Here is a 144,179-nt window from a genome sequence, read left to right as displayed (position 1 = left end):
TAAATTACGCAACGCAAAAAATGTTTTAAAAACTGAAGTAAGAGATATTAAGCTCTTTTACGCGGCGATTTTCATTTAACTTAATTTCCTATTCTGATTATTTATTTGAATTAAGACTCTGCGACATTTGATATATATATATATATATATATATATATATATATATATATATATATATATATATATATATATATATATATATATATATATTATTGTGGAATTTTGCGTTACGAAATTTATGGACGAAATTTATAAGTAGCTGTAGGAAAACAATGATATCTCGAAAAAAATCATTATTTTAGCTTCAAATTTTCAGGATATGTTCATTATTTAAGTTTTTAGTGTCCAAAGCTAAAAAAGAAACAAAAAAAAAAAAATTGACCAGCAATTATCCTATCAGCTAAGTGTTTTATCGATAAAAATAGTTAAATTTTTTTTTATTAATATTTGGTTCATGGACAAGTTACACTAGTATACTATGTGCAAAATTTCAATCTTTAATATTGATGTAATCTTAAGATATTTATATTCTTGAGGCGTTAAATTTTTCACTTTTTTTTTTTTGTGCTGAGTCAGCAATTTTTTAATTAAAAATCTTTTTGCAATACGTTTTAAATTTTTATTTTATATGCTAGTAAATCTTCAAAGGTACTTATTATGAGTAAAATATAAGAAAATAAAAAATAATGCCAGGGTACCACAAAAAAAACTAAATTAACAACATTGTTTATCTTAGCAACATTATATGAAAAAATAAAAAAAACAACAGCAAAAATTGGCAAGTTAATTTTTCTTTGTATTTTGCCTACGACCTTCTTATTTGTTAATTATGTACTTCACTTTTAGGTAAATTTAAAAAAACAAAAAAAAATTTCTTTTATTTTGAGCTTATTTTTATATTTTCTGCAAGTTGAGTTTTATTTTATCATGGTTTCGAAACGTGATTTTTTCTGATTGAATAAAGCTTTTAGTCTAAAATTTTCAGGACATATTCCTTACAACAATTATTTGGCAGATTTTATTTATTTTATTTTTAAAACTTGTTATTTTTAGTTTTAACTTTTTAAATTTCATGAAAATAAAGTTTAAATTATTTGAAAAAAACTGCATTATCTTTACTCATGAAAAGACTAATTAATAATCTATTAGCCATATAGAGTAAGATAATATCATCAACAGATAAAAGTTTGAGTCGCGGTTCTTTATTTCAAAACACTTTAATCAAGATAAAGTGTTTTGAAAACACAAGATTTTAGATATAATTAAAACAGAATCGAATATTAATAAAAAATAAGGTCATTGTTAGCATCTATAAACTTAAACTAACTGTTAAGACTTTTTTAAAGTTGTTTTTGCACCATTGTGGATTTTTAGTGAAGTTTTTCAAAACTATAAAGCTGAAAATGTTTTTTCAAAAACATTTTTTTCTCTTGCGAAAACGTGTCTGCCAATTTTTAACAGTTTTTTATAAATATTTCATAAAAGTTGTCTATTTTGTGGTCAACTACCTTAATTGCCTCAAAAGTTAAGAACAAACAATTTTCGATTAAATATATTGCATGTATTATAATAATTATTATAAATATATTACATAAACTTTTTTATGAAAACTTTTTGATTAGACTAACTATAGAAGCAATGTGAACAAAGTGGTCAAACGTCAAAAAATCTAATTAAACGTCTTGAGGAAATATTTATCAGAATTTCTAAAAAAGTCTGCTCAGGTCCGTACCGTCGCACAAAGAGCAAGAGGTGAGAAAAACCCTTCAAAACCAATTACATTGGAAGCAAAAAACAACTTTTATATTGGAAGAATTTCTTTTTGTAAATGTAATCTAGAGCAGGGTTGTCCAACGCGTGGCCCGCTGGCCAGAAGGTGGCCCTCGTTAGCCTATGGCATGGCCCGCATATCACGGTCCATTAATTTTGAATTTTTATTTTAATAAAAATTTCAAATAACAATAATAAAATAAGTTTTACAGCAACAGCATATTATTTATATATTTATAATTCGAATTATACATTCGATTTCGATTATACTTTCACTATGTAAATCCGCATTTGAAATAATAAAACGCGCGCTAAAGATAAAACATTAATTTTATATATTTAATAAAGATGGCTTCAGCTAAAAGACGTAGATGTGATACTGAAAGCGGTCATGGGGGTCGTGTATTTAATCCTTCTTGGACAACTGACTATTTTGTACATGAACAAAGTAATTCTATTATATGTCTAATTTGTTTGGAGAAAATTGCCGTGTGTAAAAGTTATAATGTGAACAGGCACTACACTACAAAACATGCTGTAAGTTATGACAAATTTAAAGGCTGATTTCGAATTGATAAGATTGAATTGTTGAAGAAAACTTTTCTTGCACAACAATCAGTGATGAAAACTAAAGTGATTAGCTCTTACAGTGCTACCAAAATAAGTTTTTTAATGGCAGAAGCTATTGCAAAAAGTGGTAAACCTTTTTGTACTGGAGATTTATTAAAAAACTGTTTAAAAATATTTTGTAAAGAGATATGTCCTGAAAAAACACCTACTGTTGAAGATCTTAGCCTCTCACACCAGACTATTGCTAGAAGAGTTGAAGATCTATCAAAAAATATTGAATTATCATTAAAAGAAAAATTAAATAAATGTGAAGCCTATAGTCTGGCACTGGGTGAATCAACAGACAGAGGTGATACTGCTCAGCTAGCCATTTTTATTAGAGGTATAACTAGTAACTTTGAAGTAATTGAAGAACTGTTAGATATTAATCATATGAAAGAACACAACAAGAGGAGAAGATAATCTCTCTGAAGTGAAAAAAACATTGGTGAAATTTGAATTACCAGAAAAGAAACTCTGTGGTGTCACTACAGATGGAGCAAGTGCACTAACAGAAAAAAATATTGGATTTATTGCATTACTTAAGAAATCCATTAATCATGAAATTATTTCATATCACTGCATTATACACCAAGAGCATTTATGTGCAAAAGTATTGGAGATAAAGAATGTTATGGAACTTGTTATTCATAATGTTAACTTTATAAGAAGTTTTGGCCTTAATCACAGACAGTTCAAACAATTACTTGAAGGTTGTGGTAGTGAGGCTGAAGATGTAATTTATTTCAGCCAGGTTAGATGGCTTAGTCGAGCTGCTACTCTGAAAAGATTTTGGATACTATTACCTGAAATAGTGCTGTTTCTAAAAATTAAAGGGAAAGACACAAGCTTGCTTGAAAATATTGACTGTCTGAATGATTTGGCATTTTTGGTTGACATGACTCAGATGTTAATGGAATTAAATCTTAAGTTGCAGGGTAAAGATCAACTTATTAGTAAATTGTTTGAAAATGTAGAAATATTTGTTTTAAAATTAAAACTTCTGAAACAACAATTAAGTTCAAAAGTATTTGTCCATTTCAAGGCATTATCAGAAGAAATATTAATACAATTGACTCTGAAGGATATTGTACTCTTATTTTAAAATTAATTGATGAATTTGACACAAGATTCTGTGATTTTAAAAAGGAAAAAAATGAGTTAGACTTATTTGCGCATCCATTTTCCATCAAAGCTGAGACAGTTAGAAATGAATTTCAAATGGAATTAATAGAATTGCAAAACAATAAAGATCTTAAAGAAGCCTACAAAGAAGTAGAATTGTTAGAATTTTATAAAAAATACATGAGCATTGAAGTTTTTCCTCATTTGTGCAGACATGCTATTAAATATTTTTCACTTTTTGGAAGCACATACAACTGCGAACAGTTATTCTCAAAAATGAAGCATGTAAAAACAGAACAGAGAAATAGATTGACAGATGAACACCTTACTAATACCCTTCGAATTGCATCATCAAATATAAAAGCAGACATAGATCATTTATGCAAAAAAAAACAGTGTCAAGTTTCACATTGATCGAACTTTTGTATAACTTCACTTTTAACCTTAACTATGAGTGTAACTGTTTATTTGATTTAAATAAAAACTTCATTTTTAATAATTTTTATTTTGGGTATTTTATGTTTATGGCCCTCAAGTTGATTTTAAAACAAATTAATGGCCCTTACTGTAAAAAGGTTGGACATCCCTGATCTAGAGACCCCCAGCACTCTAAAACTGATATATTTTTTTCCCTACTGTGATATTTGAGCTCAGTATCAATTTTACTACAAAAATGGCAATATTTTATTTTTCAAATATTGGTGAAAATGTAAAAAATCATATAAAAATAGAATATGAGGCCAGCGAGACAATTTAACAACATTTTCATTTTTTAACTTTTTATATTAGGCCATTGACATCCTAATTTGAAATAAGATAAAAGTATAAAAATTTCAATTTTTATGTTTGCTTTTTTTCAACGAGTTTTTCAATAACACCCCTTAAAATGTGCAATATTTTTTTCAACACTTACCATTACACAAGCAGAAAAACACTAGGCCGTAATAGGCTGCACATCTGACCTTTAAATTAAACTCTCATATCTAGATAAAAATGTACATCCTAGTTTTATGAACTCAGCTGAGCGCAGTAGGTGCTAGGTTTTTTATTATAAAGGATATCCAATCGTAGATTTTGTTTTAAAAAACTGAAGGAGACCTATAAAGAACTGTTTCAATCATTTAAATGTTCTTAAAATCTTTTTTAAATAGCACTTTAATGTTATAGTGATAAGTTATGAAACATTTAAAGAAGGAGGAGGGAACAAATAAGGATTTAGAGGCATCGAGACATCGATAAACTTGAACTTAAAATTTATCGATGAATATAAGTTTAGTTGAAAATTGTTTACAAAAATATTTTATCAACTTATTGCCCTCACGTTTGGGGTAAGGTTAATGAAATTTTTGGTCTTATTTTTCCCAGCGTCCAATCATCACAATTTTTTGCAAAGCATCATTATTTGACATAAGTAAAGCATGCAAATGTTACTGAAGAGAATGTTTATCATTTGTATTTATCCATACAAAAAGTTTTTATTTATGTAAAATAAAGAGTTTAGCTTAGTAAAGAGAAATTAGTTTGTTTACGAGAAAAAAAGTTTTTTAATTTCTCGGTGTGTTAAAAGCGAGAAAGCTACATCATCTAGTACTTTCAGTTTTAATGTCGTCTAAATAACTTCTCTAAAATGCCGTTTTCATCTAGAAAATTGTACTTTAAATGTGTCAAATGTGTTTTGTTCCTTTAAATAATGCCCATAAAAGAGAAAACAGCAACTTACTGGTGAAAAAAAGTTATTACATACACCCTAATATTAATCTTTTAGACTAAAACAACAGAGAACACTACACAGTTAAAATTTGAAGGCCTCAAACAAATTATGGTTTTATGATGAATATGCTTTACAGCTACGTTACTAAAGTGTCCAGAATAAGGAGAAGTCTGGGAAAAGTCAAAGACTCCAATCAACCTGAGGAGGCTAAGGGATTCTTGATGTAATAATGTATGATGTATGTCATCACCTGGATTCTTATATATAAAAAAATTTTTGTTAATAAAGTTCAACTTTATCGAACGTTATTTGTTTATATTCGTAATATAAAAGAAATCAAGTACATAAAATAAATAAAAATCACAAAAATGTCTTGACAACCCATGACCACACCTATCAGTGCAATCATAACCACTCCTCAAGACTAAATATGGTCAGATTTAATTTAAGTCTTCAGTTTGGTAATGTTCTTTTTCGTCATTTTTTTTGCGACTCGACCACTTCCTTTAACTCTTTTAGTTCCGACTCAATTTTCCCTGCGTTCAATTATACGGTATATGGTTGCTTTTGGTATTTTTTTCTGCTTTAAAATGAAAATAAGTGTAATATTTACCATTTTGCTTATTGTCTATGTAAAATCCATACACACGTTCACGGAGAAGCTTATACTTAGATTTGTTTATTTTCATTTTAAATCGTTGAATTTTAATTAATTTTTATTTATTTAAAACTAGAATAAATTTGCAATAAAATACATACAAAATATATATACATCTAATGGTATTAGTACATGCAAATTTAAATTAAATGCAGTTTCATTTTTTTGTCATCACCCGTTATAAAATGGCTCTATACTCTCATGTACTAACTATAGACCAATTTTGATTCAATCTATTATTACCAAGCTCCTTGAAAAATTTATGTATTCTAGATTATACTCATTTCTAAGTTCTTTTAATTGTTTAAATGAATTTCAGTTTGGATTTCGATCAAAACACTCTACTTGCCAGGCTTTAATAAGTATAACCGAAAAAATAAAAAAGGTACAGGATACTGGTCATTTCGTTAGTGGTGTTTTTGTCGACTTAAAAAAAAGCGTTTGATAATGGTAATCATATCATTTTAATTTCTAAACTTGAACATTACGGAATCCGAGGAGTTGCTTGTAATTGGGTATAAATCTTATCTTATCAAATCGTTCTGTTCTTGGCCCTTTATTGTTTTTGACTTATGTTAATGATCTAAATAACTCTGTCCACTTCTCATCAGTCGATTTGTTTGCTAATGATACTATTATCTTGCATATTAATAAGTTTCATCGTTCCTTGTGTAAGAATATAAACTTAGATTTAAAAGGTTTAGTTCATTGGCTAAATGCAAACTTAATTTTTCTAAACTTGGAAAAAACCGAACTAATATTTTTTCCATCTTCAAGACAAAAATTTTTATACAACAATCATATAACTAAAGTTAAAGTTAATAATAGACGTTTATATCCAACCCAGGTTTATATCCAACCCAGGTTGTTAAATATCTTGGTATTTTTATAGATTCGAACCTCTCGTGGAATTTTCATGTTGATGCACTCCGTAAAAAACTTAATCAAGCTAATGGCATGCTTTCAATAATCCGCCATTAAGTTGATAAAACTACCCTTAAGAATCTGTATTTTGCAATTTTTTAATCTTATCTACTGTTGTCAAGTTTGGGACAAATTGGGAACTTTAATATTAATAAATTGTTATCAGCTCAGCGCCAATCAATCTGAATAATTAATTTTCAACTCCATAATACAGAAACTTCAAAATTTTTCAAAAAACTTAAAATTCCTACCTTGTCAGCACTAGTTAAATTTGCTAATCTTCTTTTTGTTTTTGGCTTCCTTAATAAAAATTTACCTTCCTCTTTTATAACCTTCTTCACTAAAACTCGATTTATACATTCACATTTACTGAAACATAAAAGAAACATCAATAATGGAAAACTAAATGTACCTATAAAACTTTGAGGTATGGTAAGTATTTAATTACACATCAGTGCATCAGTGAATGGAATCGAAGTCTTTGAGTTTGAAAAATTAAAACTTAAAAAATAATTTATCTTCGTTCCTTTATTTAAAATAAGATAAATTTTAAAAAGTTCTAAAAAAAATTTTAATACTTTTATCATTATTAACTTCTTTTAGTATTTTTATATATTTTTCTTTTTCTTTTTACTATTTTTATAGAAACTTTATCATTTTTGTTATTATTATTTATTTTTTTCATTACTGCTGTTTTTTTATTACTATTATCATTATAATTGTGGTAAATACTAATACTTTTGCTTTTGCTCTATTAATGAATAAAGTTATTGTTACTATTATTATTTTTTAAAAGAATATAAATATTATTAATATAATTATTTGGTGTCAATCTTTTGATCAGGGTTCTGCATGAGTGACTCCCTCCTTGCCAATCATTAATTTTTATTTGTTCTAAATAATGATATTTTGGTTTTATTATTTACAATATTATTGATATTCTTATTCTTCTTATCATTATCATTGTTATTATTGTTATTATAATATTATTATTATTATTTTTTTTATTATCATTATTATTACTATATTATTGTATTTAGATGATTGCAAATTTTTAGGAAAATAAGCATCTTGTTGTTGTTGTTGTTTTTCCATATGTTTAAAGTACATCTCAAGCTTATATGTATTAAATGTTTTTAAGTTACCTATTTTATACATTCTTAAGGCGTTTTAATTGTTTTAACATTCTTTTAAACACTGTTCTACAACTACCTATTTTCTAGATAAAATTCATAGATATAAGTTTTTTCGCGATATTCTGTGACTAGGGATCTTCTTGGGGCACTGAAATAACGAAGAAAAAAATCAAATAATAAAGCTATATTTAATAAGGAAGACACACAGGGCGGCACTGTTTTGAATGCCCAGATTAGATTTTTTGTGAAGCTCTAGATGAATAATCTATCGGATAATCACTTCTTATTCTTTTTTTATATGGCTATCTGCTTTGTTTTTTAAGTATTTTTATCATTGAAAGCTAAGAAAAACTAATTGAATTTGACCATTATTGTTTGCGGCTAACACACGCACTCAATGCCTTACACCCAGTAATGGGTGTTTACTACGCGCTGTTTTTGTTCTTGTTTTGCCATGACTTGGAAGGACCCGCCTGCCCCAGATCTGTAAAGTAAATTGGGTATGGATTCTTGTTGGCTCCATTAATACTCAACCCAAACCCATACCCCTACATACAAATTGGGTCTGGGTCCGAATCCGTTGATACCAAACTTAGACTCAACCCATCAACAGGCATATTTTAAGGTGAATTTCGCTGACTTTTCCCTGATATTTCCCTGATCTTCTACCTGTTATCCCTAATTTAATTTAAAGTTACCCAAACTCAACTTCACAAAAATTGACCTAGATTCGTTTAAAAAAATGCTCTTCAACTGCAAAGATATAAACAATAAAACAACCCACATTAAATGTATCTGCCAAATAAACTTTTATATTACGTGTACCATATACAACTTATTTAAGTTATGTAAGTTTGATGAAGAGCCATTTTTCTTGATTTCTCCCTGATTTTTCTGAAATTTAACCTCATTTCCCTGATAATCCCCTGATTTTTTTGCAGATATCTGAAAACCCAAACTCAACTTCACAAAAATTGACCTAGATTCGTTTAGAAAAATGATCTCCAAATGCAAAAATATAAACAATAATACAACCATTAAACTTATTAAAAGAAGTGCATGAAACTGCCAAATAAAATTTTATATCACGTGTACCATTTACAGCTTACTTTTTTTTTGCTTTTTTTTTTTTGCATTGTAAACATATATATATTCCGTAAGTTTCTAACAAGATAGGTTGCAGGGACGAGAAGAGGACTAATATGTCTTATTGTGAAGTCCCTTGATAAATTGCGTTAATTTAAAGTTTAATTTAAAAATAAGAAATTCCGTTAACTATATAAAATAAACAAAGGTAAAAGTGGTAAAATAATATATAAAATTTCTATTATTAAAAAATAGCAAGAAATGCTAATGGCTTAATCATATTGTTCTAAAATCATGAAAATATATATATTTTTTTTGGTTCTTTAATCAATACAAATTTATATCTTATACTATCAATAAATTCATATTTATAAACTAAATAATGTTCTCAGTTTATTATCAGTATGAATAGCATAAGAATCAAAATAATTCAAGAAAAATAAAAAGAATGCAAAAAAAAAAATTAATCTTAAAGAAACATTTTACTTGGATTGATATAATTATGATTGTTTATAATTTACTGTATTGAATATATAGTTTACATACATATAAATAAACTTAATAATTGTAGGAAGAATTTTCCTATCTGATCTTCTTTTTTTGTAGTTATAAATATTATTATTTGTATTGTTTTGATTAATAAAAGTGCATTATATAATCTGTGTTTAAAATGAGATTTTTTAATAATGTTTTAAAAGAATTCAGGTTATTCGATATTGTAAACTTAATATTTTAGGATATTAGTTTGTTGTACAGATATGGACCACGATACGACCACGATGAAATAGAGAGGCGAGAGAGATTTTTTTTTAAATGGTTATTTATGGTTTCCTTCTCCTCTTGTGTTATATCTATTTTTGCTATCATGAAAGAAAATTTTTGAGAAAAGTGGAAGAAGTTCAAGTTTTTATGAAAAACATCAAATTTTGAAATAATTTTATTGACATTTAATGCTTTTACGTGTTTTAAAAATAGCTCAGCATGTGAGAATTTATCTTTATGAGAAACGATTCTTGCAGCATGCTGTTGATTTCGATAAAGTGTGACTAATTTGGATTCATGAGTACTCGCTCATGCAACGTTAGCGTATATATAATTTTTTGTAAAAGCTTTGTGTAAAAGAGAAATAAAAAATTTTTAAATTTTTTTTGGAAAGCAAATGACTAGCTTTATATAGAATATCGATATTTTTTGATATTTAACATATTTATTTTTGATATCTTCTTATTTAACATATTTATGTGCGCTTTCCATGAAACGTTCCCATCAATAAGTATACCAAGAAACTTTGTTGCTCGGGTTCTCTCGATTTCATTATTTTCTATTTTTAGTAAAGGTAATGTGAGTGGTATATTGTTTTGATTGGAATGAATAAGGATGTATTTAGTTTTTTCTGTGTTTAATAATAATTTATTAGACTTAAACCAATTGTTTAGTTTTTTAAGTTCAATGTTTGTATTTTCAAAAAGTTCTGTAATAGATTTGATCTTATAAAATAAATTAGTAAAAAAAAAAATAACGAGTTACCAAGTGCATTTGACGCAATCTTTTCTAAAATTAATATACTTTTCATTTATGTGGTAGATAAATCATAATAGTGTATTTCAATTTCAGAAATAGTTTTGTGGTATATCATTTTTTAGTAATAACTGTTTTAGTTTAGCCTTAAACTCGTTAAACATTGTTAGAGTTTTAAGTTCAGTTGTAAGTATTTTATTCCATGCGTTTGTTCCTCTAATTGAAATTGAAACTCGGTTGCCGTAAAATAACTTTTGGGTTGTATATAGGTGTTATTTGAATATCTAATTAATTATTTATTCTGGTTTCTTTTTAATAACGGATAAAAAGTTTTTGGAATAATACGCGTATCGCGGCTTTCGTTGGGTGAATTCTGACTCCATGTTTTTTGCATATTAAAGCTTTTTTTTTTATTTTCTATTATTAAAGGACTTAAAACAAGTTCGTACTTATGCCAGTTCACACTTATGAAACAAAACTTGCTTAACTCATTTTTCAAGTAATTAAGTAAGTTGTAAAATTTTCTTTAATTCAAAAACTACTTTCTTTGTTTTAATATAAAACTTAGAATCGGCGAAACATTGTTTTATCATAGGTGATTCTGTGTGGAAATGTTTTTCAAAAGAAAAAAGAGAAAAACAAGCCAAATGTTTAAAATGTGCAAATTATTATTAAGTTATAAAGGCTCGTCAACCAGTTGATTAATAAGACATTTGCAATTGTTCATAACATTAAAATTAAAAACATTAAAAAACCTTCTACCATTAGTAACGCTAGGCATGGAGTCATTTTTACCAAAATTTCTGTAAAAAGAGATAGTAGTTGTAGAATCAATTTTTGGTTTTGATTGATACAATAGTCCAGATGATCTATTAGCAAATGAAGTAATATTAAATCCATTCCATGAAGATAAATAAAAATCTACTAAACCAGATGAGCAGTATATACATCTGCTATTATTTTCGTATCCAGGAAATATTAAATTACTATAGTTATAGGGTGTCCAAGGTTGAATAACTGAGTCATTGTTTTTAGGAGAATCGATTCCGTCATACATGCGTACTCTTGATTTCCACCAATTTCCAGATTTACCGATAACATGCATTCTAATATATTTTAAATAAACACCATTACTATTACTTGCAGTGTTCAATAATATATATATTTATTACCATAAGTTGTGTTCAAATATCTAAATGTGGATGAGTATAGTTTAAGATCTGAAATAAATGGGGTATTAATGAAATATTTGCTTGTTGTATTGAACTTATTGTAATAAAAGGTTGCAACGAATATGTAAGTGGATTTCCAGTTTTATTGTTTAATTCAATTTTTAGATTAGTTTTAAATGGTAAATCAAGTGTAAAGTATCCTCCTAATTCAATATTAGAATGCATATTACAACCTTGTAAAGAGTTAGTATAAATTGGTCCACCAAGTGGAGCGAATAATAAATCACAAGCTATACTTCCTATGCAAAGCGTATTATCTGCATATATCCTAATAAATACGTTACTTGATACACTTCCATTAGGATTTGTTCCTTTGAATTCTAGCCATAGTTTTCTGAGAATACCAGGACCACTATTTTGAATAAAAGCTGCTGTTCCATCTGTATTTGGTTCAAGAGTCTGGAATTTTACTCCCATGCATGTTAAACTTGAATTTGGTACTATTTCGAAACTGCTAGAATTAGGTATTATTGTGTCAACATAATACTTTGTAGCAGCATTATTTTTTTTGTAGGTTCTGCTACATTTATTAATTTGTTTGTATTCATTTCAATATCACTAGTTGCATTATTTTGCCCATCTCTTCTAATAAACATACTATCAGCTTGAAATGCTGTTAATCCATTTGAAACTACTCGACTTGTAGTTGAATAAATTGTTGTACGTCCGAATTTATCAACAGGCATTTTATATATAAAGAAAAAATAATTACCCTAGATTATTAATAATATTCTGAAAATCATATCCTTCATCTAGTTTTTTTAAAACATAGAGACACAAATGTCCACAGAATGAAGTATTTCCAAACTGAACTCTATCACTATTATAATAAACAGAGTCTTTTAAATAATTAACAACTTCGACAGGTGGGGGTTTTGCATAAGAATCAAAACTTAATTTTTTTTTCACCATTTTGTACCAGCAAATTCAATGAAAACCCTGTGTTACTTGAATCTCCTGTACTTAATATTCCACATTCTTTTATTTGCGCATTTTTTGGCAATTGATCTCTTACAAATACACCTCTAAAATGTTTTATTTTTAGTTTTTTTGCTGCTTCTAACAATTGAAAATTTGTTAAAGGTTCATTAGTTAAAATTATCCCTTCAACATTGATAAGTTTATAATTATTTCTCATTTTTACTTTTTATAAATTATTTTTTTCTCAAAAAATAATTTTTGGGCTCCCCTACCACTTGGGCTCCTTGGGCTCTTTTCCTAATTGTCCTATTGTCCTATTGTCTTATTTTCTTTTAGCTTGTAGTGTCCATATGCTAATGTGTGAATTCCGTCTTCTAAAATAACTCTTTTATCGTCTTCTGCGCTTAATGCTATTTTATTGATCTGTTCTGTGTAAATTTCATGTGAGTATGATCTTATTACATTCATTTTCCTAATATGATCTCTTTTATTTAATAAACAATCTTTGTAATCTTCATGTGTTATATACTTTTTAACAACATTTTTCTTTACTCCTTTACATTTTTTGTTATTTTTTCTGTGTACTTTGTAAGAATACAACTTTGATCTGAGTCCTACAAATTCTTCAATTTGTGCTCCTCCAGCCTCATCTTTAAACATTCCTATTACTTTCTTATTATGACTAACTTTAAATCATACATTAGTAATTGCTGGGTGCTTTGGGTTAAATTCGCTTGTATCAAAATTGCTTTCAATATCTTTATATCAATATATTTTATCGGAATAAAAGTGTTCTGTTTTAATTTCGTATGCTAAAGAATCTGTATCTGTGAATAATAGTTTTGCTCGATCAGCATATTTTTTCTTTATGTAATCATAATGAAATACATACATTAGAGTTTTGCTCAAATCCAATATACACATTCCTAAGTAAATTAATTTAGCATATTTTAATTTTGTTCTTTTCATATGTATTACTATTAATTTTCATCAAACATTGTTTTACTTTCAAAGTTTGGTTTTCATGCTATTTTAATAGCTTCATTTCTGTCTGTTACTAATCTAATATCAACTCTATTCTCAATGTTCTCCATTGTTTTTCCAAATACTGAGTTGTTCATCAGTTTGAAAAAGTCTTTTTCAAAATCATTCGTTGTCTTGGTTCTTAGATTATTATTTAGCTCAATGTATTCATTGAGCCATGCTCTTTCTTCAAATTTTATGCCTCTATGAATTTTAGTAATCTTTAATCCTAATCGTTCATATAGTTTTAGATTTTCATAATGTACTATATACTTTTTTTTATTATTCAAGTTGGGGACTAGTTTTTCAACTTTATCCATATTTGATCTTGATCAGGTGCGAGAGGATAATCATTATGTTCATCATGTAGATGTTCAGGGTAATCTAAATCTACTTCTAGTATACATGGAATTGATTTCCAGTTTTCTATTTCATTTTCGTCCATCCATTTAAAACCATGTGTTGGAAGTGGTTTACTCATTGCCCATCCATATAAATTATTAGCGTCTAGATATTGGATGAATGTTGATTCTTTTCTTTTGTCATATGCTTCATCCATGTACTTATTATTAGAAGTTCCTAACCTATTGGATATCATACTGATTCCACCTCTTATTCCTTTCTTTATCATTAGCATCATATCGTAACCGCTCAACAATTCTAATTTTACTTTTGTTTTCTTCAATGCTGCATCCCAAGCTAATCTGATGTATAATACCAAGCAGGATCTAATTTATAACAATTCATACAAAAATCTCTAAAATTTTTAAAGACGTCAGCTAGTAAAAGCACATCTGAAACGTTGTACAAGTCATGATAATCTCTTAATGTTTTGCAATTAAACTCATTCCATACTGTTTGTGCATGTGAGTAATCTTCATCACTTATATCTTCATTGTTCAATTTTGAAAAGAATAATTCTTTTGGTGGTAATTGGGTTTCATTAAGTTTATCAACAGAGTCTACCCAATCATAGGGGTATACGCCTTTTTTTAGTAATAAATCTAATTGTTTCCCTGAATATAATTTTCCGATATTTTTGCACTGGTCTTTTGTTAAATTTTTTGATAAAGCATCTAAACTAGAAGGCATAAATCTATAACTATCTAAAAAACGAAGCTCGCATTTAACTTCAAATTTCTTACCATCTTTAATATACTCGACTTTAATTTCTCTAGAAAAACTAATACACTTTTCTTCATTGTTTGGTTTGCAACTCAATTTCCCTCCTGATAATTTTTTTATAAATAAGTGAGAATCATATCCAGATAAATTGTGACATACTGGAAAAAATTTTGGAATTTTATAATTTAAATTACAATTTTGATGAACAGCACCTCTATATTTTCCTGTAATGTGACAGTGATCACGTGCTTTATCATTATCCAAATCTTTTCCGCAAATGTGACATTCAGTTGCTGCATTAAAATCATACTTGTTCTCAGTAGTAAATATCATCTTTTTTGGAAATTTAATCATATCACAAATTTTCTTAATATCTTCATGTCAACTATCGACAAAAATTTGTGCAACATCATCTGTTTCACTACTTGCAGTAAATGTGACTGGACTGCTTTGATAAAAACTTTCATCAAAACATTTAATATAATAACAGAATGAACTTGGAATACGTTTTTGATATTGTTTAGTATAAGATTCAATCGGATTGGGTTCACAAGTGTCAATTTGTTTTATAAAACTTTCAAAGTCAGCATATACTACAAACGGAACTCTCAATGATTTATTGTAATTAGTAAATTGCATTGTGGAATTTGGTGGTGGAAGTTCGATACGTAGTGAATCATGTGTTTCACAATACGATTTATGATTAGATAATGATTCTTTAGAATTAAAACCTAGCAAACAATTTCTACAATAGTGTTTTTTGCAATGTTTTATTTGATGTTTGCGATGAAAGTAATTTGCTTAAATTTTTTATTAAACAGTAATGATTCGTTTCTTTATTTGAGATTTATAGTAAATCTATTAAATGTTTGCAATCATTATTCTTTGATACATGCAAAATATGAACTTCTGAATTTTCATAACCATATACATTGACACTGATATCTGTACTGTTCTTCTCAAACTGTGTAATTTGATTTAACGATACCGGAAAATCTATTTTATCCCAGTTTAGTTTTTCAGCTTGATTTTCAAGCTCTTTCTCTACTCTTTCAGAATTTTTAGCTGTTGGATTTAATGCTCTTATGATGCACCACGTAAAACATTGATTATCTTCATTCTTTATATTAATTATTGCTTTTTTAGTTTCCAAATTTTTATCCAGTGGAATATATGATTTAGCTTTAATAGGATTATACTCAATAAAATTGATATTCATCTTTTCAATAGAAACAAATCTCCAACCTGATCCTAACTGTTGAAAAGATGATAAGGATTCTAAAATTTTCTGCTTTGATGTTTCATAAAACTTATCTAAATCTGTTGTTTCTAATACAACTTAATTATTCGTTCTAAATGGAGCAGATGTGATTATAGTTTCTCCTGTTTTAATATCAGTACGCTCCATTTCACAAGTGAGAACTATATAAACCTTTGATTTTCTATTTTCGGTTAGTATTTTAATTGCACTTTTTTTAGCAGCATTCATGAAAGATATAGCATCATATCCTTTTATTTCTTTAACTGAAAACTGATTTGTTACATTCTTAACAGCTGATTGTGATAATTTAAATTCTATCGGATTTCTAATTCCAAATTTTTGATACAAATTTGAAACTGTAGATTTTAGTTCATCAAATTTTTTATTCACAACATTTTTAATTGGTTCTGCAACATATGACACAGCCCAATCTGCAAGTTCTTTATTCTTTTTATTTATATCTTTTCTAATCTCTTCATTTCTTTCTTTTCCAATTTGTGTAATAGATTGAAGAGGTGACGGAGCTGAAATTGAAAATGATATATCTGGAACAGGCTCATCAAGTAGATACTTCGTATCCATCTGTTCGACTGATTGCATCTGTGTGTTCGATAACTCTGTAATGCTTTTTCGCATATTATAATAATATTTAATTCCTCGCTCTTTAGCGATTTGTTTTAATTCTTTCACCGTTTTGTTTTCCATTTTTATATTGCAAGATAATTTTTTTTTAATTTTCATTTTCTTTATATCATTTTTCAAAATATTTTTTTCTTTTCAATATTTCATATTTAAAGTTTCATATGAAATTTAAATGCATCTATATTTCTATATGACAAGTTTTATTATTTTGATTTTTGACAAGTTTTATTTTTATAATTTTTATTCTTTTATATTTCAATCGCATTAAAAAATAAACTTTATCTAACTTAGCCTTTAATATTTCAATAGCATTTGGATTTTCAAATAAATCATCATATCCCATTTTTATATATAAAGATTTTTTATTTTTTTAATTTTTCAGAATTTTAATAATTCAATCGCATTAAAAGATAAATTTTTAATTGAATTTCAATTAAAAATTCCAATTTGATCTCCCTTTAATTTCAATCTCATTTTCTGGTTCTTTAAGGAATAATTTTAAAGCTTTTTCTCTTCCATATAATCTAATCAATAATTCTAGATAATAAGGAGAATGAAAAAATCTTTCAATTCAAGCAAATATTTATTTGCTTCTTTTATTTTTTTATAATCATATGTGAAGATATTTGGATTTCGAGATAAAAAATGCCAACATACTTTATCTAAATTATCTTTTAATATCTCAATTGCATTTGGATTTGCGGATAAATAAATCCAATTTACTTTATCTAAATTTTCTTTCAATAGTTCAATAGCATTTTCATTTAATGATAAATAATACCAATCTACTTTATCTAAATGATTTTTTAATATTTCAATTGCATTTGGATTAAAAGATAACCAAAACCAATCTACTTTATCTAAATTCTCTTTTAATAGTTCAATTGCATTTCGATTATTAGATAACATTGTCCAATTGACTTTATCTAAATTATCTTTTAATATCTCGATGGCATTTGGGTTAAAAGATAAAATATCCCAATCTACTTTATCTAAATTCTCTTTTAATATCTCAATTGCATTTGGATTTTCAGATAAATTATGCCAATTAACTTTATCTAAATTTTCTTTTAATAGTTCAATCGCATTTGGATTTGAAGATAAAGTATTCCAATTGACTTTATCTAAATGTTCTTCAATAGTTCAATTGCATTTGGATTTTCAGATAAACAATTCCAATCTACTTTATCTAAATTATTTTTTAACAATTCAATCGCATTTTTATTTTCAAATAAATTATCAGATCCCATTTTTATATATCAAGATTTTTTTTTTAATTTTTCAGAATTTAATATTTCAATCTTATATCCATTATCAATCTTCCCATCACGCATTTCAAGATATCTATATCCATGACCAGTTCCACGCATTGCACTATATAAAGATTTATATACTGTTTCTTCTCCTGTTTCTATGTTTGTTAATTTAATAGTGACTGGTTTTTTCCTAATTGTTCTTAATCTTTCATATTTTGGATCTATTTCTTTTTTCTCTTCTTATACTGGATGTATTCTAGGTCTTCCAACTGATCTTTTCTCATCAACATCTTTTACTGGATGTATTCTAGGTCTTCCAACTTGTCTTTTCTCATCAGTTGCTTCTGTTGCTTTTGACATGATTGATTCTTTATCAATCAACCCATTATCTACAGCATTCATTAACAATGTAACATAATTTTTAGATGTTTGTGAAATGTTATTTTCTTTTAACAACTTCTGCAAGTTTTCCCTTGTATAATACATTTTTATTATATAAAGATAAAAAATTTTTTAAATCAATTCAAAAAAAAGTTAATAAACAACGTTCAATTTATTTCCGTCTGATTGAAAGTGTAAAAACTTATCCGATATTACAACAGCAAACGCTTCAGTATCTGCTGGAACAGCTGCATTAAATGTTGCTTTAATTTGTACATCTACTACTGAGGATTTTAATTTTTCTGATTGTCTACTGAACATCAAAAACAAAGAGTGGGTATAAATCTTTATAGTCTGAAGGAGTTATGTTGCTTTGTGTAATCAAATCGTTCATTCCATAAAATTTTTCACTAAATACAGATGCATCTCTATAGGTTCTTGAAAATTGATGATTTGGAAATGATAAGTTATAGTCAGCAGCTGGATATTTTTCTTGATTAAGCATAATGTACATATTTTTCAAGTCACAGTGATCAAATATGGAAGAATTAACTTCTTGATTTCCATCCTTATTTGTTTGGAATCCAACAATGATGTATCTTGGTTTTTCTGGAGATGTTTTTACGCTAAGTCTCCAAGAAAACGTTGTAGATTGTGGAACAGTTATAGTATCACACTGCCTTGCGCGAAAAGTTACTGAAAGTGTCACTTTTGATTTAATACTTTTATAAAGATTAACTCTCTCTAAATCTGATGGAATCACATGTGGCTTAAACAATGATATTTTATCAAGATTAACTTTTCCTGCAGCTGCAAGAGCGTTTCTAAAAATTGCTTTAGTATCTCTTTTTCTAACAAGAGTTAGTGTATGTTTAAATCCGTAAATAACTTTGTTGTAATCATCGCAGAATCCAAAAATGTATCTTAAAGGTATACAAAATGAAAATGTTCCCTTTGTGGTTGGTTTCTGAATTATGTATGATTGTCGTACTGCAAACCCTGAGTTATCAGCAAGTACTGCTGTTGTTGAAGAATCTTTGTACCACAATTGATTTAATCCTTGTGCTAATTGAAAGTCATTTGGGTATTTAAGCATTCCTAACATTGTAGTTGCTCGACCTGGAAAATAAACTGACTCTATATTTTGGTTTGATAATTGATATGATATTTCACTGAATAAATGCATAAAACCATTATTTGTAAGCGCCACTGCATCTGCATTAGCATAAGCTGTCCCATCAAGTTTAAGAAGTCTTCCTTCAAACAAAAGATAAGCCTCAGATGGAAGTGTGAACAAATCTTGTTGCTCAATGTTAATTCTTATTTCACCAGTGCTATTTAAATTTGTGCGAGCAATGGGTTCATATTCATAGAATTCAAACCTTTCAATTCGATCATCCACAGTTGGGATTTCAGTAAAATTTAATATATCAGAAGTTGCCATTTTTTTATATACAATATAAAAAAAACTTTTAAAATGGAAAATAAATATAAAGAAATTAAGTCAATCGAAGACCTCGGCCTTTTTTTGCTAGATCTTCTATCCTTATAGCTGTTGATTTTATTGCAGACCCCTCATTATATTATTTATATATGGTGTAACTTAATCAGCTTTTTTATTTAAATTTGAGATTATGTCATTAACTTTATTATTAATGACTGTATTTGGTTGAGAAACTTTAGTAGATGCTTTTCTAATTAATTGTTTTCCTTTTTCAAGTGCAACATCTTTAGCAGCTTCTATTGCTGATGTTAAAAGTTCTTTCCCTGCTCATTTAGCAGCAGTTATTACAGTTTTTCCTAAATCTCTAGCAGCTGACCTTTTCAACATAGCTGATGACACTCTTGTTACATTTGATGATGCTGCTTGTTTAAATAAATTTATTAAACTGTCAAATGTACCACTTCCTCCAACAACTTGCTTCTTAACATATCTCTTATTTTTAACAAATAGCATTTTTATGTACGCAATTTTTTTTTTAATTTTTTTTACACATGTTATCATATTCATATTATCATATTCATATTATAATATTGATAGATTATTTTGTATTGCTTTATACTGATCATTATTCATAACACCTTGTCTTAACAAATTGCAACAGCTTCATTTCTTGATCCAGTATTACCTGCTTTCCATGCAGCTATGCGTAATTCAAGCATATCAAGAAGTGCGATAGGATCGCTAGGAAGAATTATTGGTACTATTCCTGCTCCTTTTGATTCTCTTTGATACTCAAGCATTCTAGTTCTCTTTAACTCTCTCCAAATGGGAGCTATTATTTCTTTGTATTTTTCGCTCCGAGATGACTTTGGTTTTCCTGAATGAGTAGTAATTGCATCTGTTTGTATTATTATATCTCGATAATTGTGAAGATCATCTATATTATATATTTCCTTATTAGGATTAGACTTTTAGTAATTCCCAAAGACCATGAGTACCTATGTATTTTATTCCATTTATATCTAAATCATCATTATTAATTAATATTGGAACTTTTCCTATAAAAAATTTACCCTCTTTAGAATGTATTCCAAATGTAGTGTCTGTAAACTTTTTACTATAAGTATACATCCTAAGATAGTCTGTTGCAATTTTTCCCAACTTTAAAAATTCATCAGAAGACATTATTTCTTTAGATCCAAAAGTAAGTATTTCAGGATATGCATTTGAAAACGTAAGAGCAAATTGATTAGCTTGATCTTGCAATTTAGATATAACCTCCTTTATTCCAGATTGACTATCAATTAATGGCTTGTACAATTTTGACAAGTCTATCTGCAAATTAGAATCTCCAATCTTTTCACTAAGATGATTCTGCTGTATTCTTTTTTTACTCTCTGATAATTCTTTTACAATTTGATCTCTCTTTTCAGTGTCTGTATTTTTTTAAAATGACATTTGGTTTTTATATTAAAAAAAAAAAAAAAACACAACATAAAAGTTTATGTTGTGTTTTATGATTTACGTTTTACGTTTCGTTTTACGTTACGTTTTACGTTTTACGCTACGTTTTATGTTTTACGTTTTACGTTTTAGCAAACTATTTAAATAATCAATATTAAACGTTCCACAATTCTTTTTAATCTCAAAGTTTTTATAAATGATATCATTTGTTTTTAATAATCTTAATATAAGTGCCATTGATAAAATACTTTTTATTAGTTTTTTTTCTTTGAAATCACACTCTAATTGAAGTACATATTTATCTATAATTCTTAATTTATCCTGTTTTTTAACATTATTCGATTGTTTTAGTGATTCTTTAATGTCCTTTTCTACTCAATAAAAATCACTATCTTCATTCCAGATAAGTTTATAAAGTTTATTTCTCTCATCATCACTATAAGTTGATGGTATCTGAAAGTTTCCATAATCAGTGATAAATGTAGAGTGACTTCCTGAATCAACAATAAAACCTCCTTTTCCAAATCCAAGAAGTTTCAAATATTTTTTTTTATTCAAATCTTGTTCTCTTTTAATACATTCTAAAAAGAACGGAAATAATTGTTGCATATCTTATTATTTGTCAATAAAATGTTAAGTGACTATTTTTTTATTAAACCTACTTTGAATTACTTTAATAGCTTCTTCTCTCCCTTGGTCGATTAGTGACAACTTTGTTTGTTTATCAATTTCATTTTTAACTTTTATTCTAATTTGCTCCATCATTGTCTGAAACTTTTCAAGTTCACCAAGTATTAACTCAAATTCCTTGTCATCTATATGTCCATCTACTAAAGCTTTAGAAATATAATTACTTATTGTATTTAGTTTTGAATCAGCAAGCACTTTAATCTTTTCATGCTTTTCTGCTTTTAAATTCATTTTTTTTATTAACTTGTCCGCCTATTATTGATGACACGCCTGCTCCTAATGCTGCACCTTCACATGCAATAACTACTGGTGCTGCAATGATTGTTGATAAAAAACCAATTCCAATAGTTCCAAGTGCCATAGTGCTTGCTAGTAATGCATTATCAATTGCAGAAATTATTTTTACAGCTCTATGATATTTTTCACTTGGCGTTATTCTCTTTTCTCTCTCACGCTCTATTTCTTTTTGAATCTCGCCAATTTTTTGTTACCGATATGATTTTTCTTCAGGTGTATTAGGAAGAACAGGGTAAATATTGTTATTCTCAGTAGGTATAGCTGAATAAATGTTATTGTACATTTTATTATTGTATTCCATTTTTAATAAAAAAAATAAAAAAATTAACACAATAGATTAACAGAACAAAAACAATCTTCTTTTTTTATTAACACATCAGAATAAGATTTATTTACAATTGTTACTATAATATCATCAACAGACTCTGCTATTATACAATCTTGTAAATTTAACATTTTTAATCTAAGTTCATGTTTTAATGAAACTAACGCAACACCTTTATTAACTACTACACCAAACTTTAAAAGAATATACTGATGTGATAGAGATTTTATTGTAATGTCGTGTTGTGCAAATACATCATATCTTCCATTTATTAATATTGCAGGATGCTGTAAATTTTTATGTGGTTTAAAAACTATAGGAAATGGTTCCGGTTGTTTATATTTGTTTATAAATTTATGCACTGGCATGCTATTTGACATTTTATTATATATAAATTTTATTATATATAATTTGAAAATCAAAGAATCATATTTAAAAATGGAATATTAGCAAATGGAGAATTTGGTCCTAATAATAAACTTGATCCTGTTGATGTATAACCATTTTCACTACGTAAGTACAATCCATCACCTACAGAACTTCCTTTACTCCATGGTCTCAAATATAAACCAGATCCTGCGCATGTTAATTTAACTCCTTGTCCCTTCTTTTTTATGTACACAATACCATTTCCAGCAATTTTATTAATCATAGTTGATCCAGCTGCTGAGCCTACTCCTGAAAGCAGTCCTGTTGCAAGTGGTGGTATAATTCTTGATGCTAAAGAACCAAGAAACGGTAAAAGTGCACCAATAAATCCACCTTCTATTTTAGAATTGTGTACTAGTTGTGTTTTACTTAAAATAATTGATACACCAGTACCTTTTTCATATGCTTTTCTAATTCTACTCAATTGTGTTGTTGTTACAGCTAATACATGTTCACCATTTAAATCTAAATGCGATAACTTAATACTAGCTCCAATACCACATTCAGTTGCATTTTTAATTTTTTCTATTTGGTTTTGTGAAAGATTTACTTTAATATTAGTATATTTACTTATTTTTGTTATAGTTAGATTTTTTTTTTTCTCTTATATGAAATCTAATAGCTAATTTTTCTCCTCGTAAATTTATCAGATTTCCATCTTGATCAACCAATTTAGTCTCCATCTTTGAAATTATTTTTAGTGTTATTGGTAAGTAAATTAAGTTTAATGGCTCTTGAATAATTTTATATCCAGGACCAACACTTGGGAAAAATGAATATATAATGTTTGTTGTTCCATTTAAATAGGATGATGCTATTATATCATTTGTTACACTTATGCTATTAATACTTAAAATGTTTACTATATTATCTGATTCATAAGATCCTGTTGAATATACTTGACTGTTAAAACCAAGAATAGATCTAATTGAATTTATAGGTCTAAAATCAACTTTATAACCAGCTTCAATATTTAAAGTTGTTTTCAATGTGTTATTATCTGCTGAAAATATAATACTAGTTTCAACTCCATTAATAATTTTACTATTTTCAGTAATTTTTGCCGTAATATACTTATTTATATCATCAATCTCATAACTACCTTCTAGAATGTTTATATCTATCCAAGTCGCTCCATTATCTGAACTATATCTAAAATTGTTATTTGAAGAATTAACATTTCGAAAACTGTAGAATGAATCAAGACCAACTAATGCCATTTCATAATCTTTATCTTCACTTAGTTGTATAATAGGAGCAAACTTCTCTTTTATATGACTACTTTTATCATTCAATATTAAATACATTTTTTATATACAAAAAAATAATTTTAAACTTTAGATGGAAAATAAAAATTATCTAATCCACTTCTATATTTTCCATTATCTATTTTAGAAGATAAATCTATGACAACAAATCCATGAGGTTCTGACCAAGCATGCTTACAAAATCTTTTAAACTCATCTTCGTTCATATCACTAGAAACATGATCTCTATAAATATGACTTAAATTCTTTCCATCTTGAGGAAATAAGCAAATAAAATTGGCATTTGCTCTAATAGTTTGTCTAGGTAACATAAAATAATTTTGTGCAAGATAGAAACAATCTACATTACTATGTCTTCCTCTTATATTATATTTTTCACACTTATTTTGTTTTGTTAATTGCAAATCATCAAATATCATCAAATTATTCTTGTTAATATCAAGATCCTCAGGATTTGGTACATCTTCATCTGTTTCAAAAAACTTACACTCCATATCTGCTTTATCTTTCAAATTTTTTGAAACTTCTTCAATTATAAAATCTGGATTTGCATTAAATTTTTCTATTTGGTCTTGTAGCTTAAATAGTTCATTAATAATTTTTTTTGGCAATTTTTTTTCAAAAGAGCTTTTTAATATTTTGTGTTCTGGTTGAAAAAGAGACTTTCCAAAAACTTGTAAATTATTATAGTCTAACCAACCAGGTCTTAAAAGTAGATTTAATAATAAAGTAGTTTTTCCACAACCCGATTTTCCAACAATAATTCCTCTTATACTTTATGGTAACAACTTGTTATTACTTCGCTTATTTTTATTAACTTTCCATGAATAATCTATAATATCCATTTTTTTTATATAAGATTTTTTTTATATATAAAAATTTCTATATATATAAAAATGTACTGTGTCAAATGTAGAAACAAAACAAATACACTAAACTTGCAAAATGTTGTGAGTAAAAACAATAGAAATATGCAACGTGGAACTTGCACTATTTGTAGAACAACAAAAACTCAATTTGTATCATCAAAAAAAGGAGGAGATTTAGTGAGTTCAATTAATTCAATAACTAAAAAATAAAATTACCATGGGTAAAGTTCCCTGGTGAAATGCATTTACCTGGAATGAACTTTGCTGGTCCAGGCACTAATTTAGAACGATTAACTTCTACTGATGCATATAAAGAATGGAGTAAACCTATAGATAGATTTGATAATGCAGCTTACCATCACGATCTTGCTTATAAATACTTCAATGATACTGCAAATAGAAATAAAGCTGATAAAATTATGATCGAAGAAATGGATTCTATAAAAAATCTAACAATACGTGAAAGAATTGAACAAGGTATTATAAAACCTATTATATCATCTAAAGCAAAGTTTGGGTTAGGTCTTTCAGATCCATATGAATTAGGTCTAAAAGACCCATATGAATTAGGTGTTAAAACTACTCAAAAAAACTACAAACAATCAAAGAAAAAGAAAAGGGTAAAGACCTGAAATGGACTGACAAACTTGCAAACGAACTTCATAAACCAGTTGTAAAACATTTCAGAAAAAGAAAAGTGATTGTAAATGGAATCGATGAAATATGGGCTGCTGATTTAGTTGACATGAAATCTTTTTCCAAATTCAATGACGGTATAAAATACTTATTAATAGTGATAGATGTTTTTTCAAAGTATGGATGGATTGTTCCATTGAAGAGTAAAACTGGATTTGATGTTGCTAATGCTTTAAATAAAATCTTCCACGAAAGAAAGTGTCAAAAAATATGGGTAGATAAAGGCTTATAATAAACATGTTAAAGCTCTAGGTGTTGAGCTATACTCAACTGAAAATGAAGAAAAAAGTTGTGTAGTTGAACGTTGGAATAGAACAATGAAAGATAAAATGTTTAAGTACTTTTCAGCTAATTCTACTAGATAATATAATGACGTCTTGGATGAAATGGTAAATAAATACAACAACACAAAGCATTCTTCAATTAAAATGACACCAGTTGAAGCTAGCGATAAAAAGAATGGAAATATTGTTTGGTTCAATCTAAATAGAAATGTACGATCAGAATCTGTAAGACCAAAGTTTTCAATTGGTGATAGAGTTAGGATAAAAAGAACGGAACGTTTGAAAAAGAATACACACCGAGATGGACTAAAGAACTTTTTACAGTGTCACAAGTTTAGTTCACAGATCCACCAACTTGTAAATTAACTGACGATAATGGTGAAGAAATACACGGTACTTTTTATGAACAAGAAATGCAAAAAACGGATCAAAAGATATTTAGGATTGAAAAAGTTATTCGTAAACTTAAAAACAAGTCATTAGTAAAGTGGTATGGGTATCCTGATTCGTTCAACTCATGGGTTGATAACAAAGAATTGATAAGTCTGATATAATCGGAGTAATTTACTATTATGCGTAGCTAAGTTTGAAGACCTACTTCTTATGGGTCTGAAAGACCTAATGCAAAGTAGATTTCATTTACACTTAAGTTAGATTTCACTTGTGAAATTAATATAACCATCATATATTAATATATTATGGTTGAGATAGTTGAAATATGATATGAGATTATGGTTAGGGATATGGTTGAAAAAAAATGAGCCAGAATGCCCTTTTTATACTACTGCTCCAAGTAACCGTGAGATAATACCTGCAAGAGCGAGTCTCTTGCGTCATTTTTTTTCTAAGAAACACTCTTTAGCAGAGATAGTGGCCGGACTTGTGGCCGTGGATGGATTTTTAATCCACATAATATGCAAAAGTAACTCAATTCGTCAAGCATTAAATAAAAAACAATATCACCTTCCAAAAATTAACAAAAAAAACAATGTAATGAAACTAATTCATGAATATTGTGCTTTGACAAAAAAAAAAAAATGTAATGAAACTAATTCATGAATATAGTGCTTTGACAAAAAAAAAAAAATGTAATGAAACTAATTCATGAATATAGTGCTTTGACAAAAAAAAAAAAATGTAATGAAACTAATTCATGAATATTGTGCTTTGACAAAAAAAAACAATGTAATGAAACTAATTCATGAATATTGTGTTTTGACAAAAAAACAAACAATTTAATGAAACTAATTCTTGAATATTGTGCTATGACAAAAAATGAACTTATTATTATAATAAAATCTCATAAAAAAAAAAGCGAAAAATTTAGTTTAACGTTAGATGAATGAAATAGTCGAAGATATGAACATCAATATCTGAACATCAGTATTCATTTTATTAATTTATTTACTAATATAGATCTGGTTAAAAGTGCTGCAAGCTGTACAGCATAAGTAAGAGTATTATCTTTGTCAGCTAAATTTCTGCACAAAACGAAGATCATCACGTAGTGACTCATCTCTCAGCTGCCTCACATTTTTAATAAACTATTTCCTAGCTAAGTAAGTCCATAAAATTTTTCCTTGTTCAAAGAAAATTAATTTTTCTTAATGTATGTAAATACATACAAATTTGGAATGACAATAATAATGTCTTTTTGTTATTAAAGGTTGCGATTGGCGCTCTTGCATTTATATATTTTTATGAGAATTTATGTTTTCCCAAATAATTACCGGGAAACAGGATATTACAATTTAAATTTTTCATTTCCCGGGATCAAAAAAATTCCTGGAATTTTAGCCTCTACTTTCATATTTTTAACTTATCTAAGGTAATAAAAGCATTTATTTTAAATTTGTCACTGCCACTTCACAGAGCCAACAACGAGGGGGGGGGGGGTGACACTTAACGAAACGGAGGGGAGGGGGAGGTGTTATCGTCGGCTCTGTTAAGTGGCAGCCCCCATCCCCTCCAAATAAAGAAAATTTTAGATATAGAGGACTTTTTTGAAAAATTGACGATTGTGCCCTTCCACTTTGAAATCAGTGCCGTCGACCCTGCTAAAAACCATTTTTTTTCTCTCTACTCTCGCCAAATACAACTAAAAAAAAAAGAGTTAAAAAACTTCTTGTACTTTAGTACTTGTACTGATTAGTAAAATACATAAAAAAGTTAAACATAAATATATACATATGACAAAAATAAACTGGAACATTAAAGCAAACTAGCTACAAAAATTTGTGTATTTTTTAATTGTTTTGATTAACGTGTGTATCTTCTCATGCCGCTCAGACATTATTTTATGTATTAAAAAGCTGGACATTTTATATATTTTTATGTCCTTGCGGTAGTGATAGAGAGATAACCCACAAACCCAAAACTGCAGTGACATATTTGTTTAAGGTACTTCAATACAAATAGACAACTTTTTTCTTGTATATTAGATATATTAGGTTTTTCATTACATTAATTACAAATATAGGTTAAAAAAGATGCTATAATAAAAAAAATGCAAAAAAAAAATTGTTCACAATGAATGGAGTATGATGGTCACTGTTTCATTGTTTTTTTTATGTTTTTTTTTAAAAACTTTTACGTGAAATATTAAAACTAAACTGTGACTAAAATTTTTTTTTTTGCCATTAAAGACAAACTTGCATCAGATAAGAATAAAACTCGTCTTGAACACCTCTTTATACTAACTTTCTGCTTATTATTAAAATATAATAATGAAAGTGATAACAGAAAAATCACGTGGTTTATTATAAATTAAACTAATAGGTTTTAAAAGTTTAGTTTATAATAAACCACGTGATTTAGAACCTTGAAAGTAGAATAAAAGGAACTTTTCAAGCTTTTGTTACACTTAAGGATATATCAAATTTTGTTACACTCATGGATAAACCAAATTTTTTTAAAAAATCTTGTAGGTTATTAGTTCCCCTAAAAAATGAGAAAGGACATGTAAGCAAAATGAAATTGGACAATGTTAATAATATTCTTAGAAATAAACTACATTTACAACTGTAAAATGTTAAAAGGTCTAGGAGCTTATGGAGAATAAAGTGGCAAAAAATTTGATCAAAAACCAAACGCAACTCTTAGAAAAGGTTGTTCATGTATGGAATCATCACCGTCAAATGCAGAAGTCAGTACATTTTTGTAAATTCTTCAAAATACAACGCTTCAGTAAATAAAAATACAACGTTGAATTAATGCAAAATAATAAAATTAGTCAACTTAAAATTTAAATAGTGTGCCAACGTTGGTTTTTTGTTGTTAGCGTCGTCCCCTTTGTAACTAAAATAATGTAAAAACAGCATTTTGGCCACCAATGGCCACCAATTGGCCGCCAATGTTTTATTAAAACTTGCAAGATTATTCTCACGTTTTATTTTTTTTAAATTCACATTTTAAGTAGTTTTTTTATAATGCCGATGTGAAAAATATTTTGGAATATTAATATTCTTAAAGACATGTCTTAATGACATATGCTTCGACTTTATTTCGACTGCTATTAAAGCATTTCTCTTGTCATCTTCGTATCAGTTAGCTTGATTAGTTTTTCACTTGTAGTTTTTCATATAGAAGTTTTGGGTTTACAGAAATTCACTTTATATGAATATTTTGTTAAAATGATTTACGTTACTTTTGGCCAAAAATCTCCCTTTGCAAATTGTGTGCATGACTATTAAAATTCTTGTTTAGACTGGAATATTATTTTGTTTGATAAAGTCTTCGATATAATATAAAGTAAAATGTTTTAATGCGTTATTATTTTAAAATATAAACTTTGTATTTTTACAAATTCTTTGTATTAATTAAATCAGAGTAAATAAATCTACAAAAAGATGCTCGATAAATCACTATGTTATCTTTTCTATACACATTGTTTTACATTTGAAATTGATAATTGCATTAACATCTTTCTTTTTAGCCAGAGATTTTGAAATTTAATAAATAAACCTTGAGAAAACGTATTTTTTCTTGTAAAAATTAACCTAAAACTCTAAGGAATATTTGTGGAATTTTTTTATAAATGATGTAAAAAATAAACATGAGTTTATCTCTGATGTTCGTATGTTTATCAGAAAATTGCCAGCCATTTAAAAAACGCCATTTAAAATTTTATTAATATTTGATTTGAATAAATTTTTTAATAATGACTTTATCTTCATATGTATACCGTACGGAAAATTTCCATGGAAAATCTATGAAAAAACCCTAGGAAAAACCACGGAGTTTCACTGGGTGATTGGAACACGTTTCCATGGAAAAACCATGGGAAAAAATGGTATTTAAACATCATATAATATACATTATAACATCGTATAATATACAAGTTATAATGTATATTGTATGGTGTTTGTGTTTGTGAAACCTTTCAACATGTTTTTCATTCATTTGAATATTATCATAGGTACGAAAAATAATGAATTAGTCTGAACAGTAGAACCTGAGCATTTAAATTTTTTTTGAAACCTATTATATATACTATAACTTATTATCTACGTTGTGCTATTATTTCTATATTATATTATAGTTAATCTTGTGGAGCCAAAAGTTTTTTTTACGGTTTAACTCTGGGTCCTAAAAAATGTCCGGCTCCGGGTCGGCTCTGGCTCCCATACTTTATGAACAAAAATCACAAATTTTGGAATACTTTTTTGATCACATTTGCCAACCCAAATTTAAACCAATTACCTCAATTCATTTTTAACCAACTTTCATGATTACAAGGTTAATGTATTATTTTAACTATTTTTTATTTATTTATTTAAATTGTCATACTATATTTTTCTATACAATGTTCTTATATCCGATAATATTGTTGGCTTAGCATAGGAACAGCCACCAATAGTCATTAAGACTAATTTAAAGTAGCGTTCTTTAATGACCGACATTTGCGTACCGAAGTACTACTCAAGCGCTGAGTTGGCGGTGGCAGGATTTGAACTCGTATCGTACAACAGTGCGAGTTTTAACTTTTCGTTTGACGCTCTATTACTATCACTACTCTACTACCGCTTACTACATTTAAAAAGAAAGATGTCATCGATAAATTTTAATTCTACCCAGTAGGCACGGTACCTAAAAAAAGATCTTTTGAACATTCAAATGACGTCAAAAACGTTCTAAAGACATTTAAAACTCTCCAAAGACGTTTAAAAGACTCGATATAAAAAATCAAATATCAAAATGAAAATCAAATATTAATATAAAAAATGTAATATAAAGGTATATATGTGAGACTGTAAGAATGTTTTCATATATACTTGACTAATTTTTTTTTTCGTAATAAAGCATTGAAGTAACAAGAAATGCTATTAAAGGATAGTATTTTATTGAGTACAAAATCGTTATAATATTCATTTTTATCAGGTTTTGGCAAGACTATAACTGTAACTGTTAGAAAAAATATATAAAAAAAAAAAAAAAAACACAAATTCAATAATTTATTCAAAAAATTAGTTAAACAATAAATGAATAAAGTTTGTCTAAAGTAAAAAAAACATTCATTTTATTCCTTAAAAAAAACACGAGAGCCGCTCGATTTTTGCGGCTCCAGCTCCATCAAAAAACAGCGGCTCCACGGCTTTGGCTCGGCTCCACAAGCCTGATTATAGTATAGATATTACTTAAATTATGAATAAATTGTTGACTATAAAGTATTTTTATTTGTGTAACAATAAATGTTAGATTTACCTTTATTTTCCGCGTATTTTTATAAGTTACAGAGGTGATGGAAACTATTTTGAAAATATCTTAAGGAATTCATTACATCTAAAATAAATAAAAATTACAATCGCCACAAAAATTTTCAAAATTGCCTACTTATAATGTAGAAGTTTAAATAAAATGATAAAGCTAAAATAAAAAAAATTTATGCATAAATCATTACATATATAAACAGCATTGAAAAAAAGGTCGGTCAACGGTCAACGACCGCCCGAAAAATAGTATTTTGACATCCCTAAATGAATTCTTGCCGGTCATGATTGACTGGTTGAAAAAAAGACAGAGTTTTGAAAAACAAGATTTGACAAACAATCAGGGTACAATTTTGAAAATATACTACAAGTTCATAAAATCATTTAAATTTAGAAAAAGCGTTTTAAAAAGTTTTATTGTTTACGATAAGGGTCGTCCATAAACTACGCAGCGCTAAATTTATTTAAAAGACAGAAGTAGGAAAAACTTAATTTCTTCTACGTGGAAATTTTCATTAAACTTAATGCTCTATTTTGATTTTTCATTTAACTTAAGGATTTGCGAGGGAAATCTTTTGATCTTCTTTGTTGTTTTTTTTAGCTTTGCGTAATTTATGGACGATCCATAGTATTACATTCTATTACATAAAGTACTATTATTAAGCAACTTTAATTCGATTAGTTGACGGGTATTATATATATTAATTCATTTCTTTCATTTTTTTGCTTCACTTCTTTAGATTACTTTCATTGCATTGGTAGCGAAAATCCTTTTTCTTATATTTTTTTAAATAATAATTTAATAATATATTTGCTGTATTTAACTTAGAAAATATCTTTCGTTTATTTGTACTTAGTCACATTGTTTTGGCAAAGTCATAAGAATATTTCTTGTTTATTACTTGTGACTATGGTTTTAGGTTTTTCATTAAATCTTCTTATTTTCTCGTAAGTTTGTGGCGCAAATTCCAATAAATGAATGAATGATTCATTATTAAATTTAAAATTACTAATTCAATTAGTAATCTTAAATTTAATAATGAATCATTCACGAGATTTTTACTAAATATAAAAGAATCCTATAGAAAATCTTAAAGAAAAAAGCGCAAACGCGCAATTATTGCGCGTTTGCGCTTTTTTCTTTAAGAGTTTCTGTAGGATTCTTTTATATTTAGTAAAAATCTCGTTTTGTATAACATTAGTAATTTTTATCCTCTCTCCCTCTCTCCCCCCGACGACACGGGGAGAGAGGGGAGCATGGGCTCTGGCCCCTCTTCCCTCCTTCCACTTTTTTTCTAAAAGATTTTTTTTTCCAGAGAAATTTCTAAATATAGAGGAAATTTTTTTGAAATTGACGATAGTGCCCCTCCAATTTGAAAACTGTGTCGTCGGTCTTTTGTGGTAGTGTTTCGTAAAACGATTGTCTTCATAATATTAGGTGCTTTTTTTTGTTTGTTTTTTACATTTATTTTGCTGTTTAACAATAAATAATCAACATTGTATACAAGAAAAAAAAAAATATGTCTTTAGTACAAAGAAGACAGTAAAATTTTGTCAACAAGCACCGTTTTTGTATATACAATAAAAAATAAAAACCTTTCTTTTTTACAATGATCTTTATAAAATAAAGAAATAAACAGACACGAGCTCAAAGAAGATGAATATGACAATACGTCATCGCAATCTTTTCATAGAGCCTCTTTAAACATTTAGATATTAAATTAAAAACCTTAATGGGCATAAAGCTGCTGCGCTAATCAGTAAATCAAAAAAAGATCAAATAAAATAAATATAAAATAATTAAAATTACTTGGTGATCCCTTTAAGCACAAATGATTCTCAAATTTTAAAAATTTCCTTTTTTATTAGAAACTTAAATGAACTTAATGACTTTGCCATACATTTGAATCCTTTTTGATAACTATTCCATATATTTGGTCTTCGATATGCAATGCTATATTCAGCATATTTTAGCTTCATTTAATTTTAGACATACGAAAGGACTGAAAATAAAAAAATTAAGTATTTAGTTTAAATAGTATCTGCGCATAAAATTATTATTAACGAATTAGCATTATGAATCATTTTTCGAAAATGAAGTTTTTTATAGTTAATTTATTTTTACCTTTTTATAGCGTAAAATGATATTCATTTTATACCAAAAATTAGGCAAAATTTTATACCTAAATGTAAGTAATTTTAAAATTTTTTTTCTTCATTTAATTTCAGACATATGAAAGGACTAAAAATTTAAAAAATTTCGTTTTTTTATTTTTTAGTTGTGCTAAAAAAAATTACTTGAATCCTTTTTATAAAATCGCAAAATTCGTGTATTTTCCAGAACGTGTATTAACGGCATTGAGAGGTATTATTACTATGATAAATACTTGAATGAAGAAAAAACTAAAAATTTTCACCGTACAAAAAAAAAAACAATTGACCGTCAATTCCATGTGTTAGCCAAACGAACTGAACGTTCGCCTTCGATTTCTTATTTTCTACGCTGTATATAAATGTTACCAGTATGTTAGAAACTTTTATATAGAACAATTCAGCAACAAATATAGTATTACTTATAAATTGTAGTTTAAAAAAATATATGCTTCTTTGTCTGAGCTATCTGCATGATGTTCAACATCGTTTTATTGCCAGTCAAACCTGTCTCCTGGTAGTGTATTAATTTAAATAAAATGATAAAGTTAAAAAAAAAAGATTTATGCAAATATATAAAAGTTACTTGTATGTTGGTAACTTATGCACACACTATTAAATTCAAAAATCTATTATATTTTTACTTTACTATTTAAAACACAATAAACATAATTTTCAATCCGGTGTACCGGATTGAAAATTTTGAATTCCGGCTTGGAACCGAATTCGCCGAAATTGTTAATAAAGTTGTTAATAAAAACGAGAATTATATTCATGCAATTTTTTTTCTTCAAGATTGAAAGTGGAAGCCAGTAACGCAGCATAGTAGCTACATAATATAAATTTATAACCATAATTTATATATAACCTATTTTATTAACTTGATTCTTGTTTCATTTAAATCTAATATATTGTTTTTTATTTGTTTCTCATAATTTCATTTATTGAACCTGAATAATATTTGTATTTAAAGTTATTTCTTTATTTTCTATTTTTCCATTTAAGTTAAAACTAAAATATTTACTGTATTAGGCTTCCTATATATTTTAATTATTTTAAATTTAAATAACATTTAAAATGAGACTATTCTTAGGGGCAGGTAACATTTTTGGTAAAAAAAGAGCTACCTTGTTGCCCAAAACTAGATGGCAACTCTTTTTGCACCACAATACTCCTAAACTTCTAGAAATCATTACATAATTGGTTACATAATTGCAAATTAAATTGTGTTTGTTAAGAATTTTTACCTAGGTTTACCTATAGTTCTTTATTGCCCTGTAGGACAATGATTTTTTGATTTAATTTACACAGTCTGTGTCACATGTCTTTAAAAAAGGTGAAAAATAAATACCGGCATTCCGGCCTGAAATATTGTAATTCCTGCCGGAACCAGAATGACCTAAAAGTCACAAATTCCGGTACATAACTATCTTCAATTCCGGTACTCATTATCTTCTGTACATTAGTTATCTAAGCTTATCCAATACACTGCTTATCTAATCTTATCCAATACACTACTTATCTAAGCTTATCTAATACACTGCTTATCTAAGCTTATCTAATACACTGCTTATCTAATCTTATCCAATACACTGCTTATCTAATCTTATCTAATACACTGCTTATCTAATCTTATCTAATACACCGCTTATCTAAGATTATCTAATACACTGCTTATCTAAGTTTATCTAATACACTGCTTATCAAATCTTATCCAATACACTGCTTATCTAATCTTATCCAATACACTGCTTATCTAATCTTATCTAATACACTGCTTATCTAAGCTTTTCTAATACACTGCTCATCTAATCTTATCTAATACACTGCTTATCTAATCTTATCTAATACACTGCTTATCTAATGAAGATTAAAATTAAAATTTTTATAGTAAACCAAATAAACATTAAAAATCAAACTGATTTACTTGACATACTTACTATACTATTGCAAAGCAAGCAAAGATCGGCAATCCCAGTGAAAAGAATAAAATAAATATATGCCCTTCTTTATGCATCATAATATGATAATATCAAGAGATGTAAAGACACTAAAGACCTAGACCAAGACTAAGACCAAGACATTATGACTCTATACCAAGACCAAGACTAAGACCAATACTCCAGCTTCAAGACCAAGACAGTTAAATCTGAGCCTCGAGACGTTTTGGGATCAAGATTTAAGATAATACCATATTATGACGCATTTTAAATGCATACATTTATCATATTCTGGCTATTGCAAGTATGTCTAGTTGTTTATGTCTGTATGTTTAGTTTGAACCATATAATAAGATGTATTATTAAAAAAATATATAATTTATAACCTTATTAAATACAGAAAAGCAGACGAATGCAAAAAATATTATTTACTCAAGTTACAAATGATTGTATCTCTACAATTACGACGGTATTTTTAAAAAACCTATGGTGCAACATGAGCTATGAAAAAAAAAATGAAATCCCATGAAATTTCCATGGTTCACCCATGGAAATTTCATGGGATTTTAATTTCTGTGGAAATTCCCCCAAAAAAATTCCATGGGATTTCAATTTTCAAGGGAAAACTATGATTCACTCATAGAATTCCTTGAGATTTCCATGGATTTTTACGGAGTACCCATGGAATTCCCTGGAATATTTTGGAAAGGGAAGCAATTAACATTATAAGTCTTTAATTTCATTAAAATGGTCCGCGAAATAAAATAAAAAAGTTTCCAAAATTATTTTGAGATAATAGTTGTTTAATTAAATTTTGGTTCCTTAAAATATACTTATTTATATCTCTTTGCCACGGTCATTTCGATATTAGGAAAAAGTGCATTGTTTAGATCCCCATACGTTAATAAATTTTAAAAAAGTTGGAACTTTTAAAATGGCTGCGGTCCTTAACTACAGCGAACATTTATATGACAGCCGCCATATAAGTTTCGTTTGTCATTTATACGACAATCGGAAAAACACACCTATACCAGGACAAATTATATTTAAACACAGTTACATTATGACATAGTTATTAGAACAGAAGTTTATTTTTATACCAAAAAAAAATTTGAAGCAGCAACCCAAATCATCAAAAATTAAGGAAATGTTATAGTATCTAATGTATACTATTACACATTGATCGATATAGAAAAATTGTTATAATACATATATTTATAATTCAAAATAATGCCGAAAAGTATTGCTTATAACTGTATAAAAAGATACAGTATTATAAGTATGTCGATGCTTAGTATATTATACTGCATTACTGTATAATTAGATACTTGCGCATATGTGTAAACGTGTATTGCAATATGTTAATGATTTAATGAAGTTTTATAGTGCCAATTGGCCAGACAAACGCCTAATGTACACATGATCGAAGATCGCACTATTGCATTTTTTCAAAAATGTTACTAATGACGTGTTATCGAAAACAATTAAAATTTAGATGACCCAATAAATAAAGAAACTTATTCTCGTGATTTTCGTGAAAACATTATTACATAAAAATAAGTTAAAATTTTAATTTCACTCGAGGTAGGCGGTAACAACAACTTAGAATAATTTTTTTTTGTTTTATTGGTTGAATTTCTACCTTTAAAATCTCTTTATCGGCCTCAGAAATGCTCATCTCATGCATGGTAAAATATAATAAGCTCTTACTAATATAAATAAAAACGCCTATTTGTTTTTCGTGCTAAAGAAATTTAATTAAAACCCGGCAGTTCGAAATTTATAAATGAATTTACGTCATCTAAACTACATCAAGTTTCTGTTATTGTCATATTAAAAATATGACCAGTTTTTTCAATAAAATTACAAAATATTTCAAAGTTTTTTTCTTAAACTTCATATATTAATGTGAAATGCATAAGTTTCATTTTCTAATAAAAAAATGAAACAAAATGATTTATATTAAAATCATTTAGTCTCATTTGTCTAATTGTAGTTGCATGTATTTTGAAAAGCATTAGATTCAGTAAAATAATTTAGATCATAATCAGAATCATTGTCTAATAAAAAGTCTTTAGTTTGAAAAAAAATTATAAAAACTAAACTCATAATTTATGGTTTCGTTAGAATCCGTTTTAATTTTGTTAAAAGAATAAACTGATGAGATTATAAAATTTATTACATAGCACATGCAAGATTTGTTACAACTTAAGTGTAGTTACCTTTCGCTCTCAAATCTTTTGCTCTGTTTGCTTTTGCAATCCCAGCGTCTGTTCAATATAATCCTTGTTTATGTAAATCTTTTCGGTTGATAATTTAATGGTAGTGTATTTCCTTAATATTGTAGTTTTGTTTTAATAATTATGAAATCTGATAATGATGCAAGAGCGGATCCAGAGGAAGAGGAGGGGGGGGGGGGGGGGAAGGGGGGGGGGGGGGGGCGCGCCGCCCCCCCTCTCATTTCCTTAGAAAGTTTTGAAAATTTTTATGTTTTGTAAGTTTATATATTAAACACAGCAAGTTGTTTGAAAACGGAAATAATATAGTTAGGCTGTCTAAATAAAATTATAATTTTAATAAAGTTATGTGGTGCAAATTCAAAATTGCGTGATTGCTTGGTAACAAATCATTAAATCTGAAAATAGCCCCCCTCCTTACTAGATTGTCTGCATCCTCCAAATCGAAAAATATTTAAAATTGCCCCCCTTACGACATGGTCTGGATCCGCCCATGCGACGATGGATCTGATTTCTTATTATCAAACAGTAACTTCTTCCCAACTCGATGGGCTTGTTCAACTTCAAAGTTTCCTTCTAACTAAAGTTCATTACATAAAAATTCCCGTACTTTCTTTTCACTGTCTTCTTGACTTTTGTTTTTGTCTTCCTCAATCCCACAGTGTCGACTTCTATCTTCGAGTTTGGCAAATTTGTTATTCGTCAGTTTTTTCATTTCCATAATAATAAAAATCATGTTTTAGGTGTTCGATGTTTTAGATGTTCGATGTTTTAGGTGTTCGATAATCAGCAATTATTTTATTATAGTTTTTTTAAGTTCACCTGTTTCCTTTGTTAACGCCTTATTCTAGTCAATTACTGTATTTTTTTTTTTTTAAAGCTTATCAATTCTTCATACTTCAGCGTCATAAGAATATTTTCATGAATTTCCAATATGTAATTTAATTGTACACATAAAAACTTGTTAGTCATTTTAGATTATTTTTGTAGAGCATCAAAAATAAAACACGTCCGTTCGCGGCGAATGCGGTTATAATGAAGCTATAACTACTAAAGAATCACTATCACTATAAATAATAATGTTAATTTCAACAGGGCTGACGACACGAGTTTCAAAGTGGAGAGGGCACAATCGTCAATTTCTAAAACAGTCCTCTATATCTAGAAATTTCTTTAAAAAAATCCTTTGAAAAATAAATAGGGGGAGGGGGGGAGGGAGCAGTGATTTACCAGATACAGACGAAAATGATGTTAAACAAATTGCAGACAATAAAAAAATTAAAAACATTATTAAGTCAAATGAAGATCTAAGTATAAATAAACTACACTTAAATATTGATTTTATTTTTATATGGTCATCAGTATGGTTAAAAAAGTTCAATTATGAAAAATGTAAAACAGTGCACATTGACATAAAAAAAATCTATGACTTATTCAATGTCTGATGCATTAATATAATATAATATTAAAATAAAATCTTAGCAACATTATTAGTAGAACGTGATTTAGGAGTAATGATATAATCTAATTTTAAATATCAAATTAGTAGAGCTGTTGGTAAATTAAATCAAATGCTCGCTCTTATTTAACGGATATTTAAATGTTTTGTACAGTAAGAAAGCTATATACAACTTTTGTCAGACCACTTCTTAAAATTGCGATCCAAGCATGGTGTCCTGATTTGAAAAAAGATATCATAAGGTTTGAAAAAATACAATGAAGAGATACAAAATTAGTACCAGCTTTGAAGAAAAGCATGGTTTTTCAATATAAAATAAAAAAAAGGTTGTGAAGTGATAAAGTGGATAAACAACTCAATATCTAAAACTCAATTTAGATACAACAATTTTCGCAGTCAAAAGTTAACATATGCATTCAGTAAGAGCAATACTGTAAAAACAACTAAGGGGTTGTCCACAAATTACGTCACGCAACTTTTGACTATTTTAGACACCTTCCACCCTTCCCTTTGTCACAACATCGTAGCACTTTAGTAACAATTATCGTATGAGTCGTCACAAACTATTACCCCCCCCCCCCCTCTATAACGTGACGCAAATTATGGACGACCCCTAGTTACGGATGAAACCTAATTACGAACGGTTTTATAAAAAGTTTCGTATCTTTTATATTATATCGAATTTAAAATTATTATCTTTATATAAATAAGCTTAAACAAAAGACAAATCAAATGATAAAAAAATCAATTCAAAAAATATATTTAAATTATGTTAGCTTTCAACTTGAAATTTTATTTTATTTACACTTTGCCGATAAAAAAAAATTTACAGTCGTAACTTATAAAAAAATAATTACATGACCGGGGCTAGAAGAAGACAAATTTAGTCTTATCATTAAGCCCCAAAAAATGCGTCATTACTAGACAAAATATAGTTTGACAATAAAATAAAGCTTCAATGTATATATCTCTGATATATATTATAAAAGAAAATTTAAATATATCGCATATCGTTTAAAATTTATAAATTTATTTTCAAAAAATAAGATATAACAATTGCTTTGTAAAATAAAAGAAACAAAATTTATTAAAATATTAAATGACAAAAATAACATTTAAGAATTGGTTTGAAAAATAAGAAGATATGATTTTATATAAAAACATTTTATTGGTAGAGCATTTTATAGTTTAACTTATTTAATTATATTTATAATACTTTTCATTGCCAATTAAGTAAAAGCAAATAAACAGTATAAAATAAAAGTAAAAGATTAATAAATAACGCAAAAATAAAAAATAAATTTCTCAAAAAGAAGATTATCATTTAAAATGATAAAAATATATGTACAATTATTGATTGATTATGTATTAATAATCTAAAGTAATTAATTAATTAACTATTAACTATTGATTTCTAATATAAAGAAGTTTTATTAGAAAAAATTTAATTCATTTTCAGTTAACAAAAGTAATTGCTTAAGTTTTGTTTTGAATTGGTTTAGAGAATAATTAGTTTTCATTTCATTATTTAATATTATGTTCCACAACTTTGGTCCTCGGTTTACAATAGAGAATTTAGTAGCGGAATAATAAGTTTTGGATTGAATGTAGTTGTATTTTGAAAATCTAGTAGGGTATATGTGATTTATTTTTTCAAAAATTGAATAAAATAAGATTGGTAATATATTTTTATCAAGTTTGAACATGAAAATAAGAACTTGATAGAGGTTTAGTTTATATACATTTAGGATATTGAGTACATTAAATAGTGTTTGCGTATGCGAGAAGCGATCTACGTTTGAAATTATCCTTATAGCCTGTTTTTGTTTGCTAAGCAATTTTTTTATTTTCGTCACGTTAGTGCTACACCAAGCAATGTTCGCATAACTTAAGTAGCAATGAATAAAAGAAAAGTAAATGTTTTTTAAACAAGATTGATGCAATAACTGCTTTGCTTTGTACATTATACCTAAATTTTTTGATATTTTATCTTCAACTACACCTATATGTTCCCTCCAGGTTACATTTTCGTCTTGAAACACGCCTAAAAACTTTATTGATTGCTCTCTCTTTATTAATTGATTGTCAATAAAAAGGTCCGGAAGTTCTAAGAAAATATCTGATTTTTTATGTAGGCGATGGAATAAAGTGTATTTTGTTTTAGTAATATTTAAAGATAACTTGTTTGATTTAAACCATTGGGTTAGTTTGTCTAGTTCTTTGTTTAATGTTTGGAAAAATATATTGATATCTTTATTGGAATAAAACAAGCTGGTATCATCTGCAAATAAAATTGTATTTAAAATGTTAGAAAATTTATTTAAATCGTTTATATAAACAAGAAATAGAAGTGGCCCTAAAATTGATCCTTGAGGAACACCGCATGTAACTGTCTCATAACTAGTTTTTCCTTCATCATAAACTATATACTGCTTCCTATTAGTCAAATAACTCTCGAACCAGGACAAGTTAGTATTTTTTATACCATAACTTTTGAGTTTCGATAGAAGGATTTGATGATTGACTGTATCGAAAGCTTTACTTAAATCGATAAAAAGACCAAGGGTATACTTGCCTTCATCAAACGATTTAAATATGTCCTGAACAAGGTGAATGATTGCATGATCGGTGGAATGGCCAGATTTGAATCCAAATTGTTTATGGTAAAGAATATTATTTACATTTAAAAAAGAATAAAGCCTATTATACATAACTCGCTCTAATATTTTAGAAAAACAATTAAGAATTGAGATTGGACGATAATTTGCAACTTCAGAAGGATCGCCTGATTTTAAAATTGGAATGATTTTTGCAATTTTTAGGTTTTCTGGAAAAACACCATGTTTTAAAAATAAATTAAAAATATGTAATAATGGAATTGTGATGTATTTTATCGATTTAATAACGACATTACTACTTATCTAAATCTAAAAATCTAGAAATCTAAAAAAAGTTTACAAAAAAAAAGAGAAAAAAAACTAGAGATGTGACAAATAGTGATTTTGACAAATACCGAATGCATAATATTCGGGTAAGCGCTCGGCCGAAACGCCGAATATTTGGCAGTCGAATATTCGGTAACATTTATTTTATAATTTATTATACATCAAATTATTTTAACTATAGTTATGTTTAAAAGCCAGACTCTTCAAACTGTTCAAAAAGAATACAAAAAAACCCAGCTTAGGTATATCTTGCATTTCTGAAGTAAATATAGCACAAAGAACTCTTAACTTACTAAAAATGATAATTTCACTACAATCTGAATTTATAGCATCGTTTAGCTTTAATGGGAATGTCAGTTATACGGTTGTCTTTTTTATCGGGAAGTTGAATGAGTGTGAATTTCATAAGTGTGAACTAGCATAAGTTTAAAGTAGTTGAAAATATCGGCATAAATGGCATAAGTGCGAAATGGCATAAGTGGAAATTTGCATAAGTGCAAAGCAAATGCAAAATGCTTAAAAGCAAATGCAAAATGTTTAAAAGCAAATGCAAAATGCTTAAAAGCAAATGCAAAATGTTTAAAGTACTGGCATAAATGGCATAAGTGCGAAATGGCATAAATGAATATTGGCATAAGCGCAAAGCATTTGCAAAAACCGGCATAAATGCGTATTGGCATAAGTACAAACAAGCATAGATGCGAATCCTATACCAATGTTTTCAAACTCTTTTGGCGCAAATATGCAAGTTCACAAATATTTTGTATATTCAAAATCAAAACTGTTTGAATTAACTAATAAAATTATATCTAAAAAAGGAAAAAATTAACATCACAAACAGCCTATAGAAATTTATGTTTTTTTCTTTTTACATTTAGTACGAAAATATGTCCTTAGTTGGCCTAAATAAAAACCATGCCGACGTCTTTACCAGAAATCTTCTCAAGGATTCCTAAAGACTCTTTTTTTTTAATTTTTCAAGAACGTCTTTAGCTGACCTAAAGTGAAAATCTTTAGGACTTTAAATTTAGACGTCTTAAAGGCGTCTTAAAGGCACAACTAGTATTTGTTTTAAAAACTACGTCCTAAAAAACGTTCTACTGTTTATACCGTTTAAAAATTCTTACAAAGACATTAAGAACGTAATATTTAAAAACAAATACCCTTTGGAGATTTATTTAAGAAATAATTTGTTCACCCGTTGGAGATTTATTTAAGAAATAATTTGTTCATCCTTTGGAGATTTATTTAAGATATAATTTGTTTCAATATTCTTGACAGTTTTAACTTTTTGTTTTCAACTAAATACAAAAATAAGGTATAAAAAAAAAATAAGGTATATAAAAAAAATAAGGTAAATAAAAAATTCATAGCAATTAAAGTACATTTTTGATACATTAAAAGGAATCAATAATATAAAATATTGGTTTTTAAAAATCTAAAAAACGTTTAATAAGTTGAAATATTTTTGTTGTCATTTTTAATTCATTGGAATGTTTAACATTTCAAAACATATTATGACATCGAAAATTATGTAGTTTTAATTTGATTTTAAAATTGCAGAGACAAAACAAAATATTACAAAATAATTTTTACAATTGACAACTGCTAAAAATGTTACATACTAAAGATAAATACATAAAATAAGATTAAATAAATAAAAATAAATTATTTAAAAATAGAATAAATAAACAACAAAATAAAAAAGAATGAATAGTAGACAGGCTTTTTCATGAGTTCACATTACAGTAATATATAAATAATTAAACCTGGGTATTTGAAACAATGCATTTTTTTTTTTTTTATATGTTTGAGAACTTTTCAGACGTTTTTAGAGCTACTATCGGTCTTACCACAGAGCACCTCACAACAGCATTTAACCGGAAGTTCACGCCTCCTACCTTACCAATGATGTATATATGGCCAGAGCCAGCTTCAAACCAAGTACCTCAGTTCTGAAGCCAGAACTCTAGCCACTGCAATGCGACTTCTTGTTTAAAACATAAATTAATTAAAAGGTTGCTATGTATTATTAAAGGAAGCGTAAGAATTTTATTTAATGTAACATTTATTTTTTCTATTGTAAAAAGTTATACGAAACAAGTTAAAAACAAATAATCTTATAAAAAACGTCGGCATTTAAGATGTGAAGATACATGTACATAGATTAGGAGTCTTTATAAAAATATAATGTAAAAGAGAATGACCACTAAAATTTATTTTGTTCAAGCCATTGTAAGGAACCATATTAGTTATGTAATGAATTCCAAATTTAATTGCACAAACTATATAAACTCTTGGATCAGTATGGGTTAAATTCTATTATTGTACGTCAGATTACCTATTTAAAACTAAATCTTTAGTTCGGAAATCTAACAAGTAACATTAAACATCAAAAAGGTGTTTACCAATTAGCAGATAAATACAAAAATTGTATTTAAAGGGTTATAAATTTTGTCTTTTTACATTTGTTGTGAAACGAAAAGTACAAAGTTAAGACACTCAAGATGACTCGAATAAAACACATTCCATTCTTAGTCTTGGCATTTATGCTATCACCATATTTAATTACTGCTGATGTCGAAGTTAAAGAAGAAGTTATCAAAACAGCAAACAATGTTGTTAATTGTAATACTTTCTTTAAATTATGCCTTCCCAAATGTTCATCATATCAAGGATACAGTGTAAAATGTTCAACTGCAACTGATTTAACAGGTAAACAAAGCTATAACAAAGATGGAACCTCGTGTTTATGTAGGGGTTCAGCTCAAGTTATACCAGTTACCCCTGTTGTATCCGTCGTACCTCTGAAATCTCTTGATGATTTCAGAAAGTCAGTTCTTGCAACTCATAACTTATATAGAAACAAACACAATGTACCAAGTCTTCAATTGAGTGACGAGTTAAATGCTATGGCGCAAAATTGGGCAGAAAATATAGCGAGAACGGGAAATGTCCAGCATAGTCCTCCCTCATTGCGAAACGGTGCTGGAGAAAACATGTATTATGAATGGAGTTCTGTAAGTCCTCCATCCGGAGAAAATGCTGTTAAAATTTGGTATGACGAAATTATGTATTGGAATTTTATGTATAATGCTGATTATCTATTTCCTTTAGTCAGTAATCAAGTTGGCCATTTTACACAGGTAAACAAACTTTAATCAAATTAATTAAAATAGTATATATATATATTGTATTTAAAATTGGATGTTTTTTTTCTGTATATTATAAAAGTTGTTCTAAAATGAGTTTTACTATAAAAACGATTATTACTATTGTTATTGTTACTATTATTATTATTGTTATTATTATTATTATTATTATTATTATTATTATTATTATTATTATTGTTATTATTGTTATTATTATTATTATCAAAATATTGATAAAATTTGATAGACAGCAAATATTAATATAGCAAGTTTATTAAATATATATCAAAAAATAGTATATTAAAATGTTGAAAAATAGTATATTTAATATTTTATTATACTAATATTTTTTCAGTCTGATTGTAAACCTGTAAAAATTAAAAAAAAAAACTATGTGTAAAATATTTATATATAAATAAATAAAATATTATTATCAACTTCAACCGAATAACTTTAATTTTACTATTATTATAGGTGATATGGAAATCAACCTCAAAACTTGGGTGTGGTCGAGCCTATAATGGAAACAAAGTTTATGTTGTATGTGAGTATAGAGAAGCTGGAAACTTAGTTGGAAGTTTTTCAAAAAATGTCTATCCACCTCATGCATAAACTTTTTCAAAATGGAGCAAAAAATATTTTTGTAAATACTTTTATTATAAGATTAACTTTCTTTTGAAAAAATATGCGTTTTAAATGGGTTTTATCAAGGTTTAAGTTTTGTCCAAACATTCGGTTATGCTAAGACTTAGGGTTATACTAATACCAAAATATTTTTAGACTAATCTTATTGCTAAAGTGTTATTCTTGCATTAATTCTTTTCGGCATATGATCATATGCTGAAGTGACACTATATCAAGGGCAACTTTAGCACTAATTCAAAGTCACTCATAAAATACATTTTGTCTAAAGTATTTTCAGTGGTGGTTAAATTGGATTATTTTTTATTATCTTATTCTATAGCGCAGCGTAAGTGGGCATTAGTTTGTAGTTTGGTGCTAAAGGTCTTTCAATTTGGGGGCCAAGGATTCAGCCTACTCAGCCTAATGGGAGATCTCTAGTTGTAATCGATTGTTCCTAAAAATCTTTATTATTATTTTATTATTTTAACAAGTTAATAATATTATTATAAATAATATTATTAACTTGACTAATAATATTATTTATAATAATTGGCTATTAACATTATTTATTGTTTTGTACATTCTCTCAAATATTGCAATTCTTCTATCGCTTTAAACTGTCAAAAATAGCCAACTCAATATAATATTTGTTTATTTTTACTGTTTAGCAAAAATTTGCAGCTCAACTCAATGTATTTTTTGTTTATTTTGGGTTCATACAAAATGTGACAGGCTTAATGACACTAGGTACAGTTTACTACAATTAAGTCGTTCGCAATGCCATTTTGGAAACTACTCTAAAAGTATTTTTCCAATCACAGATGTACCAGATTACGAATTTAAACTGCTATCTTCTTTTGATGAAACTCTTAAAATTGACGATTTACCTCTATACGGAGGTAAATCTGAAAAGTTGGGAAAAGGTTTGTAGACGTCTACAAACCTTTTCCCGTTTAAAAGCTTCAATTTTGAAAATCTTAAATCTGATTTATCAAAAATTGACTGGGAGATGTTATAAAGTCAAATGATACTAACTCATGTTTCCAAACGTTAGTTCGTTGATTTTAGATCTTAGAGTGTAGTCTTTTCTAAACTCATATATTTGTTAAATTGATTTTCAATCTAGTTTTTAATCAAAAGATTCTACTTCCTATGCATTAATAAGTATGACAGAAAAACCAGAAAAGCTCTTGATATTTGGTCATTTTGTGTGTGGTGTTTTTATCGATTTACAAAAAGCTTTTAATACCGTTGACCGTTGTGTTTTGATTTCTAAACTAGAACATTATGGAATTCGTGGTATGGTAAATGACTGGTTCCAATCTTATCTTTCAGATCGAAAACAATTTGTAAGTATTAATGGTTATAACTCTAGTAATAAATCAGTTTTGTATGGTGTTCCTTTACGTTTTGTTATTGGTCCTCTTTTGTTTTTAATCTACGTCAACGACCTACCCAACTCTTTTCGCTTCTCGTTAATTTATCTGTTTGTTGATGATACAAATTTTTTGCACATCAACAAACTATATCATTCTTTATGTAAAAATGTAAATTCGGATCTAAAAGGTATAGTTCACTCGTTAAATGCTAACCTAATATGTCTTAACACCGAACAAAATGAATTTTTTTTTTTCATCTCTGATGAAAAAAAAACCGGTCATATTTCCATTAAAATTGGTTTTGGTAAAAAAAATGATTAGACCTACATGACTATACTGACTTTACATTAGTTTTAGTGAAAAAAACGTCCCTTGTGCACAAATATTGTTTTTATAATCAACAAAAATCGATTTTGGGATGTGCTGTTGTAATTTTATTTCCTTCATATATTTAAGATTGTGATTTTACTATTAACTGTTCAGAAATGAAACTTTTATGCATTTTATTTTCAAGTTTTGTGCATTTAGTGGAATAGTTACTTTAATTTTATCTTTTGAACAAAGCAGACACAGCTTGTTTTAATGAAAATGATGACTTTTACCAATGATGGCATACTGACGAGTTGGGGGTGTTGAAATATTGACGAGTTGGGTAAACCTTTTTTTTTTATAAGAAAAACTTATTTTTAAGTAAAGTTAAAAGAAAGCGATGGTCCAAAATTTTTTTTTGGTCCAAAAAATACGTAAAACGCAATACATCATATGCGCATGCGCAAAATTTTACAATGCTGGTGTGTAGCATGAAATGGTAAATTAGGATGGTTTCGAGTAATTTCTGGCTTTTCCGAGGGAAGACTCTAAGGTTAAATGAAATCATTAAGTTACCCTCGATCTTAATTTGCCCAATCCTCCCCTATGCCATCATAGGAGCAGTGGTTGCCTATGATGGCATACTTGTGCTTTTTTTACAATAAGAATAACTTATAAAAAAAATAAAACTGATGAAAACTCCCAGGGTAATTATTGTTCTGGATTAGAGATTGCAATCCCGGGATCCCGGGATCCCGGACGTTTTTGGGTCCCGAAAATCCCGGGATTCTAAACACAAAATCCCGGGATTTTCGGGATTATAGCAGGATTGAACTAATTAAATTATTTTGTAAAACAAAATGTTCAAAGTTGGTAACTATACTGAATTATAACGAGTTATATAATGCTGCTTTGCAGGTTTATCCTGTTTATGCTTTATCCTTACGATAAATGGAACAAATTTTTGAATAGACCATGGAGTTCGGGAGTTTATCATTGAAAAAAGTTTCACAAACACAAATTATGGCAGGTTTGTTTGACTATTGTATAAAAAACAACCGTTAAGTTTGTTGGCAAGAATTCTCGCGTTAAAAAGATAAATTGTAAAATTGTTGAGCGAATTTGTGGTTAAATGATTGCTTGAGTTTATTAAGTCGCTTGAACGTTTTGAAATGATAACCTTTTTATTGCTTTTGTTGTTTACCGCAATATATGTTAATAATAATGTTTACTAATGCTTGAGGCATCATTTTTTTGCAATGACTTTGGAATAACTGAAGAAATTAATTTTAATATAATGCTGCTTTGCAGAAAGAATAAAGATGATGAAAAAGAAGTCGCTTGACCCAATAAAACAAAGAAGAAAGCTGCTTCGTGCACAACGAAAAGGTTTTACAGATATAGTAAATGAAAGTGAAGGTGCATCTTATGAAGCAGGAGTGTTTTAGATATTTGTTTTTTGTTATTTTTTAAATTAAATTTATGTTAAGGCTGTTATTGTATTTTGTAACATATGTTATTGTATATTACCTTTTTATATTCAAGCTTTTTTTCATTGATTGAATAATTCTATTTTGGTTAAATGTTTTTCAAATATTAGAGTTTTCACATTTTTCTTTTTTCTGTGTTTTCAATAATGCTCAAGTCGTTTTATTTTTCAATAATTTTTTTACCTTTTTATATATTAAAAAATTTTTTTTTCATCAAAAATCTTTATTATTGTTTTTCTCAATATACGAGTTTTTTGCACGCTGTGATAAATATCTTGAGATTGGTTTGTCTGATTGTGTTTAAATTTTTAGGAGTTGTTTATTATATATATGCACATTCACCTTACCAAAAGAATTCATGTTAGTTAACTGGTTTTCATAATAAGGTCTAGGTTCTAAGCCTTTTCGGGGCATTTTTTTTAGGCCTTAAACCTGTTTTCTTACAAAAGCGTCAATATTTTTTTAAATTATTTGATTTTGGCAGGGTGAGTGAAATCATCTGATATTAAAAAGCTGTGAAAATATCATGATCATACCATTATTAGTTTACAGGCTGTTTATCGCAGCGCGTAGTTCATTTTTAGTGTCCATAGACCCAAAATTTTGACCAAAAAAAAAATTAAAATTTTTTTTTTCCTTTGCTGTGCTTTAAGTATAAAATACTATTTCTTATATGAAAATCATAAAATATGAGTGTATTTTTAAAATTTTGATTTTATAAGTATAGGACCACCTTAAAAAAAATATCCTTCTAAACATGAATGAAAACAGTGAAAAGGGAACATCATTTTTTCTACACAAAAAAGATAAAGACCCAACTTCAGTGTGGTCACATTATTTGAAGTCGGCGGATAATTTGGTAGCAAAATGTAAAAAGTATGGTGTTATTTTGAAAACATTGGGTGGTTCTACAAAAGGCCTTCATACGCACTTATCAACTAAGCATAATTTGAAAGTAACTTCATCCGACAAAAATCTACCTAGTTCGAGTCAACAGTTGAATGATGCCAGAGCCGACGAGAAGCCTCCTACGAAACGAAGAATAACAAGTTACTTTGCATCCGAAAAAAAAAAAACCTTAGACAAAACATTGGCTCGAACGACAGCCTTAGATGGGCTAACATTTAATGTTTTTATAACATCAAAAGATTTAAGGCAAATACTGATTACCAGTGGTTTCGAAAATTTGCCCAAGTAGGCAAACTCAATTAAAAGGATAGTGGTGAGTTACGGCTTAAATATTAGACAGTTAATTTCCAAAGAAATTTATCAATATAAAGCTTTGGGAACACGATTTTCTCTGAGCTTTGATGAATGGACCTCTACAACAAATAAAAGATACATGAATACTAATGTACATATCCCAAATAAGCACTGGAATTTGGGTCTTATTCGTGTATATGGGTCTATGAATGCTGAGAAATGTATTGATGTTTTAAAAACACGTCTAAAGGAGCATAATGTTAATATTGATACAGACATTGTTGCTATTGTTACGGATGGTCCAAATGTAATGGTTCGTGTGGGAAAAATTATTGAGGCTGAACACCAGTTGTGTTTAGTCCATGGAATTCACCTTGCAGTTTGTGATGTTCTTTATAAAAAAAGTTCTACGCCAATGTCCGACACCGAAGCACCATTGAAGGAAACTCAAGATATTGTTGATGAAACAGATGATCACGAAGATGAAGAAAATATCGACGAGGAAATGGAATCAGGCTTTCTTCCCCCAACAAATGATGAGATAGCAAATATGGATTTACTAACCAATGAACAAAATATCAATGAACTAGTGAAAAAAGCCCGTAAGGTAGTTGTTCTTTTTAAACGATCCCCGACAAAAAATGATGCAGTCTTGCAAAAATATGTCAAAGAAGAGAAAGGCAGCGAGCTTTCGCTCATTTTGGATTGCAAAACAAGATGGAACTCTCTTCTATCGATGCTAGAGCGTTTCCTTGCTTTAAAAACATGTATACAGAAAGCTTTAATTGACTTAAACCACCCAGTTTCCTTAAACGAAAGTGATTTTGTGGTTCTTTCGGAAATAATAGAAGTACTTGCACCTGTCAAATTTGCAGTAGATGCGTTATGCAGAAGAGATGCTAATCTATGCACTGCAGATGCAGTACTTATATTTTTATTCCAGCAGATTGCTCAAAAACAATCTCCCTTTGCTAATAAAATGTTCCAAGCTATAAAAACAAGAATGGGAAAAAGACGATGTGAAGAAATTTCTGGTGTTTTAAAATACCTTCAAAATCCAAAATATGATACTGTGAATGATGAAACAAATGTCTGCAAAATTTTTGGAGTTCCTCCTAAAACCCTTATTAGGAAGCAGATAAAAAAACTTATTGAGAGACTAGCTGCTTTTAAAAATGATAATTTAGAAAAATCAAGTATTGATGTTGATGAAAATATAATGGCTGTCGTTAGAAATGAAGATTCACAAGTTCGAGCCTCCCTGTCTTTAAGAGAAAAGTTACAAGAACAAATTGCACAAAGCATGAAAGCCATTCAACCAGAAACACAAACTTCAAATTTAATGTCAATCATAAAGAAAGAAATGCATCTGTTTGAAAATGGTGGAAACCGGGGGCATAATTTGGAACTAGTATAACAGTATTTGTTATCTATTCCACCGACAAGCATCGAACCTGAGCGGGCATTTTCTGCAGCTGGGTATTTGGGAAGTAAAATAAGGAGTAGGCTAAATGACCAAACCTTAAATGCTCTACTATTCCTCCGGGCATAATTTCAGACAAAAAAAAGAAAGTTTGTAAATAAAATATGCATTTAATATGAATTGTTTTTTTGTTTTACATTTATTATTTAGCTACCATTTATTTATAAATATAAAATAAAGATTTTCTTTAATTTTTGTCTCTCAATATTAACAAACAACTTATTATGTTACTTTTTACAAAGTAGCTTGTTGCTACAGCAGCTACATCGGTAGCCAAATTTAAGAAATTTTATGTTTACAAATTTATTTTGAAATTTTGATTGTTTAGTTACTTTAGTCAAATACACTTTAAGTGTTCAAATGTTATTTACATATCCAATTATTTGATGAAGGTTATTCTGTAAAGTCTGTAATCTTAAAACATAATATGTAAGGTACCGTATATATATTTCTGCATTATTTTAAGATCTTTATATACACCTGCTGCCTGTTACACAATTAAAACAATTTAAGGCGCCATAGAAAATTAATTTAAGTCATTAAGGCATAATGAAATTAAATAAAAAATTGATAACATCAAAAAGTATATTCATATATGCAGTATTAAGTTCTGTTTTTTAGCAAATATCTCACATTATATAAAATCCCGGGATCCCGGGATTTTATTTACTTCAATCCCGAAATCCCGGGATCGTAATTCATGCCCGGGATTGCAATCCCTATTCTAGATGTAACAAGGAATGTATCCATATCAAAACTTTTATTATTGGTCTTCAAGATACTGAATAATGAAGCTTCAAAGTTAAGTATGCCATCATAGGCGCCTTTCCCCTATTTGTTTAGCTGTTTTGCAAAATTTAACTTTATCCGATATAACGCGGTGATCAATAAAATTAAGTGTTTTTAACAAAGGCTTAGGATAGGCAATGTCAAACAAAAAATATGCTGCCATAACCATAGTAACGCCACATGAAAAATCTGGAATGTCTTTTGCAACAAAAATTTTATCGACAAATAGATCATTGGAAATTGGTCTAAGAACGGGCCTTTAATTCGGAGAATTGGAGTTAGACAAACTGGATCCTAAATCAAAATAAAACATCAAGTTACAATTAAGGTATACTGAACCAAATATCTGCACTAGCAATAAATTACGATAAAACTCTTACCGTGTCAAAAACATATAGTACACTCCTCTCCTCTGTGAACAGATGAACTAGCATAGCCGCTCTTAAATTCTTCTAAATATGATAAATTGCTGCTTACAAAACGAGAAATGTATGGATGAATGAGATTTAAATTCCCAAAATTCAATGACTTTTTTTTTGTATTAATAAGACATTTTCGTATTAATAATTTGAATATTAAATTCCCAATATTTGGTAGAACAATAACAGAAAACAATATATATATATATATATATATATATATATATATATATATATATATATATATATATATATATATATATTTATATATATATATATATATATATATATATATATATATATATATATATATATATATATATATATATATATATATATTGATATATATATGGATTTTGTAACATATTACTTACTCTCATCTGATTCTTCATTAATATGAATTAAAAGCGACCTGCACTTAGTCTTCAGACTCATTTTTAATTGCACTAAAGTTTGAAATCCTTCACACATTTTGTTTAAAAGCTGTAACAAATTTCTATCAATATCTGTATTGGTCAAAGCATTTGAAGCCTCTAGCAGCTAAATTTAAATGTAGACTAATTAGATTTATAGAAAAACACTGTGCATGATTATTTGCATAACAATATTATTAGCTTACAACTTTCTCAAACTTGAGACAAGGAAAATTATCTAAAACATCCTTCACAGTGTTGTTTTGGCAATGCTTCTTAAGCGTGCCAATGATTAAACGAACTTGACTTTTCAAGAAAAGGACATCAGGACGCAGCTTATTGCATTCTTCAGATAATAATGCCAAAAGGTCATCAGTAACACCGTGTTCTGTCTGAAAATAATAACTTTATATTCATCTGAAACTGTCAACATGTGAGATTAAATAATTTTTTTGTTTTATTTTGTTATTTCACCTCCCCAAGGCCCAGAAGGCCACTACAGATGAGGAGGCTACTTAATTGTGGTTAAACCCTCTCTCAACTCTATAACTCCGAAACACGAACCTTGACGAACAAGGCCGCTGCGCGGAGAAACAAGTTGAGCGCGGTACTACCAGGGACGTGGTGGGGATCGAACTCGGAACCTCTCGCTTATGAAGGGAGCGCACTACCACTACACCACTACCGCAATTTACCTAACATACACCACTACACCACTACCGCAATTTACCTAACATAATTCTTGAAACAATTTTAGAAACTAACTTTATATAAACTAATTTTATATAGACTAAATTTAGAAAAAGTTATAGTTATCATAGTTTGGTGGAATAACTCATCCTGCAAAAAAAAAATTAAAATTAAAAATGGATGATTGGATGAGGAACAAAAATTTCCAAAAATCTAGAAAGAAAAGAGAAATATGAGTATACTCTAATATCTTTCTTTCTGGAAGTAGGGAAATAAATATAATCAGTACCATTTTTCAAATATATCTCTATCTTTCTGTCTTTCACTCTTTGAAAAATATGAATATATATATAAAACTATAAACTAATTGTTCGTGTAATATATTACATTCATTTCTAAATACAAAATAACATATATACTTGCGTAATCGAGTAGCAGAATCTCTTAGCAGGCAATATCTGAGTCATTTATACCAAGAGATTTCCTTTTACGCCCTCCATTGGCATGCCCATACTTTTTTTATATTCCATTACTGTGGCATCATTAACGAGAGGTCGCCTGACTCGTTTAAGTTTTTCTTTTTAAGCATGAACTAGAAACTCCTAGAAAAAAATTTAACCTTAGAATAACAATTATATATATATATATATATATATATATATATATATATATATATATATATATATATATATATATATATATATATATATATATATATATGTATATATATATATATATATATATATATATATATATATATATATATGTATATATATATATATATATATATATATATATATATATATATATATATATATATATAAATTAGTAAAAACACTTCTCTATCTTTTTTCTTCAACAAGCTGTTTCGATTTTGACAAGTTCATCAGGATACTTCCTGATGAACCTGTCAAAATGTATATATATATATATATATATATATATATATGATATATATATATATATATATATATATATATATATATATATATATATATATATATATATATATATATATATATATACCCGTAAATGTATTTCTGACAAAACGATATATTTTTTCCATAAAGTGTTGGATGAAAGTAAACGATAAAACGCAAGACAGATTAATAATTTTTAGTCTTTCTTTTAATTAAAAGATTGCAGGTCCAACCCTTATCCATAAGCGATAGCATACCTAACCTATGGGGACATTATCTAACCTAAACCTAACCCTAATCTAACCCTGCCCCAACCCAAACCCTTCAATGTGTTATTAACTCCCGCGTGTTCTCCCTAAATCAGTCGATGCGTGTACTACTCGTTGCGTGTTCTCCCTATATCAGTCGATGTATGTACTGAAGTCCTTGAGTTTCCCTAAATCAGTATAGCGTCATAGCGCAATGTATATATATATATATATATATATATATATATATATATATATATATATATATATATATATATATATATATATATATATATATATATATATATATATATATATATATATATATATATATATATATATATATATATATATATATATATATATATATATATATATATATATATATATATGTATAGATATAGATATAGATATATATATAATTGTGTAAATAATACTTTTTTTATTGCATAATTTAACACACTTAGGACGAAAAAATCTGTGTGTTTGTGTGTGTGTGTGTAACACACCTAAACACATTTTGCTTGATAAGTGTTAACTTACGCAATAAAAAAATATATTTTTTGACATAATTTTAAAATTAAAATAAACTAAAATGTTCAGCTTACTGAGCCATTTCTATGTGTTGGCTTAACATTTGGAAAACGTAGAATCACTTCATGTGCTAATTCATACAATTGTGAACTACTTGGATACCTAAAATAAATAGATTGATAAATTGATATAATATATTTTATAATAGTATTATTAATAAATATTAAATTTCATAATTATCATTTTACTATTTTTACTAAACTTGTATAAATAAAATTTAATAAAAAACTTGAAAACGCTTCTAGATTTCTTATTAAGAAAATTTAAAAAATCTAGTAAAAAAATAAAAGATCATATCAATCTTATTTCATGAATCATATTAAATTTAAACAAACTTTTACATACAGCCCATGTCTGGATTGTATAACATCAAACAATACATCAAAAAACGAGGTCTTCAATTTTGATTTTCCAAGAACATCGAAGTTTAATTCTTTGCAGGAAATTGCACTTACCAAGAAATTTGTTAATATAAGTTCTTTACCACTAAAATGTATTTTATAAAACATCATTTAAAAAATGTTTATTAGATTCTAATAAACAGTCTAATAAACAAAAAAGTCTAAAAAAAAGTGTCTAATAAACAAGGGGCGGTAATAACCATTAATAAAGAGGATTATTAGACAATAAGAGTAACTGTTTAGAGATGTTGATTGTTATATGTACTTATTTTAATATCTTATTATAATCTTATAAAATCATTAGCTTGAGGTCGAATTTAAAATTGGAAGGCTAAAATCAATTACAGATTGTAAGGACTGAATTGAAATTGGTGAATCAGAACAACTAGCTTCGGTACATATCCTTTTAAGAATAGCTTTTTTGAATGTAACTCTCAATTTAATAATGGGAATAAGCTCCTTAAGTGTAAAGTCGCCCATGTCCAGCAAAACAGTACCATCTATATCTTCCTCTAAGATATATACAAAAAATTAAAATGTTTACTTTATATAACTTAATATAACCTTTTTGTAAATTACAAAATTATATATTAAGAAATATATTAATATAATAAAGAATGTTTCACAAAATTTTTTATATTCTATTTTATAATTATTAATAACCAGTGTCACACTTTACTACACTTTATCTATAAGAGTTTTTAAACTGAAAACTAACAGTGTATATATTATTTTTAATTTTAAATTTGATACATAATCAATAATGGGGAATAAGTTAAGAGTAATTTCCAATATATATACTTTGAATCTAGTTTGTATTAATATTTTAATATTAATACTAATTTTAAAGTGTTATAACACCTGACTTCTCAAAGTAACTAAGCATCCTGCTGATGTTATATACCCATCAAGTGGTTCAGGAGAAGCTTCGCTTCCAACAGGTTGAATGCATAATGTGGAGGATGCAGATAAGCAATATGAATGACAATAGTGTAAAAACTGTGAGCAGGTGCAAATATTTCCAACAAAGTACCATCTTTCAGAGTGTTTTAGATAAGATATGCATAAAAAAATAGGAATTCCATCATTTTGAACGGATAAAACAAAATAGTCCTTAACATAATAAGTTACATGATTAATAGATACACTTGTAGCTTTAAACAATCAAATAGTTCATCTTGGATATTCTTTGGAAGACACAAAGTCGAAATTGTAACTCCATTCTTCTCAGCTTCATTGTTTCGCAGACAATCATAAGAATTTAATTCTGCACATTGTCTCATTTGGTGTCGCTTTGATAGTGTAAAGGTAATATTTTTGAAGTTAGAAATAATGTGGCACAATTTTATAAAATAATTGTGCTTGGATTCAAACCTCATACACCATAAATGTCTTAAAAGGCCAAATAAACACAGCATTTTTGGATAATGAATAAGATAATGCATTTTTGGAGTCATTTTGTCAGGATATTCAATACTAAATATATACAGAAAATTCCCAATAAGGCATATTAAATATGTAATTTGATTATGCTTAATTGTGAATGAAAATAAAATGTCAGATATTTGACGAAACAGCAAAAATACTTCCCAAAACGATGGAAGATTTTCACAACGGATAGAAAGATAATCAATAATAATTATTGGAAAATTTCTAAAGAGACACCAATTTTCTGAAGCTTTTACGGAGAGATGACCATTAGCAGAAATCGAATGGTTGCGTATTTCACATGGAACATTTCCTGAATGACGAAATCCAAATGGAAATGTTTTTATTTCATAGTTTAACTGGATTAAATTTATGATCTTATTTTCAATCAGTTTTTGGATTGTCATTTTCAAAAGAAGTGGAACTATTCCCTCTAGAATGTCATGATGTAAGTCTGGTGGAAAGGATTCAATAACATTAAAGTAAGGCAATCTGTCTAAGCTGCATGATTTAATTATTCCAAATATTGCTTTATTTGCAGAATAATTTTTGACTGCTTGTAGATGAGTGTTATAATTTGAAATTGTTCTCAATGAACAATAGTCTTCTGTGTATCTCAAAGATATGGCTTTATGATCAACTAAACAAAATCGACAAATTCTACCTGAATTGAAGCAGCACCTAAAACCGGCAAGCGAGTGAGCCCCTAAATTGTCTGCAGATACTGAGGCAATACAAACATGAAGATTGTGTTTAGTTCCTCCTAGATTAACAGTAACATAAGAACTCATTAGGGATATTAGTTAATCAATCAGCGGCTTTAACACATTATGATAAGAAAAAAACTGCAGTAATTTAAATCTGAACAAGGCGGCGAGCTGTATCTGAGACGTTGTTGAGCGATAACAAGGATGTAAATTTCCAATAGTGTAATATACACCACAAAGTTTTTGTTTACCTTTTTTAGAACCTAAAGGATTAACAGTTTCAAATTCATCAATAAACAAATGGATACGAATAGCAGTACGGTGTTTTGTAAAAAAAGAATGTCTTTTGTAAATTTCTCCATCACAATAGTCATACATAATACCAGTAGAATTTTCAGTTACATGCATGTGACAAAATTCATTAAATATATCTTCTATACCTAAAACTCTTTCCAGATTATCTTTTATACTAACATAGTGGTATTTATGATTGATTCCGTCTGAACTTGTAATTTTTTTTTCTTGTGGCTCTACCATTTTTAAATTAGACTTACAAAAATTAATCAACTGATATTCATGAATAAAAGAAGAAAATACATCATAGAGATAGTTATTATCTAATATATGGACTAAACTGATAGTATCGTTTTGTTGGATTAATTGCTTTATGAAACTATTGTATGACAAAAAGAAAACAGTAAACACTTCCCTTATGTCACTTGCTAAATCAACATGAACTTGGCATGCAACTACATGTTTTTCTCTTAATTTTAGAAACATATGGCCTAAAGAATTTTTTAAATAAGACATTGTTTGTAGAAAGAGACCTGGAAAATTGGTGTCCTGAATTAAATTTTCTGATAACGGAGCAAAATCTTCAATTATAACTGATGTGCTAATTGTAGGTTTTGGGTCGTTATCAGTTGCATGCGCTCTCCTCACATGCTGTTGAAAACTGTGAAACTTTTTGAAACTTTTATTACAGGTTGAATAGCAGCAGTTAATCTTCAGATTAAAATCATGTATATATATATATATATATATATATATATATATATATATATATATATATATATATATATATATATATATATATATATATATATATATATATATATATATATATATATATATATATATACAGCGGTGGCCAAAAATTAAAGACCACTCATTTTTTTTTCAAAATTTATTTTTAACCTTAGTATAATTTTATTTTGGAAAAAGGTATCAAAAAAAGAAAAACATTTTTAGAAAGAATTTTTATTGTATTTTATATTTATTATAAAAGAATTTATAATTTTTTTACAAAATAATGTTAAAAAATTAAAAAACTGACTAGTAAAAAATATAAATGGGAAAAAAAATTGGACAAAATTTTAAGACCAGTTTCAAAAATATTTCAAAAAGCAATAAAAAAATAATTTAGAAACGTGTTGTTCCTCCATTTGTTTTCAAGCACTCTTACACTCGTTCTGGCATTGAATTCATTAAAGTCTTGATTACTTCATCAGGCACATTTTTCAAATGATGAGAGATAGAAGATTTCAAATCTTCCAAATTGTAAAGTTGTTCTTTACCAAGCTTGTGATCAAGCCACGACCATAAATTCTCTATTGGATTCAAGTCTGGACTATTGGCAGGCCATGGAAGCACTTGAATTTTATTAGAATTGAACCAATCGCTAACAACATACGCTTTACCATCGAATAAATAAAAAACGCCAACTCCACAGGCACTCATACAGGCCCAAATGCCTATTGAACCACTGCCTTGTTTTGTTCGTTCCAAAATGCATGATTCATTGAACCGTTCACTTGGAAGTCTACGCAACATTACGCGACCTTTTCTGTTGTCTACCTCAACGTTCATTTCATCACTAAAGACTACACGGCTCCACTGATCTGTTGACCAATTTTTATGTAGCTTGCACCACTCTTTCCTGGCAAATTTTTGTAGCAGCACGCCATAAATAATTTAAATTGTGGAGGACCCTTCGCACAGTTCTAGGGCTTGCTTTCAGACCATTTGACAGTGTCCATTTTGTAGACAAGTCTGTAGATGATGCTTGTCTGTTTTCTTTCATTAACCTCACTAACGAGCGAACATCACGGTCATTTGAAATTTTATTTCGTCCAGTCCTATGACAATCATTAATTGACCGGGTCTCTTTGTATCGTTGAATTATGTTAATAATGCAAGAATGAGACCTTCCGAGATTTTCTGCTATTTGTCTGATGCTATAGTCTTCTTCTTTTAATACAAGAGCCGCGTATCTGTCTTTTTCTTCGATCTTTGCACGCATTTTTGCAATACTTTTATATCCTTATTGCTATTCAAAAAATAAATGTTTATTTGATATCGAAACTCAGGTTTCGACATTTTATTTTATAGCCAACGTAATAAGCAATTAAGACAGTTAAAAAAAATAATGGATTATTATTTTTAGTAAGTGCAAATTAAAGATTTGAAAGTGGTCGTTAAACTTTTTCCAATTTATATAAAGAAGATTTATTAATTAGAATTAGATTAAAAAAATTATACCACTTTAATCCGTATGTTTTAATTTTTTTTTTTTTTTTTTAATTTTTTATTTTAGGTACCCCAAGAAGTCCTAACGCTTTTGTCACAGAGCACCGTGGAAGTGCATTTAACCAGGAAGTTCACGCCTCCTTCCTTACCGTGACGCGAAAATTTGTCCAGAGCTCGTTTCGAACCTGGATCTCCAGCTTATAAAGCAAGCGCTCTAACCACTGCGCCACGGCCGCACATTTAACAAGATATTAAAAAAAAAAATTTAATATGTGAAATAGAATCTTCTTAATTTTAATTCAAAGATTAAGAAACCAACTAAAAAATGAGTGGTCTTTAATTTTTGGCCACCGCTGTATATATTAGGCGTGGACGTAGCATTTCCTGACATGGAACCAACTCCAAAAATTAATGTCAAAAATTAATGTCAAATAAGGATGCTTTGCAAAAAATTGCAATGATTGGAGTCTGGGAACAAAAAAGCCCAAATATTTTAGCCATAACTCCCTAAAACAAAAGAGCAAAAGTTCATAAAATTTTTTGTGTACTATTCTTAAATAAATTTATATTCTTTGATAAATTATAAACTTCATACAATAATCTCTTAGCTAAGAGATTACCAATTTCTTAAAGGAAATGGTGATGGCTTTTAAATAATAAATCATTGTAACTTTTTGAACTCATTACTTTAAAACAGCACTTAACGGTTTTTTGTGACAAAAATAGGAGCACTTTATGAAAAAACAATTCAAATTGTTGAGAAAATCAATTAAACTTTATTATTTTTTAAAAAACCACAAAAACGCAACTTGAATGACTAGAATGCAGGACCGTCCCTAGGAAGAGGAGGGGGTGACTCCTCAAATTGAGGGGGTGGAGGGGGTTTTGTACAGTCATAATTTTTGAACACTTAAGTGTTTAAAAGTTATGACTGTACAAAACTTGAACCCCCTCCACCCCCTCCTCTGATTGTGGTTTTTTAAAAAACAGTAAAGTTTAACTAGTTTTCTCAACAATTTGAATTGTTTTTAGATAAAGTGCTCCTAATTTTTTTAAAGTGATGAGCTCAAAAAGTTACTATGATTTATTATTTAGAAGCCATTTCCATTTAGTCCATAAATTACGCAACACTAAGTTTATTTTTAAAAAAGAAGTAGAAGATCTTAAGCTCTTTTACGCGGCGATTTTCATTAAACTTTATCCTTTATTTTGATTTTTTATTTAACTTAAGACTCTGCCAGGTAAAATTTTGACCTTTTTTGTTTTGATCTTTTTTTTTGTTTGTTTTTTGTGAAATTTAGCGTTGACGATCAATAATATCGTAACCATTATTTTAAATCAGCTTAATGATAATTATTATTTGATCAAGTATTTGACGAAGTTTTCTCAAAAGACATTTTGATTTACCAATAATAAATTACCAATTTCTTTGTTTTATGAAATTACTTAGATAATTTTAGAACAACATTAATGGTTTTATGCAATTTTTGTTTTCTTTTCTACTTTCAACTTATATTATGATCAAATCATGAAGCAATCAAAGTGACGATCGTTTTAAAATTTTCAAACCCTTGTTTATTGAAATAATATTTTCATGACGATCTTCGGAAATACGTTGAAATATGTTTACATTTATTATTAACTAATAAAATGCGCTGATATGTCTTTTTTTATCTTTTAATTTTTGTCGCGAAATATTTTACATCCGGGCCTTAGCACATCGGTAATTAATTATCATGTCACGTGATTGTTGGATGTGAAAGAACAATTTTTTTTATTAACTAAACCAATGAAAGATTCTGAAATATTAAAAACACAAATATTAAATTTTTAGCTCTTATAAAAGTTATGTTTAACTTAATTTTGGAAATCTGCGTTTAAATATTTTACCTTGATATTGTTTGCCTTAAGTTATATAACTATTCGCCCAGAACCGAAATAATTTAAAAGTAATCGCAATAAAAGTTTGTTTTAAAGTTAAGTTTTTAATCCGGCTGAAAAATATTTTTAAGGAATTGATTTTAATTTCGGAACAATTTAATTGTAGTTTATTCAGGCCATTAAATTTTAACAAATATTTTTTAAGACTAATACTTGCTATAAATGAGTCATAGACATTAAACCATTAAAAAACTCTTTTGCTTTTCTGCTAAACTTAGTAAAGTTTTTTGTTTAATTGAAATTTTTTTAAGAGGCGTTTTGCTTTATTAATTGATTGTCTAAGACAGGGATGGCCAAATAGCGGCTCTTAAAAGGTCTTGCGGCTCGCGAGCCGCATGCGGCTCTTTGATCGATTTGCTGATAATAAAAACTTGAATTTTACATAGCCGGAAGACATTGTTTGACAAATGGATATAGCGAAAGGTGACAATAAAGCGCTTCACAATAGAAGTAAGAAAAGAAAAATTAAAGATGAGAACAGATCATTTCATGGTGATTGGACAGAAAAATACGCATTTATTGAAAAAGAAAATAAACCTGTGTTTAATTTGCAATACTGAACTAGCTCATAATAAGACATGTAATCATTACATTGTAATGTTAAACGTCAGTATGAAACAAAACATATTTGTTTTTCTGAAGAATACCCAATAAATTGATGTCATAGAAAAAGTAAAATCGAGTTGCTTAGAACAATATTTAAAAATCAAAAAATGAATATTTCAACTTCCAGCAAAGATTCAAATATTAACAACAGAAGCAAGTTTTATTATAGCTTGGAACATTGCAAAAAGTAAACATCCTTACACAGATGGAGAGTTTGTAAAACAAAATCTTTTTGATGTGATCTCAGTTTTAGATCCTAATAATAGCAAAATCCAAAGGTTAGTTTCGAATATTACTGTTTCTCGACATACAACTGAAAGAAGAATATCTGAGATTAGTGTCGAAGTTGAACAGCATTTGTTAAATGACTTAAAAAATTGTGAAGCATTCAGTTTAGCATTGGATAAATCAACAGATATTTAAGATAATCCTCAAATGGCAGTATTTGTAAGATATGTAACATCAGATGTACTTGTGAAAGAAGAGTTGCTAGGTTTAGTAGAAGACACAACTCGTGGAATTGATCTAAAAGACACAACTCGTGGAATTGATTTAAAGGAAGCCCTTGACACTGTTCTGGTGAAAACTAATGCTCCTAAGAACAAGCTTGTTAGTGTTGCTACAGATGGTGCAATAGCAATGGTTGGAAAACACATTGGGCTTATGGGTTTACCAAATAGTGATCCTATGTACCCAGAGTTTATCCCAGTTCATTGTGTGATTCATCAAGAACATTTAGAAACAAAACATTTTAATTTTCCAATTGTTTTTGAATCAGTGCTGGAGATTGTAAATTATATTTGATCTAATGCAAAATATCACAGACAGTTTAAAAATTTCATTAGTGAATTGGATCTTGCTGACAAACCAAGTGACTTGTCGTTTTACTGTGCTGTAAGGTGGCAGAAGACATTTGAAATCTTTGACGATGTGAATTTTTTGCAAGATCTTTTATTTTTAACTGATGCAATGCAACATTAACAAAATATGAATTTGTCGCTTTAGGGAAAAGAAAAAAATATATCTGATCTTGCTCAGACTATATTTAGTTTTCAAAAAAATTGCTCTATTTCAGAAAGATCTTACCTTAAAAACTTTTAATCATTTTCCTCAAATGAAGAAAATGATTCATAATCCTAATCCTACAATTCAGTATGATGATCATAAAATTGAATCATACCGGGAAAAACTACATAATTTGTTTGAAGACTTTCAAAACAGGTTTAAAGATTTGTATGCTCTTAAATCATCATTAGCATTTTTAGTAAACCCTTTTTTAATTGATATTATTAGTCATGGTTGTCCAATACCACAAAATAAACTTGAAAAAACATCTCAATTTGAAATAGAATTACTATATCTCCAAAAAGATCAAAATTTTCAAATGCTGCATAAAACACTAGCTTTATAAGATTTTTGGAAAATGGTTCCTAAAGTTAAGTATCTTCAACTAAAAAGGATTGGTCTAAAACTTATTTCAATTTTTGGTTCAACATGTGAATCTTTATTTTCAACTATGAAATTTGTTAAATCACAGTATTGTGCCAATCTAACTAGTGAACATTTGTTACAGTTGCTTAGAATATCAATTACATGCTTGAAACCAGATTTTAAAAAACTTACCAGTAGTGTTTAAAATCTTAGTGCCCAATAAATTTATGTAAATTATGCAAGTTATTATACAAGAAGACTTTTCTAACGGTCTTTTACAAAAAAAAATTGATGTTATAAAAAGAATTCTCTCTGTTATGTCTTATTTTTTGCTGAATGATGAAAAGATATTTTTTAATTGTAAAAGTAAAAGTAATTTGAACTTAATTGAAGTTCATTAAAAAAAATTTTTTTATTGTGTAGTCGTTTTTTTATTTGATATTTTGCAGTTTTTAGTAACTTATGCTATTAAGTGGTTATAAGCAAGTTCAATTAGAATAAAAGCAAGTTTAATTCAAATACATTAAAATAATTTTTTTTCTCAAACAAACCTTAAGATTTTTATATCTTGCTTACAATTATTTTTATAAGGAAATTTATGGTTGTTGTAATTGTGTTAATTCAATAAAAAATTATGATTTAGAGATGCTTTCTCTATTTTTTCTACAAATAGTTTTCTAGTGCGAATAAATAGGAATCAGATTTTATGTAGCCAAGTTTACATTTAAAGAATAGCTTTTACTTGCTTTATTGTAAAAAAACTAAATATAAATTGTGTACATACTAAGTTTATTTATAAAAGTACAATATCCAATTAAAAATTTAAAATATTGATGTATAAAAAATCTAAATTTACCACATTATACACATGTCATAAATCGACCCTCAGGTTGAACTTTATCCTACTTAAAAAAAAAAATATGCCATAAAGTTGAACTTTATCCTACTTAAAAAAAAAAATATTAAAAATTAAACATTTTAAAAATCCAAGTGCATTTTTAGACTGGGGGGTCCAAAATCCTATTGAAAATATTAATAATAAGAGGGGCAGTGGGGCTTTGACCCTCCAATTGTCAAACTTTTTATATAAAATATAAATCTAGCATAAAATATAGAAATATATTTAAATTTTTTGTTTACATCCCTCTTCCTTCCATCTTCCCCATAAAAAAGCATGCAATCCTTGCATGCAATGTACCAAAACTCGTATTTTATTGGGCATTGTATGACTCTTTCGAATAAAAATGATAATATATGATGGCTTTATTCACCAAAATATACTTTATTTTTTTAATAACTTTATGCTAAATTTATATCTTTTATCTTTATTTTTTTCAAACATTGATTTTAGTGAACCTAAATCCGGTCTCTCGGTCATTTGTAGGCAGAAGAAAAATTTTATAGAAAATTATATAAAGCTAAATACTTTTACAGATCTTTATTTAATTAAGTTACTGCATAGTATTTATAAAGTTAATTAATATTGTCTTTAAGTTACTATCTTCGACTTGATGAGAAGCCTGAAACTGCCTTATGCAAGTTCTCTCCGTGGTCTTTGTGACTTACATTTCTTTTGTATCTTGCCCAAGTTCGTTTAAACTTAGAGTGAATAGCTTCTCCAGTTTGTTCTGCAAATCTGGCTAGACCACATTGATTTTCTTTGCAAAAAGGAACAATATGCGCTAACATGATGTGGACCTTCCATGTTATGGAATGGAATTTTATTTATCACTTTAACTTCTGGATCTTCATCAAGATGAATAAGCCTTTCACAATATAAACATGCATGGATGCCACCATGCCCAGATAAACCCATAATCATGTTAGCCAACTTTAAATGCCATGCAATATGAAAACTCAGGCTATCTAGTTGGATAATATCTAAAATTTGTTTTATATTCTAATATGTTTCAGGAACATCTTCAACAATAGCAATAAACTGTATACGTTGCACACCAGACCCAATATATTTGTCAGATCCCCGACGTTTACTTCTGTTTTTTATATTATTACTGTTAACTTTAAGTTCATCTGCATCAAAGATGTTAACACATATTTTCAATGAACCTCCACCTCCATCAATTGAAACTCGTACAATGGTATTATAAGGATTTAACGCTCTCTCACTTATAATGTTCATAACAAAATCTGAAGTATCTTTTACAAAAACCAGGTTCCTATCAACCTTTTTATCCCCAACTTCAAATTGCATGGACTGAACACTGTAATAATTTTTCACAGTTAATTCAAGATCTAACAGTAACTTCGTCACTTCTGACTCGACAACTCTCTTTCCTGTGGCCTTGTTAAGAGTAGAAATCAGTTTTCTAGTTCTTCTGTTTGAAAGATCAAGATTTATTCGAAGTTGCTTGAATGTTTCAAAAGAGATTTGCTGGATTTGATTTTTGTCTCCTTTGTTCTCAGGACGACCAACTCTTATTATCTGCGGTTTTCCGCAGGTGGCTAAATAAAATAGATCACCTGAATTTACTTTTTCTTTGTTCATGTTTTCCTTGTTTATTGAAGAAGCCACCTGCTCTGCACTGTGCATACCTTATTCCAATGCCAATGATATAAGGTTTTTTACAGCAGTTGATTTGCAGCATTTATGCTGCAAATCAACTGCTGTAAAAAACCTTTTATTTTATTGTGCCACGACCTAAATAAATATTGTTGGTGGTAGTTTGACTATACCAATATCATGTAATATTTTAAAATCTTCTGTTTATATTACCTATTATTGAAAGACATTTAGAGCAGATCTTTAATGTGTTTTCTAGAGAAGTAGAAGAGCTCTCATCAATCTCAATTGTAATAATGTCAGACTTGCGCTTCTTAGAAATCCAATTAATCTAAACAATAATTATTCAGAACTGACATTTGAGCCTTTTATGACAGAATTGACATCTTTATAATTTAGCAGATATTTTAAAATTCTATTTTAAAAGATGCAATTAACTTAAACCTAACCTTTTCTATCTTCTGTGTCCATCTGGTTGTTGGTTTCTTTCTTTTTGCAAGCATGTACAAATTAGTTTTGCAATTTCCACATATAGAAAAAGAATAGGCTGTAATTTCTTTCCTGTATCCAGAGTATACAAACGTCTGCACCAGTTTTTCAATAGTATCTTGGACTGCAATAAGACTCTTTTTAGTTTTTGTTTCCCAGCAAACACAGCAATAACTATTTATACTCATCTTTTTTTGCTAAAATTATAACAATGCCATGAGTATTATAATACAATTTTTTTAAGATTTAAAAAATTTATTAAACCAATCTTTAAATTTTTGAAGCATTTCGCGCCAAAAATTTAATACAACAAAAAATGTAAATATATTAGCATAATTTATGCTAGATTTATATTTTATATAAAAAATTTGGCAAGTTGGGGGCCAAGACCCCTTTGCCCTCTTATTATTAATATTTTCAATAGGATTTTGGACCCCCCAGTCTAAAAATGCACTTGGATTTTTAAAATGTTTAATTTTTAATATTCTAATAAGTATCTATTTGATGGCATATTTTTTTTTTAAGTTGGATAAAGTTCAACCTGAGGGTCAATTTATGACACTGTGTTAGTTCTTTTAAAGATAAAGTTGGCATAGCAACATATTTATTACGGCTCTTCGGCACACGTCATTATTTATATGCGGCTCTCGCATCTAAAATTCTGGCCAGCGCACAGTGATCAGGAATAACTTAAAATTAGGCCAAAATTAATTTTGTCAAAAATATTTAGTCAAAATTGCTAAAAATTTACTCTAAGATGTAAAAAAAAGTAGACAAGGAAAGAAGACTCAAAATATTTAAAAAAGGGTTAAGTATGGTCAAGGGTAGCAAATTTTACAGGGCCCCCGTCCACACCACCATGCCCCTGAGTAATTTTGACTAATTAAGTTTTAAACTAATTATTATTTTGAAAACCAAATGAAAAATTATGAAAATAATTAGTTAACATGATCTATACGTTTTATTTTTCACCTAAATTGAAAAATAAGCTTAAAGATAAATCAGCATCGTCTTATTCATTATGTTCATATACATCTTCGTAATGTATTTCCTCAGTAAATTCATAATTTTCTTTATCTTCATCTTCATTGTCATACTCATTGTACTCATTATTAGTTTCATTATCACTTTGGATTTCATCAATGGTATTTTTATTTGATTTTTTAACAAGTTCAAGAGCGCTCTTTGATAATTGAATTGTTTTAACTTTACTTCTATCTTGAGAAATTATTATAGTTGATATTATTGGATCACTTGTAATAAAAAGATAGTAAAGTTGGTCCTCAATTGTATGGAGTCTTGTATCTTTTCTTGAATGGTGAAGTCTGAATTGTTTATTAACTTTATTTCTAGATTCTTGAGCTTCTTCTGAATATAATCCAATTGGCAACAAGAACTTTGAAATTATTTCAGAACTGTGAAGCAATAACTTATGCATAGATACAGGCATATCAAACCAATTATATTTTTCACAATAAAGCTTTGCTGTTTTAGTGCAATATTCACTGAATTTTATTGTATCTATCTCATAACTTAAATTTATTATGTTCAAAATGTTTGCTAAATGATCTATTAATTTTTTATCTATGCCTGTAATAGAAGAAAATAAACCAAAATGTTTAAATGCTCGTCTGGCAGTATTACCATCATTTGAAGTTCCAGAACCACCTAGCCTAGGAAAATCTACTCTTAACCCTAATTCTTCAATGAATTTATTTTGTATGATTCGTTTTTTCTTTCCACAAGCTTCTTTTTCGTCATTACCACAAATTTGCCATTTTTTTATTTTAAATCTGTAAGAAATGTGTAACAAATATTCAAAACACCTTATCCGAGAATGCAATGGAGAAAGACCTAGTTCAATGTTATCTATATTAGAAGTTGGAGTTGGTATTGAGCCACGTGCAATAGAATTTATTTGTTTAGGAGAAGCTGAACATATATTACAAACTTGTTGTGAAGAAATTGAGCATATTGCATTGGCAGCCTTACCGTCAATCATTGTTAATTTTAAATTAAATTTAACTTTAGTTACAATTACTTCTAAACCATTTATCAACTCAAACTCTAAATCCTTTAGTAAATTTATTTGATTTTGAATATATTTTTTTTCAAATTTCAAAATTTTGCTTCTGATTCCTTTAGATATTGAACTCGTATTGTTTGACAAAATCTAATTAACGATGGTTTAGGGTTTGTTCGAACAGAAATGTTTCCAAATGAAAGATCCAAAGGAACAAAAGTGGTACTAAATAAATCAGAGTTTTTCGAACTATCATTGTCAAACTTTTGCTTATATTCACTTTGACCAGATGCACCATCAAACCCCCATTTACAACTTAATATTCGTTTTGTTTTATCGTTATTCTCTAGTTGCATAATTTGAGTTGTGATTGAATCCATTTGAAAAAACGAATTATTGTGTGATCAAGAAGACTTTGAAGTTTAATTTCAGCACTTTGCTCAATAAATATAATGCCATCAGGATAGCGTTCTTTTCTTGCTAATAAAATATCACTATATAAAGGATATATATTTGCATTTCTTTCCATAGCTGTAATCCTTATTTTCTGATAAGCTCTTTGGGACAAACCAGCTGAGACCATCAAAGCCAAACCTTCTTTTGGAGATAATTTTATAATAGTCTTTTCACTTTTAATCATATTAGCTACTTTATTGGGTTGACTGGGAGAAGAAACCAATTGGTTTAAGGTAAAACACAGACTATAGCATTGACTTCTCCTTGAACTTACTATAGCAGATAAGATCAACTCGTCATAAGTATGGTTTGTTCCCATTTTTTCACTCTTTCTTCTTTTTATTTTGCTGCTTGATTGTTCCCATTCAAGGCATTTTCTTCCAGATGATTTCTTTTCATTTTGATACGTTATATTATTAAAAGTTGACGCAGTGGAATGTTCTTCTAATTTTTCTAGAATAACTAGATCAGAGCCGACTACGCTAATTTCTCGCTAAAATTAAGTTCAACCAAAGATAAAAAAAAAAAAAAAATTTACTTGAGAAACAAAAAACATATTTTTCTTGAGATTAAATAAAAATTAAAACTTTAACAAAAATTACAAAAAAATTTTATATTCAACATAAAAAAGTATCAAAAATACTTATAAAAACAATTTAAATTGAAACATGGTTTCATTATTGGAAAAGCTTATTCGAAAACTGCTCAGCTAACGAATGTTACAATCTATTCCTTGTAGTGTACGACGAACTAGCTACAGAACTCATTCCGTCGACTACCTTGCCCTTCAAGAAGAAACACGAACCATGGATAACAGACGAAGTTTTAAAAGCTATTAGAACGAACCAAGAATTTTGGAATAAATATATTGCCTCTGGTCGTCATACACATAGAGAGCTCAAAGACAAGCACAAAGAAGCATGCAGAAATGTAACCAAAACTTTGAGATTAGCAGTGTTAAAATATGAAGAGAACCTAGCTAATTTATATAAAAACGACCCTAAAAAGCTACACGCTCATATCGAAAACAAAACCAACTCAAAATATGTATTCAACTCCATAGAAACAATTGATGGAACAATTTCAACAGATCTTCAAATTATTTGCACAACCCTGAACAATTATTTCCAATCAGTATTTGTCAACGAGCCAGACGGACCTGTGCCGGAATTAGAACCCCGAACTGACAAAAATGTATATTAGACGAGAATATCTTTTCAATCAACGATATCCTTGCTCGACTCGCAAACCTAGACAAATCTAAATCTCTTGGTGTTGATAACGTTCACCCTCGTGTACTCAAACACTGCGCAGAAGCTTTCGCATTGCCACTAACATTAGTTTTCAAGAAATCTTTCTCAACCAGCTTTATACCAGACCTGTGGAAAAAATCTAACGTTACGCCCATTTTCAAGAAAGGAAGCAAACTAAGAGCATCAAATTATAGACCAGTTTCTCTAACATCCATACCATGCAAAATATTCGAGAGTATATTACATGAAAAAATAATGCTACACTGTAATTTAAACGGTTTAATAAGCATAGCACAACACGGATTTGTTCAAAGAAAACAAACAAAGCTGTTTGACTAATCTCCTCGAAACTCGCGACTTCCTCACAGAAGCTGCACACAAGAAGTATCCAGTCGATATGATTTACACTGATTTTGCAAAAGCATTTGATGAAGTCCCACATAATCGCCTATTGAGCAAATTGAAAGCATATGGCATCAGCGGGAAAGCACTCATGTGGATAAATGCTTGGCTTAACAATAGACAACAGCGTGTTGTCATTGATACTCACTCAACAGCTAAAATATTCACATCAGATTGGAAAAAAGTTACAAGTGGCGTCCCTCAAGGAAGTGTCCTCGGCCCTCTCCTTTTCGTACTATTTATAAATGATCTGCCGGACAACATTACCAGCCAGTTCAAGCTCTACGCAGATGATAGTAAAATTATGAACATGATAAAATCGAATGAAGATATGCTAGCTTTACAATCAGACATTGATCAAGCCATAAAATGGTCTCACAAATGGTTGATGTTCTTTAATGTGGAAAAATGCAAAACAATGCATGTCGGTCGAGGTAACAGAAAATCTAATCAAGTCTATTCAATGACGAACACAGAAGGCACTCGTCGAAACCTGGAGGAAACTGAAACTGAACGAGATCTAGGTATTCTGATATCAAATGACCTCAAAGTCCGTGCCCAGGTAGAGTCTGCAGTCTCAGTAGCCTATTACAAATTGGGCCTACTAAAAGAAGTATTTCGAAGCAGAAGCATTTATCTCTGGCGAACGCTTTACATCACATATGTGCGCACACACCTGGAATTCGCTATTCAAGCATGGTCTCCTCACCTAAAAAAGGATATCAATATGCTTGAAAGAATTCATCGCAGAGCGACAAAAGTTTCCTCAATCAAACATCTCCCATATGAGCAACGCTTAAATATATTTAGAGTGACAACACTGGAAGAGAGAAGAGCTAGAGGAGATCTTATTGAACAGTTTAAAATTAAAAATAAAATTGATGATGTTAACTTTTTTGTTCCTCAAAGGATTTCTAACAACGTATATTGCAGGAGGAGTCACAATAAACAGCTACACAAACAAATTGTTAGCGATTGCGAAGAGCGACATCACTTTTTTACTAATCGTGTCACACCGTCCTGGAATATGCTACCACAGGAAGCAATTGACACTCACTCGGTCAACTTATTCAAAAGTTTCCTATTATGATGGGCATCTTGTCTCGTTGACAATTAGCCCTGCACCTTAGTTAGTATAGAGATGCCTGGTGTTGCATCTCTTCGTCAATATACTTTATAATTAATGATTGACTAATTTACAGTATTATTGAATTTGTTAAAACATAAAAAAAAAAAATTATTATTGATTGTAAATTTATTGATTCTAAATAAAATCAAATTCAAATTCAAATTCAGATCTGATTGAAGCCAACTTGCTTCATTAATTTCAAAGCGATCACGTTGTCAATTATGATTATAAAGTTTCTTTTTTAAGTTTCAAAGTTGCTAATTTTTTCTATAAAATGAACTTTTTAAAGCTACATTATTTCCAAATGGGGCAAGTTGGGGCAGCTAACTTTTTTGGTTTCTTATGGAATGATACAAACTCTCTTTAAAAAAAGTATTGGCTTCGTGAAGGAAGTCTAAGGTAAAATGTCCTAGCACCATTAAAAAACAGTTTAAAATCGTTAAAAAAGCATTTTTTAAATGCATTTTTTACAACTTGTATAAATACATATTTAAATTTTTTTTATAAATTAAAATAGAATTATCTTTGCATGTTATAAAAACTAAAATAAAAAACTTTGTATATAGGGAGAAAATTAAGTTTTAATAACGATAAAATTTTAATGATAAAAAAGAGCTGTTTTCGATCAATTTCAAACGTATAACTTTTAAATCTATTATTTCAGTATTTATTTTTTTATACCATTAGAATCATAAGAAACTGTGAAAATAGTTAGCTAATAACATTATTGAAATTACGCTACTGAAAAAGCAATATTTTGGCCAAATTTTTAGTGTTTCTGAATCACTGCGCAGCGCTGGTCTAAGAGATGAATTGGACAGTAACAAGAATCTAGTGAAAGTATTACTTTAGTCTCGATAGATTCAGATTATAAATTTTAAAAAATTCTCGGAGTCATCAAGTGAGCAAAACAGCTATTGTTTTAAATGGCCCAACCCAAAGTGTTATTAAGCAAACAAGAGCCGTGTTGACTGACACGTTATGACTAAAGTCATCTGGTGTTTTAATAAAAAAATGAAGTATTTTACATTTGTTATAAGTTGGTTTAAATTCAAAAATTTTTTTGCAGTTGTTTCTGCATGCAGAAAGACATAGAGCATTTTTAGTATTTGTTTGAATACACAATTTTTTCCAAAAATTAGTTAAAAATTATAAATAAAAATAAAATAAAAAAATAAAAAAATAAAAAACATGTTTATTGCTTTAACTTTAGTTTTCTGAATAACAAAAAATTAAATAAAAAAAAAACAAGTTACAAATTTTTCTAATGTTTTAAATGCTAGTTCAAAGGTTATTACAACCTCTGCATTAAAAAAATACATTATTGTCCGTCGACAATAAAAAAAAATATTTTAAAAGCTTTTAGAGGTTGCCGTGAGTATTTTTATGAACATTTTTATGAACACAAAAACGAATATGATTTTGCCTCAATGAGATCTTTTTTAAAAACTTATTCCAGTCATCTCAGTCTCAAAAAAGATTACAAATGCTTTGACACCTATTTTTAAAAATATATTTAGAACGAAATGATTAAATTTTAAATTTATAAATTTTTTAAGTTATTTCACCTCTCATGGTCATTACAGTGGGGGAGGGTACTTAAGTTGTGGTTTTAACCCTCTCTCAACTCTATAACTCTAAAACGCGAACCTTGACAAACAAGGCCGCTGCCTGTAGAAAAAAGTTGAGCGCGGTACTACTAGAGACGTGGAGGAGTCCTAAATTAAAATTCTCGTAACTAAACTATTAGCGCAGATCACGTCGTGTTACTGCGAAAGTGCTTTATCTTAAACTTAAACCGTAATAAAAAATATATATATAAATAAACTACAGCAAAATAATATTTTAAAAAATACATAAGTAAACTAACAAATAAAAGTATAAAAATATATGCACAACCTGTTTGCCGAATGACTAACCTTAAAAGAAAACAATAGTTTTTGTCAAATAACAAAGAAATAACTTTTGCATGAGGGACGGACGAGTAGTGACTTATTATGAGACATTAGTTTTATCTAATTTTCTAATGATTTTTATAAAAATGATAATGAGAGAATGAGACTTCCATGTTGTGCACTTCTAAAAAAATTTTAAAGCAAACATAAAAATTGCAATATTGAAAATATGCAGGCTATCGACTATAAATTGTTCAACTTACAATCTTAAAAATGGATTTTATGACATTTAATTAGTTCAAGCAACCCAATCGTCAAAGATTCCCCAACCATAAATAACATCCCAACAACTAAAAACTAAAACCCACCTATCAAAACATTTGACAGATGAAAGTCTTATTTGTTCAAACAAAAAATTTTTTTACAAAGATAATCGTTTCAGTGTAAAGCCCTCTGTAGTTAAGCAATAGTAAGGAACAAGTAAAATTTATGGATTTTATGGTTTGTATGTTAGGTCAGCAAGCATCAATCACATGTTTTGTTTTAATTTAATCTAAATACGTTAATGTATTGATAACTAATAATGTTCGAATTAATTTTTAAGTGCGTTTATATTTTTTATGAAATTTATTGTTAAGGTAATGTTTTTTATGGAGTTTTACAAGCGTTTCTCGATGATAAGATCTGACCTTCTTAAATTTTTAAAGAATGTTTAGTAAGTAAAGAACAATTAATTAACAAAATAGATTTTTGTTAAAACTCAACCCCCTCCCCATCTCCCCTAAACCAAATATTTATACATATCTGGAAGGTCATTTTTTGTTTAAGATTCTTATTATTTAAAACATTTACAGCACTGTTTTTTTGGAAATTCTAGTTCAACTTAAACCTATTCTTTTTAAGTTTTATTTAAAATTGAGAATTATTTCATTTTTTTATAAATGGTAAGCTAACGTAACTTGTAAGTGTTACCACCGCAACTGGTAAAAACAATAAAAATTGTAGTCATAACCAGGATAAGTATGACAGAATTTTATAGTCTAATAATGTCGTTGCTTTTAAAAATTTTAAGTGTTTTAATATTTTATTTTAGACCACAGTAATTTGATATTTTTAAATCCTGTTTTTGAGTCTTTACTCATTTAAAATAATACCGTCCAGACAAAGTGGTTAATAATGTAATTCTATACCATTTTATTGAAAATTTTTTATAAAATTTTTTTGTAAAAGCAAAATTTGAGACAACAAATTATTATATATGGTTTCTATGAAAAGGTTACGATGACGTTGGTCATCCATATCTTCTTTGAGTCCCTGTCTGTTTATATAAATCGCTTATTGTTTTTATTTTATAAAAATGTTTATTTGTATTTTTTAATTGTATGAACAGCAAAATATATGTTAGAAAATTATAAGAAAATTATAATATATATATATATATATATATATATATATATATATATATATATATATATATATATATATATATATATATATATATATTAAAAATTACATTAAAAATATATACATATGACATTAATTATAAAAATTATAAAATCAAAAGATTATGAAAATCGTTCTAGAGATAACACACTAGATTTAGCAAAAGTGCACTCTGTTTCCTGGTTTTTAACCAAAAGGTTTTACAAAATCCTCAGTTAATGAACATTTTTTAATAGTTTTTCATGACTTAAATATTTACGGAAAATTTTTATATACTATAGTGGTGCAAAGCATTCTTTGTGAGGTTTCAAGATCTCATAGTCTATTGTGTCTCCTGTAATGAAATGCTTTTAACTTATTTTGCCGACAAAATGATTTCTCTATTTATGTTAGTGCTTTTAAGGTAAAATATACCTTAAAAAAAAAAAAGAGAGACTCGTTTGAATGTACCGGGAAATAGCGCAAGAATTTCGAACGGTCTTATCACAGAGCACTGCAGAAGAGCATTTGAAAGGAAGTTCACACCTCCTTTCTTACCGATGTTATAAAACTTGCCCAGAGTTGGCGTTAAACTACGGATTTCCAGCTTCTGAGGCCAGCTCGCTAACCACTGCTTTACGGCTGCTTAAACTTTACATAGACCTTAAGAGGTTAGGATCTTTACAAGGTTAGGAACTGATATTGAGCTTACTCATTTTTAAAATAGTTATGCGATTAAACTGTTTAACTATAAACATTATGATAAAATAAACTCTATAAGCGAGAAAGTATTCATGTTTTAAGTAATTATACATTTACAAAATAAAAAGTTTCGGTAATTGGAGTCTGAAAATAATTATTTCAATTCATTGGCAACTCTTTAACTTTATAAAATAATCTTTTCGAAACATGTGACTATTTAAATTTTACATCCATCTTGTTTTGGGTATTGAAAATGCGTAAAACTCACCATATGTGTGTACGATTATATTATTATTTTAGTAATCAAAATCGCTGTAACAGCTAATGCCGTATAACAACTATTGTTAGTTTAAAACTAATAACTTAAAAGCCGTTAACAAATGTATATCTTGTCTAGCTCAAAAAGAACTGTGTTAGCAGATTCAACTTTTTACTGTGTTAGCAGGTACAACTTTTTCTGATGATTCATTCCAATGAAGTAACACTCTGGTCGTCAAAAAATGTCTCAGAGTTCATTTAGCAAGTCAGCTATCATTATGAAATAGAATCTAAGGATTCTATTTCATAATGATAACTGACTTAAATCTAAAGATTCTATTTCATATTTGATGACATTATTACATTTAAGTCTCATTCTTTTGTTGTTATTTTTATAGAAAACTTATGATTGTCATTTTTTGCTTATATGTAATTATCATTTTTTTGTCCAATGTGCTTAACACTACATTTACCTTTACCTAAACTCATTAACCATAGATTTACATAAAACTGCATTTACTTATGGTTTAGTCCATTACCATATATTTAACTGTATAATTAATAAACTAATTATGTTTAGGAGATTAATTGGATCATTTTCTTTTTCTATTACAAATATAATTTTTGGTATTATCTGCAAAGACTTTTGTGTTTGAAGAGATACATTTTAGAAGATCGTTGATATTTAACAGAAAGAAAAAATGGACTTAGTATCCCGTGATGCACCACTCTAAAATCACGCCAATTTATTATAACTTCACCCATTGCTACTTTTTTTTATTTTTATTATTATTATTATTTTTTTTAATAAACTTTTTTATATAACTTTTATTTAATTTTGTTAAATTAACTAAAAATTAAATTTAAAAGTTATTAAAAAAAAATTATAAATATTCCAATATTCTTTTCCATAGTTAGAAATTTTATAAGTTAAAGTTATAAGTTGCACCATATTGAATGCCTTTGTGGAACTTTATCAATTGGATAAGGAACACTTTGATTTAGATATTTGTAGTTAGCGTCTGTATTGCAAAAGTTGATTCTTCATCCCAAGATCTATAAACTGATGAAAGCTAATATTTAACAGGTTGTATCATTGTACTTTTCATTTTTTTATCTTGCAGTTTTAAATTGATCGAAGTTTGAAAATGTTCAAGTAAAAACGCTTAAAAATACATTGCTGTCAAAAACAGGTTAAGGCTTGCTGCGGACATGTAATAAATTTAGAAAGCGAATTTACTATTAATTTTGGTTAACATTTGTAGAACAGATCTTTTAAGTAATCCATTCACATCCCCCTCTTCCCCAATTCCTATACTTAATATTGCGTCAATAGTCCAAAAACTTTATAATCAATAAAAAATAATAATATCTACGAGTTTTTAATTATTTTGTTTATAAAAAATTTAGTTTAAAAGTTCATTAACCCCGGATGAATCATCACGCTTGAATGAAAATTATAAATGACAATAACTGCACACTGTCGTAAACGTCATTTTTCTTCAGTAACCTATTCTTAACAACAATATCAATTAGTCATTTTGGTTATTGACATAAACCTTAAGTTAGGTCAACAAATGTTTTGTCATTCGTTATTATTCTGTTTAAGATGAATATATTAACAATCTGAGTGATATTTTTTAGAATTTGCAAAATGAAGAACGAGTGGCTACAAAGATTGCTTCAAACGTTTTTATTTATTTTCATTTTAAAAGGTAATATTTTTAAATGTTTTTAAAACGAAATTTTTTAAAGTTTGTATCCATTTTTTAATGGTGTATTATGGCATAATAAGAACTTTTTATTTTAACGGCTCACTACACATCGTTTTTTTAAATATTTTGCTAATGTACATATTTTAATTTATTATTACTCTACTTTATATAATAATAATCAAGTATGAAATAAAAATATATATAAATAAAAAGAAATCTAAAAATCCTTGTAATGTAAGTTGCCGTTAAACAGGTTCTATAAAAAATCACACATAACGATTGCTTCAAAATCAATGATTTATTTCCGAGAGCAAAAATAAACTTTGCTAAATATAATTGTAAACAATCGTAGACATTTCTTTTTAAAAAAACAGTTTAAAGAGTTGATTGATGAAATAGTCAATAAAAGTCACAAAAATGCAGATTATTAGTTAGTAATCAACGTGCGTTCCGAAACGTAAACGTTTAACGATGTAAAAATGACTAAATATACGCGTAATATGCATTTTATACGTATAAATGAAAAGCAATATATTCTAGTCTTAATGTTTAACAGAAATAGTTAATGTTTAATTGAAATGTCTAAAAGAAATAATAATGATAATATATTAACCAACAAATTATTTTGTTTTAAAACTTTGGTGAACTTATAAAAATACCTTTTAATGATTCCGTTAAATATAACTAGATATAGATAAAGATTCACGTTTTTTTTTATAAGTTTGGAATTTTATCATTAAATTAATTTTTTTAGATTGAGAACAGTTTCAAAAATTCATTAAAAATTTTTTTTTTTTTCAATATCAAAATAATTAGAATGACGAACTCTAAAACAAATAAGCTTTATAAATATTTAAGTATAATAGATTTGTTTACATCTAGAATACATTATTGTTTGTTTGTTATTGCTTATCTTGGTGCAAAGCTATACTGACTAAACAAGAAATTAAATCAAATGACATTTGATTTACTGTCACGTATTAGTCGGTTAATATAAAAACTTAAATACTTGGAAAAAATAAAAAAAATTTTATTGATGTAATTTTATATTTAAGATTTTTTTAATAATGTATGAATGACCTTCACAAACCGAAGTTATATAATATTATCAACGCTAATGACTATATTACTTGTAAATTCCAATAACTTTTGAAAACCGCCGACATGAAAGTAAAAATTAAATTTTTTAAATGTTAACAATAAAATTGTAATTTTATATAATATTTCATTCTTTCTTTTATTTTAAGTTTTAAGTTTTCATCTTCTTTTCAAGCTTTAAGTTTACTGTACATTTTTTTTTAGTTTGTTGGGCCATGGATTTTAATTAGCTTATGTTTTACTTTCCGTTGTTTTTTTTTGTTTTTTTGTTTTTGTTTTTAAAAACATAGATGATGAGCCGTATTTATATTTTTCTCATTCATTAGTAAGTAGACAAAACATTATCAAGGCTCGTCAATTTATAAAAGCGCTAGTTTATCAAGTAAACAAAATATAATTGGTAAAACAACCAGTTTATCAATTAAACTAAATATAGCTTGTTCATTTTTTAAACTAAATGTAAAGAACGGCAGTATAATATAAAAACGGGCGCCCTTCCTTTTTTAAAACTTATGACTTTTTAAAGAAACTCAGTCACCTCTTAAAACTTATAAATATTTTCACAAAAATAAAAATAAAGTTTAAATCTGATTTGTTTGACAGTTTTTGTGAATGTCAATGATTGTATAAAATTGACAATTTGTGCTTTCAATATTTAAACTCTTTAGAAGAGGTGAATTTAAAATTTCACCACCATTTATATAACCACGACTGGTCATATGTTTGACCAATTATAATATCAATATCATTATTAAAATAGCTCATTAATAATTTGGTAAGTTTTTTCATGGCGGAAGGCGGATGTCTACTCAAACCTTATTTGATAGCAAAACAACTAATATAATATTGAAAACAAAACGAAGATCAAATAATAACAAATTTGCTAGAAAGTAAATGTTTAATTTTAAATGTTTAATTTATTAGAAAGTATGATTTAATAAAACTTATTGGACAGTATAACAAAGCTTTCTTAATAGCACTGATTTGATTATATCGTTGACTGAATCAAAAAGAAACAAAAAATAATTAAATTTTGTTGTTAAAATTATATAGATCCTATTGCAAAACTAAACAGACAAGTTGTCTATATCTAATACCATTTCTTAAAAAATGTATATGCTAGACGTGGCATTGAAAAAATATAAGGAAATTGATTCACTTAAGAAAATTGCAAAATACAATACTAACTAGAAACAAAAGTTTTTTTCTTTAACATGTTTGATAAGATTACTTTAAAGATTTAAAATATTTAATTATTATTTAACTAAGTTTAACATTACAAAACAAAAAACCATAAATTTTACAGATAAGATTTTATAAACTTTAATACAGTTAAATATACTATCTGATGAAACTTGCTTTATAATTCCTCTAGACTTTCTTTTGTCTTAATTATGTACTTTAAAACCTAAGCTTTAATACTGAGCCTTGAGAACGATGGTTTTTAAAAAAGTAAAAAAATTATTAATATGAGATAACCAGAGACGTGCTTGTATAGTTTTAGCGTATACATATAGAACTAAAGTCAAAACCAAGTATCTCAAAAAATTTAAGTTTTTAGGTGAATCAAAAAACTGAACGGATGCTATAATTTAAAATCTTTGCCTTTGACCTCAATCTCATCAACAACATCCTTGAATTATTTGTTAGTACTTTATTTCTTTATCTTTAGTTAGACCGCAATATAAATTTTCATTAAACAACAGCTAAAAATTTATTCGAAAATGAAGGAAAGTACTCATGTTGCTACTGTAATAGGCCAATCAATGTAAATGGTGTTCAAAGGACTTTCGAATCACTAGCAGATAAATTTAGAAAGTACTAAATGGACAGCGAACCTCATAAACAAATGCAATAACACAAAAATGTTATTAGTCCATGCCTGTTAGATACGAAACTTACATGAAATTGAAGAAATGATCAATAAAATATCGCAAACTAAATGTTTTATAAACGCCATGTAAAAACTTTTTTTGACCTTTTATCACTGATAAAAATCTGAATAGTTTTTTTAAAAAGAAAATTGTAATCAGACATGGCTCTAATCGTGGTGGATTTTATAGATTCATCTCTACCAAAGTTTTAAGATATTTGTACGAAATGATACTTTATTCTCTAATTAAATATCTGGAACGTATTGAAACTATGAGAAAGTTTAAGGAAGATTATTCATTACTTTTTAAATTGTTTTTAACATTAAATTTTTTTCAGAACGTTTTCAACCCAATCAGTACAGATAGGAAAATATTGACGGGATTACCACCCAGCAAACATTGTTTTAGTAGATTTGCAGCGGACCTTTATAGACACTTTTTAGCGAATCATTGGGATTTTGGTTATCGGTTATTTAATGGACCATTAGTGGCAGCTAATAAATGGCAAAGCTATAAATGGCAAGCCGATAAATTTCCGACAATTAAATAGTGGCTAGTCATGGGCTAGCCACTTTTGGCAGCTGCCACTAATGACCGCTAAGTAACCGATGAGCAAAACTTGCGGTCCGCTCAAAATATCTATATAGGTCCTTTGAAAATCCGCTATCGCATATTTCCTGGGCTATTTTATTTAGGTTAGCGGTCGTCCATAAATAATATCATACTCAAGGAGGAGGATGGGGGAAGGGGCGGGTTAGAGATGTTAGTTTGTGACGACTCGTACGAAACTAATTAATAAGTTACGAAATTAGTAACAAAAACTAATTAATACTTGTACGAAACTAATTAATAAGTTACAAGATTATTAGCAAAAACTAATTAATACTTGTACGAAACTAATTAATTAAAAGTTACGATGTTGTGACGAGAGGGGAGGGGATTAAAATAGTTGAAAATTGAGTGACGGAGTTTATGGACGATCCCGCAGTTATCGAAGCTTTATATGGAGTTAAGCGTTAGCGTTAAGATTTTTATCGTGATATTAAGCTAAATTTAGCGCTTAACAATTAAATTTTCATTTCTAATAAATCTAATATTCTAATAAAAATAAATTTTGGCGCTCAAAAGATACGGCCATGTATAGTTTAGAATTCTCCTTGAAAACAATTTAAAAAGAATTTTTATTTGATTTTTAATTTCAACGGTTTCTTTATACTGAACCTACTATACTGAAAAGGGTGGATTAAAAAAATCTAAGCTTAAATTAACTTTAGCTGAAAACCTTTAAACAAAATCAGTGTTTTGTCATAAATTATGACAAATACACTGATTTTTTTTATGACATAATAATAATTCACAGCAGACTTATACACCTATATTTTACATAGGGTGCGGAACACTTCAGTTAATTGAGGAAACATTGATGCAAAAGAATCTAATTTCCGAGCAGCCTAAACCCTTATTTAATTTAAAATCTAATTTGCCCAAATCAATTATTCATATCGAATCTTGAGCAAGTAATACTCACATTACATCGACGGTCTGGAGCTTCGGAAAAATAATATTAGTATTTTTGCAAAGATCCTGACCTGCCTAGCTTTTGCATAGATACATTATTGTCAATAATGTATAAATCCAAAAGCTAGACAGATATGAAAAAAAGGCATTAAAATTGCTTTTCAACTTCTTGTAATATTGCTAAAGGTAGAAAGATTCTTTAAAATTAAAGATTTAAAGTTGTATATACCAGAAAAAATTAAATTTGCTATTTGAGCAAAAAAATAACTTTTGTTATTATTGGACCTCAACCGAACAATCCTACAGAACAACACTTTATTGTGAGCGGTGTCCATTGAGTAAAATCTCAAAAAACATTAAAAGTACTTTGAAATGTTCTATGAAAAGGTTAAATATTAAAGAACAAAAAACAAAACACTTTCAAAGAAACTCCTGAAGAAATACTTCGAAGTCAAATAACTCATAATCTTTTATCTTTAAAGTGTAACTAGGTGTTTGATAAAGTTATTATAATACTAATGTTTTATTACATACTTATTATTTGTTTAGTGTGGATTGGAGTAAGATGCTCCCTTTAAAACAATAAATATTTTTACAAAATCTTTTGTTTTTTCTTTTTAGTTTTAACATTTTCTTATAAGCCAAAACATTGGTAACTTAAAAAAACTACTTTATTACTAATAAAAATTTAAAAAACAAATAATTGAACCAGGGGATATTTATAAGCTATGGTTATAATAGTGACCAAATAGTCACCTTAAAAAAGTAACCTGTATTATCAGTTCTTAAAGAAAAAAAAAGAGTACTTTGAATAACAATTATAAACTTAAATTGCTAAGTATCTCAGTATAATCTTTTAAAACTCTATGAAAACTATGTGTAGACTCACATGATGGACTGTTTTAACTAATAATCTTACCGAGACCATTGTTTTATTAATCAGGTATCTCTAAATTTTCAAAGCTTCAAAGCTTCAAATTTTCAAACATTCAAAGCTATTTACAAATAGTTAATTAGCTAGTAATACTAGTTGTATCTTTAAAATATCTTTAAATATAGTAATATCTTTATGTTAAAGATTGTTTGCCAATCATATAGTTTTAATAGTTTAAACATCTTACCCTAATTTCTTCTTGCACATTGTTAAGCAATAATTTACAGTACCATCTTTTCATGTTTTTGTAGCTGTTTTTTTAAGGCATGATTTTATGTTAACAAATGCCTCTAAAAGAAGTTTTTATTTAACCATCCTTTGCTTTATTAATTGACCATATGTTCTATGTGAGAAAAAAAAAAGTTCTATTTGACCATCCTTTGCTTTATTATTTGACCATATGTTCTATGTGAGAAAAAGAAAAGCAGTGATATTTTTTTTTTATTTGAGTGAATATAACATTGCAAAGACATATTGAATATTTTTGAATTGATTTGAATTGAAAAAAAAATTTGGTTTGACAATTCAAATGATGAATAAGCATTTATTTCTGGTAAAGGTATGACCCACACCAAGAACACAAGTTTAGATAGCAAATTTTATTTTGTATTTGTTCCTTTATATATACAAGCTTATCTTCCTAATCTGACCACTGATGAGAAAATATGCCACTCTTATCCATTGTTTCTCACAGCCATCAACCACAACTTGCACTATTTTCCCTGAAAATAACTCCCTTTATCTACAATGACAAAATTTTCCAGAGTAATTGTATCTTAATCTGAAGAATCTAAATAGCAGTAAGAATCTTCATGACTGCTTAGCTCAGGAGTCTGAATGTTCATACCATTTCTGTTTCTTGATTTTTCGCTTCCTTTTTTTTTTTTTTTTTTCCATCTCATTTTTTTTCATTTTCTCTTCTTTCCATTTCAGCTTTTTTGTAATATTAAAAATGAAAAATATGAAAAATGGTCATCTAACAAGTCATGACTATTTTTAAGTTATAAAACATGAAACATACATATTACGTTGAGTTTAGATAAACAAAGGAGTTACTAAGTAATTTACCACTCTACTCCATTATTTGACCACCCTTATAACTGAGTACAGATGGACAGTAAACAGACAATAACTTTTAATTTAAATCAAGTATATCTTTTTTGATATGTAATCATCTAATATTAAAATAAAAGCTATTTACCTTTTGAAACCTTATTTGTGGCGTATCGAATTGTTGAAAAAATATTGAAAAATTAGAGAAGATTGTAGCACATTAACATTCACTGTCAGCCATCTTTGTTGCCAAATGTTTACCATGTTTACTTGTATACAGCCATATGGTAAAAGAGTAGCTTCCCCAAGAGAATCCGTCTTTTTTATTTGTAACAAATTATCTTTTTCATTTTTAACACAAAAATAGTTTTAAAGTTTTTTTTAATGATATATATTAGACTGGTTTTTATTTTTCAACTTAATTTTATCAGTTTTCTCTTACAAGTTTTTTAACTGTTCATCAAATAACTTCAGTAATTCTTCTTCAATTGTATAAATTAATTACTCTTCAATATTATTTTAAAAATAAAAAAAAAGACAACAAAAACTAGTCAAAGAAACATTTTTCTCATAAAATGTGGTAACAATATAAGTAACAACTTTTTTTTTTAAGTAGAAATTTTTTTGAGATATGTACAATTTTCTTCATGTTTTTCCTTAAAATTAGAAGCAAATTTATTATTTAATAGAATGAACAAAAATTAGATAATTAAAGATTTAAGTAATAAATAATGTTGATAAACGCAATAAAAAATAATAAAAATAAAATAAAAAAATAAAAAGTATTAAGTAAAGCTAAAGATAATTTTTTGTTATTAACTAAGTAAATTAAAAAATAAGTTAAAAATATTTTTACTTTTTCTGAAATACAAATACTTGTATTTGTATTTTGAAAATGAAACTCTGATGTTTAAGGTATTTAAAGGACTCAACAGAGGCCTGTTTGCACTCAGATAAATTTTTCATTTTTAATGGCTTTTGCATTTTTTTCTTCATTTTCTTCAAATCATTAATTTTCTTCAAATCAATATGATAAAATTTTTAATTTTGACTTGATTTAAATACCATAAATACTTAAGACATGTGCATGTATATGTACATATGTCTATACATATATACAAATATCTACTTAATATTAAAAAACTGTTGAAAGTTTCTACATTTTCAAGGATCTGGGTCTAACAGTATAATAAAATGTACTTTTTTTATTTAAATTTTTTTTTTTTTTTTTTAAACTTTTGTTAAATTAAAATGGTTATTATAAAAATGATATTATTAGTTAATTTTATTTCTAGGATTTTCTTTATCTAAAAAATGTAACTTTCCTGTTGACATTGTTTTTGTTTTGGATGGTTCAGAAAGGATTTCTTCAGAGTTTAATAATCAAATAGGTTATGTAATTAGTATCATTGAAGCTGCTGGTGGAATATCAAAAACAGGCTTACATGCTAGCGTTGTGATTGTAGAAGCAAATCCAAAAATTCAAATTCCACTCAATGCCCATGATAATACTTTATCATTCGAAAATAATCTGTATAAGGTATGTTTGTATAAGATATTTTGGTATTTGAAGTTATTTGATATTTTACCAGATATTTGTACAAAATATTTGTGCAAACCATGATCATCATCATGATCATGACCATGGTCATCATCATTAACATCATCATTGTCATCATCATCATCATCATCATTAACATAATCTTCATCATGATAATTAATGTTTGGTTTCTGTAAGTGACAACTCTTAATTACATTTTTATTAATCATTTTGCTTAGCAGTTCAGTGTTTAGGCCCTAATGATTTTAACTTATTATTTCTTTATTTTTAAATAAACTTTTTATTATTTAATATTTAAAATAAGTTATAATAAATAATAAAGAAACAAATAAGAAACCTTTCTCTGCCTGAAGATTTGCAAAATATTTGTTCCAGTTATGGAAAAGCATGCATATACCTCTGTGATCATTTACTGAAACCGTACCAAACAACATCAGTTAATCTGCACCATTAATTAAACCTAATAACATCATACTGATTGCTTATCAATGATAAACTTCATAAAACATTATTTGACTGCACCATTGATTAACTTCATACCTAACAACATCGTTTAATCCCTACTGTTGATCAATGCCATACCTAACAACATCAGTTGATTTGCACTATTTTATGACTCCATAAGATATTTTGTAATGTTGATGTTTATTTTATGATGTCATAAAACATTACGCTGATTTAATAATAATAAATTAATATTAATTTTTATGATGTTATTATGTAATCTACATTGTTGATGTTTAAGATATTTTTAATTTTTAAAAGTTAACTTTTTAATGTTTTGTTTATTAATATTTAAAGCTAGAACATACCTATGAATCAAGTCGAATTGATGCTTCACTTCTTGAAGCAGAGAACTCATTTATTACAGGATCAAGGAAAGGAGCATTACCTGTTTTAATTCTGTTAACTGATGGTCATCATCATGATAGTTATACTTATCCAACAACTGTTATGAAAAGACTTATGTTGAAAGGTAGTATGTTAGTATAATAGATATTTACTAATGTTTGTGTTGGCAATAAAAACTCACTCAAAAAAACCTAATAAAACTCGCTTAAAAAAACCCAATAAAACCCAGGCAATTTGTTTTTGTTTTTTGAGAGAGATTTTATCATTTTATGAACTATTATATCCAACATTTCTAAAAACATAAGCATGTTATAGTATCTAGCTAAGACGAAAAGTTTTTTAAACGAAAGTTTCAATTCAAACACAATGTTACTTTTAATAAAAAAATTTTTCACAATGATATTTTTAGAAACCAAATAGATTAAAAGATTCATTCAATAAAATTGAAAAATCTTGTAGGAAATTTTTTCTGAACAGATTTTTTCTGGGTAATAATAGACCACCAATCACTGCACAATATTGTTGATATAATTTGACCAAATAACATCCTTGTAGGAATGTTAAACGATCCAATTATATTGATGTTTAGCAAAATCAATTCAGGTACAAAATCAGGATAATGATTGTGATGCTATTCTTCTGCCTCATTTTCAATCGTCAATTTTTTACCTATGAAACATTAAAAAATTTTTTTTTGATAAGCATATTGCTTTGAAAATTAACAAAAAACTCATTTTTACCCATAAAGCAAGGATTGGTCATGTATGATGAGGGATAGGAGTCATAGTGTAAATACATCTATTCTTGAAAGCTGTGTATTAATGATTTAGTTTAAGGTTTTTTCAAAAGTGAGAGCTCAACACATTCTGATAAATGACAGCAGTCACTTTGCATTTAAAATTTTTTTTATTTTTGTTTATTTAATCAACATAATGAATTTATTTTTATAAAATTTCCCGTCTAAAAAGTCTTGTTTTGCAATAAAAACTTTAATTTAAAAAAATTAAATACTTTATTGAAAAACCAAATATTTTGAGTTGGGTTTAAAGACTGTTAGCTTTATGTGTATTGCAATATTTTGCACTTTAATCAGGTGTTTGATGACATCTGGATGTGATGGATCTGGTGTGTTACTTCTAAAAGGTTTAAATAATGTGCATAACACCATATGTTAAAAGATTTTGTCTTTGATCCCTCATTTTTTTCATTTTATTTTCATTATTTGTTGCCAAAGCAAATACTTGTTTGTTGTATGTTCTTTAAGATATTTAATGGCATTACAAAGGAGTTCTGAACAATACTTTTATATTTGATGCACAATCAGTTATGCTTAGTGATTATAATTATTGTTTTCTCTTCTTGGATAAGTTGATCTATCATTTTACTTCATTGTAAATTTTTCTATGAACTCTCTTCCAAGCATTAGGTGGATTATATCCTGGTCTCAATGTATTGATCATGTCTATAAATTCTTGATTTTCAGAAGTTTTAAATAATACATTTGCAATGAATAAAAATTATGCTATTTTTAAATCAATATTTTCTGTCTGTTCCATATTAGTTGATATTGTGTATGATGACATCAGCTGTTGGTCCTTACAAGGTGTTGACAAACTTATAGAACAGATGCCAAAGAACTTGTTCCAACTTGAGATGATGGTCCAGCTATCAGAGCAGAATAGTTAAATCATTATTGGGAAATACATTATCACAATTTTTATTCAAATATTTTGACAGATTTGTATGTTTTGTAATAAAAATTGTGTAAAAACTTAAATTTCTTTTGGCAATGTTTTAAATGGAGCTTTACTTGTTTCATTTTGTTGCTACAGAAAACATGAAAATAGTCACAAAAAATCTTTGTACTGTTTTCAACTTCAGTTACTTCCTTCTATTCTCAAGCCTTCTTTCTCCCACTTCCTTAATACATATAGGTTTAATGTGAAATTTTTTCTATTACAGTTTCTAATTTTTTTTTTTTAAATCTTTTTGAAAATTATTTGAAAAATACTTTTTATAAATTATTAAATAACATATAAAATGTATTTTAAATAAAGTTAATGTAGAAAATTATACTAATTTTCAATAATATTAAAAAAAGTTAATTATAAAATAAAAATAAAACCCAAAAAAAAACCAAAGTTACCTTAAAAAGCCTAAAAATATCAACAAAAAAACCCACTGGGCTAGGTTTTTTTAAAAAACCTGGGTTTTTGCCAACCCTGTGTGCTGCTAACATATTAAATAATCATGCGTTTTGTGAGCATATGCATAATTATCAACCAATAGAAAAATATCTCATGATGTTTATTTATTTATATTATTTATTATATTTTTATTTGTTGTCAATAAATCTAGAATGATATTCTATCGTTTTATTTATATTGAATGCATAAATAGATTTTAAAAATAAGAAAATATTTTTTTTAATTTATACTTATCACAAGTCCTTGCTAAAGGCTGAAATCTGATCAGCTTTTGCTTCAAGTTGAAGCTGAAGCTGATTGCTAAAAACCAATCAGCTGCAATCGTTAGATGTTTGGCTGCGAAGGACATACACATTTCAAACTCACAAACTCAAACTTGATGATTTGAATGTTCTCACATAGTTTGAAGACGCCAAAGACTTTAATCTTCGATGTTATGAGTTCTATAATCTTTGATGTTATAATCTTTGATGTACAATGTATTGCACCTATCCCTAAAATACTTAAATACCTAAAATAATAGGTGATGTATGTGTTGTGTTGTATGAGAAAACTTGCTTTTATTCCTTTAAATTCATGCCAAAAAAGATTAGAAATTAAAACAAAAATAAGGTCAAATAATAACATAAAAACTTTTGAGTGTTTAATGCTTTTTTTTTTCTGTTTAACAAAAACAAAATTTTCAAAAATTTATAAAATGTGTCATTACAAGAATTTTAATCTTTTTAAAATGAATTGTGACAAAGAAATAAAAAGGTAGCCTCATCAAATATGGATGATAATATGAAATGTTCTGGATGATGATATGAAATATTCTGCTATAGCATTTTCTGCTATTTTAATTGTAAATTGAACTTTGATTTTAGGTATTATACCTTACATTGTTGTGGTTGGTACAGATTTTAACATGAATAACTTAGAAAACTTGATTGGTAAAGATCTCAATGATTTACAGAATAAAGAAGTACAACATATATTTCAACCACATGAACAAATTTCTTTTGATGCAGATATTTCACAAAGTATTTGCAATAGTTTTATATGGAAAATGGGTGAGTTAAAGAAAAGTAACAATATTAAAACTTTTTATGTTATAATATATGAAGTTTATATATATATATATATATATTTATATAAATATATATATATAAATTTATTATAGTTATTAATTTATACATTTAATTTATAGGATTTTTTGATACAAAAAAATGTTTAAAAAAAATAGCTTCAACAATTATTAAAAAATCTTTTCACATAGCATAAATACAATTATATGAGGTTGTTTAAAAGACAAAGTATGCTGTGATTAAGCAATTTATAAAGTGTACCCTATACTGTGATAGTGTACTTGAAGTATATACTGTGTGATTGTGTACTCAGACTATTGGTTTTTTATTTCAAAAATATTTATTTAAATAATTTTTTATTGAAAAAAAAGTTATTTGTTTGATAATTAGCCTTCGAGGAGGTTTCTTGACCAACTTATTTTGATACATTGATTTATATTAATTTTATTTTTAAAATAAAAAATACAGAAAAAAAAAAAATTATTTTTTTATAACTCTTATTAAAGATCATATCAATTTTCTGATTGTTCAAATTTTTTATATAGGCGAAAAGCTATCTAAGTTTAGCATTGGATTTGTGGTTGACCGAACCACTGGTTTAAAAGGTAGTGAAAAATATCTGGAAAACCAAGTTAATTTTGTAAAATATATTTATTCTAAGTTTGCATTTGAAAAGCAAGATTTGTTTTCATATGGTTTCTATGATGGTAATTCGAGGTTCAATAAATATTTTAGTGAATTTCAAAAAAATAGCTTTTTACAAATACATCATGATAGCTTTAAAGAACTGCTTAGCTCAGTGCATAAATCATTTTTGGGTCAAATGAATGATGATCTCAAAAAGTAAGTTTTTTCATTAAAAGTTATAGTTATAATAAATAATTTATTGTGGAAACAACAAAGTTTTTGATAATAAATTTAATAATTTATAAATTAATTAAATTATTAAAGTTAATAAAAATATTTGAACAATGAAAAACAGGCTTATTGAATGTTATCATACTATTTAATTTTATTTAATTCTGTGTTAAGGTTGTAAAGGTTGAGCTTTAATGATTATTTTTAGAATCTTGGTAATCTTTTGGGGATCTTTGGATAAGGAAACCGTTAAGGATGAACTTAATGCTTTTAAATCTGCTGGTATTGTTGTTTTTATAATTACAGCATTAGATGGTCCATCAAAAGAAGCAATGATTTTTAATGGGGGAAAACTTTTCAATCAAGTTAATGATGCTAACACTAGAATGGAAGTTGTTGGAAAGATATACGATGGCATTAGTAATTATTATTTTATTTTTTTGGAAATCTTTTTTACTAGTAGCAAAAAATGTACAAAATGTATGAACTCTGGAACAGTTTAATTGTTAATGTTTTTCGACAATAATATAATTTTCAAATTTAAAAATTAAATCTTGTAATTAATTTAATTACTTGTAATTAATTTAATTACTTGTAATTAATTTAATTACTTGTAATTAATTTAATTACTTGTAATTAATTTAATTACTTGTAATTAATAACTTTCTTATTACTACATAGTTTTAATTTTTACTTTTTTATTAACTAATTTTGCACTTTCTTTTTTTAAATATTAAAGCATTGTTGAAATAGATTATGCATGTTTTAAATTTTATTCTGTTTTCATCTATTTTTAAAAACTTCCCACATTTTTGATTTGGATTTTTTGATTTTTTGTATTACCAATTATTTAGAATTGCAATTACAAAAATCTAAACAATGCTAAGACAAAAGTTTGAAATCAAGAAAACATTGTAAATTAAAAATATTTAAAAAGTATTCAAGTTATGCAATAACTTGTGTTGTGTTGAAAATAATTATAGATTTTTAATATTGCAAAGTATTCAAATATATTATTTTGCTACGTATATAAGGTCTGAAGTTTATATGCTATCAATCTGACTCTTTTTTCTTTTTCTTTTTTATATATAACTAATCCATGTTTATCTATATTTATTTGTATATACATATTTTATCTCATATATCTATATTCATGTATATAAGTATGTTTATGTGTAAAACAAATATAATTGTTGTAGCAAATGTGATTAAGTTATTTATATTTTTATTATTTCAAATCTTTAAATTTTTATTAATATTTTACTTTATAGTATATTTTTCAAAATCTTACTTTAGTTGCAAGAACAAACTTGTTTGATACAAATGAATGTAAATCAGTTATTGATCTGATGTTTCTTGTTGATACATCTGGAAGTATGTCAAAGCATTATATAGATTTATTAAAAGTTTTAAAAAGAATTGTAGCAGAGTTTCAAATTAGCGAACATGGAAGTCATGCAGCTGTTTTATCATTTAATAGCTATGGATCCAGTGTCATTAACTTTAATAGCTATTTTGATAATGGAATGTTCAATCAAGCATTAGATGAAATTCCTGGACCAAAAGGTCTAATAGACATGAATGCTGCACTTACTGAAGTTCTTAATAAACTAATCAAGTCAAATGAATCACGAAACTTAGTGGCTAAAGTCTTATTTATTTTTACAGATGGTTTTCAAGTTGGAGGTAGTTTTGAAAAAATTGTTGATCAGATATCTAATTTAGGAGTTAAGGTATGCAATTTTTTTAAAATTTGATATAAAGCAATATATATATATATATATATATATATATATATATATATATATATATATATATATATTATATTTATTTATATATACTTTTTTTATTTAAGTTTCAAATATAGCCAAAAATATATATTTTTCTTTGTATTTTAAACATTACCAAGAGGTACAAGTATTATTAGGTATATTAAATAATATAGATATAAATATATAAAAATAATTTTCCATGATTTCTTGTAACACTTATCAGTTGTAAAATTTAGCAAAATGATTTGAATTATTTTATTTGCTTTTCAAAATTTAATAAAAAATTTATTTCAAGATTTTAAGTGTCATTGGTTATTTTTTAACAAAATAAAGTAAAATTTGTTAAAACAAATAATAATACTTTTAAGATTATTATTCTTTTTATTAAAATTTTTCATAAATAGAATATCTGTAAAAACCTTTTATAAATAGCATATATAGAAAAATAAATTGCACAGATTTTTACATATAGAGAAAAAAAAAAAAAATTGTCTTCTATTAGTATATTTAACTAGATAATGTTTTAAATGTGTGCATATTTAGATTTTATTCTATAAATAAAATTTTAAAATTGTTTTGAATAATGAAGGAAATTATTATTTTTTTAATAATATTTTATGTATAACTGTATTTACACTCAACTGATTTTATTGAATCTATGTTCACAATCCTGTTAATACTAGCAGCTTTGTAAATAGTTGCATATCAGCTTTGTAAATAGTTGTATATCAGCTTTGTAAATAGTTGCATATCAGCTTTGTAAATAGTTGCATATCAGCTTTGTAAATAGTTGTATATCAGCTTTGTAAATAGTTGCATATCAGCTTTGTAAATAGTTGCATATCAGCTTTGTAAATAGTTGTATATCAGCTTTGTAAATAGTTGTATATCAGCTTTGTAAATAGTTGTATATCAGCTTTGTAAATAGTTGTATATCAGCTTTGTAAATAGTTGCATATCAGCTTTGTAAATAGTTGCATATCAGCTTTGTAAATAGTTGCATATCAGCTTTGTAAATAGTTGCATATCAGCTTTGTAAATAGTTGCATATCAGCTTTGTAAATAGTTGCATATCAGCTTTGTAAATAGTTGCATATCAGCTTTGTAAATAGTTGCATATCAGCTTTGTAAATAGTTGCATATCAGGTTTGTAAATAGTTGCATATCAGCTTTGTAAATAGTTGCATATCAGCTTTGTAAATAGTTGCATATCAGCTTTGTAAATAGTTGCATACCAGCTTTGTAAATAGTTGCATATCAGCTTTGTAAATAGTTGCATATCAGCTTTGTAAATAGTTGCATATCAGCTTTGTAAATAGTTGCATATCAGCTTTGTAAATAGTTGCATATCAGCTTTGTAAATAGTTGCATACCAGCTTTGTAAATAGTTGCATATCAGCTTTGTAAATAGTTGCATATCAGCTTTGTAAATAGTTGCATATCAGCTTTGTAAATAGTTGCATATCAGCTTTGTAAATAGTTGCATATCAGGTTTGTAAATAGTTGCATATCAGCTTTGTAAATAGTTGCATATCAGCTTTGTAAATAGTTGCATATCAGCTTTGTAAATAGTTGCATACCAGCTTTGTAAATAGTGGCATATCAGCTTTGTAAATAGTTGCATATCAGCTTTGTAAATAGTTGCATATCAGCTTTGTAAATAGTTGCATATCAGCTTTGTAAATAGTTGCATATCAGCTTTGTAAATAGTTGCATACCAGCTTTGTAAATAGTTGCATATCAGCTTTGTAAATAGTTGCATATCAGCTTTGTAAATAGTTGCATATCAGCTTTGTAAATAGTTGCATATCAGCTTTGTAAATAGTTGCATATCAGCTTTGTAAATAGTTGCATACCAGCTTTGTAAATAGTTGCATATCAGCTTTGTAAATAGTTGCATATCAGCTTTGTAAATAGTTGCATATCAGCTTTGTAAATAGTTGCATATCAGCTTTGTAAATAGTTGCATATCAGCTTTGTAAATAGTTGCATATCAGCTTTGTAAATAGTTGTATATCAGCTTTGTAAATAGTTGTATATCAGCTTTGTAAATAGTTGTATATCAGCTTTGTAAATAGTTGCATATCAGCTTTGTAAATAGTTGCATATCAGCTTTGTAAATAGTTGCATATCAGCTTTGTAAATAGTTGCATATCAGCTTTGTAAATAGTTGCATATCAGCTTTGTAAATAGTTGCATATCAGCTTTGTAAATAGTTGTATATCAGCTTTGTAAATAGTTGTATATCAGCTTTGTAAATAGTTGTATATCAGCTTTGTAAATAGTTGTATATCAGCTTTGTAAATAGTTGTATATCAGCTTTGTAAATAGTTGCATATCAGCTTTGTAAATTTTTATTTATAAATAGTTATAAAAATCTTTTTAGATATTTGTCATTGCATACGATGGTGATATAAATTATGCTACTATTAATAAGCTTCTCCGTGAACCTAATAATTTTTTTCAAATTTCAAAAGATACAGAATTTCTAACAGAATCAATTGCAGAAAAAGCATGCAATCAAGCAGGTAACTCACTATATTTGTAATAATTTGATTAAACATTAAAGAAGGGTGAGGGGAGGTTGGTGAGTTCCAAGGTCTTGGCATTTCATTTATTATGCATCATAAAATTATAGTATTAGTAAGTTATCCATTAGAGGACATTTTTTGCTCAATGCAACCTGAAAAATTAATTATAATGAATTTGACATATAGTATTGTAAATTTGACATAAATTATAGTGAGTTTTCTTTTATCTCATATGTTTTTACAAGTTTCCAAAAAAAAATATTATTATTAAGTTCGAAAAAAAAATTACTATTATTAAATTCAAGGAATAATTACTATAATCAAGTTCGAAAAAAGTTCAGGTAAAGCACATTTTATTCGTTATAAATAATAAATTTTATACAAGTTGATTGATGACAAAGTTGATTGATTGACAAAATTAATTGACAAAATAGTTTATTAATTAGAAAATGGAGCTGCATCAAGAATCAAAAAACATTCTGCTCAATAAAAATCTTTTAAGTGCTTTTTTTATTATTTCTGATCATTTCACCCCCTTATCTGTATCAGAAGTGAAGCCTGACCTATGCTGATTATCTTTCTACTATCCATATTAAAAGATTTATTGCACAGTATGATGCTCTGATATTGTAATACTCTGTAACTTGACTAGCTACAATTTTTCTGAAGCACATCACATTATAATTATCATTATATTGACTTATTTCACAGAACATTAAACTACTGCATTGCCAACAATTAAAAGTATGGAATACTAAGTCATTAATCTACTGGATTACCATTATTTAAAATTATGGATTACTAAGTTATTAAACTATTGGATTGCCAATAATTAAAAGTGTGGAATACTAAGTCATTATCTCTCCATTATCTCATATAACTACTATACCAAATAAACATATAAAACACATGGTAATAAATTTTCTTTTTTTAATTAATTATGAACTATTTAAAAAGATAGCTGCTTAGCTGTGGCAAATTTTTGGTGATGAAACATCAGCATTTAAAAAGATTTAAATAACACACAACTCTTTCAAACAAAGCTTTTGTGTGCTTTTAAAATTTGCTCTAAATTATTTTCTGTTGTGAATATATAAAATATTTATGGAAATATTTATGGAAATATTTATGGAAATATTTATGATATGTTTTGATGATATGTGTTTGATACAAATATATGTACCTATTAACTACAAAATTAGATGAAAAAGTGAAGTTTATTATTTTTGTGAAATTAACAAAAGTTTTGTGGTGCAACTTAAAATATTTAGAGAAAATCTGAAGCAACTTAAATGCAGCTGTTGCAAGTTGCATGCTTTAGCAAATTATAACTGCCCTATTAACTTATAAGATCGAAATAAAAAAATATAAAAATTATAATTTTTTGCTTATAAATTATGGCTGCTGTATATTGGTTTTCAAAACCTATAAAAGCTGCATATGTTTTTTGTTTATTTATAGATTTAAATTTATAATGATTTTTGAAACTTTTAATAAGTATCAATATATATTTTTTTTTTTTTAGCTTTATATTCTGATGGCTTTTCAAAGGCTTTTGATATATTTTTTATTTTTGATGGTTCACTTGGAACGGTACAAAAAGATTTAGCCATTATGTTTGTGAAGTTATTCAAAAGTGAAGTAAAGTTTGGTGCAATGGTATCACAAAATAGTTCTTATGTACCTTTTACATTTGCTGATACATTTACAAATAAAGAATATATAAATGCAATAAATGGCATTGAATTAAGAGCTGGGAATAGTGATTTGTTGTTAGCTATGAGAGAATCAAGACTTAACTTTTTCAGGAAAGGATTTGGGGCAAGAGCAGATGTACCAAAAGTACTTATTATTTTTACAAATACAATAATGGATAATGATCAAGATATAACAAGTGAAACTATCGAATTTAAAAAAGTTGATATTTCTATATTAGTTTTAGGCCTTGGTCAAAACTTAGATTATAAAAAAATGCGTTTGTTAGGTGCAGATAATGTTTTTATTTTGTCGGATACTGATGAAAAATCAAAAGAGAATTTAGTTGAAAATCTTTCAAAAAAAGTTATGTATGGTTAGTAATTTATATTTAATTTTTTTTAATTTTAGTTATATATATATATATGATTAATTTCTTATTGTTATTCTTGATGGTATTATTTATAGCCCCTTTATCAACAATTTTGTCCAAAACTTTATATGATACTCAATGGATTGATGTGTTTGGAGAATTCAAAGAAAATTATGACAAAAGTTTTTCTGCTGTTATTCCAGATGTTCTTGAATCTGTGTGGCACTTTGGACCTGCTCGAATATGGAAAAGACCTATTCATCGGTCTAAATATGGTAAACATATTTTTGTTTTTATGGATTTTTTTTATTGGTCAGTAAAATAACTTATATTAATTGATTTTTGTTTTTAGTGATCGAATCTAAAATTCAACCAACTGGAGAATTAGGATTTGGTTCTTGCGGTCATATTTTTAAATACAAACTAGACAGTACTAGTAGCATTAAGTATGTCAAGTAATGTCAATAAATTTCGTATGAATTAATTATGTCATAAATGTCAAATAAATTAAGTATAATATATATGTCATAAATATAAATAAATTAATAATATGTCAAATAAATTAAGTATGTCAGGTAATGTCAATAAATTTCAAATAAATTTCGAATAAATTTCTTGCATATTGTTTCTAAAAATATAATTGTGTTTTATCAAAACCTGTTTAAACTTTCAAAGTTTTTTAAAATATATTTAAAAGCTTAAAATTAAAAATTTTAATAAATATGAAAGTTGTCAAGTTTAATAAAAATAATTAAGTTTATATGAAATTAAGTTTACATAAAAATAATTAAGTTTATATGAAAATAATTAAGTTTATATAAAAATAATTAAGTTTATATGAAACTAATTAAGTTTTTATAAAAATAATTAAGTTTATTTGAAAGTAATTAAGTTTATATGAAAAATCAGGGCCGACAACACTGGGGGACCATGGAATTATTATTTGAAGGAAAATATGCCCCCCCCCCTCACACGCACACTTTTTTTCTAAAAATATATAAGTAAAAATGTTTTTAGACTTTTAATACCAAAGTGAATTTTAATGTTTAAAATTTAGAGAATATTTGTCTTTGTAAAAAGTTTAAACTTCTGAAATCAGAATATTTAACAATATTTTATAAATAATTATTTTTCAGATCAGTATCAAAATCATGGGGTTACTTTTTATGGGTGAATCAGTTCTTGTATATAAGCTCTGATGGCTCTGAGACAAGTCCAAGGTTGTTGTACAGCTATAAAAATGCAGAATGGTTACATTTGAGGACAGTTGTGGATAACTCAAAAGTTAAAATATACATAAATGATGTTTTTATTAAAGAAATTATCATGACTGGAGAAGGACATGATTCTCAGATAAACAATTATGTTGGTTTGTGGTGCCATAGAATGACAAACACTGTTGTTAAAGATTTTGTTGTTTCAAATTGTAAGTGAAATGAAAATACTTCAATGTAAATGAAATACTTCAAAGAGTTTAGTAGAAACTATTTTTAATGTTATAAGTGAAGAAAAAGTTTTATTTTGTTTATTTATTTTTTTATCAGTGGTTGATCAATGTTCAGTTCAAAATGGTGGATGTGACCACATATGTAACTCTTCACCATATGAGTATTTATGCAGCTGCAAAGTTGGATATCGTTTAAATATTGATGAAAGATCATGTGTGGTTAATGGTAAATATGATTAAATATGATTTTTATAGATTATAAAAGTCATAAAAGCATGAAATCAATATAAAATAGATTTTTTTCATGTTAAACTTGATGATAATAATGATAAAGATGATGATGATGATGATGATGATGATGATGATGATGATGATGATGATGATGATGATGATGATGATGATGATGATGATGATGATGATGATGATGATGATGATGATGATGATGATGATGATGATGATGATGATGATGATGATGATGATGATGATGATGATGATGATGATGATGATGATGATGATGATGATGATGATGATGATGATGATGATGATGATGATGATGATGATGATGATGATGATGATGATGATGATGATGATGATGATGATGATGATGATGATGATGATGATGATAGTTATGCATTTTTTTATATACTTTTTGTATTTCATTTTTATAGTAAATGAAAGTTATTCTTCCTTCACAACAGTTCCAAACATTCTACAAAATCAAACAGATAAATCAGACTCTGTTTTACAAACAACCCCTTATTCTCTAACTTCTGAGTCTATTACTAGAGATTCAAATCTTTTATCAGGTGATTCTGATTTACCTTTGATTAATAGTCACAACTCATTTACATCTGTTACAACTTCATCAGATTTTACATTAAATAAAGAAGTTTCAGACTTCAATGATTCTGGTAAAATGTTTTTACAATTTTTTAACTTTTTAATTCTTTTTCTATACTTTATTGAAAATATTACTTAATATATTTGTTATGAACTTCTAGTATCTTCTAAAATCTTTAATGTTGGTTTTCTATTTGATGATTCATCAAGTGAACATGATCAGATTCAAAAAGATTTATGCAAAGAGATTATTGCTAAACTTTCAACAAATTTTTATCGTTATGGAATAATGATATCTTCCACTGCAATGTCAGTGCCATTAAATATTTCAGATTCACAAAAAAGTCAAACACTCAGTGAATTAATTGATAATTTAAATCTTCCAGAAACTGAAAGTCAAGTTGACCAAACTATGAAATTAGCTTCTCTATTATTTCCTTCAAAAGGTATTTCAAATATTTTAATTGTTTTTACGGACGATAAACAACAAAATGAAAAAGAAAGAGTAATTAAAGAATCTCAAGTATTAAATGCTATGGGTATTGAGGTTGTCATTATTGGTATTGGAGCTGTGCCTGATAAAGATTCATTACATATAAAAATATCAACTGAGGAAGTTGTTACCAAATTAGCTATGAAAGTTAATGGTAATTTATATTTTAATAATATTTAATGTTATTTTTTTTTACTAACAACAATTCGTTCAAAACAATTCATTCAAAAATTTTCTTTATAATATTAAAATATTTAAATTGTATTAGAACTCTGATATATTTAGCAACATATTGTTTATGTTAAAAAGTGCTTTTATGTTTTCATGTCAAATGAAGTCATATCCATCATTGAATCTGTGATTCATATCATTCTTTTAACTTACAAATTAACAAAATAAAGAATGATTATTTTCAATGTTGCATCTGCATTGCAAGCAACATTGAAAATTAAAAAACTATTGACAGCTAATTTTTATGATTTTTTAAATTTTTATTCAGTTGTGTCATCCTCAAATAAAACACTGTGAAACTTTTATTCAGCAACAACATCCTCGATAAAAAATCTCAATTTTTTTTCTCCTAAAAGCCCTCTCTCCACTATTTTATAGCAGTTTCAAAAATTAACAAGAAGTTATCGTTACAAATTATTTCAAGTTAACAAGAATTTATCTATTACTGATTATTTAAAATTAATAAGAAGTAATCTTTAGTAATTGTTTAATATTAATAAGAAGTTATTTTACTAATTACTTAAAATTTAAGTATTTTAACATCAGGTTTAAAAGTTTCGAAATTATTAACTTTTTATGTTTTTATTAGCATAGTTGCCATAGTAATTTATTTGTTGTTGCTTTTTAATCTTTTGTATTTATGTTTGAGAAAATGTCTTTAACTGTGGATTAACATTTAAAATTTATATTAGCTGATAATTAATAATATATATAATGATAAGTTTATGAAAAACATTTAATGACATGTTTATAAATAATTTATATATAATGACAAGTTTATAAAAAACTTTTTCATAATAGTTTAAGTTGCTAGTTATTGTTGCTTGAGAGAAACCACATGAAGTAAATGCTGCTTCACAAATTTGCAGTTAGAACTCCTCCATGATGGGACATTAATAATCAGACAAAGTATGTTATTATATGCAACACATAAGCAATGAAATTTTTTTTTAATGATGATGTTTAATGATTTTGTGAAGCCGAATTTTATAAATACAAATGAATGGTGAATACAAAGGTACTGTGCTGGGTTACTGTTCCAATCTTGTTTCTGGAATTCAGAATATTTTAGTCTACTTCATGGCTTTGAAGCAAACAGACTTTTTTAAAAACTTGGACAGATTGTAAATCAATTGAATCAAGTTTAGTCTGAAAATTAAGTCAATGTGATAAAGCATTTAAATTTTTTTTACAGTTCTACAACAATGGAATTGGTTGTATTAAATGGTATTAAACAAAGTGGAAGAGCTCAGCCCTCAGTCTTTTTTGCAATTAGGTTGGGTTGTTTGAATACATCCTTGACTAGTATGACCTTCAATTAGATGTATATATGGCTAAATAAGACATTATTAGAGGCAACCCTAGGAATTAGGATAAATGAGGTCAGCAATAAATTGCTGATCTCAAACTGTTAGAGGTCGGCTTCAGGTCAGCAAAAAAAATTTGACACAAAGGTGACCTCTAACCTTTTGTTAAAGTGTTAGAGGTCACCAATTTTTTTCCTACTTAAACACTTTAAGGTTGGCACTTAGGTCAGCATTGCCGAATGTTGACCCTAATTCTGAGGGCTGTAGAGGCGGTGGGTTTCTATAAGTCTGTATGAATATATTCAACATTCAAAAAAAAAGCAATAAGTGTGTGAAGAACAACAAGTTGAAGAAACTGATAACCTTGACAAATTTTGAATTTGTAAAAGAAACTTGAGAAAGCATTAAGCGAATTTTAGAGTCAATTTATCTTAAAAAGTGTTGCTTTCACACAAATAGTAAACACACCCCTGTTTTTAGGTCCATGGTGTCAGGGAAAGCAAGGGCGCTTAAAATGGTTAGATTCAATTTCATTAATTATCAGAAAGCTCTCAGTATATATTCAAACAAATTAAAACTCTTAGCAACAACGTTACAAAGGTTATGTAAGCCTTTCTCTCTGTTAGACCTTGATGAAATATAAAATCTTATATTTTGCCAATAATGGAGTTGCACTTGGTTCTTTGAATTACTAACAGGCTGTTTGATCATGTATAACCTTAGTCAAAGCAGCTCTTGTACTTTAAAAACTAGTTACTGATCAAACAAATTTAGCATTTACAGACCCCTGAAGCATGGATGAGAATTCAATTGAAATCAATGTACACATATCTTAAACAATGTTTACTTTTAGATCAATTGCTTGAAAAGCAAAATGTTGATTCGAAGGTTAGAAAGCTTATTGCATTTAATGCAGTCAGAAAGGTATGCTTCTGAAATGTTCTTTAGAGATTCTAAATTTTATTTTGAGAGTGCATATAAAGTAAGTACCAGCAATTTTTGGTATTAAGTTGCTTCAAGCTAGAGTAGATAGTTTATAAGAAATTAAGAGTAAAATAAGAAATTTTTACACTCCTTAATTGGCGTTTTAATTTTAGAAAGTTAATCAAATTATTGTTATTTTTTTTTTTTTGCGATTTAAAATTGTAGATTAAATTTGCTTTCATAATAATCATTAGACACCAGCAATTTTTGGTATAGTTGTATATATTGGTATATATATATATATATATATATATCTGGAGTAGATAGTTTATAAGAAAATAAGAGTTAAAAATAAAAAAATCTTAACTACTAGCTATCTTATTTAAAAAAAAAGTTTTTTTATAACCAACATAAATAAACCGCTTTAAAGACGCCATTTTTTTTTGTAAAATTACAAAGAAATGCATTATTAAAAAAAAGTAAGCATAAACAAAACTAAAACATTCCAGTGGTTTGTTTATTTTTTTGCATAAAGTTAAAGTCTTCAAGCTAAAAAAATGATTTTTTTTTTTCTTACTTAAAAGCAAAATTATTTGAATTATTTTTTTGTTAGCTGTCTATCTAAACCCAAACAAGTTACAGCATTTAAAACCATGTTTTTTTTATAAATGTTTTATTTACATAAGTTCATCTAAGTATATGGCTTTTATGCAAAATAATAAGACTAATATAGTGTGGTTATTATGAGGTTAGCAAGACTAACATGTCTGGTGATTATTAAAAACTTTATCTATTGAACATCATATTGGATACGAAAACCCAATATCCAGAAACCCAACATCAAAATTCAAAAGTACAAACAAATACTAAAATAAAATTTTCTTTTCAATTTTAGAATTCAACTTGGTTTATTTTTGGCATAAATAAGTATGTTGTTTCAATTTTTGAGTCAACTCAAAAATATTTAAAATAGTCAGAATAAAATAGTCAACTAGAGATTCAGGTATTCACCTTTTTATCAATGAATCTTTATTTGTCACCACTTCTCGATTTCCCGTTTACAGTTTTGTTATCCTTATATCAACAATAATTTTAAAATATAAAATAACTTAGCAACTATAACGTAGCAACTTCAAAAATACATTTTAATTTTTTACTGCATGACTATAAAACTTTCTTTTTCAATCATAAAACCAGAAATTTTAAATTATGATTTTTAATTTAATATCAAAAAGAAGGCAAAGCTAAAGAAGAAGATGGAAAAAAACCAGGACTAAAATATCCTGTTTCAATAATATTTAAATATCCCAATAACTTTCTCCTTGGATAACATATCAAAAAAATATAAAAGCAATAAAACCAAAAGAAATGGTTAAGACAAACTGAGATATGATTTAAAAGGTAAACAAGAGCATAAACAATTTGATAGATATAATAAAATAAAACAACTCCACTTAACACTTGCATAGTATTGATTTTATATATTTTTTTAATGATCTCATTTTACAAATACTCTATATTTTTAAAAGAAAAATATTTTTACTTTTTTCAAACAAATGGTAAATTTATATATATATACTATACTATACTAATATATATATATATATATATATGTGTATATATATATATAGTAATGCTCCACATTCCAAAAGCCCTATATTTTTTGTGAACAATTTTTAAAGCTTAAACATACGTATATATATATATATATATATATATATATATATATATATATATATATATATATATATATATATATATATATATATATATATATATATTTATATATATTTAACAATATATATATATATATATATATATATATATATATATATATATATATATATATATATATATATATATATATATATATATATATATACAGTATGTGCCAAAATTGTCACCATGTTTGAACAAAAATATATTTTATATGTATTTTAATAGAAAAGCTGTGAAGAAGAATGAAATTTTAGTTTTATTAATTAAATTTAAGACTTAGCTAACTAAAAATATTGCTTTTTGTTAAATTTAGAAGATATTGAACTTTTTTTAAAATTTTTATGTGAAAAGCTAATGGTGAAAATTATGTCGCGAATGAAAGCAATTAACATATTTGTCCACAGTTAATCAGGCATATGACATAAATTAATTGCTAAAATAAAAAAAATTGATAACTCAATCATTTTATGACTAAAATGATTGAGTTATCAACTTTTCACTGATTTTTAACGATTAAATATCATCTAAAGTTTAATTTTGTTTACAAAACATAAAGTATTGTTATTATCATCATGAGGAAAGTAAATCTTGAACTAGAAAAAAATATTGTAGAAAGGCTTAAATCCGGACAATCTTATCGTGAAATCGCTGCTGAGTTCGGAAAGTCTCATAATCTCATATATAAAATCAAATTGTGCAATAATTTAGAAGTAAATAAGCCTAAAAATAGTCGAAAGAAAATGTTTACACCAAGAGACCAAAGCACAATCGCTCGTTTAATTGCTTCTGGAGAGTCTAAAACTGCAAAGGATGTTACTAATTTAATGAATAACAGCTATGGTACTCATGCTTCAGTGCGGACAGTCAATAGAGAGCTCAAAAGAATTGGTTTTCGATCCAGAAGAAAGATCAAGAAGTCATTGTTAGTTTCTTATCACCGCTAAGCTCGTTAAAATTATGCTAAACTTCATGCACACATGACTTTTGATGACTTTTATGACTGGATTTGGACAGATGAAAGTAAAACTAATATGTTTGGATCAGATGGTATAAGATATACTTGGAGAAAGCCTAATTCACCAATAAGTGCTTGAAATTTTACACCTACCGTTAAATATGGCGGAGGAAAACTCTTGCTTTGGGGATGTTTCTGTGCTCGTGGAGTCGGTGAATTAGTGAAAATTAATGGAAAAATGAATGCTGATGACTATATCAACATCCTTAAGGTCGGATATTTCAAGTCCCTTCAAAAATGGGGCAGAATTTTACATAACACAATGTTCATGCAAGACAATAAACTTAAGCATAAAGTTGATAAAACCATTAAATTCCTTCGCGAGAAGAATTGAAAGTCGTTGACTGGCCAGCACAAAACCCTGATCTTAACCCATTCGAAAATTTATGGGCAATAGTTAAATAACGGGTCTACAACTTTCCTACTCCACCTAAGAATAAGGATGAACTTTGGGCTTGTGTACAAGATGTTTGGTACTCAATTACACCCAAGGAATGCCACAAATTGGTTGCTAGTGTTCCTGAAAGAATTCAGGCTGTAATTAAATCTAAGGGAGGATACACTCAATATTAATTTACTACAGTATGTTGTTTGCTTTCATTTGCGACAAAATTGTCACCATTAGCTCTTCACATAAAAATTTAAAAATAAATTCAATATCCTCTAAATTTAATAAAAAGCAATATTTTCGGTTAGCTAAGTCTTAAATTTAATTGATAAAACTAAAATTTCATCTTTCTTCACAGCTTTTCTATTAAAAAAAATATAAAATATTTCTTTGTTCAAACATGGTGACAATTTTGGCACATCTCTCTCTCTCTCTCTCTCTCTCTCTCTCTCTCTATATATATATATATATATATATATATATATATATATATATATATATATATATATATATATATATATATATATATATATATATATAACCACAATTAAGTAGCCTCCTCATCTGTAGTGGCCTTCTTGGTCTTGGGGAGGTGAATTAACACAAAAAAAAAATATATATATATATATACTTTATATGAGTGTGTATATGTGTGTATAAATATTACTATCTGTTATTATAAAACACCCTTAAGTTATTATTCTTATTTATTTGCAGGTATTATATTTAAAAAAATTATATTGTATAAATAATAATGATAAAATATTAAAACAAAGTATATAAATATATAAAGCAAAAATATAAAATTAAACTACATATAAGCTGTTTATTTTAAAAGTGAAATAAGTCACTTTTTCAAAGAAATCATGTTGTTATCAATAACAATAATTACAATGTCTTCATTTGTGAAATAATTCAAAAATAAATTTGAAATTTTTGCATTATATTGCTGAAATTTTCACAAATGAACAGATATCATCACATTAAAATCAATGTCAATAACTTGATTTTTTTAAAAGTATGCTTATGCCACTTTCAAAAGAAATAATTAAACTATATTGCTAATAAGCTTTATATTGTAATTTTTATTTAGCAAGTTCTCAGGTATCTGCTACTTCAATAGTAAATCCCACTTTTGCAATTATCACTATTAAACCAAATTCATCATTAGACAACATTACAATTGCTGACTTTACTATAGGCAAATCCACAAGAGCACCTATAAATACAGAAAGTGATAGTTTATCAAGCAGTAAATTGCTTTCTACTCATAGTACAGAAAAAAAAACAATTATACGTAGTTCAATGCCTGCGTATAATGGTGAATCTTCAACTTTAAATGCTACCACATATATTGTTGATGTTACTAATACTGAACCCATTATAAGCCATTCTTCTAATGGTAACAGTTTATCAGGCAATCTAATGCATACTACACAAGGTACAGAAGGTAAATCAGACATTCTTAGTTCAATCGACTTGGGAAAAAAAGATTTTGCTAAAACTACTTTGTTGCCTGATTTCACTGGAGAATCTTCAACTTTATCCCCCATCTCTAATATTGTTGATATCACTAATGCTGAGCCTAATATCAATGATTCTACTGTAGCCTCTTTCGTTTCTGGTAGTGACAGTTTATCAGGTAGTCAATTGCATACTACACAAGGTACAGAAATTAAAACAGACATTCATAGTTCAATTATCTCAGAAAAAGAAAATTTTGCTGAAACTACTTTATTGCCGGATTTCATTGGGGAATTTTCAACTTTATCCCCCATCTCTAATATTGTTGATATAACTAATGCTGAGCCAAATATCAGTGACTCTACTGAAGCCTCTGTAGTTTCTGGTAGTGACAGTTTATCAGGTAGTCAATTCCATACTACACAAGGTACAGATGGTAGAACAGATATCCTTAGTTTAGTCATTTCTGGAAAAGAAGATATTGCTGAAACTACTTTGTTGCCTGAGGTCACTCGCGATACTTTAACTTTATCTCCCACCACTAATATAATTAATGTCACAAATGCTGAGCCAAATATCGGTGACTCTACTGAAGCCGCTTCAGTTCCTGGTAGTGACAGTTTATCAGGTAGTCAATTGCATACTACAGACGGTACAGAAATTAAGACAGACATTTATAGTTCAATTATCTCAGGAAAAGAAAATTTTGCTGAAACTACTTTATTGCCTGATTTCATTGGGGAATCTTCAACTTTATCCCCCATCTCTAATATTATTGATATAACCAATGCTGAGCCAAATATAAGTGACTCCACTGAAGCCTCTGTAGTTTCTGGTAGTGACAGTTTATCAGGTAGTCAATTGCATACTACACAAGGTACAGATGGTAAAACAGATATCCTTAGTGCAGTCATTTCTGGAAAAGGAGATATTGCTGAAACTACTTCGTTGCCTGAGATCACTGACAATACTTCAACTTTATCTCCCACCACTAATATAGTTGATGTCACTAATACTGAGCCAAATATCGGTGACTCTACTGAAGCCGCTTCAGTTCCTGGTAGTGACAGTTTATCAGGTAATAAATTGCATAATACAGAAGGTACAGAAATTAAAACAGACATTCTTAGTTCAATTGTCACGGGAAAACAAGATTTTGCTGAAACTACTCTGTTGCCTGAGATCACTCGCGATACTTCGACTTTATCTCCCACCTCAAATATAGTTGATGTCACTAATACTGAGCCAAATATCAGTGACTCTACTGAAGCCTCTGTAGTTTCTGGTAGTGACAGTTTATCAAGTAGTCAATTGCATACTACACAAGGTACAGATGCTAAAACAGATATCCTTAGTTTAGTCATTTCTGGAAAAGGGGATATTGCTGAAACTACTTCGTTGCCTGAGATCACTGACGATACTTTAACTTTATCTCCCACTACTATTATAGTTGATGTCAATAATACTGAGCCAAATATCAGTGACTCTACTGAAGCCGCTTTAGTTACTGGTAGTGACATTTTATCAGGTAGTCAATTGCATACTACAGAAGATACAGAAATTAAAACAGACATTCATAGTTCAATTATCTCAGGAAAAGAAAATTTTGCTGAAACTACTTTGTTGCCTGATTTCATTGGGAAATCTTCAACTTTATCCCCCATCTCCAATATTGTTGATATAACTAATGCTGAGCCAAATATCAGTGACTCTACTGAAGCCTCTGTAGTTTCTGGTAGTGACAGTTTATCAGGTAGTCAATTGCATACTACACAAGGTACAGATGGTAAAACAGATATCCTTAGTGGAGTCATTACTGGAAAAGGAGATATTGCTGAAACTACTTCGTTGCCTGAGATCACTGACGATACTTCAACTTTATCTCCCAACACTAATATAGTTGATGTCACTAATACTGAGCCAAATATCGATGACTCTACTGAAGCCGCTTCAGTTCCTGGTAGTGACAGTTTATCAGGTAGTCAATTGCATACTACAGACGGTACAGAAATTAAGACAGACATTCATAGTTCAATTATCTCAGGAAAAGAAAATTTTGCTGAAACTACTTTATTGCCTAATTTCATTGGGGAATCTTCAACTTTATCCCCCATCTCTAATATTATTGATATAACCAATGCTGAGCCAAATATCAGTGACTCCACTGAAGCCTCTGTAGTTTCTGGTAGTGACAGTTTATCAGGTAGTCAATTGCATACTACACAAGGTACAGATGGTAAAACAGATATCCTTAGTGCAGTCATTTCTGGAAAAGGAGATATTGCTGAAACTACTTCGTTGCCTGAGATCACTGACAATACTTCAACTTTATCTCCCACCACTAATATAGTTAATGTCACTAATACTGAGCCAAATATCGGTGACTCTACTGAAGCCGCTTCAGTTCCTGGTAGTGACAGTTTATCAGGTAATAAATTGCATAATACAGAAGGTACAGAAATTAAAACAGACATTCTTAGTTCAATTGTCACGGGAAAAGAAGATTTTGCTGAAACTACTCTGTTGCCTGAGATCACTCGCGATACTTCGACTTTATCTCCCACCTCAAATATAGTTGATGTCACTAATACTGAGCCAAATATCAGTGACTCTACTGAAGCCTCTGTAGTTTCTGGTAGTGACAGTTTATCAAGTAGTCAATTGCATACTACACAAGGTACAGATGCTAAAACAGATATCCTTAGTTTAGTCATTTCTGGAAAAGGGGATATTGCTGAAACTACTTCGTTGCCTGAGATCACTGACGATACTTTAACTTTATCTCCCACTACTATTATAGTTGATGTCAATAATACTGAGCCAAATATCAGTGACTCTACTGAAGCCGCTTTAGTTACTGGTAGTGACATTTTATCAGGTAGTCAATTGCACACTACAGAAGATACAGAAATTAAAACAGACATTCATAGTTCAATTATCTCAGGAAAAGAAAATTTTGCTGAAACTACTTTGTTGCCTGATTTCATTGGGAAATCTTCAACTTTATCCCCCATCTCTAATATTGTTGATATAACTAATGCTGAGCCAAATATCAGTGACTCTACTGAAGCCTCTGTAGTTTCTGGTAGTGACAGTTTATCAGTTAGTCAATTGCATACTACACGAGGTACAGATGGTAAAACAGATATCCTTAGTGGAGTCATTACTGGAAAAGGAGATATTGCTGAAACTACTTCGTTGCCTGAGATCACTGACGATACTTCAACTTTATCTCCCAACACTAATATAGTTGATGTCACTAATACTGAGCCAAATATCGGTGACTCTACTGAAGCCGCTTCAGTTCCTGGTAGTGACAGTTTATCAGGTAGTCAATTGCATACTACAGACGGTACAGAAATTAAGACAGACATTCATAGTTCAATTATCTCAGGAAAAGAAAATTATGCTGAAACTACTTTATTGCCTGATTTTATTGGGGAATCTTCAACTTTATCTCCCATCTCTAATATTATTGATATAACCAATGCTGAGCCAAATATCAGTGACTCCACTGAAGCCTCTGTAGTTTCTGGTAGTGACAGTTTATCAGGTAGTCAATTGCGTACTACACAAGGTACAGATGGTAAAACAGATATCCTTAGTGCAGTCATTTCTGGAAAAGGAGATATTCCTAAAACTACTTCGTCGCCTGAGATCACTGACGATACTTTAACTTTATCTCCCACTACTATTATAGTTGATGTCAATAATACTGAGCCAAATATCAGTGACTCTACTGAAGCCGCTTTAGTTACTGGTAGTGACATTTTATCAGGTAGTCAATTGCACACTACAGAAGATACAGAAATTAAAACAGACATTCATAGTTCAATTATCTCAGGAAAAGAAAATTTTGCTGAAACTACTTTGTTACCTGATTTCATTGGGAAATCTTCAACTTTATCCCCCATCTCTAATATTGTTGATATAACTAATGCTGAGCCAAATATCAGTGACTCTACTGAAGCCTCTGTAGTTTCTGGTAGTGACAGTTTATCAGGTAGTCAATTGCATACTACACGAGGTACAGATGGTAAAACAGATATCCTTAGTGGAGTCATTACTGGAAAAGGAGATATTGCTGAAACTACTTCGTTGCCTGAGATCACTGACGATACTTCAACTTTATCTCCCAACACTAATATAGTTGATGTCACTAATACTGAGCCAAATATCGGTGACTCTACTGAAGCCGCTTCAGTTCCTGGTAGTGACAGTTTATCAGGTAGTCAATTGCATACTACAGACGGTACAGAAATTAAGACAGACATTCATAGTTCAATTATCTCAGGAAAAGAAAATTATGCTGAAACTACTTTATTGCCTGATTTTATTGGGGAATCTTCAACTTTATCTCCCATCTCTAATATTATTGATATAACCAATGCTGAGCCAAATATCAGTGACTCCACTGAAGCCTCTGTAGTTTCTGGTAGTGACAGTTTATCAGGTAGTCAATTGCGTACTACACAAGGTACAGATGGTAAAACAGATATCCTTAGTGCAGTCATTTCTGGAAAAGGAGATATTCCTAAAACTACTTCGTCGCCTGAGATCACTGACAATACTTCAACTTTATCTCCAACCACTAATATAGTTGATGTCACTAATACTGAGCCAAATATCGGTGACTCTACTGAAGCCGCTTCAGTTCCTGGTAGTGACAGTTTAACAGGTAATAAATTGCATAATACAGAAGGTACAGAAATTAAAACAGACATTCTTAGTACAATCGTCACGGGAAAAGAAGATTTTGCTGAAACTACTCTGTTGCCTGAGATCACTCGCGATACTTCAACTTTATCTCCCACCTCAAATATAGTTGATGTCACTAATACTGAGCCAAATATCAGTGACTCTACTGAAGCCTCTGTAGTTTCTGGTAGTGACAGTTTATCAAGTAGTCAATTGCATACTACACAAGGTACAGATGCTAAAACAGATATCCTTAGTTTAGTCATTTCTGGAAAAGGGGATATTGCTGAAACTACTTCGTTGCCTGAGATCACTGACGATACTTTAACTTTATCTCCCACTACTATTATAGTTGATGTCAATAATACTGAGCCAAATATCAGTGACTCTACTGAAGCCGCTTTAGTTACTGGTAGTGACATTTTATCAGGTAGTCAATTGCACACTACAGAAGATACAGAAATTAAAACAGACATTCATAGTTCAATTATCTCAGGAAAAGAAAATTTTGCTGAAACTACTTTGTTACCTGATTTCATTGGGAAATCTTCAACTTTATCCCCCATCTCTAATATTGTTGATATAACTAATGCTGAGCCAAATATCAGTGACTCTACTGAAGCCTCTGTAGTTTCTGGTAGTGACAGTTTATCAGGTAGTCAATTGCATACTACACGAGGTACAGATGGTAAAACAGATATCCTTAGTGGAGTCATTACTGGAAAAGGAGATATTGCTGAAACTACTTCGTTGCCTGAGATCACTGACGATACTTCAACTTTATCTCCCAACACTAATATAGTTGATGTCACTAATACTGAGCCAAATATCGGTGACTCTACTGAAGCCGCTTCAGTTCCTGGTAGTGACAGTTTATCAGGTAGTCAATTGCATACTACAGACGGTACAGAAATTAAGACAGACATTCATAGTTCAATTATCTCAGGAAAAGAAAATTATGCTGAAACTACTTTATTGCCTGATTTTATTGGGGAATCTTCAACTTTATCTCCCATCTCTAATATTATTGATATAACCAATGCTGAGCCAAATATCAGTGACTCCACTGAAGCCTCTGTAGTTTCTGGTAGTGACAGTTTATCAGGTAGTCAATTGCGTACTACACAAGGTACAGATGGTAAAACAGATATCCTTAGTGCAGTCATTTCTGGAAAAGGAGATATTCCTAAAACTACTTCGTCGCCTGAGATCACTGACAATACTTCAACTTTATCTCCAACCACTAATATAGTTGATGTCACTAATACTGAGCCAAATATCGGTGACTCTACTGAAGCCGCTTCAGTTCCTGGTAGTGACAGTTTAACAGGTAATAAATTGCATAATACAGAAGGTACAGAAATTAAAACAGACATTCTTAGTAGAATCGTCACGGGAAAAGAAGATTTTGCTGAAACTACTCTGTTGCCTGAGATCACTCGCGATACTTCAACTTTATCTCCCACCTCAAATATAGTTGATGTCACTAATACTGAGCCAAATATCAGTGACTCTACTGAAGCCTCTGTAGTTTCTGGTAGTGACAGTTTATCAAGTAGTCAATTGCATACTACACAAGGTACAGATGCTAAAACAGATATCCTTAGTTTAGTCATTTCTGGAAAAGGGGATATTGCTGAAACTACTTCGTTGCCTGAGATCACTGACGATACTTTAACTTTATCTCCCACTACTATTATAGTTGATGTCAATAATACTGAGCCAAATATCAGTGACTCTACTGAAGCCGCTTTAGTTACTGGTAGTGACATTTTATCAGGTAGTCAATTGCATACTACAGAAGATACAGAAATTAAAACAGACATTCATAGTTCAATTATCTCAGGAAAAGAAAATTTTGCTGAAACTACTTTGTTGCCTGATTTCATTGGGAAATCTTCAACTTTATCCCCTATCTCTAATATTATTGATATAACTAATGCTGAGCCAAATATCAGTGACTCTACTGAAGCCTCTGTAGTTTCTGGTAGTGACAGGTCATCAGGTAGTCAATTGCATACTACACAAGATACAGATGGTAAAACAGATATCCTTAGTGGAGTCATTACTGAAAAAGGAGATATTGCTGAAACTACTTCCTTGCCTGAGATCACTGACAATACTTTAACTTTATCTCCCACCACTAATATAGTTGATGTCATTAATACTAAGCCAAATGTCAGTGACACTACTGAAGCCTCTGTAGTTTCTGGTAGTGACAGTTTATCCAGTAGTCAATTGCATACTACACAAGGTACAGATGGTAGAACAGATATCCTTAGTGTAGTCATTACTGAAAAAGGAGATATTGCTGAAACTACTTTGTTGCCTAGTTTCATTGGGGAATTTTCAACTTTATCCCCCATCTCTAATATTGTTGATATCACTAATGCTAAGCCAAATATCAGTGACTCTACTGAAGCCTCTGTAGTTTCTGGTAGTGACAGTTTATCAGGTAGTCAATTGCATACTACACATAGTACAGATAGTAAAACAGATATCTTTAGTTTAGTCATTTCTGGAAAAGGAGATATTGCTGAAACTACTTTGTTGCCTGACTTCACTGGCAATACTTTAACTTTATCTCCCACCACTAATATAGTTGATGTCACGAATGCTGAGCCAAATATTGGTGACACTACTGCAGCCGCTTCAGTTCCTGGTGGTGACAATTTATCAGGTAGTCAATTGCATACTACAGAAGGTACAGAAATTAAGACAAACATTCATAGTTCAATTATATCAGGAAAAGAAGATTTTGCTGAAACTACTCTTTTGCCTGAGATCACTCGCGATACTTCAACTTTATCTCCCACCTCAAATATAGTTGATGTCACTAATACTGAGCCAAATATCAGTGTCTCTACTAAAGCCTCTGTATTTTCTGGTAGTGACAGTTTATCAGGTAGTCAATTGCATTCTACACAAGGTACAGATGGTAAAACAGATATCCTTAGTGTAGTCATTTCTAGAAAAGGAGATATTGCTAAAACTACTTTGTTACCTGATTTCACTGACGATACTTCAACTTTAAATCCCACCACAAATATAGTTGATGTCACTACTACTGAGCCAAATATCGGTGACTCTACTGAAGCCGCTTCAGTTCCTGGTAGTGACAGTTCGTCAGGTAGTCAATTGCATACTACAGAAGGTCCAGAAATTCAGACAGCCATTTATAGTTCAATTATCTCAGGAAAAGAAAATTTTGCTGAAACTACTTTAATGCCAGAATTCATTGGGGAATCTTCAACTTTATCCCCCATTTCTAATATTATTGATGTAACTAATGCTGAGCCAATTATCAGTGACTCTACTGAAGCCACTTCAGTTCCTGGTAGTAACAGTTTATCAGGTAGTCCAATGCATACTACAGAAGGAACAGAAATTAAAACAGACTTTCTTAGTTTAATCGTCACAGGAAAAGTAGATTTTGCTGAAACTACTTTGTTGCCTGAGATCACTCGCGATACTTCAACTTTATCTCCCACCACAAATATAGTTGATGTCACTAATACTGAGCCAAATATCAGTGACTCTACAGAAGCCATTTTAGTTCCTGGTAGTAACAGTTTATTAGGTAGTCAATTGCATACTACACAAGGTACAGATAGTAAAACAGATATCCTTAGTTTATTCGTTTCTGGAAAAGGAGATATTGCTGAAACTACTTTGTTGCCTAAGGTCACTCGTGATTCTTCAACTTTATCTCCCACCACAAATATTGTTGATGTCACTACTACTGAGCCAATTATCGGTGACTCTACTGAAGCCGCTTCAGTTCCTGGTAGTGACAGTTTATCAGGTAGTCAATTGCATACTACAAAAGATCCAGAAATTCAGACAGACATTCATAGTTCAATTATCTCAGGTAAAGAAAATTTTGCTGAAACTACTTTGTTGCCTGATTTTATTGGGGATTCTTCAACTTTTTCCCCCATCTCTAATATTGTTGATATAACCAATGCTGAGCCAAATATCAGTGACTCTACTGAAGCCTCTATAGTTTCTGGTAGTGACAGTTTATCTGGTAGTCAATTGCATACTAAACAAGCTACAGATGGTGAAACAGATATCCTTAGTGTAGTCATTTCTGGAAAAGGAGATATTGCTGAAACTACTTCATTGCCTGAGATCACTGACGATACTTTAACTTTAAATCCCACTACTAATATAGTTGATGTCATTAAAACTGAGCCAAATATCAGTGACTCTACTGAAGCCACTCCAGTTCCTGGTAGTAACAGTTTATCAGGTAGTCCAATGCATACTACAGAAGGTACAGAAATTAAAACAGACATTCTTAGTTCAATCGTCACAGGAAAGGAAGATTTTGCTGAAACTACTTTGTTCCCTGAGATCACTCGCGATACTTCAATTTTATCTCCCACCACAAATATAGTTGATGTCACTAATACTGAGCCAAATATTAGTGACTCTACTGAAGCCACTTCAGTTCCTGGTAGTAACAGTTTATCAGGTAGTCAATTGCATACTACAAAAGGTCCAGAAATTCAGACAGAGATTCATAGTTCAATTATCTCAGGAAAAGAAAATTTTACTGAAACTACTTTGTTACCTGATTTCATTGGGGAATCTTCAACATTTTCCCCCATCTCTAAAATTGTTGATATAACCAATGCTGAGCCAAATATCAGTGACTCTACTGTAGCCTCTATAGTTTCTGGTAGTGACAGTTTATCCGGTAGTCAATTGCATACTACACAAGGTACAGATGGTAAAACAGATATCCTTAGTGCAGTCATTTCTGTAAAAAGAGATATTGCTAAAACTACTTTGTTGCCTGATTTTTCTGGCGATACTTTAACTTTATCTCCCACCACTAATATAGTTGATGTCACGAATGCTGAGCCAAATATTGGTGACACTACTGCAGCCGCTTTAGTTCCTGGTAGTGACAGTTTATCAGGTAGTGAATTGCATACAACACAAGGTACAGATGGTAAAACAGATATCTTTAGTTTAGTCATTTCTGGAAAAGGAGATATTGCTGAAACTACTTTGTTGCCTGATTTAACTGACAATACTTTAACTTTATCTCCCACCACTAACATAGTTGATGTCACGAATGCTGAGCCAAATATCGGTGACTCTACTGAAGCCGCTTCAGTTCCTGGTAGTGACAGTTTATCAGGTAGTCAATTGAATACTACAGAAGGTACAGAAATTAAGACAAACATTCATAGTTCAATTATATCAGGAAAAGAAGATTTTGCTGAAACTACTTTGTTGCCTGAGATCACTAGCGATTTTTCAACTTTATCTCCTACCACCAATATAGTTGATGTCACTAATACTGAGCCAAATATCAATTACTCTACTGAAGCCTCTGTAGTTTCTGGTAGTGACAGTTCGTCAGGTAGTCAATTGCATACTACAGAAGGTCCAGAAATTCAGACAGACATTTATAGTTCAATTATATCAGGAAAAGGAAATTTTGCTGAAACTACTTTATTGCCAGATTTCATTGGGGAATCTTTAACTTTATCCCCCATTTCTAATATTATTGATGTAACTAATGCTGAGCCAATTATCATTGACTCTACTGAAGCCTCTGTAGTTTCTGGTAGTGACAGTTTATCAGGTAGTCAATTGCATACTTCACAAGGTACAGATAGTAAAACAGATATCCTTAGTTTAGTCATTTCTGGAAAAGGAGATATTGCTGAAACTACTTTGTTGCCTGAGATCACTCGCAATACTTCAACTTTATCTCCCACCACAAATATAGTTGATGTCACTAATACTAAGCCAAATATCAGTGACTCTTCTGAAGCCATTTCAGTTCCTGGTAGTAACAGTGTCTCAGGTAGTCAATTGCATACTACACAAGGTACAGATAGTAAAACAGATATCCTTAGTTTATTCGTTTCTGGAAAAGGAGATATTGCTGAAACTACTTTGTTGCCTAAGGTCACTCGCGATTCTTCAACTTTATCTCCCACCACAAATATAGTTGATGTCACTACTACTGAGCCAAATATCGGTGACTCTACTGAAGCCGCTTCAGTTCCTGGTAGTGACAGTTTGTCAGTTAGTCAATTGCATACTACAGAAGGTCCAGAAATTCAGACAGACATTTATAGTTCAATTATCTCAGGAAAAGAAAATTTTGCTGAAACTACTTTGTTGCCAGATTTCATTGGGGAATCTTCAACTTTATTCCCCATTTCTAATATTATTGATGTAACTAATGCTGAGCCAATTATCATTGACTCTACTGAAGCCTCTGTAGTTTCTGGTAGTGACAGTTTATCAGGTAGTCAATTGCATACTACACAAGGTACAGATAGTAAAACAGATATCCTTAGTTTAGTCATTTCTCGAAAAGGAGATATTGCTGAAACTACTTCGTTGCCTGAGATCACTGACGATACTTCAACTTTATCTCCCACCACTAATATAGTTGATGTCGTTAATACTGAGCCAAATATCAGTGACTCTACTGAAGCCACTTCAGTTCCTGGTAGTATCAGTTTATCAGGTAGTCCAATGCATACTACAGAAGGTACAGAAATTATAACAGACATTCTTAGCTTAATCGTCACGGGAAAAGTAGATTTTGCTGAAACTACTTTGTTGCCTGAGATCACTCGCGATACTTCAACTTTATCTCCCACCACAAATATATTTGATGTCACTAATACTGAGCCAATTATCAGTGACTCTACTGAAGCTATTTCAGTTTCTGGTGGTAACAGTTTATCAGGTAGTCAATTGCATACTACACATGGTACAGATAGTAAAACAGATATCCTTAGTTTAGTCATTTCTGGAAAAGGAGATATTGCTGAAAATACTTTGTTGCCTGATTTCACTGGCAATACTTTAACTTTATCTCCCACCACTAATATTGTTGATGTCACGAATGCTGAGCCAAATATTGGTGACACTACTGCAGCCGCTTTAGTTCCTGGTAGTGACAGTTTGTCAGGTAGTGAATTGCATACTACACAAGGTACAGATGGTAATACAGATATCTTTAGTTTAGTCATTTCTGGAAAACGAGATATTGCTGAAACTACTTTGTTGCCTGATTTAACTGGCAATACTTTAACTTTATCTCCCACCACTAACATAGTTGATGTCACGAATGCTGAGCCAAATATCGGTGACACTTCTGCAGCCTCTTCAGTTCCTGGTGGTGACAATTTATTAGGTAGTCAATTGCATACTACAGAAGGTACAGATATTAAGACAAACATTCATAGTTCAATTATATCAGAAAAAGACGATTTTGCTGAAACTACTTCGTTGCCTGATTTCACTGGTGATACTTTAACTTTATCTCCCACCACTAATATTGGTGATATCACTAATGCTGAGCTAAATATCAGTGACTCTACTGAAGCCTCTGTAGTTTCTGTTAGTGGCAGTTTATCAGGTAGTCAATTGCATACTACACAAGGTACAGATGGTAAAACAGATATTCTTAGTTTATTCATTTCTGGAAAAGGAGATATTGCTGAAACTACTTTGTTGCCTGATTTCACTGACAATACTTTGACTTTGTCTCCCATTTCTAATATAGTTGATGTCACGAATGCTGAGTCAAATATCGGTGACACTACTGCAGCCGCTTTAGTTCCTGCTAGTGACAGTTTATCAGGTAGTCAATTGCATACTTCACAAGGTACAGATGGTAAAACAGATATCCTTAATTTAGTCATTTCTGGAAAAGGAGATATTTCTGAAACTACTTTGTTGCCTGATTTCACTGGCAATACTTTAACTTTATCTCCCACCACTAATATAGGTGAAGTCACGAATGCTGAGCCAAATATCGGTGATTCTACTGAAGTGGCTTCAGTTCCTGGTAGTGATAGTTTATCAGGTAGTCAATTGCATACTACAGAAGATACAGAAATTAAGACAAACATTCATAGTTCAATTATATCAGGAAAAGAAGATTTTGCTGAAACTACTTTGTTCCCTGATTTCACTGGCGATACTTCAACTTTATCTCCCACCACTAATATTGGTGATATCACTAATGCTGAGCCAAATATCAGTTACTCTACTGAAGCCTCTGTAGTTTCTGGTAGTGACAGTTTATCAGGTAGTCAATTGCGTACTACACAAGCTACATATGGTAAAACAGATATCCTTAGTTTAGTCATTTCTGGAAAAGGAGATATTGCTGAAACTACTTTGTTGCCTGAGATCACTCGTGATTTTTCAACTTTATCTCCCACCACTAATATAGTTGATGTCACTAATGCTGAGCCAATTATCAGTGACTCTACTGAATCAGCTTCAGTTCCTGGTAGTGACAGTTTATCAGGTAGTCACTTGCATACTACAGAAGGTACAGAAATTAAAACAGACATTCTTAGTTCTATCGTTGCGGGAAAAGAAGATATTGCTAAAACTACTTTGTTGGCTGATTTCACTGGGGAATCTTTAACTTTATCCCCCACCTCTAAAATTTTTGATATCACTAATGCTGAGCCAAATATCAGTGAATCTACTGAAGCCTCTGTTGGTTCTGGTAGTGATATTTTATCAAGTAATCAATTGCATACTACTCACGGTACAGAAGGTAAAACAGACATTCTTAGTTCACTCATTACGGGAAAAGAAGATTTTTCTGAAACTACTTTGTTGCCTGATTTCACTGGCGATACTTTAACTTTATCTCCCACCTTTAATATAGGTGAAGTCACGAATGCTGAGCCAAATAACAGTGATTCTACTGAAGCCTCTCGTTTTTCTGGTAGTGACAGTTTTTCAAGTAGTCATTTGCATTCTACACTAGGTACAGTTGGTAAAACAGACAGTCTTAGTTCAGTCTTTTCAGGTACAGAAGATATTGCGGAAACCACTTTGTTGCCTGATTTTACTGGTGAATCTTCAAATTTATTTTTTTCTGGTAGTGACAATTTGTTAGGTAGTCAATTGCATACTACGCAAGTTACAGATGGTAAAACAGATAATCATTTTCCAGGAAATGAAGTTCGTGATGAAACTACTTTTTTGCCCAATTTTACTGATGAATCTCCAACTTTGATTCATACCTCAAGTTTTGTTCCTTTTACTAATGCTGATATCATGTCTTCTGCTTCACCTGGTCTTTCTTCAGTTTCTGGCCAGAATAGTCAACTAAGCACTCAACTTCTTTCTAGTCAAGGTATTTTTTTTTTCTATATTTATGGCTGACGATTATACAATTCCTTTTTTTTTTTTTTTCAGGCTAAATTCGTTTTTTGTTGTTGTTGATTTCTATGTCTTTTTTTTCTTAGATTCGTTGTCATTAGTAGATAATATTAAATCTCCTGAAGTTTCTTATCATTCTTGTAATGTGACCATTAAATGCAACTCCCATAGTATGCATGTTAGCATTAGAGATATTGATCTTACTTCTGCCTCTCATAGTTTTATCTCATTAAATTCAAGTGATCCTAAATGTTATCCTTTTTTTAATGGATCGCATTATGTTTTTATTGTACCACTATTCGAATGTGGAACAATTCGAAGATATTTAAACTCTGCTGTTGTTTATTCAAATGTTGTATGTATTTTTTTGTTTTTTAAATGTTTTAAATTTACGCATTGTAATATTCGTTAAATTAGTTCATAAGTTTTTTAACATCATTTTCTTTTACTTCAATATTATGTTTTTTAACTTTTTTATTAACCATGCACTCTAAAAAAAGAACTGCTGAAGTTTCTACCTTAGGATAGGTTATGCAATGTATTCTTAGTATAGCATAACTTTCAACCTTTGAAGGTAGGTATTAGTAGAAGGTAGAAGAAAGTTATTCCTTTCTAAGTGTATATCACAAATCCTACCCTAAAGATGAAATTTCTTTTTTTTTTTTAAAGTGTATGTTATTATAATGTAAGTTTTTTTTTTTTTAAAAACATAGATTACCGATAGTATCAAAAGTGGAAGTTTAATTTCACGATCGAAAATAAATATTCCATTTTCTTGTGTATATCCTACTGAATCAAGAGTTTCACCAGTTAGTTTTCAGGTAAATGATATTGCATCAAATCTTATTGGTGAGCAGCTTGGATTCGGAAAATTTGAGATAAATATCAATATTTATCACGATTCCTCCTTCTCCCATCTTCTTCAAACAAATGATTACCCAATGGAGATTGATGACAGACTTTACTTTGAAGTAAAACTAGAGTCAAATGACAATTTGCTCATATTATCTGTAGAAAATTGTTTTATTACTCCAACCTCTGATAAAAACGATTCAAGAAAACATTTTTTATTAAAAGATGGGTATGTATATATATATATATATATATATATATATATATATATATATATATATATATATATATATATATATATATATATATATATATATATATATATATATTATAATTTTGTTTTTAAAATACATTTAGTTTTTTATAAAATAACACGCTAAAATAAAAAAGTTAAAATAAAAGTTTACTTCAACTCAAACAAGTGATCCACAAAGTGTTTTAAATGTTTTTTTAGTTTCTCTAAGTATTTTATATATTACATTATTTTATAGATTTCATTATTTAGTTTTATTTAAGAATTTTTATTTCTACCAGGTGTAAAGAGGATGAAACATTGGTTAAACATTCATCCCCTCCAGGGTCTCAGAGAATGAGCTATGAATCTTTTTCTTTTATTGGTGTTGAAAGTTCTTTAACATATCTTCACTGTGATGTTTTTGTATGTGACTCACGTGTTTCAGATACTCATTGTTTAAAAGATAAATGCATTCTTGGGCGAAAGCGTAGACATTTAAACAATATAATTAATTTGGAAGCTTTTAATACTTTCCAAGCAAAAAGTGGTCCAATTTTTGTTGATAATAGACATTCTGTTTATAAAGCTGAATTGAATGAATCAATAAAAGAAAGTAAAGCTTTAAGATCTTTTTATAATATGCGGAACCATTCTTCTAATCTCATAGGTAAGTTATACTTTATTTATTTTTTAAAAAATATATTTATATTTTTGTTGTAAATATGAATGTTAAAATATTAAGAATAATGTTTTGATACTGATCTGTGCTATAGCTTTAGCAAACCTTTAATAAATAACCTTTAGTTTATTTATGAATTGGTTGATTTTAAAGTTTTGTACCATAAAACCTGATTACCCAATCCACTGCAGCAATGTTTGCTGGTTTTTGTACGATATAAAATGATTACCCAATCCACTACAACAATGTTTGCTGGGTTTTATACCAAAAAACTTGATTAGCTACTTTTATTTTATTATTTAAAATGAGTTTTATTGCTTTGTTTAGTTTCATATTAACTTTAATCCTAGTGTGTTAATAACTTTAATCCTTGTATGTTTAAGTATGTTTATAACTTCAATCTGCATGTGTTAAAACTTTAACCTGCATACCAGTGCGGGGAAGGTTCCGTGGTTTATTTTGGTTCCAGGTTTTTTGGTTTTTGAGTTTAGTAATTTCTTAGTTCCAAACTTTTGTATTTACATGCTTATGCAGTACTTAATGTCATTCAGGTCAGCTTTTTAAAAATTGCTGTCAGTCGGTTAATAGTTTTAACAATTAAGATATTTCTGGAAATCATTTATCTGCATGATAAATTATCAGATTATTGGGAAAAAACGTTTGCGCAAAGATCTTATTGTTCTTTGCAAGCAATCAAAACAGAAACTGCCTATAAAGATACTATTATCTGAGATGTTATACTTAATTCTGGGGTTTGAAATAAGTGCCGGGCATCAGTACTCTTTCCAGATTGTTTTTGATACCTGTCTGAGGGTCTCTTCTCTAGCAGGTCTTAAGAATTGTCCAAGGGGAGGCAACATCCAACACCTATTTTGACTCCTGAGTTAATAAAATGTAAATTTTATTGAATTAAATACAATTTTTCTTTTTAAATTTAAATAATATATTTAGATGTAATGTCATGTATTTATAAAATATGTCAAAAAAATTAAATGCTCTGAGAAAGAATAAGTCAAGGTTAATCATTCTTAGTGAAAGGCTGCTTGACACTGACGAACCATCACCAATGACTAGTAGCACCGGTGTTGAACCATCACCAATGACTAGTAGTGAACCCCAATGACTAGTAGTGAACACCGGTGTAAACCATCACCAATGACTAGTAGCACACTGACGAACCATCACCAATGACTAGTAGCATCAATGACTACTAGCACCTAGTAGCATAGGTGTTGATTCACTTTGTAAGAAAAAGAAATGTAAATGATCAAACAAATCTGTACAAAAAATGTATGTAAGAAAGATGTAAGAAAGAAGAGTCCAGTTGCAAATGGTATTAGTTTTTACATGAAACTGTTTATTTAAATTAGACAGCAAACACTTACAAGTTGTGTCAGCAAACGCAAAACATTATCTTAACAGAATTTGCTAAATTTTTCTTATTAGCCAGTGGCAGGGTACGCAATGAATGGCTATTTTTGGAAGAATGTATAATTTATAAGAAATTGGCAATTATTTGCCATTATCAAACAATAAAAATGTTTTGTCGTAACTTACTTTCTATAGATTTTAAGCATCAAATATGCCAATTATTATTTAAAATTAAAAAATATATATATTTATATGAAATCCGTTTTTATGCATTTTTTTTTTCGTTCCAATCTGGTATTCGGTATTTAGCCGAATAGTTTGCAATATTCGGTCGAATACCGAGTATTAAAAAATACCGATTATTCGGTCGATATCACCGAATATTAAAAAACTCTTTTGACAACAAAGTTTTTTTGATTACTTTTGATTTTCACCCAGCATTTATGTGTTGACTTCTGGAAAACCATAAAAATAGTTGAGGAAATTAATTAAATTTTAAATATATTTAAAATAACTACAAAAAACACCACGTCATGGGGTTGAATTTTTTTAATTTAGTTTGGAGTGTTTTTATTTTTTTTTACTATTTTATATTGTTTTTATTATTCAATTTTATTTGTTTCATTTTACTGATTTTTTATTTAAGGATTATAGCAGTGGAGTGACATACATCGACTATCTAGTGATAGTCGCATCGCTGTATACACTCAATGACTGACTTTAATAGGGATAACATCCAGGGAGTGTACATATATCAACTCAGGGTTTAGGGTTGGAAAAATCAAACCAAATAGTCAAACCAATAAACAAACAAAAAATAATTTTTTTTTTATATCTATAAAAGGATAGTTTCGCACTTGCATATTTTGGTTTTTAAGGTTTAATAATTAGCATTATGTGTTTGAGCATGAGTTCATTAATGATGGTAGCAAAAAAAATTTCCAGGATTTTGATTTTTTTGGCACATAAAATAAACGATAATTAAAATTTTTAATTTAAAGGATAATTTTGCCAAAGATCCCGTCTTTTGCGAAATTATCCTTTAAATTTATTTATTCTTTTATCTATTAAAATAAATTTAATTTATTTTTATACCTATAATAGGATAATTTTGATAAAGTTCCCATCTTTAGTGGCCCCATCTTTAGTGGTTTTTAGAGACATCAGGCTCAAACTCTAAAAACGATAAAAATTGTTTTTAGATAGTATAATTTATGTTGAAACAGTTTTGTTACCTATATTTTATTTTGTTTTAATTGTAATTTAAATTTAACCTCGGGACATTTTTTTTTTAAAGAATTTATGTTGTTATTTTTTGTAGTTAAGTTTATAAATGTTTTTTTTTAGTTTTAATCAGCTTGGTTGTTGCCGTTTGTGTATTAACACTTCCGTTCGTTATTTTAAATCGTCGTTTTAACAATAAATATGACGCTGGTTCGTTACCATAGAATGTACATTTTTGATTATAAAAATTTATATATAAAAAAAGAAACGATTAATGATGAAAAAGAAAAAGAATAATGGAATAATAAAAATTGAAAAATATCTCATTGCATCGCTGACAACGCTTATCATTGCATCACTACCTTAAAGATTTATCATTACATCATTATAGAACTAGTTTACGAATAATAAGCTGATTTAACAGTAGAAATAATTTATTGCTACCAATCATGAAGTATTATATTACATAATTTATAGATGGAAATTGTATAAAAATTTTAGATTTATTACTCAAACGGTTTATATGAGATTGTAATTTTTCTAAAGTGACATAAAGTTATAAATAGTTGTTCCAATGGATTCAAAGGTAACGTTAGATTAAGAAGAGGAGCAAGATATTATAGGAAAAAATAGGAAGAGTTGATACTTTAAGAAGAAGAATTTGATACTTTAGGAAGTTTAGATCTTTTAAATAAAAATATTTTATATTGATTTTTTGTGTGCGTGTTTTTATATGTTGATAAACTTATATACTAAATTAAAATGATAAAATAAACTAAACTGTTAATTGGTTTACTTTTCCGCCGAGGAAAATAAATCCGGTCACGCAGATTTAAGAAGATTTAAGATCAATATAGATCTAATAAATCTTAGAAGTGATTGTGACAGCAAAAGACAAAACTGTAAAGGAAATTCCACATAACTAAACTAAGAGTTTTACTCAAATCCACTTAAAAGTTCCCGCTGATAAACTTTAAAATTTAGATACAAACTTTTTGTTTCGCAACAATCATTATTATAATTTAAAAAATAATATTTATGTCTGCAATTTTTTTTATTTTATAAAGTTACACAAAAAGGTTATTACACCACACAAAATACCTCAAGAAAGTAAAAAGTACTGTTATGCGCATGCATGCTCAAAATTTAAATGTTTGTGGTTAATAATATAATTTAGTTTTTTTGAACAATGTATTTCAAAAGTATATGTAAGACCGTCACACCCTTAGAGTACTAGGGATATGCTCGTGGTATTGTTGAAAAGTTATATAAAGAAAGTATATATAAGGAAAGTAGGGGGGGGGGGATAACCGCATATAGAGACACAACAGTTATTCAAAATTATGAAAAATATTATCTAATACGGCAACAAATCCCGTGCGTTGGTAAAACGATTTCCGTCATTTCGCTACTGTCAAGAGTGCCTTTTGCTATCTGAGAAGTTGAGCATAAAGTTGTTTATTTTGATAAAAATATTTTATTTACATTATATTTTTTCAGGGCATTTTTTTGTGGATTAACCAATATTTGTTTTTAGTATTATACTTATGTGTTATGAGCCCATTCTTTGTTTCTTTAGTCTTACCAACTGTTTTAGTATTTTTTTTTAAGTTTTTATTACCATATGGTATATATCCAGATCAACTATATGGTGAGCAGATGAGTATTGCTTTGGAAATTTTATTTATTCCAAATGGAAAAACTCAGACTGTAGAAACAAAAAATGCACAGTGTGCAGATGTGCAAGAAAATTAGCTGATAGACTTTGACAATTGTAGAGATAATGCACCACGCAAAGTGTACCCCATACAGTTTCTGTGAGGGGTCGGTTGAGTCTCATAATAGGTGCACAACCGTTTTTACCGAAATGTAATTTTTGTTTAGTAACATTTTCAAAAAACATTTTATTTCTGTCTTAATTATAACAGTTCAATACCTAATAATGTGGTTATTCAAATAAACTGTTAAAAAAACACTTGCGTTTTTACTTCCATATAACAATAAGTCTAACATTAAGAGGACTGTTATGCCTCCACTTCCCTTATAATAAATTATAATAATACAAAAAGTATAATTTATTACATTAAATTATATTTATTATTTATATTTATTATAATCTAATTTATTATTTATATTTACAATTGAATTACCTTATTCCCTTCAGGGCAATAAGATTATTCAATTTAGTAAATTCTATATTTTGAGGGGGTTTTTTTTTTATATAGGTAGGGGCAACGGTATATAATTGTTAATCTCGAAAACTTTATCTTTTTATTGGCAATGTGAAGTTTCTTGTACCTAGTATATCTGTTGGCGTTGAATTTAAAAAAATTATTCGTCAAATAAGTGGAATAAAGTTCGAGCTTAAATATTTGAGTATAAATAAAACATTTTGATAGATGTTAATTTGGTAGATATTTAATCATTCAAATTTTTAAGTAAAGTATTTAAATCTATGTTATATATATATATATACATATATATATATATATATATATATATATATATATATATATATATATATATATATATATATATATATATATATTATTTATATTTTAATTTATGCATGAGTATTTTAACTTATATTATTATAAATCAATCTTGTTGTATGTTTCTGATGTATATATAGATAATTTAGTTTAAATTTATTTGTACTTCCCCATGCAATATTTTAGCGTATGTCAGATAACTTTGAAAGTCAGAAAAGTAGAAAAAATTTACATTTTCTTGGGAAAGTATATGTTTAACTTTGTAAAGTAGGCCAATACTTTTTAACTTTGTAAAGTAGGCCAATACTTTTTGACTTTGTAAAGTAGGCCAATACTTTTTGACTTTTTTGTATTTATTGTTTTTATATGGGCTTTCCAAATAAACTTTTTTTAAAAAGTTTATTTGTTTATTTTTTAAAGTTATCCCTAGAAGTTTGATTGTTTCAGTTCTTTTGATGTTTACATTATCAATTTTTAGCGTGTTTGGAATATTATTGTTTAGTTGGTTGGAATAAAACAAGACGTATCTTGTTTTATTTCAAGATCTATATTTTTTTATCTGCATTTAGAGATAATTTATTTACCTAAGATGTTTAGGGTATCGAGGTTATTGTTCACAGGATTCAAAGAGGTCTTTGATTGATGCTGATGAATAAAACAAATTTGTGTTATCAGTAAACATTATTGCATCGAGTTTTTTTAAGGATTGAAGAACATCGTTAATATAAATTAAAAATAAAAGAAGACCGAGAATGGAATCTTGGAGAACTCCGCATTTTATTTTTAGCAAATTTGAATATTTATTATCGTTTGAAATAACACATTGTTGTCTGTTGCATAAGTCATTTTTAATCCAATCAAAGGTTTGGATTTTAGAGCAATCAAAAAATGACTTTTAAACCAATCAAAGGTTTGCAATTTTTTGGTATAAGTATGAGCTTGGTATAAGAATTCAATAAAAAAATAATAAAAAAAACCTGAAAATAATAAAATAAAAAAAATAAAAAATTAACACTTATTCGCCCTGAGTTTGTAAAAACAAAACAAAAAAACTGACAGAAAATATACAACTTAAATTGTAAAACCCTGAAACAGTAACTAAAACTCAACGAATGAACTAAAAAGTTTTTATAAACAAACTAGATAAAAGTTATAAAATTTCAATAGTTTCTACCATTCAAAGTACTTATGGTAGTAGTGATCGACCGAAGTTCTATTTCGGTATCGGTTTCGGGCAAAATTTCAATTTGAACCGATACCGAAATTTTGGTTTTGGTAGTTTTTATAAATTCGGTAAAAACCGAAATTTCAGCTGAAAAATATCTCGAAATTTCAGCTGAAAAACATACCGAAAACTGATTTTTATCTAATTTATAAAAACAGTAATTTTTTAGAATTTTCACAAAATATTTTAAGAATTTTCACAAAATACCTCAAAAAAATCTTGTTTTACAGAAAAATCTGCCAGTTGTTAAATTTCGCTATTTACTTATATTGCCAACATATGTATTAAATCTCAATTTGGGAAAAATGTGTAATTAATTCTAAACTAATTTTTAAACTTTTTTTTGTTTCGGTCGATCACTATATGGTAGAAGTCCTCCAACTATGACTCGATGCTACTTTTTGTATATAAATAGCGATTATATATTATATACAATATATTTTTAACTTCGATCCGAAAAGTGAAGCCGTTTTTGCCCTAATTAGGAATAGCTTCCACAACATTAACTATTAAATATTTGCCCTTTTTACAATAGGCGGATAAAATTTGTAAACAAAAAAAACCGGCTTTACTTTTCGTCTTATTAATTAATTACACATTTTTCCCAAATTGAGATTTAATGTATATGTTGGCAATATAAGTAAATAGCGAAATTTAATATATATATATATATATATATATATATATATATATATATATATATATATATATATATATATATATATATATATATATATATATATATATGTATATATATATATATATATATATATATATATATATATATATATATATATATGTATATATATATATATATATATATATATATATATATTTAAACAACTTTAAAATGTATTCTACACAATAGAGTGCTGAATGTTCTTAAAAGAACAGAGGAATTATATATTAGTAGAAAATCACTTAACAAAATTTTTTTTCATTTTACACTGTGTTTCACCAACAAAGATTCATCAGAAATGAGTGATGAAATATATATATATATATATATACATATATATATATTTCATCACTCATTATATACATTTCATCACAATATATATATATATATATATATATATATATATATATATATATATATATATATATATATATATATATATATATACGAATAATTTTAAATGTATTCTACAAAACAGAGTGCTCAATGTTCTTAAAAGAAAAGAGCTTAACATTTGGAACGATTATTTGTATTCGCTGTTTCCGAAACATTTTTAAAGATATTGGAAACATTAGGAGTTGTCCTTAAAGTACGTACCCTCGCAGGGGCGAGGGGGGAGGTTGTCAAAAAGCGTACGAAAGCGTATGGGGGGGGGGGTTAATTTAAAAGTACGTAGTTTGATTTTTTAATTTATCACAATTAACCAGCTAATCAATAGAAAAGTTAAAATTCTGACTAAAGATCCTAGTTTGACATGATAAAAAGATGTATGGTAAAGATGTGTGTGCATAGAGTTTCCCTCTATGCACATATGCACGCACATGCATGGGCGCCCGCAAGATTTTTTGATGTTCCAGATAGGACACTTTCACACATTGTGCAAACTCTAAACTTAAGTATCTTTATACCTATACCAAATGAGGAGGCCTTACAAAAATTGGGATGGCGGGGCCTGGGATAAAAAAATCCTTAAAACGCTTGCCCCTCTGCTCAAACGTGAGGGCACTAATGTTGTAAAATTTTAAACTTTACTATCTAAAACTAAAGTTAATTTGATTGACAAATTTTAAATTTCGTAGAAAAATTTTGTAAGTAGCAAAAGTTATGACCATGTAAATTTTTGAACACCTCCCATCTCCTCCAAAAAAAATGTAATTGTAAATTGGTGTAAATTTGCATGTTCATACTTTTTATAATTGTAAAGGGTTGGCATTTGTGCCCATACACACATGCCACCCCTTATATACTGTCTGAAAAAACGTCTGCCTTAAGTATAGTTTATTTTTATTTGATTTGTCATTAAAACAAAAAAATGCAACAAGGATCGATTGGGAATCGAATTCCGGATTCCGCTGCCGAACTCCATAACATTAACCTCTCGTCCAAGTGAACACAATGAATAATCGTAATTTATCTTTGATTTTAAATATATTTGAAGACGTTTTTAAATTTGGATCCTGTGCCACAAACAAAGGGCTTTGGGTTCGTATAAAGTATCTAAAGTACCTCCTCCACCTTTTTTTTTTTCAATAAATTTTTTTAATGAAAAAAAAAAGTTGGGGGGTTATTATGGGGGGAGGGGTGTTTGAAAAACGTACGTACTTTTTAAGGGGGTGGGGACTTAAAAGTACGCATGGCAACATGGGTGGGGACTTAAAAGTACGCATGGCAACATGGGATAGGGGAGGGGGTTAAATTTCAAAATTTTTGACGTACGTACTTTATGGACAACCCCATAGCTCTGCAGTTTGCGCAAATTAATCATTTTTCAAAAATTAAAAATTAAAAAAAAATTATTAAAAAAAAAGATTCGCTTATAAATATAAAGATGCGCTACACAGTTTTAAGATATATTTTAAATTAAATAAATTGTTTAATTTAAAAGTTTTTTATAACAGTGTTATATATAAAGTTAAGAAAAATAAAATAAATAAAAAAAACTTTTTAAAAATAGTTTTCTATTCAATCGACTAAAAAGTAGAAAATAACTTTTTTCTGTTTCTGGTACTCGTGGAAATCATGTACTTAGTAATAATCACTTTTGTAAAGCCAATACTGGAAGACATTGAAGGCAATTCATGTACGTATGTAAACAAACAAACTCATCGAAGTAAAGGAATAGAAAGTTTGGCGCCTTTAGCTTTATGTACATTTAAAACGAATTTGATTTTGAAAGCATCTGACTTAAAAGGCGCCAAACTTTCTATTCCTTTACTTCGATGAGTTTGTTTGTTTACATACGTACATGAATTGCCTTCAATGTCTTCCAGTATTGGCTTTACAAAAGTGATTATTACTAAGTACATGATTTCCACAAGTACCAGAAACAGAAAAAAGTTATTTTCTACTTTTTAGTTGATTGAATAGAAAGCTATTTTTAAAAAGTTTTTATTTATTTATTTTATTTTCTACTTTTTAGTCCTGATAAAATTGAATTATTACACTTATTGATTATGATTAATATTCAATAAAAATTTATTTTGAATTCTGTATATAATAATTAACAAAAATATTTGGAGCATATTTTTTTTTATTAATTTAAATGTTGGTTGGATCTTCTTCTCGGTTGATGTATTTGTTCTTTTTTGGACGCATTTTTATTTGTCTGAAATTAACAAGTGGAATATTTGTAAAATTTTTAATTAAATTTATATTGATACTTAACACTTTTTGATGCCCTCTCGGTTTCCGATATTTTTTTCGGAGTTCCAGATCTAATCAACGGGGAGGTGGGGCATCGTAAATCTAAAATACTTATTGAATCAAATGTAACAAATATAGCTATTGTTAGTCGGCAAAAGATTATTTGTAAAATTTCAGGGCTGTACGATCAAAAGAATTGCTTCAAAAAGCGCTGTGAAGTTTTGGCCTCCACAAAAAAAAAAAAAAAATAATCAAAAAATCAAAAAATGCGGACTCGTCAGTGAGTGAATAGAAAGCTATATATATATATATATATATATATATATATATATATATATATATATATATATATATATATATATATATATATTAGGTTCTTTTTACTTTGATTGACCAGAGTAATAAGTAAGTTTTTTTATAAGTTTCTTTGCTTTGAATAATTTATTAAATATTGTGTTTCGTTTTTCGTATTAAGATTTAATTCATTGTGTGAGACCCCTAATCGAACAGCAATTGCAACATTATTTTAATGGTGTATGTTTATTTAAAAATATTTGAAAGTTTCAGAAAACTCTACAAACGACTAATTAGTTTTTCATTCGTAGACGTTGATTGTATTATTTCAAACTTTTGAACCATCTTTACATAATTCCCCGAAAATTTTTGAGGTTTTTTTTTTTTAATTTTGAGGAAAAATTAAAGTTTACGATGATTAATTTTGTTTCTATAAGATGAATTAAAAATCGAGACAAACAATCTGGTAGAGTGGTAGTTAAATTTCCTAGAAAAACTTTTAGGGAGTCTGTTATAAGTTATGACAAGTTAAATTAATTACAATATATATTTTGCATATATTCACATGTGCGTTTGTATGTATGTTTGTATGTATACACGTATGTATTTTTCTATGTATGTATGTATGTATGTATGTATGTATGTATGTATGTATGTATGTATGTATGTATGTATGTATGTATGTATGTATGTATGTATGTATGTATGTATGTATGTATGTATGTATGTATGTATGTATGTATGTATGTATGTATGTATGTATGTATGTATGTATGTATGTATGTATGTATGTATGTATGTATGTATGTATGTATGTATGTATGTATGTATGTATGTATGAATGTATGTATGTATGTATGCATGTATGCATGTAGTAAAAGATTGCTGATTAATATCAACAAATTGCTTATAAAACACTAGATATAAAAAAACTATACTAATTTATAAATAATTTTTGTTTCTTTTGTATTAATATAGTGAGATTTTTAATATTTATTCAAAAAAGCTAGACAATTTCTTCGCCTGAGTTTAAAAGTTTTTCAATATATTCTTTTGTTTTCACCAAAAAGTTTCTTTCTGTTTGTTGAAGACGCTCACCGTGAGATGCTTCAGTTTCATTTTTCGAATTTTCTTTTACATTAGGTTCTTTTTTCCCACGAAACAGCAAACTTCCTGGAGCACCTTGTTCTGATGCATTTTCGTTATTTGAATTAGACTCTTTTTTTCCACGAAAAATTAATGTACCTGTCGGTATAGAACGGATGCTTGATTTGCTATCCAAAGAATTATGCATCTTATTTACGTTAGACTCCTTACTCGTCACGCTTTCTCGGATAGATGGAACCTCCGTAAGAACTTTTTCCAAAACATTTTTATCTGCACTGGCTTCAATGCGTTTCTTCCCCTTGTTTTCATTTTCTAGTTCATAAATATATCGCAAAATTTCAGTGTTTATTTTATTTAGGAACTCTTCTCTGCGAACATTTTCTTTAGCCAAATAGTCCTCGATTAACTGTCCCAGATCTAGTTGGCGCACATTACTTTCTTGAAGTGAAATTTGTAATACAAAGAATACCAGAAGCAACCTTAGATACATTTTTGTTTCCAAGTGTACGAGAAAGTTGCGAAGAATAAAACAAAGTACCTTATAAAAGTCAACCTTCCAGGTCAATGGTCTAAAACCTTAAGGCTCATATTAATTAAACCTAGAAAATGTAATTTATTCAATTCTCAAAAATAACCAATCCATTTACTTTATATAAACTGACCAATTGTAATTGGTTAATTCGTTTACTTTATTAATAAGTATTAAATTATAAATATATGTATTCAAAAAATACTCCTCAAATTATCTTGAATAAAAAAATTGAATGCTATAAATTCTTAAAAACGATTTAATGATTTCTATTGTCATCGTCGAACTTCATCTAAGATTCTTGCAAAGAAAATGATTTTCTTTACACCTGTCATCTATGAATAACACTAGTTTCTTGTGTGATCTTTATTTTTCTTCTTTTGAATTTAAAAAAAATAGCTTTGGTTATTCTTTTTGAGAGAATTTTAAAAATATTTTCTGACGTTCATTTTTTTAATTGCTTATTTTGTTTGTGGCGCTTACATTGTACATTTTTATTGTGTTTTTTTTTTCTATCCCGACGCTTAGTTACACATTTTATTGTTATAAAATATATTTTGATTTTTGACTTTCTATATTAACTTTTAAGCTACTTTTTATGAGGAAATTTTTTTTGGAAATTTCACAAACAAAAATATTTATTACTGAAATATTAAATAACGAGTTCCTTTATAGAAAAAAAGCAAAATATGTTTTTTTGAATAGACACGCCCATTTGCTTTCTATATTTTTTTCAACTTTTTATTATCTTGTTAATCTTACATCAACTTACTGAAAACTTTTTATTCTTGCCGCAATCTCATTCTTATCATTTAACTATAATTTAATAAATATAATAATCATATTATAAAATACTGATGTATTCTATGCAATATGTAAATAATTTGTTTAAGATATAACATAATAATATACTATGTAATCAATTTGTGCCTACTATTAAATATCAATTATGAAGCATTAAATAAAGCAAAACTTATGATTACACGCGTCATAATTTATAACGACTTACTGTGAAGCAAAATGTAGTAAATCTTTTACCTGTATTCTATTTATATTTTGTATAATATATAATACATTAAAGAATAAAATTACGGTAAAAGATTTTGTACATTTTGGTTAATAGCAAGTGCGTCATAAGTTATGATGCACAAGTATATAATATATATATATATATATATATATATATATATATATATATATATATATAGATATATATAGATATATATTTATATATATATTTATATATATATATATATATATATATATATATATATATATATATATATATATATATATATATATGTATATATATATATATATATATATATATATATATACATATATATATATATATATATATATATATATATATATATATATATATATATATATATACTTATGCGTATATATATACTTGTGTTAACAAGAAAGTTCATGTCTTCTTCCTTACCAATGTTGCTTATTGGGCTAGAGCATGGCTCTTAGGTTAAAAAAAATCTTTCTTAACCTAAGAGCCATAACGGCTAAAAAAATTCAAAAATAGTAATGAAGAGCCACAAAAATACAAAATTAAAATTTTTTTTTTATTAACTTGAAATCTTAAAATGAAATTCACATATTAAAAAGATTGAAAGTCAAAATAAATAATTATTAAAATAAGTTTGTTATATATAATATAAACTCGAATAATTGTTAAAATATATTTTTGCTTTTGTACTTTGCATTCGAAGCACCATCGCATCAACGATATGTTTCTTTTTCATTTTTGAAAAAATTGGCAAATAGGCATATAGTACATAAAAATATGTGCAAAAAAATTTCAAAAATGATTAGTTTTCTCCTTCATTTTTGAACATTTGGAAAAAATAAACACATAAAAGAATAGTACATAAAAATATATGAAAAACTAGAAAACACAGAGACAAAAAATAGTGCATAAATATATGAGGGGAGGGGGGAAGGGGAGGGGGAATAAGTAATTTTCTTATTCATTTTGGTAAAAATTTTCTCTAAAAAATACAAAAGTATAAATAAAAAGAAGTTAAAATTTTTAATATTGTAATTTTTAATATATATATGATATATAAGAAAGACGAACCAAAACGGCTGTAGCGCAGTGGTCAGGAGCTAGCGAGATCCAGGGTTTAAAATGAGCTCTGGACATATTATGCGTCATTGGTAAGGAAGGGCGTTGAATTCCTTTTTACTTAGAGTGTCATGAACTCTATGATTGTGCAAAGTTCTCTAATCATTAAAAACGTTTCCAAATTACTTTAATATATTAACTAAAAAAACTATTTATCTTTTTAATTTACCTTTTACAAGTATTTGTGGTCTTGAAAGTAACCTTTTATCGATTGAATCTTACTTTTTGCAAAGATATCTCCTAAAATATTCTAACAGGTTTATACTTTTATCCATAACAATTTGCGTGGTTTATTATAATTTTACGTTGTTTTTTTTCAGGGTTACATGCTAAGTTAGTTATTTTTAAAGTCAAATGATTAGATTTTTAAAGTCAAAGACTTTAAAAATCTCTTTGCTTTGACTTAAGAAAGGAAAATCAAAGCAAAGAGATGGTGGTGCTGTATTGGGGAAATACTAAAAACTCTGTTTAAATAGTAAATAAATTTTTTTTTACCTGCTACTCTATTTCAAAGACATTCCATTTGCATCTTTATAATTCATTCCCTATATCCTCAACTTTTTTAATTTGAATCCCTGTGTTAATTGTAAAGTCATCAAGCAGTATTTTAGTATTTTGTAATTAAAAAATAGCTATAAAACAGATTTTCTTGCAGTCTTTGGAATACTTCTTAATGCACCATCAATGACAATGTTTTATATATATAATGGATGCTTAAGGATGCAATTTTTGAACCAGTTCCTTGTATCTACTAAAAATGTGATGCAAATAGTTCAAGCTTGTAAATCTTTTTTTTTTTTTTTTTTTCAGTATCGTGTCCCAAAATATTTCAGTATCGTGTCCCAAAAATTTTCAGTATCGTGTCCCAAAATTTTTCAGTATCGTGTCCCAAAGACAGTCAAAGTACCAGCTTCCGATTCACCATGTTTTGCTAGTCTAAGCGCCTATTGTCGAATTTCAACTTTTGTACGTTCATCAGTTGCAGTGGTGTCTAAAGCAGATTGAATATTCTTGTAACTTCAAAGCAAAGCACTTGTTGTAACAGCATGTGCTAGCCAACGTGTTTTTTAGGCACTGATGTCTTGTCTTTGGCAAGCGCTTTTTTCAGGATTGTTAATCGATGAGGGGAGGCACCAAAATTTGTGTAGATCCGTTGCACAATATCAAAAAAACCAACTGCTGTACTACAACAACCAACCGCATTTTTACCAACAAAATTTAATGGATGAGCAAATCAAGGTGTGTAAATAATATATTCGCAAACAGATAAAATATGAGCTTTAACATCATTGTAACATCCAGACATATTCGATGCATTCTCATACGTCTGATCACGACAATAGTCAATGTCAATATTATTTTTATCTAGATATGCTCAACTAGTTCACCTTTGTTTACATAACGAACTGTCACAGACAACTAATCATCATGCGATAAGTCGGGTGTTGAATCAATTGACACACTATAGTACTTTGCTTTTTGTATTTCATCAACAATAAAAGCACTTTTTGACCCATCAAATTAATGAGTTCATCACAGACAGTAGAAGTTAAGTTTGGTGTTTTGCCACGACCTGTGTTGTCATGCTTATCAATATGTGCAGCCAAAAATTGATCATAAAGGGCTAATAGTTCCAAGATGCGCATAAAGTTATCATTAAGTACTGAGCCAAATTTCTCTTCGTATCCACGAAGTGGCAAACCACGCTCAGCTAAAAACTTTAACACATCCACCGCCTTCTCCTGTTCCATACCAACACAAACAATCACTCTTGTGTAAAAGGTGAATTATATTTTATATCCGATAATAAAAGCTTACACTTGAAACAATAAACATGTTCATTCGATGGTGAGTAGCAAAGCCATGTACGTTCAGAATTCTCACCAGTTAATTTATGATGTAAACTACTGTCCAAGAGTTTTGATTTCAAAAATCCTTCATATTTATGTTTATCCACCAGTGTTGATAAAATGAGATTGCATGTTTGATAAAACTGTTCGATAAACCCAGGTCAGTTTCATAAACAATTGGCAGGTGCTTGTACACGTTCAGTGTCAACGACTGCTTCAGCTGTAGCCGGTTTATAATCCACTGGTTCTTGATTTTGAACTTCTTTGATTTCACTTTCACCTTAACTTTCTGGTTCTGGACTTTTACTTTCCTGCTTCTGTTGTCAGTTGTACAATGGAAAAAAGTTCCCATTTTAGATGAGCACGCTGCATCTTTTTTTTTCTGGCTTCTTTATCTGGGGCTTTTTTGTCGTTTATTAGTCTAAATCTCATACTTTCTTCCAGACATTATACAATTAAAACACACAACCTACAGAGAGAGACAGTCTACAAGAAAAATTATTGTTATCAATCAATCAATGTAAATTTCTGAATACAAAAGTTGTTACAATTCAAGGTCGTTTATAAATAGTAATTAACTATTCTGAAGTAAACACCTAAAATTAATGACAATAATATAATAATAGATAAAAATGAAAATAATAATAATTATAATAATACATAGTATATTAAACATAATTATTTAATCAGATTAATGTAACACCAAATAATAATAATTACAACACATACATATAATAATATATACAACACATACATAATAGCAATATTAAATAAATAGTTAAGAGCAAAAATAATAGTTATAACAACAAAAAATAAATTATAATAATTAAAATAAATCAATATTAACTACCATACAACAATCGCTTATACATACATAGTTACTGTTGCAAACAGTAATAAACTGACAAAACGTAACAACTAACGATGACATAAAAACGACTATTGTTAAAAAATTGTAAAGACTTAGTAAATATAATAATCATAATTATTGTAATATAATAACCAAAATATATTGCAAAAATAATAAACAAATAAATAAAATGTAAACTGAAACAAACAAAAAAAACACTTTACAAAACAAAAGAACTTACAAAAAACAAAAACTTACAAAAAAAAACAACACAATAAACATAACATTCAATGTAATAAAGTAACAAAAATAAATTTTAACAAAGAGTAGTACCTATAAAAATACTTTCCTTTTATTTATCTGTTATTATTTTTATCTGTTTTTATTTTATTTATCTGTTATTATTTATCTTTTTACATTTACTTTTTTATTATTCTGAAAGTTTTATAAATTTTTGTTTGCATTTTTTTTGCTGTTGTAAAAAGCATCCGCCATCGCGGAAGTTACTGCAGCGAATTTCAACTCTCAATTAAGTCAACTCTGTTACGGAGTTTTGTAACAGTTGCTGTGTATTAAAAGGAACATATTTATTACGGAAGTTGTTCATGCTTTCTTGTTCTTTATTTCCAATGCACAGTGGGAACATTCCATTGAAATAGGTGGCCAAAAATTTAATTGTTGTATTTATGTGGATATTAGGCCTTAATTGAGTAAAATAAAGATTTAAGATAACATTTTTTATTTTTGTATTTAACCACATGGTGCATAGGAACATGCTCTGAGACCTTGCAACACATCCCTAGAAATTTTTTTTTTGTTTATTATAAGAAGACTCTTCCTTATTTCGAAAATGTAAAAAACAACTTTTTTCACCGGGAGCCTAGGTAGAAATCACGTAAATTAGGCGAGTGCCTAGTAATTTCGTTGTTCAAGATAGGTAACTAAGAGCTAGGCTGCATACTCAAATTTTTAGTACGTTAATACTGGTATCAAATGCGGATGACTTGCAAAAAGTTTAGATAATTGGAGTTAATCCTACCCCATCCCAACCCCTAATTGCCCCCTTCCTAAAACTACGTCTCCGAAGATGATAATTTTTTTTTTAAGTTTTATCATAAGTTAGACCAAAATTTATTGACAGATTTCAAGTTTCATCAAAAAATATTTAGATATTTTTTGATGAAACTTGAACTTTTTTGATTATAGATTTATGACCATAAGAAGTTTAAAATTCCACAAATTTACAGGGGGTAAATTTTTCAAATTTACCCCCTGAAATAACTTTGAATGGTCATAACTTTTAGACTAGGAATTTTTTTTTTGATGAAATTTAAAATCTGCCGATGAATTTTGATCTAGTTTAATATAACGCAAAAAAAAATTTGAAGAATTTGTTTAAGGAACCATACACAAGAAGCGGGGTATTAGGGGTCGAGTAGGGTTAGCTTCAATTACTTTATCGCCGTAAAAAAAATTTCTGGTCTATGTGGTTAAATTATCATTTATATTTTGCATGTCATATATTATCATATCATATATGAAAAAGTTATGTTAAACATTTGTTCAGAAGAGGTTAATATTATACTTTTTACAAGCTACCTGCAAATTGAAAGCTTTTTTTTTTCTTATCCATTTATTTAACCATAAAATATGAAAATTTACAATAATATTTATAAACTCACATAAATAAGGTTAGGTGTCACTCATATAGTTAAAAACTAGTCAATGGAGTGACATCTGAAAAAAACAAAACAAAAAAAAAAACAAATGAAATACAGAAAGAATTATAAATAAGAAAAAGAAAAAAAAAAAAAAAAAAAGAAAAAAAGAGGAAAAAAAAAAGAAAGAAAGGAAAATAGAGCACTAATAAATAAAGATGATATTAATAATTGCAATAATAATATAATAAAAATAATAATATTAATAATAATGTGAATAAAAAAACAAATAGTAACTATATCATGATAACTTTACTAAAAATTATAACTAATAGATATAAATAGTTTATAACTACGACAGAAATTAATAAAATAAACATAACAATTGCAAAAATTAGGACAATAACCATAAAAACCATTACTACAATTGAATCACTATCACTATCATTATAAATAATATTAATAAGATTTAAAAAACAAAGATAAATTAATGATAATAGTAATATTAGTAGAGTTAAAAAAGACAGTAAAAAACAAAAGTAATAATAGTTTTATAAAAACAGTAATATAAAAAAAGCAATAATAATAAAAGATAAAATTAATATTCATTAAATATATACTCAAATATAAATTTCTTAATTTGGTTTCGATTGAGAAGAAGAATGTTAGTAATAAAAGGGTATTTAGTTAAAATCTTTTTTTTTTTTAATGGTATTATTTGGTTCCAGTGAGAAATACATTGATTTTAATTAGAGAGCTTGCCATATTTGATAGTGCTGAAAAAGGAAGTGTGCAAGTTAAAGTTTTCAGTATTTCGAGTGTAATATTTGTGTGTGTCACTTGTTTTAATAAAAAAAATTATTGAACGAATTTGGTAGCTTATTTTGAAGAAAATCAATCACAAAGAGACAATTATAAAGTTTTACAAGATCTTGAAATTTTAGAATTTTTAATTCAGAAAACCCATTTTCGATATTAGATCGTAAGGGAGAAAACGTCATAATTCTTAAGGAAGTGCGTTGTAAACTGTTTATACGATTTAATAGAAAACTACCTTTTTGACCCCAAACAGTGCAACAATAACTTAGATGTGAGAAGAACAAGGAATAGTAAATTGATATTAAAACATGTTGGGAAACATAGTGTCGTATTAATGACAGCATACTATTGGCACGTGAGAGTTTTTTATTTAATTGAATTAGTTGATAGTACCATGGTTTTTGTCAAGAAATATCCCGAGGTATTTTATATATTTAGGTGGGAAAAGCCTTTACCATTAATTCTAATTAATTAAAGCTAAAAAGCATTAATTCTAAAGCATTAAAAAAAAGCATTAATTCTAAAGCTACTTTAAAAGTGTTTGTAGTTGTAAGCAACAATTGCGTTTTTTAACGCTTCAATATAGTTTAGGCTGTGTTCTCCAACTTTTCTCATTCGTCAAAAATAATTGAAATCCTGGTAAGTGGATTCGAGAGCTTGTTCGGTCCAGTAACCTTAGCCTACAGAATATAAAATGCACAAAAGAAGTTTTAGTCTATTTAATGAATAATCGTCATAGTTTATGCAAGTTTTAACTTGAATAAACTGTTGTATTATTGTAATTATAAGTATTTAATTACTATTATTTTAATTAAATAATATTAT

The 144,179-nt window shown here is 28.2% G+C and overlaps 4 protein-coding genes and 2 long non-coding RNA genes across 6 annotated transcripts; 2 read left to right on the top strand and 4 right to left on the bottom strand.

Annotated features, from left to right (window-relative positions):
* Positions 1-53,391: 53,391 nt before the first annotated feature.
* Positions 53,392-54,219, bottom strand: LOC136087305 (uncharacterized). The gene is made up of 3 exons (XR_010641704.1): positions 54,052-54,219; positions 53,807-53,972; positions 53,392-53,440 (listed from the first exon to the last, which is right to left on the bottom strand). It is a non-coding gene; the product is annotated as an uncharacterized LOC136087305 (long non-coding RNA).
* A 2,120-nt stretch (positions 54,220-56,339) lies between these two features.
* LOC136087304 (uncharacterized) lies at positions 56,340-56,798 on the bottom strand. The gene is made up of 2 exons (XR_010641703.1): positions 56,643-56,798; positions 56,340-56,399 (listed from the first exon to the last, which is right to left on the bottom strand). It is a non-coding gene; the product is annotated as an uncharacterized LOC136087304 (long non-coding RNA).
* A 200-nt stretch (positions 56,799-56,998) lies between these two features.
* Positions 56,999-58,917, bottom strand: LOC136087129 (uncharacterized). The gene is made up of 3 exons (XM_065809635.1): positions 57,830-58,917; positions 57,565-57,734; positions 56,999-57,210 (listed from the first exon to the last, which is right to left on the bottom strand). The coding sequence occupies exons 1-3, from the start codon at positions 58,915-58,917 to the stop codon at positions 56,999-57,001; spliced, it is 1,470 nt and encodes a 489-aa protein (XP_065665707.1).
* A 5,427-nt stretch (positions 58,918-64,344) lies between these two features.
* LOC136087128 (uncharacterized) lies at positions 64,345-65,320 on the top strand. Its single transcript, XM_065809634.1, has 2 exons — positions 64,345-64,698; positions 64,985-65,320. The coding sequence occupies exons 1-2, from the start codon at positions 64,345-64,347 to the stop codon at positions 65,318-65,320; spliced, it is 690 nt and encodes a 229-aa protein (XP_065665706.1).
* Positions 65,321-79,381: 14,061 nt separating this feature from the next.
* LOC100210120 (mucin-3B) lies at positions 79,382-127,849 on the top strand. Its single transcript, XM_065809177.1, has 20 exons — positions 79,382-79,605; positions 87,378-87,622; positions 88,445-88,619; positions 91,569-91,754; positions 92,315-92,612; positions 92,836-93,047; positions 93,924-94,360; positions 96,786-96,927; positions 98,456-99,001; positions 99,094-99,273; positions 99,351-99,444; positions 100,135-100,424; positions 100,543-100,671; positions 101,114-101,356; positions 101,447-101,932; positions 108,456-122,675; positions 122,788-123,056; positions 123,415-123,782; positions 124,088-124,455; positions 127,186-127,849. The coding sequence occupies exons 1-20, from the start codon at positions 79,545-79,547 to the stop codon at positions 127,284-127,286; spliced, it is 19,050 nt and encodes a 6,349-aa protein (XP_065665249.1). The 5' UTR covers positions 79,382-79,544; the 3' UTR covers positions 127,287-127,849.
* Positions 127,850-135,336: 7,487 nt separating this feature from the next.
* LOC100192246 (uncharacterized) lies at positions 135,337-136,155 on the bottom strand. Its single transcript, XM_065809176.1, has one exon. The coding sequence runs from the start codon at positions 135,990-135,992 to the stop codon at positions 135,402-135,404; it is 591 nt and encodes a 196-aa protein (XP_065665248.1). The 5' UTR covers positions 135,993-136,155; the 3' UTR covers positions 135,337-135,401.
* Positions 136,156-144,179: the final 8,024 nt, after the last annotated feature.

Source organism: Hydra vulgaris, chromosome 11 (assembly GCF_038396675.1).
Source record: "Hydra vulgaris chromosome 11, alternate assembly HydraT2T_AEP".
Taxonomy (NCBI): domain Eukaryota; kingdom Metazoa; phylum Cnidaria; class Hydrozoa; order Anthoathecata; family Hydridae; genus Hydra; species Hydra vulgaris.
Note: the sequence above shows the minus strand (reverse complement) of the source record. Positions and strands in the feature narration are given on the sequence as shown.

What these genes read in the sequence shown, in the direction of transcription:
- LOC136087129 (XM_065809635.1), bottom strand. Translation starts at nt 58,917, where the DNA reads ATGAGTTCTTATGTTACTGTTAATCTAGGAGGAACTAAACACAATCTT. An exon ending in CAAGTGTATCTATTAATCAT is followed by an intron (nt 57,735 to 57,829) that starts GTAACTTATTAT and finishes ACACTCTGAAAG; the next exon opens with ATGGTACTTTGTTGGAAATA. An exon ending in ATGCTTAGTTACTTTGAGAA is followed by an intron (nt 57,211 to 57,564) that starts GTCAGGTGTTAT and finishes TATATATCTTAG; the next exon opens with AGGAAGATATAGATGGTACT.
- LOC136087128 (XM_065809634.1), top strand. Translation starts at nt 64,345, where the DNA reads ATGGCAGTATTTGTAAGATATGTAACATCAGATGTACTTGTGAAAGAA. An exon ending in TTGAATCAGTGCTGGAGATT is followed by an intron (nt 64,699 to 64,984) that starts GTAAATTATATT and finishes GCTCTATTTCAG; the next exon opens with AAAGATCTTACCTTAAAAAC.
- LOC100210120 (XM_065809177.1), top strand. Translation starts at nt 79,545, where the DNA reads ATGAAGAACGAGTGGCTACAAAGATTGCTTCAAACGTTTTTATTTATT. An exon ending in AAAGATATACGATGGCATTA is followed by an intron (nt 93,048 to 93,923) that starts GTAATTATTATT and finishes ATCTTACTTTAG; the next exon opens with TTGCAAGAACAAACTTGTTT. An exon ending in TTCAGACTTCAATGATTCTG is followed by an intron (nt 101,357 to 101,446) that starts GTAAAATGTTTT and finishes ATGAACTTCTAG; the next exon opens with TATCTTCTAAAATCTTTAAT.
- LOC100192246 (XM_065809176.1), bottom strand. Translation starts at nt 135,992, where the DNA reads ATGTATCTAAGGTTGCTTCTGGTATTCTTTGTATTACAAATTTCACTT.